The sequence below is a fragment of the Mastigoproctus giganteus genome, chromosome 8 (genome assembly GCF_048544385.1).
Source record: "Mastigoproctus giganteus isolate SK-2022 chromosome 8, ASM4854438v1, whole genome shotgun sequence".
Taxonomy (NCBI): Eukaryota; Metazoa; Arthropoda; class Arachnida; order Uropygi; family Thelyphonidae; genus Mastigoproctus; species Mastigoproctus giganteus.
In genome coordinates, this window is record NC_143582.1 from 24,340,645 (window position 1) to 24,459,551 (window position 118,907).

General features: G+C 35.6%; 1 protein-coding gene across 1 annotated transcript; it reads left to right on the forward strand.

The window, feature by feature from the left end:
• The first annotated feature begins 11,525 nt into the window (after positions 1-11,525).
• LOC150081371 (uncharacterized) lies at positions 11,526-112,551 on the forward strand. The gene is made up of 23 exons (XM_090380186.1): positions 11,526-11,647; positions 15,285-15,548; positions 19,156-19,241; positions 22,814-22,883; positions 22,983-23,065; positions 26,388-26,433; positions 30,412-30,499; positions 33,948-34,081; positions 45,709-45,822; positions 47,295-47,411; positions 53,336-53,393; positions 57,071-57,122; positions 60,103-60,139; positions 66,806-66,909; positions 67,897-68,033; positions 73,128-73,206; positions 77,033-77,094; positions 82,529-82,691; positions 94,511-94,643; positions 98,518-98,571; positions 100,891-100,967; positions 103,011-103,140; positions 112,490-112,551. Exons 2-23 carry the CDS (start codon positions 15,324-15,326, stop codon positions 112,517-112,519), a joined length of 2,079 nt encoding a protein of 692 aa, XP_090236312.1. The 5' UTR covers positions 11,526-11,647; positions 15,285-15,323; the 3' UTR covers positions 112,520-112,551.
• Positions 112,552-118,907: the final 6,356 nt, after the last annotated feature.

Sequence of the window (118,907 nt, forward strand, 5' to 3'; positions counted from 1 at the left end):
GTGTTACCCTGAGAGAGAGAGAGAGAGAGAGAGAGAGAGAGAGAGAGAGAGAGAGAGAGAGAGAGAGAGAGAGAGAGGGGAATCATCAAGAAAGCAAGAAAGAGAAGAATGATGATATCCAGCTCAGGACCCTTGGTTTGCCAAGCCCATACTCACCAGATGTGAGCCCCTAGGGTAGTTGATTGATGCAGGATTTTAGGCGCATCAGCAACTTAGGCCATATTGCACCGTACATATGTCTGCAAATTGCGTGTGTTCTGTGATCGATTTGCTGTGTGCTGGAAGGAAAACCATGCTGGTCTTGCCTAAGACTGACTTAGATGCGTTGTGAAAAAGACTCATAAAAATTTCTCGCGTCATTAGCATTAGCATTAGCATTAGCATTAGTAGAGGCATTTGATGCAAGAAAGCAAGCTTATGCAGCATCAGCCAAAAAAAAAAAAAAAACACCACTTCCACTTCACCCCTCTGTTCGTTCAAAATACCTGTCCAGCTGAGCCTTAAACTTATTTAGGCTATCAACCTCCACCACAAGGGATGGAAGTCTGTTCCACCAACCAACCACCCGCTGGCTAAAGACAAATTTCCGCACGTCTATCCTACATCTGTCTTTCCTCAATTTGAATTTATGCCCTCTCAGGTGATTATTCTGAGCTAGAGGAAGAATCCCATCAGCATTGAGCATGCTTAAACCATTCAAGGCTTTATACACCTCTAGTTGTTATGTTGTTGTTATTAGGTTTTTAGGAGCATTAGCAACTAAGGCCATATTGCTCCGGGGATATGAAGTGGACATTCCCTGACCTTTCCACATCCTCCGTATTTCGTGGTCACGGGCTCGAACCTCGGTCTAATCAAGAAGCGTATGCTATGCACTGCTGCTCCTGCCCACCTGGCTACGGAGGCACCGTTCAGTTATATTCTTCAGATTAAGTACTAAGACAGCAACGGGCCTTGAGGCATCAGAATACTGTGACTGTTAAATGAATATATTCCATAGTTTGTTTATCTGTTAATGAAATGAAAAGTCCAAATTTCTGAATTTTTTTTTAGCATTAGTAGAGGCATCACCCAAAAAAAAAAAAAAAAAACATGCTCCCATTTCACCCTCCGTTCGTTCCAAGTACCTGTCCAGCTTGCACTTAAATTTGTTTAGGCTATCAACCTCCACAACAAAGGATGGAAGTCTCTTCCACCAACCAACCACCTGCTGGCTAAAGGCAAACTTCCGCACATTCCTACATCTGTCTTTCTTCAATTTGAATTTATGCCCTCTCAATCAAATGATTATTAGCATTACCATTAGTAGAGGCATTTGATGCAAGAAAGCAAGTTTATGCAGCATCAGCCAAAAAAAAAACAAATTAAAATAAAATAAAATAAATAAATAAATAAAAAAATAATAAAATAAAATAACCACTTCCACTTCACCCCTCTGTTCATTCGAAATACCTGTCCAGCTGAGCCTTAAACTTATTAACGCTATTAACTTCCACGACAAGGGAAGGAAGTCTGTTCCACCAACCAACCACCCGCTGGCCAAAGGCAAACCTCCGCACATCCATCCCACATCCGTCCTTCCTCAATTTGAATCTATGCCCTCTCAGGTGATTATTCTGAGCAAGAGGGAGAATCCCATCAGCATTGAGCATGCTCAAACCATTCAAGGCCCTACACACCTCCATCAGATCACCTCGCCGGTGCCCAGTCTCCAGACACTGCAACTTGCAAAACCCAAACCTCTCTCCGCAAGAGCACCCCTTTGTTCCATTCACCACCCCTGCCGCCCCTCTCCGTACTCGCTCCGGCAGCTCCACATCCTTCCCGAAATGAGGCCTAAAGGCCTGCACACAGCACTCCAGGCGTGGTCCGACCATTGCCCCATACAAGGGAATAATCACCTCCTTATCCCGCTAGAAAAATTACCATACATCACCGACAATACATCATGAGCTACCCCTGCAGCCCGTCTGCACCGCTCAGAGAACTTCACATCTGCCCGCACAACCACCCCCAGGTCCTTTTCATTCTCTACCACTGTCAGTGCAGTACCACAGAGTTGATACGTTGCTCTGGGGTTGCTGTTTCCCATACGCAGTACTTTACACTTGTCAATGTCAAACTTCACCTGTCACCCCTCAACCCATCTGCCCAACCTTTCCAGATCCTGTTGCAGCAGCATAGTGTCAGTAGTGTACTTGACAACAATGCCAACCTTCGTATCGTCTGCAAACTTGGACATTAAGCCTGATACACCATCATCAATATCATTTACAAACACAGAAAACAACAATGGACCCAACACCGAACCCTGAGGGACTCCACCAATAACACCAGTCCACGATGAGCAGTGTCCATTGATTACCACTCTGTCTTCTCCCCCTCAACCACCCCTTTATCCATAATAGCAATTTGCCTCCAATGCCACACTGCTCCAATTTGTGCAGCAGTCTTCCATGTGCAACAGTATCAAAAGCCTTTCTAAGATCCAAGTATATAATATCAAAGTTATTCCCTGCATCCAGTTCTTTTGTGACTGCATCATAGTATCCAATCAAATTGGTCAGGCAAGACTTCCCCTTAACAAAACCATGCTGTGTCCGAGCTATAACTGAAGTCTCGTCTAGATGATCCTGCAGTGCTTCATTAACCAGTGCCTCCATTAATTTTCCGGGAACAGAAGTTAAACTCACAGGTCTATAATTACTTGTGTCAGCCTTTGATCCTCCTTTGTGAATTGAGGTCATATTTGCACATCTCCAGTCCATGGGTACCTCCCCTGAGTCCAAGGAAGCTCTCATAATTATGGCTAAGGTTTTGCTTACTTCCTTTGCTGCCTCCTTTAATATAACTGGATAGATCCCATCCACCCCAGGTGCCTTTCTTGTGTTTATCTTCAACAATTTCTCCTCCACTTTACTCTGAGAGATTACAAGATTCTCTAGCTTACTGCCAGAGTTGAATACACCTCTGGCATTCCCCTTGCTGAATAACTCCTCATGTGTGAATGTCGATGCAAAATATTCATTTAGTTTGTTAGCTACCTGAGCAGGATCATCAACAGTTGACCCATCGATATGTAGTAGACCAATCTGATTCATCCCTTCCTTCCAGAGTTTACATAAGTAAAGAACTCTTTGATGTTTTTCTTTGCATCCCTTGCCAAAGATATCTCGTAATCTGCCTTCGCCTGCCTGACCTTTGTAACTTGGTTACAGATCAACTTGTATCTATCATAGGCTTCTGTGTCACGTGTTAATTTGTATGTATCCCATGCAATTTTCTTCTCTGCCATATGTCTCATTAGTTCATCTGACATCCACTTAGGCCTAAACCATGAACAATATTTCTTAGTTGGTATGTAAAGCCTAGTAGCTTCCAAGATAAGTTCTTTGAATGCTTCTCATTTTGAATTTGCTGTTGGTAACATCATCAGTTGGTCCCACTGTATAGAATTTAAATACTGTCTCAGTCCATCTTAGTCACCTTTACGAAAGCAATAACCCTTCCCTTTACCCCTAATGGTAGTCACCTCTTTGAGAAAATCTCACTTCAGCACACTGTGATCACTGCCACCTAGTGGTTCATTTATCTGCAGGTTCTTAATGCATGAAGAATCACTACTGATAATCAGATCAAGAGTATTGCTCCCTCTTGTTGCCTCACGAACATGCTGATGTAGAAAACAATCATCCAATAAATCCACAAAAGCCTTGCTAGTGTGTGAGTGACCAGCCCCCAAATTCCAGTCAATATCTGGGAAATTAAAATCCCCCATTATAAGACTCTCTGATTTACTGGCCCACTTCTTATTATACTCATCAGAATCATTAGGCCTATAGCACACTCCTACTCTCAATTTTGATCTCCCAATGCTTATGTCACACCAAACTGACTCGACACTGCACTGTCCAGCGATGTCGACTGGCTTCACTTCCTTGGATTTTATGTATTTCTTAACTAATAGCATAACCCCTCCTCCCTTCCTATCCTGTCTATCCTTTCTGTAGACATTGTTCTCCCCAAATTCCAGTTCTGCATTCCTTATATCTGTGTGACACCACGTTTCTGAAATCCCAACAATATCTGCCTTTGATGTTTTGAGCAATACCTCAAATTCATCAAATTTATTTACTAAACTCCTAGCATTGGTGTACACGCAAGTATACATGTACCTGTTCTTTTTCTTAGCTACCCTAACACAACCCATGTGTTTACTTGTACCCCAATGATTCCCAGTAGTCTCTGAAATATCCTGCATCTTATTTTCCAGGCTGCTGCTCATTCCAATAGAAGCAGTGCAAGAATCACTTTCACCTGAGAAGACAGAGGGTGGTAATCAATGGGGGTAATCATTGACGCGATTCGAACTAAGGTCCCTTCCACCCAGTTGGTGCGGATGGATATACCAACTGTAGTGTCCTAGAGGGCGTATTACCGAGATTTCCCCTTAACAAACATGAGTGTTACTTGTGTAGTTCGATAAACTGTCTACAAACCATTCAACTGATTTACTTCAAGGTGACAAAACTCTGCTCTAGCCATAGGCTGTTATTGAAATCACATATCTTTGTTTATGGATAAATCTCATTCGATTCAGTAACACAGATTATTATAAACAGTATTATAAACGGGTATAGTTCCGTTCACGGATAAAACAGGAACTGTTGTCTCATGCTAATGGGAAAATTTGTGTGCAGATTTTGGCAAGCACAGTTTAAACCGAAGGGTAAAACCGCTTGTGTGTGAGCCCTCATGAATTTTTCAAATGACTTTATCTCTGAAGGAAACAAATAGTAATCAGAGAGGGCCACATCTCGAAAAATTGGGTGAGTGTGACAAACTCAACCTAAATCGTTGATTGTCTCAATGACTACCTGAGAACAATTCTCAGGTAACCTTCCTAATGGTCATTCCATTAGGAAGGTCATGGCGGAAGAGGAATCCTTTGACTTTCCCACGTTTCGCGTTTAATTAATTTCATTATCAACAAATAATATTCATTCGTAATGGATTTATCTTTTTGAAGTTTATCAATGAATAGCACCTCTTCTTTGTTCCAAAAAAATATGCCTTCAGCTTTACAGTTGATGCCGCTCTACAAAATTTATTACAGGAAGGCGATCCTTCACGATACCATTCCATACGTTGTTGCTTCGTCTCTGGATGATAGTAATGAATCTAAATTTTATCCATGGCCATCAAATGGTAGGCCATGAAACTATTCAGTACCAAATTGACATACACTCTACTACTCACCTTATTGAAGAAGCGAGATTGACTGTTTTGGAATCAGTCCGGAGTAAGCTATGGAGATGAGGAACGAGGTGCTGGTATACAACGTCTATAAATTGCACATATTCCATGTTTATTGTATGCCCTCGCTGGGGTATACATTAACATGGGCATACAGTGAATATAACCACCGTTCTCCCCTGCACTAGGTGGAAAAGAGCTGAATTCAGATCAAGAACGCGACGAATTTTAATAGACTTATTTTCGCAATGTGATTGAATTTGTCATTCTCAGGCGAGGGTTGCATGTTTTCATTATTATTAGTTCTGCCCCCCATAAACCCGGTTTTTCTTCCAGCAAACAGAAAGCAGACTGAAGAATACACACAGTCATAAACACAATATACTGATGCCTCACAGTGGCGGGCTAAAAGAGCTACAGCAGCCGCCTTCCCCCATGATCAAAATACTATGTTTTTTTTGCTGCTACATAATGATTAAAGCTTAACGATTCTCCTAACACTGAGTTGTGCGAAAGCACCGGTGCCGTTTGTCAAAAAACATTATGTCACTATGTCTCCAAACATTGCATTAGACCCACTGTCCCTTTAGAAAATCTGGGACTGCCACTGACGCTTCATAAGCGTACTTGCTTTTACACTTAATACAGCCGAACATAACCTGGCCATGGTCATGGTGGCATAATGTTCGGGGTCAGGTGCCACCGATGGTTTCCCACATCAGCACCATAGTACTCTTGTGAAGAAATATAGCACTGTGTAAAAGCTAGAAAAAATATAGTGTGTTGAATGTGCATAGTATTGTGTTGGGGGGGGGGGTTCTGACTGTTCTGACTACTTAGCAGCAGGGTCCTAATAGTGCCCTTTTCTACTTTGCCCACCACCTGGCTCATGGGAGATGAGCCTGGCAGTCCATTCTCTGGATAATTTCCGTCAGGGTCGCCTCAGCTTCCTGGACGGGGACTAAATGAAAAAAATAAAAAAGTTAGAGTGCGGAGAAGTATAGGCTGTACACAACCTGTAAGCTGACAATGGGCAGTGTAAAACTAAAGTGTGTTAACTGTCCGATGGCACCAGGTTAAATCTCTGGTCTCCACAGTACTCTGTGGAGACCAGAAATTTCAAAGTGTGTGGGGAGTGGAATGTCGCATAGTGTTATGTTCTGTTGTTCTTCTGACCATTTAGCCGTTGCCCCACCGTTGCCAACACTTTGCCACGAGGAGGCAGGTCAGGCACCCAGTAGATGTTTAAGTACTCTGGCAGGCCCTGCCACCTCGTTTCCGAAGATTTCGGTGGAAAAGACCTATAAAAAAAAAAAAAAAAAAAAGTAAAAAAAGGGTAGCATTGCAGTGAATTTACAGCGAATTGGGGGTACAGGTTTAAGTGAGAGGGGTTAAATTTTGGGCTAGTTCAAATCAAGTTGCTTTATGGGCATACTTGTTAAATTAAGTTTGAGTAATGGGAGAGACTGAAGGCTGGGAGGAACATTCCCAATTTTCCCTTTGTCTCTCTATTTGTGATAGAGATAAAGGAACAATAGGGAAGTTGTCCCTGTGAAGATCAATGGGGACAGACCCACCAGGAGAAGAGGGGGGAGGAGACTGGAACCAGTCTACTCCTCTCCCCTGCTAGGGGATGGGGATTTAAAGAAACCAGTTTAGGGCACCTGGTTTAGGTCACCAAATGGCAGAAGGTCAGATTCAGGATGCAGTTCCTAACACCGAACTCGGGGATTAGAAGGTCATTCCATTAGTTGGTATTTTTCATCCTTCAGTTGTATTTCCAGTTCTTCCCTTTGCAAGTTTCGGTTTTGGTAGGAAATCTTGTACTACTACTTGGCGCATTGTGGGTAGTCAGTTCTGGTCCATCAGACATGAGGCTGATTTGGGACATGTCCATCATCAGTGTTAGGTCGCCATAGGCATCCTCTTGTTTTTTCATTTTCTTCTCTATTTAGTAGTGTCGAGTTTAGGTGTCATTTCTGGGTGTTCATTCAGTAAGGATTTGTTGATAGGGGCACCGTTCCTTTACTTGGGTTCCTTGCTCGTTTGGTTTGGGTCTACAGTCTGCTTTGCTAATCTCCTGCGTTGTTCTTATGTAGCACAATCAATGTCCTCCTCCTTGCGAAAAGATCCTGCGCGAACTTACTGAATGCTTTGTATTCTTCTTCCATATCCAGTAACAGCTGTTCCCGGTTATGGTGAAGGTAAGTATTTTTGGTTATCCGGATGCTCATAGTATGGCCAATTTTATTATTATTATTTTAGGGTTCCCTGTAATTGATTACATAAACCCGAATTTGTGTCTGTAAATTGGGTGTGTTCTCTGGTCGATTTGTTTGTTTTGCTGGATGAAACAATTCTAGGGAAAAATCTAGCTATATATGCCTGAGACCGACTAACTCAGCCACAGAGTGAAAAAAGCCGAATAAAGTTCCTGGCGTCATCGACGGGATTCGAACCCGGGCCTTTTCCACCCAGTGTGGGGAGGAGGGTGACGATACCACTGTGCTAATGGTGCAGACTCATAGTATGGTGAGTGTGATCCACAGATTAGTAAATATATATATATATATATTTACTAATCTGTGGATCACACTGACCATAGGAATGAGTTCCTCATATGTAGACAATAAAAATATTTTATATCAACATAGTTCCGGAAATGCTTGGTTTCCGAGTTTTGAAGGTCTGTCTACGACACTTAACTGTTCATATCACCTTATAATAATTGTTCCAAATGTCCACCTTCTGCCTGAATACAGACCTCACATTGACGTCTCATGGACTCGCGAAGACGATGCCAAATTCCTGGCATGTTTCGTATTGTCTCACAACCTGCCACAATTCGATTGCGGAGACTTTCCACATCAGCTACCGGAGTCAAATTCACCAATGACTTTAAATGGCCCCACAAGAAGAAATCTAGTGGGTTTAAATCAGTGAGCGTGGAGGCCAGGCAGTTGGTCCATCTCTACATATCCACCGACCAGGAAACCTTCGATTCAGGAAGTTGCGGGCTAGGTGGCTGAAATGTGCGGGAGCGCCATCGTGCATGAAGACTTGTTGACTAATGATCAGTGGCGTGTCGTCCGAGAAATCAGGCATGCTGTTTTCCAGAAAGTTTCTGTACGCCTGCCCTGTGAGTTTGTTTGGAAGTACATGGGGCCCAAATAACTTATCACCAAAACCACCAGCCCAGATGTTGAGGCTGAACCGCTTTTGGTGATGTGATGGAAGAATTGCAAGTGGGTTTTCCTCAGCACATACATGCTGATTGTGAAAGTTTTGGATTCCGTCTCGTGCGAACTGTGCTTCATCTGTGAATATCACTAAAACAGGAAAGTGAGAAGTTGTACCACACTGCTGCAAGAACCACTGGCAGAACATTACTCGCGCAGGGTAAACTGCTGGTGATAAGGCCTGTACCCGTTGCAGGTGTGAACACCAACTGTAAGGATACAGTTGGTGTTCTCTCAACACTCTCCAAATAGTCGAACGTTGAACAGCCAGTTGCATTGCTATTCTGCGTGTGCTGATTCCAGGAGTGGCATGCACAACATCCAAAATCTCCTCCTCTACTTCAGGAGTCGTAGACCTTGGTCGTCCTCTGTCGGCAGCACGAGGTGTAAAGGTCCCATGTTCACAAAGGCGGCGATGGATACCTCTTACCAAGAAAGGCTTAAGTTCTGCAAATTGCAATGGCTGGAGACTAGGCACATGCGCGGTGATCTGATTGAGGTGTATAAGGCTTTGAATGGGTTGAGCATGCTGAATTCTGATGGGATCCTTCCACTTGTCCAGATTACAAACCTAAGGGGGCATAAATTCAAATTAAGAAAGGACAGATGTTGAATAGACGTGCGGAAATTTGCCTTTAGCCAGCGGGTGGTTAATTGCTGGAACAAACTTTCATCTGTCGTTGTGGAAGTTGATAGGTTGAATAAATTTAGGGAGGAACTGGACAGGCATTTGGAGGGAATGGTGTGATTTTTTTTTTGGCTGATGTTGCATAAGCTCATACACTTGCATCACATGCCACTACTACTACCTTAAAACGTTTTCCTGTCTGGACATCTTCGTTCTGGGAACCTTTCGTGGTACAAACGACAAGCCTCCAGAGCATTGCCGTCCGCCAAACATATGTACATAAAGTGCATATCCGCTTGCTCCTGATTTGTGTACTTGGTCGGAATGGAAAACCACCAGATTCTCTCAGTTCCTTGGATACCTCTTACCTTTAAATCAGTGAGATGAAGGAAATCACCTGCGGGAGATAAGACATTTCGGTCAATAACTCGGGAACCAAGCATTTCCGGAACTATGTCGATATAAAATATTTTTATTGTCTACATATGAGGAACTCATTCCTGAAGTTATGCTGTGTATTTTTGAGACACCCTGTATATATAAACTGTTCCTATCTTGACGGGATTCTGACCCACGCCTTTTGTGCACAATTTGAATAGACAGCGATGCTAACTATTGTTAGGCTTGGGAAGTTTCTGTAAAATACCGAACACTCAAAGAAAATCTGGCTTAAACATTAATAAAATAGTAAAAAGTTGCGCATACTGTAAAATATTGATTCGTAGCAGACTGTTCTCGGCCAATTTCCCACCGAACCAAAGCTTTCCCCCTGTTTTTTAATGTTTGCTTTGCCACCCTGGTCTGAGGTCTGCTATTAGTTTAAATTTAAATTTGAATTACAGTATTATACTAAACGAACAAATACGTAAATACGGGGAGGCATGCTGTTAGTTTAAATTTAAATCTAATCTGAGGCATGCTATTAGTTTAAATTTGAATTACAGTATTTAGCCTCCGTAGCCGAGTGGTCAGGAGCGGGAGTACAGTAGCACACGCTCTTTGAGTAGACCGAGGTTCAAGCCCCTGACTGCTGAATACGGTCGATCTGCCAACCCGCACTGGACAAGCGTGGCAGATTATGGTCCATTTCCCTCAGCATGAATTGTTGAGGAGGCTTCCATCCTGCAGTGGGTTGATAATGGCTGCACTTTACCTTTTTACTAAACGAACAAATACGTAAATACGGGTGAGGTTCTAGGTAGGGGACATAGCTCCCACATCATAAAAATAATGTGGATTATTTTACTTCTGCATGATGATAAAACTTAATGATTCTCCGGAACATTGTCCTAGCTCCCTTCTCACGTCGCCCCCTTCCCCTGGCTAGAAAACTCTTGACTCACTTCCCACAGTGCTACATTATTCGAAGGTTATGTGACAGTTTCAACCACTTTTTCAAATAAATATAAACAACTGCATCACTAATTTGAAACAAAAAAAAATGATAATAATACTTTTTAATTAATAAAAATAAGTATTTTAAGTACTTAGCAAAGATCATAAACTGCTCAGAATTGGTTTAGAGGCTCTTTGTGAGTGCCTATCTGGGGCCCTCATATTAACTTTCAGCCTCGGGCACCAGACAGCCTAAATACGTCCAAGCTGGTATCAGAGTGAAAATTAAAAAAAAAATAATAATAATAAAATAAAATAAAAATGATAATATACATTTCTGTCAGCATATATATATTTCATCATCGCAATATACAATGAAATGTGAATTTGATGTTAGACATTTTTATGTTAAGCTTTTAATAAATACTCATAAACATTGGAATTTAAGGTCATATCCGCTGGTATTTATTTTGTGAGCTTATTTTACATATTTAATCCTTTGCACTGCTTGCCACGATGGTGCAGCATAACTGTACACAATTAAGATTATTTATTTATACCAGTGAGAACGTTCATGATTCATAAATGAAGTGATTTTATTTAATTTATAAATTTTATTTATATATTCTGGACGTCCAAGGCCAGAACATCTTACAACTTCATTGTAACTGTTTTATTGCTACCGATTTACCAGAATAATGCTGTGTGCACTTTTTTATGCATATATGTTATGTTGTTCTAATTACAGTACCCAGAGAATAATGTTACAGTTATCCCAATTCAAACTAGAGTGCAACACATTATCTTGATAAAAAAAAAAAAAAAAGAAAGAAAAAAAAAAAAAAAAGAGAAAATTACGTAATCTGAGGTAATGGCATTCGCTATATCAGAGGGGCGTACCGGATGTGACGTATCATGTTCCAAACTGTGACCATAGGCGGCTAGGCAGCGTATAATTTGAGACTGTGATTTAAAAATGAAAATATTGTTTTTATGTGAATCATTAAAAAAAGAATCAGAGATTTATACCAAAATAAATTTTGTGCTAATTTATAGCATAAAAATTTGGTCCTTAGCTAAACAAATTCCAAGCAGTTAAAAGAATGCCGAAATGTAGACTGCTTTTAAATGCAACTCATGGTTAAATGTCACGGGAATTATCCTTGTCCCCACGTTCAATGTCATACAGGTAGGTGACATCGGTACGCATTTTATATGATCTTTGGATTTTATGGAAAACTTCTTTTTTAAAATTAAATTTAGTATTTTCAAACTGTTTCTGAGTTTAGTATCATGCAAGCTGTTACAGGGTGTTTTTAAAGTGTTTAACAGCTGGTATACTGTTCATTATATATACATTGTTTTTATTGTTTTAATTCATTAGTGCCCAAGTATTAAAATAAAATAAAATAATGTTTGGTAATTGCTGAATTACTTTTGTATTTTTTTCCAGAGATATATTATGACTTATATTATTTATATAACAGTGTATCAAGCTTTCTTAATTCATATCTGTTATTATACCGTCATTCAAATACAGTAACATCAAGATATAGCCGGTAAATTTTCTCATTGGTGAGCGTATTGGATGGGAGAATAGATAGGTGAAATGGAAAGGTGTTTTTTTTTTTTTTTTTTTTTTGCTGATAGTATATAAACTTGCTTTCTTGAAACCTATGCCTAGCTAATGCTATTAATTAAATTTTTTGATCGAAACTAAATTATTACTGAACATAAAGTTTATTTGCATATAATATACATTTTGATGTAAACAAACTATACTTGTACATGCCACAAACTACAACTAACTTTGTCATCGTTAGACATATGCTGTTGCTATCCACTCAGTTATTTTGATATCATACACCTAAATAAGTATATGAATAAATAATGTGGATAAGTAAATAGTTTGAAACCTTGTTTTTCTTTTTTTTTTTTTTTTTTTTTTCTTTTTTTTTGATTGATCAGACCCAAAAAAAAAAAAAAAAAAAAAAGGAATATTTGTATTAAGACAGTCACTGGCAGAAGTGCAAATAGATGCAAAGAAAACTGTGAAGTGGGGATGATAACATGTTGCCTCATTAAGTATAAATACTGCACAGGGTGTTCAACTGCAGTAATCTGAAGGCAGAATGAAGAAAAAACATTATCTATCAGACTTTGAAAAAGATCGTATTGTGGGAGCATATTTAGACATAATTGGTTTCTTAAAAGCATCGATCTCGAAGGTTTTTAATGACTGGAAAGCAAGTGGTTCTTCCACATCAAAGACGTAAATGTGGAAGACAAATAGTACCTCAAGGGCAAAACTGTTGTACTCTAATGATGACTGTATGGAAAAATAGGGCATCCAGTATGCAGCAAATAACATCTGAATTCAACACAGCCCAGAATTCAACTGCCCTATTTCAGCCTATACCATGCACAAGGAATTGAAGAAATTGGGTATAGGCAGTCACTTGCCCATTCAGAAGCCACTTGTTTCAGAGAAAAACAGAAAAATCCACTTGCAGTTGTGCCAAGAATATTGTGATTGCACTGATGGTAGGCAGAGTGTGTGGTGAGAACCTCATGAAGCAATGGACTCTGCTTGCCTTGTTAAGACAACCCAAGCATATGGAGATGGTATGGGGGAATGTTTTGTTGGCAACTGGATCCATTGATACCAGTGGAAGGTCGAATGCCATCCTGGATTTTGTATCAGATCTACAGCATCCTGCAATGTTACACTTTTGTCCCAAAGGTGATGGCCACTTTATAAATGACAATGCAACAGTTCATCATGCCAGAATCGTGCAAGAATGGTTCAAAGAATATGACATGGATTTCCACCATCTTCCCTGACCTCCACATTCAACTGATCTCAGTCCTATTGAAAATGTATAGGATATGCTGGAGAGAGCAATATAAAAAAAGAAGCCCTTTTTTCCATGTCATGCCGCACACTTTCTATTCGAAACAAAGGCAGCCTGATTCGAGTGTATGTATTATGTCATGTTAAAACTGTGCATGTGGTCCATGCACATTTTTAACATGGAAAAAACTGTTTCTTTGTATATGTAAAGAAATGAAGAATTTATGTCAGTTTTTGTTATATTTCTTGAAGGCCTTTGATTTGTCACTCAAAGCAGTTAAATTGCTTCTTAGATTTATTTATTTATTATTTTGTTATTTGGAAAATTTTGTTTGGGAGAAGTTAAAGGTAAACCAAACATTTTGATGTAGTTTTGAGAGTAGAAATTTTTCAAATTTATGCATGTTTTTATATTAAAATGATCACAGATATATTTAATACAATTTGAATGTACAGCAGACTCTCGATTAACAGGGATCGGATTAACCGGGACACTTCAAGACTCCAAATAAAAAAAAAAATCAACCAGAAATCAAAAAATTCAAGTAATAACTAGAATAGGTATAAACAGATATTTTGCAAGTCGTAAATACATGACAAGTGGAATTATAAGTCATCATTGGGAGATTAGTGTACCTATTATCTTGCAATCCCCACTGTCTTCACACCCACCGCTCAAAAAAAAAAAAGAGACCAAATGTTTAGTTTGATTTAGTGCGTCGCGTCGATTGTTGTATTCCGTTGCAGCGCAAAAGGACAAATTTTGTTTCGTTATTTATATCAGGGATGTCGGAATTTTTTTTCATAGTAAAATTTTTTTTTTTTTTTTTTTTTAGAAATCGCGAAAATGATGGGTAAACGCAAAAGAGTTGCGTTTTCAGTTAAACAAAAACTTGAAATTATTCAAAAGTTTGAAAATGGTGCATCTGTTAAATCTCTAAGGAATCATTATAATAAGGATGTATCAAAATGGCCAAACATTAACAAGTATCGCACAGAATTCAGATTTGTCAATAATAATATAGTAGCAATATGTTTTAGTCATTCCCGAGTTACGTAAAACTCGACAAAGTAAGAACTCCTGGAATGTATCTCTTACATATGTTGGGGACTTTTGGATTAACTGGGAAATCGATTATCCGGGATTTGTTTTTTACCATCTATCCCAGAAAATCGAGAGTCTACTGTATTTATTTTTTCTTACTAAGCACTGAATTACAAAAGTAAGCATTGCATTGTAACTTAAGAATCATTAAAATCTACCTTAAAGCACTAAATTATTATTATTCAGAGCTTATTTAATCTTAAATTTGAAAACAGTGATGCTACAGTCTTATTCTGATCTTCATCCTTTATCAAAAAAGTCTTGCGAGTTGAAGACAAAGCAAAGGTTTACGAAACAAGAAATAAAATAAATACATATATGAAGAGACTGAACTCTTGGACTGAATATCTACCTAAAAGTGATAAATAAATTTTAATATAATTTTAAGGGTAAAGTAACTGAAACACCATAACATCTAGAAATGAATTGTCTGAAAAATGAAGGATAATAACAGTGAAAAGAGATAGTATTATCCAGAAGAATGCATTGACTGTTATTTCAGGTTGATAATACTAGTTGTTTAAATTTTATTAGCTCTCTGCTTTGCCCTTCCTTGAGCATACATATTAACTGATTTAATCTCCTTTTTTTTTTTTTTTAAACAGTGAGATGTCAACTAAATTCTAGAGACTTTCATTACTTCCGAAATAATTGTTATATGCCTGTAGAATTAGTATATGAATTTTTATATTTACTTAACAAATTAACAGAAATTTTGATATCTTTAGTGATTTTAATTCAATAAGATGCCAAGTATATACAGTCTTACAACTTTGGTAAGTGTTATGAACTGCTGTGTTTGCTAGATTATTTTTTTTCTGTTGGGGATCTTAATTTTAAAAAAAAAATTTTTTTACTTTTGTTTAGTTGATGAGCATGTTGCCATAGTATTAGTTATGACATTTGATGCAGGCTGTAGCAATGTTTGGAGGATACCCTGAAATGGTAGCATATGGACAAGAGGATGCTGATAGTGATTGTATAGGAGGCAACAGTTGTGATCTTCCAAGTCTTGGAAATATAACATCTAGTTCCAGTTTGTATCCGTTTGGGGGATTTGATAGCAGGACAAAGAACAGAGATTTCATTGTTATAGCAGAATGTTCAGAAATACACGGTCCCATAACTTTGGTAAGTTTTATATTTTTTTTTCAGCATGACATGTTAATGAAAAAAATAAATAAAATAATTAAATTCTGTAAAAAAAAAAAAAAAAAAAAAAGTATTTGTTAAAATTCGACGTTAACTCCTCTAGCTTGTGTATAATGTTGCATTGCTGCCATTTTGTTTGAATGGCAGCAAATGATTTATTTATACCATACACATGTTCCAGAATAAAGAAATCATTCAACAGAAATTACATTTATGAGTGTTGGAGGTAAAACTAGAAGTGATGTTCACTAGAAATTTCAGAGCTTATTATTGAAATAAGGAATCAAGGAATGCTTGATCCCTTATTTAAAAATTTTTACATTTAACCTTAGAGCACATACTTTGGGGTAGAAGTTTATCATTGAATTTCGAAAAACAGTATAGCTTCGAAACGTGATACAGCCTTCCCACCCTTCAGTACCATTCAAGAACTCTTACCATTGTTTGGCAGCATAATGGCCTTTAGCTGCCATTGTGCTGTAAAACCTGCAGGAACAACTTTCACGGATATTTTCATCTGTGACATACTGGGGTGGGATGGGGGGATGTGAGTTGCCCAGAGAATTTCCTTATAAATGTACATTTGTTTAGTGCCTGGGTAAACTCCCCCCACCCCACATATGTATTAATGTAGGGATTAAGCAGAGAAAATAGATTGAAACAGATATAGTGTTTGAAAATTATATGCAGAGCATTCTGTTGCCCTTTTTTGTGGAGACTGTATATTTGTATTTGATTATTATAAATTTTTTTTTTTTTTTTTTTTTTTTGTATTGCAGTACCTGTCATGTGCACCTAAATTTGATATTTATCTATATTTTCCTGCAGTCTGAGGCTTTTGCCTTAATGTATGTTAAGCATTAAACTATTAAACTCGATTTGGCATCTCTCATGTTGTGGACTTTGGGTTGTCAGCTGTTATACCATTAGGGTGCCTACCTACCCACCAACCAATGAAAGGCCAAATGGCCCTGAAACAGCCATCTGGTGGTAGTATCCACTGAGAATAAGTAACAATAGTCTTCTCTGTTGGAGAAGCATTACTTATTCGAAGTATAACCAAGTAGGCAACTCATTGTAAAGGCATTTACAGTATGAAATATAATGAAACGATTCTACTATGATAACTTTAGTTAATTTACTGCAGGACATGATGCATTTGTACTAACTTATGTCTATTTATGTATATTTTTAAAAAAAGGCCTGTCAAAATCTATTATTTGTGGTTCATATATTTTGTGATTTACAGCTGCCTAGTTTAATGATAAATACATTTTTGTGTGGTGTAATTTTTTCCCACACATGTGCCAAATTCTAAAGTTTTCACATGTATAGAAGAGATTGAAAAAAGAATTAAGTTTTTGTGGGTGGACGTAGACTCATCTGTTCATTCATGAGTTATACTGACAGTTTTATTATAAAGTGTGGTGAAGGTTATTAACATGTGGAAGTAATAACATATAAAGTACTAGAACAAATAAATAGAAATATGGCATTATTTTTATGCATTCATTGATCTAATGATTGTTGGATATTTATAAAAAAAAAAAAAAAAAAAAAAAAAGGTCCCATGAATATCTGATGAAAGGAACAAAATTCAAATGACTTTTGATGAAAAGAGCTGTGAGAGCAGATATTCCCATATGCTATATTGGTGATGGCATCATTTAAGCTGAAATATTGCTCTAGCAGAGGGAAGAAAGTTGTATTAGAGAGAGAGAGATTTAAAGAAAGGTAAAGAAATATTTTAAGTTCAGAATAATTATTAGGTGTAAAAAGTTGAATGAAATGAAGTGAAATAATGATCGATGAAGAGATAGAAAATTTAAAATAGGTGAGGAAGAAAGTTATAGAAAAGGTGGCACTTTGCAAACCAGTTTGTGATTCTTGGAGAAAATTGAAAATAGCACAAAAAATTATTATTTATTTTTTACTTTTTTGGCTGATGCTACATAAGCTCATACATTTGCTTTCTTGCATCACATGCTTCTACTAGTAAAAGAAAATGAAAAATGGTATGTAAATAATCCAGAAAGGTTACAACAAAGCAGTAACCAAAGGTCAAGTCAAATTTAGAGACAAGGAGCATAAGATAAATATAACCAAAATAATAAGATAAATAAGAAAATACAGCTATAAACATGGCAAAGCAGCAGGGAAGAATTATTTACCATCAACCAGAATTATTTAAGGAAATTGTGAACACCTCAATATACAAAGTAGGAATAAGAAAGTTCCATGTTTGTTAAAAATAAAACCATCAAATAAGAAAAACTGTTATATTTCGTAACTTGAAATACCTTGAATTTTTTAAAATTATATGGCATTTTGCTTTTGAACAAAGATTTTAAATATATATATATATATATATTTTTTTTTTTTTTTAATTCATAAACTGTTAACAATTTTTTTGACCATAAAATTTAAAAAAAAAAAATGTTTATAACTTCCAAAAAATTATGATAGCGTTCCTCATTGTGTGGCAGTTATTTCTGAATACCTTTCCAAACACTAGCTTACAACATCTTCCTCATTCACTTGTCCTTGCAGTATGTAATTTTTATTTTTAACCCCAACTAAAGAATTCATTAAAGGAACAATTTTCTGGGTGAAGCAGAAATTATGATTGACAGGTAATCTTACCTAACACAGTCCTTCTTTAAAAGTCTTGAAGTTTTGACTGTTTTGCAAATTAGTCATCAGTACCTGGTATCTAGAGTATCACTAACATTCCCAAGTCACTTCAGTGTTTCAACCAGTGTGCGCACTTCTACCCTTCCCCCCATATATGCTGCCTGCTGGGTTAAACACCACCCCCCTTCAGTAGAAAAACTACATCTCCAATATGTGGTTTTTCTGTTGTTGTTGATGCTTGCATTTTGTTTCTGGTTCTTATTGGAAGAACTAATTCCTATATTCTGTGATTATTTGTGCAACAGATTGATCTTCTACCTGGATATGTTTTGACAAGTCAGAACGCACCTGGAGTCTTCATTTATTTTTATTTGTTCAATTTTTTTTGTTACTGCCTTGGTATACATGTCTCACATTGAGCACTTTGATTGCAATCAACCTAATGGAATCTGTTTTAGTTAAACTTGGCTAGAATCACTCTCACTGTCAAATATCAATCAGAGTGAACCAACTTGTTATTCACATTTTCTACATTTTCATCCATTATGGAAATTCTGATTGCACATCACCCATCATATCCTTTTTCCCTTTTGTAAATCTCTTCTCGAACTCAAGAGTACTTGATATTGCATCATTCCTGTAAACTTGCCAAAATGTTTTGAAGATGTGTGTGTGTCTACTAAATTTAATAATTCTTTATGACACAAATTTTCCTTAATCTTCAGAATGCTATTGAAGAATATTGTTGATACTTAAAATTTCCATAACAGAACCGGAGTCATGATTTAAAAAAAAAAAAAAAAAAAAATTAGAAGAAAATAAGCAGTCACGGAACTTTATTCTCAGACACAATAACAAAGTTGTGTTTTTTTTTTTTTTTTTTGCCCAATTTAATATGTAAAGTAATATACTAGTTGTGAAATAATTATTATTTTGATTTATAAAATTACAGCTTACTCTACCAAAAGATGGCAATGGTGAGGTTGATCTAAATACTTTAGCTGTCCGTATCCTTTCTGCAGATTATCAGGCAGTTGGGTAAGTTCAGATCACTAATTGATAAGGGGGGGGGGGAGAGAGAGACTAGAATTGAAATTGCAATTTTACAATAATTTAATAAATTTTAAAAGTTGAGAGCAGACTGTTATGAAAATTAAACATGACGGTTACTGTGGCATGGTAAACTTTACACAATATTCTGTAATGAATATCATTATTGTAATTTAGGAATGTAAAACCTACAGAAAATTTAAATCTGTAGAAAAAAAAAGTTTTAAATCATTTGTAGAATTAAAAACTTATAAATTCTCATCACTTATGAGAATTTGGGCAAATGAGGTTGATTGTTTTCTGTTCTTATTGATTTTGTCAATATAAATGAAATTCAAATTAGTTGACTTTGAATATAATATTTTTCTGTACATTAAAATAATTTTCCTCCTAGTGATGTTTATTCAGCCAATGGGAGAAGAGGGATGCAGGTTACATGGTAATATGTAAAAAATACTAAAATACGTATCAGAAGCTTGCTTTACTGTTGCAAAACAAGCTTCTGTTTTTAGTGTGATCATGCTAGATAAACCCTGTGCACGTGCTTTGTTTATCTAGAATGGCCATGCGGTAGCATTCTTGATTTCCATATGTAATGTATTCATAGCTGAAAGAAGAGAAGCTTTCGACAGAGTGTCAGAAGCTTCTGTAATTCTTTTATTTTATTTTATTAAAAGAAGCACAGCCCCGTGTAGTTATATGATAAAATCAAACTAAGTAGATTTCAATTAACTTCTATTAAATGATATATTTGAAACATATATCATTCTAACTTTGGAGAAGACAATAACATTTTAAGATAATAGTTTGTTCTACAGTAATAAAGAATAGAGTAATTAAAAGCCCCATGCTGATTGTTGATATTAGTTTTAATGAAGGTGACAACAGTCTTAACTTTTTAACTAATGAATTACCTTACATCAAAAAATGAATGCAGAAATGTAGTGATCCAATAATAAAAATCATCTTCTAGTATACTTAAAATTTCCAAAGTGGAAATAGGAATAAAAATACAAAGCTCTTGCCTAACCCAGGAATATCAAATACTATTCAGAGAGCACAGAGTTTTCATCATGGTTTTCTTTTTTAAAAGGTGTATTCCAGTTATTTAATTACCCTTTTTTTTATTTATTTATTTTTTTATTTTAGTTTGTCTATTCATTATCTTGCAGATTAAACCACTATTGGAAGAATCACTTATTGAAACAGTTTTAACAGTAGTGCACTTCATTACTTATATATAATAAATAATTTCTCTTTTGGGAAGTGCTGTTTATGAGTAATGCAGCACCAAAGCAATTGTTGTGCCCCAGAACTTAAAGCACTATAAAGAATACATTTTATTATTACAGTAGACTTTCAGAATAATAGCACCTGCAGGGATTCAAGGTACCATTATTTCGATTTTTCCATTATCTAGAAAGTTTTATTTTTAATATATTTAATGCAGAAATAATGAGGCTAAATAATAAATAGAGAGATTTTAAGAATGCAATTTTATTAACTGCACATTAAAAAGCATAAAACATGTTGATGATCCAATATTATATTCTGCCATTAATACACTCCTGCTTACGCCCCATTCTATTTTCTTTATTATGTGAAGTTTTTAGTCTGTGCAAGTAGCACAGTGGTTCCATTGCTGTCACTCCCCACACTGGGTGCGAAAGGTCCAGGTTCGAATCCCATTGATGATACAAGAACTTTTATGGGCTTTTTTCACTCTGTGGCTGAGTAAGTTGGCTCAGGTGTAGATAGCAAGGTCCCCCTCCACCCAGAAACTGGAGTTTATCGTCCAGCAAAACAGACAATTTACAAACACAATACACATGGGTATATGAATTAACCTTCCAGGTGACCCTGATATAATAGTTTGTATTATATCAAGTTTGTCAGTAAGCTTTAATGTTGTTATTCTTTTCTTCTCTGTATGAGGTTTATTAACTTTTTAGGAGCCATAGTGAGGGACTTTTAATTTAAAATAAATGTAAAATAGTGGTATAATCCATGATATCAGTACAGAATTCACTTTCAAAATGGCGAACGTAAACAAATACAGTAATCATATGACTTGCCGTTTTCTTTTTTTCGGCACTGCAAGACATCTGCACCATATGTAAACATCTGATCTCAATGTGCCATTATCTCAAATGTTCTGTTATTTCGACAGTGTACTGTATTATTATTATAAATAGATCATTTTTAAATAAATATATGTTTTGTCATGGAGTACTCATTTAAATAACTTAAAGTTAGTTCTTAATGAAAATAAAATAGAGTAAATGTATCTTTTGAAAAAAAAAGGTTTGTTAAAAGATATGTGCATGTAGTAAATGGAACTTGGGTTTAAGAGGTAGTTAGCTATTAGTTTTGAGAATGAAGCTGTCTCATCTCTTTTTTTCTTCTTTTTTTTTTTTTGGATACTTGAAATTTTTCCTTGAAAAATATTACAGTGACAAAAAAAACCGAAAAAACCTGGCAGAGTTGTCAAGACAAGAGTACAATATTTCCTTGTTTAGGGTTATGCTATATTAGTATTAGTAGTGGAAAATGATGTGCGAAAGCAAGCTTATACAGAATCAGCCAAAAAAAAAAAAAAAAAATCCCATTTCACTTATCCTTCCCCTCCAATATTTTGTCTAGTTCTTCCTTGAATTTATTAAGACTGTCCACTTCCACAAATGGATGGAAGCTTGTTCCAGCAAGCAGCCACCCATTGACTGAAGGCAAACTTTCCCACATCTGTTCTACAACCATCCTGCTTCAATTTGAATTTATATCCCCTAGTCTGAGCAAGAGAAAGAATCCCATCAGCATTGAGCTTGCTCAAGCCATTCAAAACCTTAAGCACCTTGCAGATGTCTAGTCTCCAGATGCTATAATTTGTAGAACTGAAGCTTTTTTTTTTTTTTTTTTTGGTAAGAGCACCCCTTTGTTCTCCTCACCAGTCTCGTTGCTCTTCTCTGCACACATTCCAGCAGCTCTACATCTTTCCTAAAATGAGGTCTCTACAATGGGATAATCACTTCCTTATTCCTGCTAGCAAAATTCCTATATATCATTGACAAAAACCTCATGAACTGGCTTGGCAGCCTATCTATTGCTCAGAGAACTTCATATCTGACTGCACAATTACTCCCAGTTAATGACCTTAACTTTCACTTGCCTTCACTGCAAATTCCATTGATATACGAAAACATGCATGTGTGTCAATTACACCTGAAAGTGTCCAGTTCGGGGGAGGTTGAAAATAATAGGTTGAAAGGACACACTATTAAAGTGTCTGCATTTGTTTTAGAAGGTATTTTGGAGAAGTCATTTAACATGTAATTTCTAATATTTTAAGCTGAGACCCAAACCTGAATGTCCACAACAGGAGGTGTCCATTTTAGAAAGGTATCCGTTAAGGGGAGGTTTCACTGTATGTTAACCTTAGCTGTCAATGTGCCATTAAAAACCAAATCAAGCAAGCAAACAAACAAACTGTATATTAAAATTTTAGTTATGTTTAGATAATAATCGAATACTAAAGTTGGTTTTAATATACCCTTTTGTTTCAGTGGTCAAAATATCCCCAACGAAGACACACAGTTACTTTTATGTGATGCAATGCCCAATATACACATCTTTGTAAGTTAAAGGAATTCTTCTTTTTTATGTATTTATTCATAATCTTTTAATAGGTAGCGAATTTCAAACACTGATACATGAATTTTGAAATTTTTGCAGGTTAACTATTTTACTATGTTTGATATACAAGCACGAGGCTTCTCACGGCCCTTCTGCATTGCTTATGTCTCTTCTGATAAATAGTAAGTTTGCAATTAAAAAGTTTTTCTTGAAAATTTTTTTTTAAATAAAAAAAATTAAATGTGATATCTGTGTTTGTGTAATTTGTTGATACAATTGGCAAAATAATATAGAATGGCCATATCTGCATGACTTTTCATCTTAAATGGTGTATCATGTTTACTTTATAAGGTATTCATTTCAGATATAAAAGGAAGTTTGGAATACAAGGATTATCCCAAAATTAATGCTTACTGTGCACATATTCCTCACTGTGGAACTAATGTTTATCAGGATAATTTGAAGTTTAACCTCAACAATAGTGTGCTTGAAACAGACTTTCTGCATTGAATGTTTGTGTAGAGGCTTTTAAAAATGGATAGTGATAGTGATTCAGGTCAGATTACAATTTTCGATAAAAGAGCTATCAAAATTGAAACTTTGTGGTTGAATGCTGACACAAACTTACGAATTGTTGCAGGAAGTGTTTGACGAGTGAACAATAGATCGTAACATGATTTCATGTTGGTCTCAAAGGTTTTGTTAAGGTCATACCAGTATTGAAAACAAGCAGTGCTCTGGTTGACCAAGAACATCTACAGGCAACATTTTGGCAATCATTATTACCTCATTTTGTAGAAAGACAGAGATATGACCTATGACAATGAAATAGCCAATGAAGCTGGAATATTGAAATCATCTGTTCACTAGATTTTAACTCAAGTGTTGCAAAAATAAAAGGTTGCTGCTAATGGATCCTGTCAGGTGAACAGTGAGCAAAGTGTAAAGAAATTGCAATGCAGTTACTTGCATGTTACTGACAAGAAGATGAAGAATTTTTAAAATGCATTATTGCCATTGATGTGACATGGACATTTTTAACCGGAATGGAAGTCACAATCTGCTCAGTGGAAGCATCCATCTTTGTCATGCTTCTCTTCCCACCATCCTGAAGGTCCAAGCAGAGAATTTGGTTATGTTAGAACGATTGGATTTTGCTGAAATTCAACCCACTTGACACAAGAGTCGCCTGAATATCAGTTCCATCAGCATTTTGGGCTTCTAGGTAGCAAGCCCAGCTTGTCGTACCTGAGAGAATGTCTGTGACAGCCCCAAAGACTATATTGAGGAATCTAGGCTAAATTTCAAAGTGACTAATGATGGAATTAGTTTTCTAATGCGTCTTGTTTCCCTGTTGAACTGAAAATGCTTTGGATTAACAATTATACAGCTCAGATGAATTTCAGTTATGGATCGATTTTAATATACATTTTTGGTAAAATTCCAGATTAGGGTACCCCATCTAACATGGTGGCTGGCAAAACAGTAGGAAAGCAGTGATTGACAAGTTGTGACTCTCCCTGCTCACTACCTTCCTAGGTTGATATGCCTAGGGTGTTTTTCCCCCAACTTGCTGCTGTTTTTAGATCATGAACTCATCAGATTCAAAAACAGCCGGATGGAGTGGATAAAAACCCTACCTAAGCTAAGCACCTCACTCCTTGACAACGCAAAACAATCAGAAAGAAAATGCCTTCACAATAATCACCCAATCACAGAACTCAACTGTCAATCACAGCATTGAGTGGGATGTGTCTTCACCTGTCAATCACTTCTTTCTTCGCTATGTTGGATGGGGTACTCTAATCTGGAGTTCAGTCACATTTTTTTTTAGTTAGAAGGCGCCAGGATGTGTCTTGCTTATTTTTAGGTTTAGACTATTTATTTTTCTGGATGTTTTTTTTTTGTATATTAGAGCTTAAATTTTTTATGTTAAAATTGAACTAAGTATTACTGTATAGATGTTATGATTTCAAAATTTAAAGTTTGTGTAATTTTTTTTTTATCATCAGTAGAAGAGTGGTTCCTCACCTTTTAGTTTAGCCCAGAAACATCATTGGCATGCTTCTGAAACAAATGTAAACATAATTTCTTTGAATTAAAAAAAAATACAATAAATACAAAAACTTCATGTGATGTTCAGTACATGCATTTAGCTATCTAGAACTGCTGACTATACGAGGAAAGTTTGTGCTACAACCATTGTTTTTATTTAAAAAAAAAATTTTTTTTTTTTTTCATTCAAATAAAAGTGGTTTACATTCATTTTAGAATTATAGCAATGATGTTTCTAGGCTAAACTGAGGCCAGGCAGCAACTTTCCATTGAGAAAGTAACAGTTAATTAAGTCAGAATTTAAATTTAGAAATTGTTTAGAAATATAGAAAATCTAAAGGGTAACGCTTAGTTCAATTTCAACGTCATATTAAAAAATTTTATCTCCACAGCCAAGTGGCCAAGCATGAAGGTACAAAAGTGCATGTACTTTGAGTGACTGTGGGTTGAGCCATGTGATTACTAAATATGATATTCTCTTCTATTTTCTCTATCTTGTGAACTCCTCTGATCATCTGTGCTTGTCCTGGAGTATAAACATAAAATTTATTTATTTTAAATATGACAAAAAAAAAAAGAACAAATATCCTAAACCTGAAAATAAGTAAGCTAGACCCCAGCCTTTTTTTTTTCCTTGATGGGGCAGGTTTTGTTTCCATACAAAGATATGGATTTAGACTAAGTTAAATTTTATTTCCTCTTTTGTTTTTACAGTTTCTGTTGATTGCTCCATTTTCTTCTGTTGTGTGTTTTGTTTTTAGTTCTAGGTATTTATTTTTGTTGAATATTATATTTTAATATTTGAAATGTTTTAAATAGTTAAAAAAAATAAAATAATAAATCAGCTTTACTACCGACAAATAAGTTCAAGTTCACTTTAGGATTACCAATATTGGAAAAAAAGGAAACTAATTGCATTTTTGTATGTATTGTTTTAAAATAATTTTCTCTTCATTTTAACAGTATACAGTGATAAGTTTCGTTAACAATTTTTTTCTGTGGAGCAATAAAGTTAAGTGTAAGCCTTATTTGATAACTGAAAATTTTAATGTGATTATTGGATAGTATAAAACAATACATTGAAAGATATTCATGCTGTTAAGATATGATTTTTCCATTTATAACCCCAATCCCATCTGACGATTCTTGAAAGAAGAAACATACCTAAGATACTAAATGTAATATAATAACATCTTAATATAATAATAATTTATTGTCATTATAGATTCCATGATTTAGAGCTCAAATCTCTGAAAGTTGTAAGGAGGAGTTGTTCTTCAGTTTTTAATTATAAAAGTTGATATACATCTAGATTCAATGAATTTTGAAAATAAAATTATTTTCAGTAATCATAATTATGTGTTTGAAGGTTAATGAGCAGATGCATGAATACCTTATATTATGCTATTTTATGCTGAAAATTGAAAAGTGTATTTTATGTTCTTCCAGCAAACTTATTAAAAATATCAGGCATCTGAGGAGAGCTGTTACTCAGGTAAGATATTTTATGTGCTAGGAAAATTTATATGTAGATTTTTATGTAGTTGATATTACAAAATATAGTGATTTTTATGGTTAGATTAAGATAGAAAAATTGTTTATCAGAGAGTAATGTAAAAGATAAGGCTGTGCTAAATTGGTATTTATGAATATTTGTAGTTTCTTCTTAAAGATGTGACTATTCACATGTTAGCATAATTAATTAACATATATGCTTCAACACTTAATATTAACAACAATAAATCACCTGTTCAGTCAATCATTTTGGCATTGTAACTACATGGACATAATTGAGAGGTTATAATTGATTCAACATAAATTATGGAAAATTTCTTGATTCATTCTATTATTATTATTTTTTTTTTTTTATGAAAATTCTAAGAGGCATTAGACCCAGTGCCAGATTAAGGTATGGGCTAGTAGGGCTCTTGCCAGGGATGGCTTTCTTTAAGGGGTGCCGAAAATAGAAGAACAATGAGGCAAAAAATATATATCCTTAGTAAAGGGTGCCAAAAAATCTTTCTGCCCAGGGTGCGGAAATACCTTGGTCTGGTGCTGATTAGACCCTATAGTACTTAGTACTGTGCATGAGTTGAAGATTGAGAAAATGAAAGAAGATACTTATTGACATTAAACTTTAATTTCTGTAGATTATAATTTTCAGGAAATACATATGTCTTTCATATTTTATATATACGTATGACATGCGAATTCTAGTTTGGACTGATTAATAACTGCTTCACAATTGTTGTGAACTTTGGGGTAGGCAGAAAATGAACCTGGAGATTTGGATACAAACCAATTGCAATATGCGACATTCTTATCTTGAACAGCTTGACCACATTTATTGGAAAACCAAGTTTAGATAAAGGACTGGATTTTTAGGTGGAGTGTGGAATAAAGGATTTCATCCCTAACAAGAATAATTTCACTGACATGATTGAGAGGCAAACCTTGACATCAGAAGATTTGAAATATTAATCCAACCAAGGAAAAGAAGAAAAGAAATCTCACAGATCATCCAATTTTGCATTCTTGTAATGCCGAACAACACTAGGTTGAAAATGGCCACAAGGGAAAGGCTCCATTGGAGAAGAGACCATAACCAAGTTGTGATCTGAGGTGCCTAGAGGACTACTCACTCACCTCGATCATGTACTTAGAAGGGTCTTTTGCAAGGAAAAAATCAAGCATGTTGGTGTTGTGATTATGATTGTCTGGTATTCTGGTAGGTAAATGAACAATCTGTGCAAGGTGATTAGTAATTTCAAAAGCCTCAGCATCCCGACCATCTGGGTCCATGCGACTAGAAAACAGAAGCCAGCTGGAGTTGTGAATATTAAAATTGCCAAGAAAAATTACCTCACTGTTAGGAAAGTTGGACTGCAGAAAGTCAAGTTTCAAAGAGTTCCAAGTGATTAGTGGAGTTGGGAGAATGATAGAGGCAACAGATGAATTTGATGGAATGTTGTAGAGACATTTTAAGCCACAGAAGATTGAAAAAAGGAGATTCCAAATTACTAAGTCTCTGACAAGAATATCAGAGTGGACATATGCATAAGTACCACCTTTTGAAGTGAAAAGAACCGTAGAGTGAATAATTTGGACAACTGTGATGAGCAGTGGTTGAATCAACTGATAACTGGGATTCTGTCAGAAAAAGTACATGAGATTTTGCAAATAAGTTTGTTCTATTAGTTTGACAATTCATGAGTAAGAAAAGGTGGGGAGGACATGCTGTATGAAGTAATGAAATTTTTCAGTATGGCATACACATAGCAAGAATATACCCAGCTCTTTGACATAATGTGGCCTCGACAATGACACCCCCCCCCCTTGCATACACACTACTTGGACTCTCTCCATTCACTATCTGGCTGAGTAGAGGCAGCAAGATTATACACTAGCTGATTCTGAAGCATCCTAGAGAGTTACCAACAGGTTTGGTCTGATGAACTATCTAGCATCTGCCCTGCGATGTTGAGTGTCAAGGTACATTTTTTTACACTCCCATATTGACTACCTCCCAGAAAATCTATTAAGTGTTAGTGAAGAACAGGGCAAGAGGTTTCACCAGAACATTAAAGACATGGAGATGAGGTACCAGGGGAGGCAAAATTTCAACATGGTGGCTGATTATTGATGGATATTGAAGAAGGGCTGTAAAGTAGAAGGGTCTGCAAGAAAATCACAGAAATGAAAATTTGACCCATCATAGATCAGTTTTTAAAATGAGAGGCGAGTGTTTAGTAGACTTTTTATCACATTGTCCTTTTTAATAGTGTTTTGAACATATATTTAAATATAAAAGTCTGATAAAAGTATTTCAGTGCACATATTCTGCCAAAATTAATAAAAATTTTGAAAAATCATTTTTACTTTTGTGATTTTTGAAGAAACCCGATGTGATGGAAACAAGGGGAAGTTATTTTTGAAATCGCCATAAATGCCCTTTTTCTGAGAAAACATCAGTGAATTTTTTTTGAAAATGCTGAGTAGTGTAATCAGTATTCTTTGCAAAAAAAATTGTAAACAAATAGTTTACATGAAAATAATGCAAATAATAATTTTTAAAAGATTGTATATTTTCAACCCAAAGCATTCTTAACATAACTTTGTTGTTGTGAGTTTGGTAATGGAAAATCATATTTTGAAGGATTGAATAATGCATTACATTCTTTAAGTTTCTGATTGGCTGCTTAAACTAATATAATATTCAAATGCCAAATTGCACATGTTATTGTTATATAAATACTTGAACTGAAAGCATTTCACCAGTGCAGCTTTTATCATCTATTTATTGTTAGTAGTGTCTATAAATTGTGTTTTGCAGATGGTTTTTCCTATGCTTCTTCAGTAATAATGCAGGGATAAGGAGGTGATTATCCCCTTGTATAAGGAAATGGTCAGGCCACACCTTGAGTACTGCATACAGGTCTGGAAGCCTCATTTTAAGAAGGATGTAGAGTTGCTAGAACGAGCAGAGAAGGGCAAGAAGACTGGTGAGGGGAACAAAGAGGTGCTCTTATGAAGACAGGCTTAAGTTCTGCAAATTGCGCATCTGGAGACTAGGCACCTGTGAAGTGATCTGATTGAGGTGTATAAGGCCTTGAATGGATTGAGACAGGCTCAATGTTGATGGGATTCTTCCTCTTGCTCAGATTACAAACCTGAGGGGTCATAGATTCAAACTGAGGAAAGACAGTTGTAGAATACATTTGTGAAAATTTGCCTTTAGCCAGCGGGTAGTCGATTGCTGGAACAAACTTCCATCTGTTGTGGAAGTTGATAGCTTAAATAAATTCAAGGCAGAAAGTAAAATGGGAAGGGTTTTTTTTTTTTTTTTTTTTTTTTGGCTTGCTTTCTTGCATCATATGTCTTTGATGCAAGATATAAGCTTGCTTTCTTGCATCATATGTCTCTAGTAATGCTAATTCTTCTGTTAACCATCACAAAAAAAACAAAGGCCAAACTGAGAGATTTGTTTTGGTATTTTGTCGTTTTTTGTAACAATGTAATAGCAGGATTATAATCACCTTAATTATTTTTGTAAAAGTATATGCACACAACTGCTATTCTACTATGAATATACCATCTGTCATCACCATTTTAAAAGAAATGATAAGTGCTTTTAGCTATGTATTTTTAATGGTTCCGAGACTGCCATTTTCTTGTAACCCACAAATTATGGTAAAATGTTTATGTCTCTGTTGCTATAGTTGTAAACTCTTCTGACCTAATGTCATAAGAGGTTTATAACTTTGACTGAATTGAAAGTAAATAAGTAAAAATTTATTTACTTTCATTTCTTGGAAAATGAAAATCTAAAGTTAAGCATGCATCTTGTAATTACACTTATTTATTTTTAAATGAGCTAGTAGTAACATAATAGTGTAATTTACAATTTGCATACAGTATTGTTTAACTAAAATTAGACAAATGAAATTTATTCTGTTCATGTTTCTGATTTCAGGCATCCTATTACATCAAGTACAGCAATCAAAAACTATTTAAACAAGAACTGAAGAATCTTCTTTCTGATCTGATGTACACTAAAAACGGTAAATCAACATATTTTTTGTAGTTTTCTGTTAGATCATTATATTATGTGCTCACACAACGTATGTCTGCAACTTATGGAAGTCATGTCACAGGTGATGCATGAGATGATTTCATTGAATTATTCAAATAAGTTAAAGCATAACATGCCAGTATTTTAATTTAATTTTAAATTTATGCTTATTAAATACACTTTTACTTACGCTTTGTGTAGTAATAACTTACTGTTATTTTTACAAAATAACAGTAAGTAGTCTCTCGCTTACACACATGCACATGCATGTGGTTATAGTTAAGGTGCTTTGGCCACTGGAATGTTGTAAACCAGCAATCGTTGGAATAGACAGTGTCTAGACTATATGGAAACAAAAGGCACAAAAAAATTGACGCAAGGGCTTATTTGGTGCTGAAAAACATGAAACATTAAAATTTATTTGATCAAGTTACACTACAGTATGAGTGTAACTACAGTTTATTAAGGTTATTTGATGTGATATCCCTTTGTATAGCAAAGGTGTTGGAAGCACGGTACAGCATAATTATTTCTTGCCTGAATCATATGTGGCAAATATTGGCAACATTCACTAAAAAAAAAAAAGGAGTGAATTTGTATTAGCCAGTGTGTCCAAATAAATCAGAGCTGTTTAGCTTTAAACCATTTATTAGCTAAATTTGGTATCTACTTACAGGTTGCACTATGAAAAATGTATTTTGTCCAATATATTGATATAGATATCTGCCCTGAAGTGATTTGACCTATTCGAAGCACCTGAATAAGGTTTCTCATTAATGAATGATAGACTGCAGCAGGTGTGGTCCTCCATTCCTCTTGCAGAATCAAATTCATTTAATTTAAATTTAATATATTATAATGTTACATTACCAAATTTAGAAAAATATAATGAATTTGTTTCTGCTAAAAAAAGTTTTTTAAATAAATTGAAAAACTGCACACAATATAACATTTTTGTAAATGCTTTCTACAGCATTTTCTGCCTTTTTTAAAGAAGAGGAAAGCATTAGCACGTATTTTTGGAAATGGAAGAATGCTTTCACATGCTATTCAAAACAAACTGGAGAGTTGTAGGTTGGACAACCTTCAGATAAACTAAAATGAAAATAAATTCATTTAATGTAAGATGAAAATATAATAGAATAAAATCAATAAGGAGAAAAATGAGACCACAGCTTACAATCTTTTTGTGGGATACTCTAATTTATTTATTTTCAGTATTCAAATATGCTACCTTACTGATAAAATGTCAGTTTCACATCAATGTCTCTGCTGCTCACTTCAACAGTGTCAGTCTGCTTTTGCCTATGACAAACTCCACCCTCCTGGGTAGGTTTCTCATTAATGAATGATAGACTGCAGCAGGTGTGGTCCTCCATTCCTCTTGCAGAACAGTGACCAGTTGAGCCACCATTGTGGGAGGTGTTACTCTGACCATCACCTGATATCCAAGTTCATTTGATAGGTTTCAAATCAGGACTCTGCATTGGCCATTCCAATTTTTGTACATTCATATTGATGTACCATTCTTGAACAGCACTGGTGGTATGGCTTAGAGCATTATCCTGTTGAAACAAACATTGGTCCGTACCTAAGAACATTGCCACAGCTTATGGAACATGGAATTGACCAAAATGTTAAGGTGGTCATTGGTATTTTTGGTTCCCCACACAACCTCCAAAGGTACTGAACCATTCTATGAGGACCAGCACCACCTTCTCCAAAGCAGCATTTGCTCTCCAGGCATCTTCCACAACATACCATCTGCTTTTAATAGAATATAGTGAGATTCACTCCATAGAATCAATTTCCACTTCTCTGAAACAATTATGCATTTGTTCACCATACAAGGTGATTGCACTACAGATTATGGTTGGTGATGCTTAGCTTTTGTCACCACTCTCCCATTAAAACTGGCTATGGAGATGTGTGTAGTCATGTTCATACAGACCTTACCCCTTGAAAACTTAAACATCCTGGTTGATGTTTTGCAAGGATGTCCAATGATATCATTGTACTACCCTTCCAATATCCCTGATCACATGGGGTGAGCTTCTGTGTTCTTACTGACCTCAATCCCTGTTAACCCCTTAAACTCCTCACTGATGTTTTGCAGGATTGTTGTACTACTCTCCAGTCATCTCTGGTCACGTGGAGTGAGCATCCATGTGACCAGAGGGTACTTGGAAACTCACATGGAGTGAGTTTCCATGGTCTTCCTGTGTGTTGCTGGATGTTGGTGGTACCATCATGTTTCCATGATAACATCACTGACAGCTCATTTTGGATAGTTACGTCATTTAACAGCAGTTGCACAAATCAACAAGCCAGCAGTGTGACATCCACACTGGTTAGGTGTTCTCATCATAGCACAAATGGCTTAGCTGACATTTCAAGAGGGGCGTTATTATTGGATGTCACGTAACTGGCTTGTTACCTTCCTTATACACTGGTGTGAATCACTTGTTTGCTTGGGAAGGTCCAGCAGACTATTTTGGTATATAGATATTTTTTGGAGAGTAGTATATATTTTATTTGGCCGTAGAAAATGCGTAGTCACAAGTTTAAATTCATTATTTTTATGTTTGTGATTTATTTTCTGTTTTTTTAATTTGTACTATATATATTTTTTTTTTTTTTTTTTTTTTTTTTTTTTTTATATAGAGGGCTCTTTTCATAACATTTATTATAGCATTTAGGATAGTTTTGCACTTTGTGTTAGTCCTTAGCAGATATTTTTTTTTTTTTTTTTTTTCAGTTTTTGTGTGAAGTTTTCAAGCTTGATAGAGTCAGCTCTCTGTTTTCTCTCTCTTTTCATTTAGTAACTTGGATGATATGTAAAACTTAATTTGTCCTTAGTTTGGAAATTATTAGTAGCTAAATTTTTAGGTTTGTATCATTTATACTTATTTTTATTTATATGAGTTATTCATATTTTTATAAAATATGAGTTATTCATTTAGTTCTTGTTATAAGTCTGTTTATCTGTATTCGGATGACCTACATGTAAATTTTGGCTTTACATAGTACACAATTCAAAATAATCTGTTAAAATTGTTATCTACCTTTTTGCACCTTGAAAAGATTAGAAATGTTAATAACCTCATTTTCTTTATTGATTTCATTCTGCTGTCTTTTATTCTTCCAGTCATCCCTTTGAATCCTCTGTTTAATATGAATAAACTGCATTTTTTTTTTTTTTTTTTTTTTTTTTTTTTTCAATTATTGCCACGTTTTATACTAGTTAGTCAGATATTAAGCTGAAACGAATAATGGTTGCTTTAGCACCTTTTACCCTATGTATGAAACACATTTTAGTTATTACTATTACATTTAATTTGGACTTTGATTTACATGTTTATGTATTATATATATGTGTATTTATTTATTTATTTATTTATGGTTTTTATTTATTTTATTATTTTATTTTCTTTAAGTATTGGTTGAACAGATGGAAAGACAAAACTCCGGGAGTGAACTTTCTACAAATTCAATTCATTCAAAGTATGAATTATTGGAGGCTACAATTAAAGATACTGAAACCATGTTAAGAAATTTTGATTCAAAAAAGGTATAATGCCCTTTCTGATATATTTAGGTATTGTAACTATAGTGCTGCTCAAGTGGCAGTGAAAAATCAATGCAATAGCTTGTTTAATGTTTTTCACAGTATGCATTTTTTGTTATTACAGGGGTTTTTTTCCTATTAAGAAACGTTTTTTACATAACACAGAATATGTACATTATTACATGATTTGCACCAGGTCTCTCATATCCAACACAGTGACCTTGGTAAGGTCAGGTGGCACCCATGAATTTACAACCACCTTTTTTGAGAATGTATGTTCAGAATAAATTTTATGGATGTAAGTGCAAAAATTTAATCTTTCTAAAATAAAATTATATGACTAAGCATTTAAATTTCCCTCTTTGTTTTGCATGTACTACTAAAGTCATGTTCTGCTGTTGGAAAAAAAGACTCAAAACTACTTACATAAAAATGCCTATAAATTGGCATAAGAAAGTTTATTAAATAGAATCAGTTGAGATTCGTTTAATGAATTTTGTTTCTATGAAAATTGAACATATTTTGCTATTTGTCTAATCACAGATGAGTATATAAAACAGAAAATAAGGAGCAACGAAGAAATGTATATACATATATATGCTTATTTTTAATACATATTTAATGTATCATTTTCCTCTTTTTTTTTTTTTTTTTTTTTTTTTTTTCTGGTGCCTTTGACTTCTTCAAATATGCAAAATGCACTCAGCCAGCATTGAAAGTTTGGACAGCACTGTTTTATACTATACATAGTCAATAACAAAGTAATTTCCTAAAACTGTTTTTTTGGTCTTAGCACATGGTATATACATGTGGCAAGATACATGGCATATCCTCATATGGATCTTTCTTCTAGATTATTTGTATGGTTATATAAATATCAACATCAGCTTTATCTTGATTTATCTGTACTATCCATTGAGATGCTTCTGAGAATAAAAATGCAAAAGAAAAGCATACTATTAGAAGTGATAAATTGGTATGAAAGAAGTTTTAGTAAATATATTTTAAGAACAACCTGTGCACAGGCTTTAGTAATATTATATTAGAACAACCTATACAAATACTAATAAAAGAAAGCTGTTTACAAAAGTAGTACATGTCTCACTTTCTCTCACAGAGTATATTTTTAATATACTCTGTGAGAGAAAAATTAGTGATTTTACTGAGCGGCAAATTGACATCAGATTTTGTTTCAAATTAGGAAAAAATGTAACAGAAACCCACAATATTAAAAACACCTTTCAAAGAAAACATTATACATCATTCAAATACTCTTCAGTGGTTTACAGAATTTAAAGAGGGCTACTTAACCATCAAAGATGATCCTTGCTCTGGCCACCCTTTAACTACAAAAACTAACGATTCAATTTGCTTGTGTTTATAATTTGATCAGAATGATTAATGTTTCTCTATCCATGAAGTTGCTATTGCAACTGGTATTTCTTATGGGATATAATAAATGCCAATTCCTTATGTCAATCAAATTTAATGCAAGATTTGGGAATGTATTACACCTTGCATCCTCACTGAGGGATTATGGCATGGAAACAGAGGTTCAGTATTCTCATTGAAAGACTGTCTTCTCCAAAGCCAAAAAAGAGCAAGACAGTCTTGATTATTTGCGAAGATTATGTTTGTCTATTTTTTATTATTTTATTTTTATTATTTTTTTTTTTTACTCTTAGGACATTGTATATTATGAATTTTTACCCTGGTCAAATAGTAAACTAAGAATACCATAAAACAGTTATATGATGATTGCATGACATTGTTTTGAGAAAATGGCTGGAAAAGTAGGCTTCAGAGAATTGCTGCTTGTATCATATCAGTGCCCCTGAAAATTAAAATTTCCTACAAAACACTCCATTACTGTGGTCCCCATCTACTAATTCATCAAATTTAGCTCCCTGTGTCTCCCCCCTCCCAAAAGGTTAGTCTCCTTGAAAAATCACAGCAAGGAGACTAACCTTTTTAGTAAAAATTATTCAGAATGCGACATGTAAACTATCAGCAATTCCAAAAAGAAGTCTGTCAGGAATTCTTCTAGAAGTAGCATGAATGTTGGAATTGGCATATAGTGTCGAGGAAACTACTTCCAAAGATCCATCCATGTAACTGGTAGTCTTCATGATTTCTGAAATATTAATTCAGTCCTTGAAAATTTTAATCACACCTCCTATAGTGTGTGTGTGTGTGTATGTTAAAATATATGAATACATAATATATAAATAAATAAAATACTATTATATTATATAAATATATTACAGTAGAGTCCCGATTATCTGAGACCCAATTTTCCGAGGTTCTGTGTTATCCGAGCTGGCTAGCTCTTAGCTCAATTTTTACATAAAGGCTAAGTGATGCCTCAAAGAGTTTTGTGTTCATATGTATGATGAGTAAGACTGTGATGAGAACAGACTGTGCTGTGCCGATTCACAGAACCTCTCCACCCACTCTTCATAAAACTTCAACAGTTTTATCTGTCTGGTTCAGTTTGGCATTTTGTTCAGGTGATTTCGCTTGTGACGAAAAAAAAAAAATTAAATTTTTTGTTTATACTCCAGCATGACAACCAGGTCAGTAGAGTTTACAATAAATCATCAATACAGATATTTATCGTATTTAGTAGTCAAGGGCTTGAATCCGGGTCCACTCATGGAATGCATGCTATGCACTCTCACTCCTGACCACTCAACTATATCAGATCTACCGTTAGTTTATCGGTTCCACATAGCTTCTTTATTTTTACTTTATGTACGATGAGTGTAAAATGTAAATGTGTTGTGGTTTCATTAGAGACTAAGTTTGATGCCATTAAATGAGTAGACAAAGGCGAAACAATTAAAAAGTAAGACAGCTGAACATCGCTGGGGAAAATTATCTGCTTGTCAGGAAGAAGTGCAGTCTTTTACCAAAAAGTTGGCAGAAGTCAGAGGAGGAAGATTTAAGTTTGGATCAAGTTTACAACTGCAGCGAAACAGGTTTAAATTATCGAATGCTTCTGACCAAAACGCTCGCGTCACAAGAAAAAGCAGCGCCCAGGTATAAATGTAGTAAGGAGAGACTGATAGTGTTGGCATGTTCAAATGCTTCAGGAAGTCAGGCATAAGTTGCTATTTATTGGAAAGACTAAGAAACCAAGAGCCTTCAAACACGTACGTGTGGAAAGTCTTCCTTGTAAGTATGCTAACCAATCAAATGCGTGGATGGATTCATGTTTGTTGAAAAAATGGTTCCATAAAGACTTAGTTCCTACAACAAATAAATTTTTGGCAGAAAAGAAACTCCCAGAAAAAGCAATGTTGCTTCTGGACAATGCACCATCTCATCCAGATGAAACTGAACTAGTCTCTGGTGACATTAAAACTTTTTTTTGCCTCCTAATGTAACGTCTCTAATCCAGCCACTAGATCAAAGTGTCCTGGAGACTTTGAAACGGAACTACAGACGATGACTTTTAAAACAACTCCTGGAAGATCTCAAAAATGGTGGAACTGTTGCTGAAAGCCTTAAAAACATAAACGTGAAAGATGTCATTTACTGGCTGGCAGAATCATGGGAAGAAGTAAAAACATCAACTCTTGTGAAGTCCTGGAAAAAAAATTCTCAGTGAAACCGAGGAAGAAGATGATGATGAAGATAACCTTCCGCTTATAGTGCTAGCAAAAATCTTCCAAATTCAGAACCTATTATGGCAGAAGACATTTCAAGATTGGATGAATGAGGATGAGCAACAGGAGATGACTGATGACATGATTATAAATTTAGTGAGTGAGAGAAAACAAGAGAGTTAAGACGAAGATAATGTGTGTCCAGGAGAAGGCTCAAAAATTTTGCACACGGAAGGCCTAAATGCGATTGAGACCACACTGCGATACATCAAACAGCAGAATTAGGTTAGGTTATTTCTGCTGTTTTTTTTCTCCCTAATTAAGTTAATTCCTAACTAAGTTAATTCTGCCTTAATTAAGTTAATTAGGGCAGTTAGGTTAATTAATGATTCATCTCTAACAGAGTCTCTCCACTCGCTGTCTCATAGATGTACTGTTTCTGCTGCATGCCTCTTCTACAAATACTTCCATGGGCACTGTTCTTCTGAATTGGCTTCTATAATTCCCGCTCTCTCTTTCAAAACAGTCCGAACACGTGCCGCCACCGGCCAACATCCATTTGCTGTCCAACTTCAAACTCACAGAACCAACTTTTCATCTTCTTCATTTATTCATTCAACTGCCGTTTTCGGGAACAACCTTCCTTCATACATATTTCTTGAAAATTAGTCTACAGAAGTTCAAGTCCAATGTCAACAAATATCTTCTTTCGTCTTCTCAACCTCCAACCCAAGCACGGTACTAAGTACTATAGGTTCTAATACCTCTCGTGTTTGGGGTTTACATAAAAAAAAAAAAAAAAAAAAGGAGAATAAAGATCTACTGTCGTTGAGATGCCTGAGAAACATTGCAGCAAACAAGCAAGGAACTTCTTTAAAACAGAAGACTTTGAAAGACTTTTTTTCTAAAGCCTGATGTTGTAATCATGATGATGCATATACAGTACAATACTATGTAAGTAAATAAACACAGGCTAAGGTAAAGAAAGCCCACACGAGAAGCATGGAAAATTTTGACAAAGTTTAGCCATGAAAGTACAGCATACTATACTTTGCCGTACTGCACTTGTAGTGTTGCTTGCTCAGTAAACAGACTGTGGATGTTATCAGGCTGTAGTAGAAGTCGAGAATGATATATTGTCTATCCTTCCTGTACACATTGTACTCCCCAAATTCCAGTTCTGCATTCCTTATATCTGTGTGACACCACGTCTCTGATATGCTAACAATATCTGCCTTTGATGTTCTGAGCAATACCTCAAATTCATCAAATTTATTTACCAAACTCCTAGCATTGGTGTACATGCAAGTATACGAGCACCTGTTCCTATTCTTAGCTACCCTAACACAACCCATGTGTTTACTTGTACTACAATGACTCCCAGCAGTCTCTGAAATACCCTGCACCTTGTTTTCCAGGCTGCTGCTCATTCCAATGAAGCAGTGCAAGAATCACTTTCACCTCTGCCAGTGGCTACTGTTAATCTATTAGTCCTTGTATTCCCCCAAGCTAGCAGTTTTCCGATCCACCTAACACTGCCTCGATAGCATCAGCAAATATTCTTGTACCCTTTCTATTTAAGTGTATCCCATCCCTTTAGAAGCAGTCTCTCCTGTTAACAAGTACAGACCAGGCTGAAAAAAATTCTACCCCTTGAGCCTTGCACAATCTTTCCAGGGCTGAATTTATTGATAAGGCTGTCATCATATACTCCCTCCTATCGTGTCTGGCAGAATTGCAGACACTTTCAAATTCAACCCTAATTCACGGCTTTTTTTGAACAGTGACCTGTACTTGTTAAGTAATTCTGCCGATCTCCTACTCTTAATATCATTAGTGCCAACGTGTACAACAATATCACCCTTTGTGCCCTTAAAAGATGATATCTGCTCTACAACGTCATCAACCTTTGCCCCTGGCAGACATACCATGGTCCTATTCCACCTATCCTTTTACATAGCATGTTCCCCATTTCCCTGACAATACAGTCACCAACAACTACTAGTTCCTGTGGGACCAGCGCATTCTGCCTTAGGGGTTGCCGCTGTGTTGCATGATGATAAAGTGCAAGCTCTGGTGTTGATGTGGGCAGCTGAGAGCTTGATGGGCCCCTCAATTTAGATCTTTCGAGGGCATCCACCCTGTCCTTCAAGCTCTCATATAGGCCCATAACAACGCTGAGTTGTCGCCTCATTTTCCCACACTCCTTACATCGCACGCACACAAAGACATCCCCCTTGGCAATATCATGTCCCGTACCTGATTGCTCCACAAACATCAAGCAAGCAGTGCATTTTAAAAGGCTGTGATTCAGAGGGCAACACCCCCCTCAGTTCTCCCCTGAGCCACAGCACTCCATTTAGCTTGAGCCTCTTGCTTTACTGCTCTGGTCTGAGTCATGATTCCGATTCAATTTGAATAAAATTTCAATTTCAGTACAAAATTATAACCCTAAACTTGTATCCCAATGCAGTTGTAACACTATATATCTATATATATTTTTTAAGTGTCAAGTATTATCTTCGAGTTTCTTTATATAAGTTCCGTATCAAGTTATGTATTAATTATGTTATGTTCTAAGTCGTTATATGTATTTAATTAAAAGTACAATTTAATTGACAATGAAGTTCAACAAGATTAATAAATTTACTGATTAATTGATAATATTATATACTATACTAAGCTAACACTATCTAGTTCGGGATATAACGTTGTATCGTATAACAATGGCGGCAAGTTAGGAATGGTAAATCTACAGACACTTAAATATTAATTAACTTCCAAAATCTCGCTGGCTAAATTTAGAATAAATCAAGGATCTTGCTTAGGTCTATAAGCTACTTACAGAAAATAATTTAATATAACAATTAGTCAATAAAGCGGCTAACTATAGCTAAAAAAACTTCCGGTTTGCCAGCTCTGCAAAATTTCGAAAACACGTGGATTGGATACCCTTACCGGTACTAAGTAATAACCTACAAAATCTCTATCTATGTTAAAATATAAACTAAGTATCGTAACTAGGAATATAGAGCTACTCTAGAAAATAAGTTAATAAAACAGAAAAAACTTCTCTATGTTCTTCAGCCATAAAAACTTTGCCTGGACAAGGCTACTCTCGTTCCCAACTTTTTGGTGTTCCACAGACAAGAGCATGGCAAGCGTGGCTTGTATCCATTTCACATACACCAGGTGCAACACCTTCAACCAGAAGATGACACCCAGTGATTGAAATTTTGTTAGTGGGTAAATGCTAATCACCGATATTAATTCCATTAATACTGTTCAGTGATGAAGCTACTTTTACCTGTGACGGTATCAACAACTCTCATAGGTGGTCAGACGAAAATCCACATGCCACTGTAGAAACAAATTTTCAACATTGCTTCTCTGTAAATGTGTGGTGTGTGTCATCAACATTTAGTTGATTGGGCCTGTTTGTTACAAAATCGTCTTACAGGGCCCATTTACCTAGAATTTCTGTAAAATGAACTTCCACTACTATTGGAGAATGTTCCCTTGGCTACAAGGATTGGTATGTGTACATTCAGCATGACAGAGCTCCTGCACATTATACCTGTCCGGTGATACAGTATCTAAATCAAACTTTCCCTGAATGATGGATTGGCTGTGGTGGCCTTGTTCATTGGTCACCAAGGTCTCCAGACCTCACTTCATTAGATTTTTGTTTGTGGGAGGGATGAAAAGTGTAATATACAAAGAAAAGGTGAATACAAAAGACAAACTCGCTCACATTTTGGATACTGCATTCCTCATAAAGGAATGCCAAGACGACCCCAGAAGAACAACACGTCATGTTACTACAAGAGTTGCAAAGTGCATTGAGGTTGGTGGTGGGATTTTCAAACATTTTATTGTGAACTGTAAAAATTTTGTCAATTATTTGTGTTTTGTATCATTCAAAAAGTCAATAGATACAAACAATGTCATTTATCATTCTCTATATTTCTCTGGTTCTCTCAATGGCTTTGTTTGCGCCAGTTTCAAACAGCTGTATCTCCATATATCCATTGAGAATTAGAATATGAACTTTTTACTCACATTAATCGATACTATAACCTCCCAAAATATTTACTATTCCTCCCGAATCACCCTATACATCTGAGGTAGCATCTCTCCAAATGAGGCAAGTAGTGCCTCATTTGGAGAGTGTTTATTTGTTTAAATAAACCATTTATTTAAACAAATTATTTTAACTGACCTAAACCATTTATTTATACAAATTATTTTAACTGATTTAAACTAACCTTACCTACTTCCCAGTATACCCCGTGGGACTGTATTTCATATCAGAAACAGAGGCTATACCCACTTATTGTTGTTTCCTCCTTTAATTTCAGCGGCTGGCCCTAGAAAAAGGCGCTGAAATCACAGGACGAGCAGCACTAAGTTATGCTTATTATTTCTTATTAATCATTATTACTTCCCATTATCTTAGCTCCCGGCTTTGTTCACCGTGATTGCGATCACAGTTCTGTTCGCCCTTTGTTCTCCATAACCAGCTTTACCATTCCAGTAATGTTAGCACATTACCCTTCGTGACTACTAACTTATGTAGAAATTATGGTTGTTGGGTACTTTCTACTTATAGCAGTGTCCCAGGTCCATAATCCATTATTATTTTTATTTCTATTATTAATAATATTTTAAACCGTTACTACCTTTAGAACACATATATATAATGTGCGTGCGTATGTGTGTGTGTGATCAATTAAGTGGAACATAATGAAACAGTAAATTTTATTTGTTAGCACACATACTTTCATGTGGATATTAGTTGTTATTTAGAAATCTTTATTGTAATAATAATACAATACAAATCAATACATTGCAGTATTGCCTTTCATGGCCACCAAGCATTACATAGTTGAGATTACCTTGCTAATTCACTAGTTCTAACCCCTTGATGTCATTTAGATCACATCTGAGTGAATTGTATAGAACTAGTGAATAAGGGAAGGAACCATTTTGTAGGCAGTGTGCAGTAAAACTTCCTATCACACCAGGTAACCTGACAGCAGCATAGTTCCCAGAACTTTCTGACTTTACTGTATGCATATAAAGTCTCCTTCACTGTGGTCCATGAATGTGATAAAAAAAATATATTTTTTAATACTAAGTAATTGTTAGCATTAGTAGAGGCATTTGATGCAAGAAAGCAAGCTTATGCAGCATCAGCCAAAAAAAAAAAAAAAAACCACTTCCACTTCACCCCTCTGTTCGTTCGAAATACCTGTCCAGCTGAGCCTTAAACTTATTTAGGCTATCAACTTCCAGGACAAGGGATGGAAGTCTGTTTCACCAACCAACCACCCGCTGGCTAAAGGCAAATTTCTGCACGTCTATCCTACATCTGTCTTTCCTCAATTTGAATTTATGCTCTCTCAGGTGATTATTCTGAGCAAGAGGAAGAATCCCATCAGCATTGAGCATGCTCAAACCATTCAAGGCTTTATACACCTCTATCAGATCACCTTGCTGGTGCCTAGTCTCCAGACACTGTAATTTGCAAAACTTAAGCCTTTCTTCGTAAGAGCACCCCTTTGTTCCATTCACTAATCTTGTTGCCCTTCTCTGTACTCGTTCCAGCAGCTCTACATCCTTCTTGAAATGAGGCCTCCAGACCTGTATACAGTACTCTAGGTGTGGCCTGACCATTGCCTTATACAAGGGAATAATCACCTCCTTATCCCTGCTAGAAAAATTCCTATATATCATTGACAATACACCATGAGCTACTCTTGCAGCCCGTCTGCACTGCTCAGAGAACTTCATATCTGCCTGCACAACCACCCCCAGGTCCTTTTCATTCTCTACCACTGTCAGTGTAGTACCACAGAGTTGATACGTTGCTCTGGGGTTGCTGTTTCCCATGTGTGGTACTTTACATTTGTCAATGTTAAACTTCATTTGCCACCTCTCAGCCCATCTGCTCAACCTTTCCAGATCCTGTTGCAGCAGCATAGTGTCAGTAGTGTCCTTGACAACCCTGCCTACCTTTGTATCGTCTGCAAACTTCGACATTAAGCTTGATATACCATCATCAATATCATTTATAAATACAGAAAACAATAATGGACCCAACACTGAGCCCCGAGGGACTCCACTAATAACACTAGTCCACGACGAGCAGTGTCCATTGATTACCACTCTCTGTCTTCTCCCCCTCAGCCACCCCTTTATCCACAGCAGCAACTTGCCTCCAATGTCACATTGCTCCAATTTGTGCAGCAGTCTTCCATGTGCTGTTGTTTGTTTGTTATTTGGTTTTTAGGAGCATTAGCAACTAAGGCCATATTGCTCCGGGATATGCGGTGGTCATTCCCTGAATGACCTTTCCGCATCCTCCGTATTTGGTGGTGACGGGCTCGAACCCCGGTCTAATCAAGAAGCGTGTGCTACGCACTGCTGCTCCTTCCCAACTGGCTACGGAGGCGTGCCTTCCATGTGCAACAGTATCAAAAGCCTTTCTAAGATCCAAGTATATAGTATCAAAGTTATTCCCTGCATCCAGTTCCTTTGTGACTGCATCATAGTATCCAATCAAATTGGTCAGACAAGACTTCCCCTTAACAAAACCATGCTGTGTCCGAGCTATAACTGAAGTCTTGTCTAAATGATCCTGCAGTGCTTCTTTAACTAGTGCCTCCATTAATTTTCCTGGAACAGAAGTTAAACTCACAGGTCTATAATTACTTGTGTCAGCCTTTGATCCTCCTTTGTGAATTGGGGTAACATTCGCACATCTCCAGTCTGTGGGTACCTCCCCTGAGTCCAAGGAAGCTCTCATAATTATGGCTAAGGGTTTGCTTACTTCCTCTGCTGTCTCCTTTAATATAACTGGATAGATCCCACCACCCCAGGTGCCTTTCTTGTGTTTATCTTCAAGAATTTCTCCTCCACTTTACTCTCAGTTATTACAAGATTCTCTAGCTTACTGCTAGAGTTGAATACACCTCTGGCATTCCCCTCGCTGAATAACTCCTCATGTGTGAATGTCGATGCAAAATATTCATTTAGTTTGTTAGCTACCTGAGCAGGATCATCAACAGTTGACCCATCGATATCAAGTGGACCAATCTGATTCATCCCCTTCCTTCTAGAGTTTACATAAGTAAAGAACTCTTTGCTGTTTTTCTTTGCATCCCTTGCCAAAGATTTCTTGTAATCTGCCTTCGCCTGCCTAACCTCCTTTGTAACTTGGTAACAGATCAACGGTTACAGATCAATTGTTAGTGCATAATGTGGAAAATTTAAGTGCCCCATCCCTTCTTAAGCATGAAAATGGGACACCCCAGGGTCTTTAGTTACACTGTTCTGCAGTGTCGACTCTATTAGGTTTTCTGTTACATCATTGGTAGTAGGTCTGTTGAAAGTTATATAGAACATTCTTTCAATTGAAAAATCTCTATTACAGTAGTAATCATTAACCGAGATTTATTTTACATACTTTGCTGGCTACCACACTCTTAAATTTTCAGTGTATACGTCTCACAGGTGTATTACTAGTATCTTTGTTGTTTTATATGTATATTTAACAAGAAATAAATTGCTTCATTCTAAAGAAAACCAAAAATCATTGTTACAGAGTAATGCAAAATTATTTAATTTTTTCATTGCTCCGTAACGATGATTTACAAAAGTCTAAATTTTATGAAAAAGTTGGTTGTTATTATTTGGAGCATTAGCAACTAAGGCCATATTGCTCTGGGGATATGCGGTGGTCATTCTCTGACCTTTCCGCATCCTCTGTATTTGGTGGTCACGGGCTCGAACCTGGTCTAATCAAGAAGCATGTGCTGCGCACTGCTGCTCCTGGCTACGGAGGTGCCTTATGAAAAAGTAAGATACTATGAAAAGATCTTGTTTAAAAAAAAATTGTAAAATAAATTTGGGATATTCACTTTTATAGTGTCTACTGAGTTATTTAAATAACATTTTTTTTTTCTAAGTTTTATTGAACTTTTTCTAATTTTTTAAATAATTTACTCATTGAAGGTCACTGAAACTACAGAGAGGGGGATTAAAGAATTTCTTTGTCATTTAGAAAGCCAAGGATCAATAGATGTTCAGACATTAGTCCAAACTAATTTATCTCATTTGCCTAATAAGGTAAGAATAGTTTAAAACAGAGCCAAATAATAGTAATTATAATGACATCAAAAAATTAATAAAAAAAAATTTTTAGGTATGCATGTACTTGTTTCAACAGCAAATATAATCATCATCAAAATACTGTTATGATGCTGAACATTTGTCTTCTTTAAAAGAAACTTCCAGTTTTTTTTTTTTTTTTTTTTCATACAGCTGAAAACAGATGCAAATTTGTTTGTTGGCAGTCAATCTGTTGAATGAAATAGTAATGCACACAGTGCCTTCTTAATCAAGAAACACAACCTCTGTTATTTATTTTTTATACTTGTTCCTTTGCAGGTTTTTTCCTGATTAGGTAAAGTAGCTGATTTCAGTACTAAGTTTTATTGATCAAATAGGTGTGGTCATGTCTCATCATCCATTGCTGTACGATACCTAGCATGGTATCCATATTCACAGTTATTTTTAATAGGGATGCAATCCTGTTGGTTTTTTTTTTTTTTGGGGGGGGGAATACTTCAGTGCATATATGTATTTAAAAATGTGGTCCCAGTGGTATACATAATTGGTTTGTATCATTCTAATGTTCTCTGGCTGACTTTAGCTTTGACTTTTAGAAACCCATAAAACTAAATACAACGTACATACATGGCATAGTCTATGTCACTACTACAGATTTACGCACAGTGCCGACTCATATACGACGAATTCTACAGCTAACAATACATCTCGAGTTAACTTGTAGTTGGCTGCCATGCGGAATTTTCTATTATACACGCCATCTATTTTGAATAATTTAACATGAATAATTTAAAATTTTTCTTTTATACACTTCATCTATTTTTGAATAATTGCTTAGCTGTTTATGTAACAGTGCTAACATTTTTGGAGATTTTTTGAGAGGCTTGTGTAGAATGTTACAGCAGACAGTTGACTGATTTCAGTTCACTGTCAATTGATAAGGCTGCTACTTTTCTCCAAATGAATTAATAGTTTTGACATTGTGTTAATATTAATCAATTCAAATGATACAAGAAAGCAAGCTTATTCTGCATCATCCGGGGGGGGGGGGGGGTACCCTCAATCAATCACAATTTGCCAATTGTCGATGAATTCATATTTGCATCTCCACTTGTGAGGCCACCGTAGCCAAGTGGTCAGGCATGCATGAGTGCATAAGTACATGTGCCTTGAGTGACCCGGGTTCAAGCCCTTGACTGCTGAATACAGTGCTGTTTCTTGTATTCTCTCTACCTTGTGAACTCCTCAGACCGTGTGGGCATGCCAGAGTATAAACAGAAAATTTATTATTTATTTATTAAACTTAAGATAACCATTGCTGTAAATAATATCACTATAACTGTCTCACTGACCTATCATTACATTTCTTAGTTCTTAGTAAAAGGTTTAGAGAAAATTTATGAATTTTTTAGTAGTTTAAGAATAATATGAATGAGTTTATTAATACTAATATTGTTTTTTGTTTTTAGCCACAAGTGATAAAAATACCCTTGCAAAAAAATTTTGATAAGCATTCAAAAAACTTGACTTCAATTAGTTCTGGTGGTTTGCTATTAGGACTCTATCATTTACATGTAGCTTATAAAGTAAGTTAATTTTTATTTTGTTTTCAGTAAAATATTGATTTTATTGGCCACCCTATGTGCCAATTTAACTTAAATTTTGAAATTTTTATGCATATCATTAATATCAATATTTTATAGCAGAAAGTTTTAAAAATGTAGACCTGTTTTTAGAATTGATTGGAAAAAGAACTGGCTGAAATCTTGAAAAAAGGGGGGAGGATAGTATAGCTTGTATCAAGGAAACAAAATGAAAGAAAAGGCTATAAATGTAGAAGGATACAATAATTCTAGAAATAGTGGGTATAGTAATAGACCAATATTAGAAATAATATTATGGAGGTGATTAGTAAAAACAACAATAGACTGATAGAATCAAAGTTATAATAGCGAAGGAAATAATTAATACTTTGAATGTTTCTGTGCCACATGCTGGGCTGTTGACTGTAATAAAAAGGAATTTCAGAAGAATGTAGAATAGGCTCTTTAGCATATATCAAGTGGATTACTTTATTTGTGGTAGAGATTTGAACATTCATATGGGGAAAAGTGGGAAGGGGTGGAGAGAGAGAGAGAGAGAGAGAGAGAGAGAGAGAGAGAGAGAGAGAGAGAGAGAGAGAGAGAGAGAGAGAGAGAGAGAGAGAATATGAAAGGATACATAGAAACTAAGTTTTTTGGAGTGAAATATTGAAGGAGAAATGATTCTGAAATAATTGCTGCTTTTGATTTTTTTAATTTCTAATACTTTCTTCTATAAGAAGTATCTTAAACAACCAGATTACAAATTTATTATTCCTTGATGAGAAGAAAGAATTGATTGATCCATGATTTTAAAACTTGTAAGGCTATTCCAAGTGAAACTCTAGCTGTAACAGCAGAATAGTGGTGATGCGTGTTCTATTCAAGCATGGGAGAGTACAATCCACGACAAAGCCATATCCAAAATTGAAACAGTGGAAGTTAGAAGATGCATTCTTCAGCAGATTTCTTTTGGGAAAGTGATCAGTCACAGGTAACATGAAAAGTTGTGATGGCACTAGGCCCCTGATGGTGTGCAAGTGGCAAAAGGAAAGGTACTTGGAATGTTAAGAATTAAGGGACTGATAAGCTTTTTATAAGATAATGTTAGAATCCCAGCTACTTGGAAGAGAAGTTAACTTAGTTTCCACTTATAAGAATAAAGATGCACTAGTTGCAGATATATACCAGATATACAGGACTGCACCAGTTGTAGAGTCAGAGATATAAGGCTTACAAGCTATAGTATGAAATTTTATAGATAATATTAGAACGAATTAAGACAAGGTGGATATCAGATTTGCCTTGTCTTATTACATCTTGTTAGGTCAGTTAGCATATATGCATAAGCACCTATTATTTTCGCCATCATGTAACAACTAAATTTCCAGCAGATGCATTTTCATGAAATTTTATAGTTGGTTCATATAGAACGATTCTTCGAGCCACTCCAAATTTTATTAAAATCAGACAAAAAGAAATCTGGCCAGTATTTTATCTTTTTTCCGCACAATTTATATATAAGAAATAAATTCATAGATTGAATGTAGTTTTAATGCAGTAAAGCACAAGGTCTTACACTTGGGGAATAGCAACCCCAAAATAAATTATCAAACACTTGGTGGGGTTGAATGAAAAACAGTAGTAGAAGAAAGGGAGCTGGAAGTTATAATATGGACAGATATGAAGTTTTCTGAGCAATGTAAACAGGCAGCCAGGGAAGCCCATGGTGTCCTATCGATGATTAATCAAACATTATCCTTTAGAGATATAGTGATCATAGTCCCACTGTATAAGGCAATTGTGAGGCCACATTTGGAATATTGTGTTCAAGTATGGAGACATAATCCATAAAAATAAAAACACATTTAGCTTCTTGAAAGGGTCCAGAGATGGACAACTCTGAATGGGGAGATCAGCAGAAGGACAACAACTGTAAGAGGAAAGACTCAGATTTATGTGGTCTACAGAGCTTGGCAACCAGGCACCTCAGAGGTGATCTGATTGAGACTGTGAGGGAGATAACTAAAATGAATAAAGGTGGAATTCTCACTGTTATAAAGAATTCCAGAACTAGGGGGCATGAATTCAAATTACAGGGGAAGCAGCTTAGACTAGATTGTAGGAAGTTTTCTTTTAGCCAGCTAACCAGATTACTGGAACAGGTTTCCTTCACAGGTGGTTGAGGCTGACAGTTTGAATAAATTCTAAGGTTAACTGGACAACTGGACAGTTACTTATGTGAGCTGGGAAGCAAATAATTTGTATTTTCTTATCTACTTCTTTTTTTTTTTTCAGCCAGTGAAGCAAAAAGCCTGTGGCTTCCTTACACTATATGGCTCTTACTATTACTATTGTTAGCTTTAGACAGTCTATGCGCACTTTGTGTGTATTGTTATGTAAGACTTTTGAATGTGGTGTTGCTTGTGCAGAGGTACATATATATATCGAGAAAAGAGACTTTAAAAAAAGGAGTAGATGGCAGAAGAGTATTAAATATTATATAGTTGTGATTAAACTGAACAGCTAAGTTAGAGAATGTAAAAATATAGAGTTTTATTAAGTGTTCTATAAAGTTATAATCTTAGTAATTAATTGATAAGAAGATAACTATATTTACTACAGTTAATCACAGAAAAAGAAAAAAAATTCAATTAATTTTAAGAAAAAAAAATGTGCCTGAAATGTAACACACTGCATACATTATATAACTTGTAATGGAAGTATGTTAACAGATGTTTAGACATTACTTAATAAGAAAGAGTTCAGTTGATATCACATTTTCAGTATCTGTTTCATTGCTACCCATAAAGCTCTTAAAGATCACTCATAGCCTTCCCACTTGACCTAGATTTCTGTTCTATTTATATAAATAGAAATCTATTCATATAAATGAAAATAGAATTCATGTACTAACTCTAGAACAAAAAGTCTGATCAAGAACAAATTTTCAGCCTGTGTTCTATTAGTCCTGGGGAAATTTTCAGGTCCAGTTATGACTTCACTGCTCTCATCCCCCCCCCACCACAAAAATTGGCATAAATGAAAGTGTTTTTGCATTAATTGATAAGAAAAATGCAGATTGCTACCAAATTTTCAACATATATTCTGTGTTGGCCCCTGGGATGAGTCTAAGTGCAATTTCAATTTTTTTGCATTCCCTCCCCAGTTTTCCCTACAGAAATATTACTATAAATTTGGAGCGGAAGTACTGATTCATTTCAATGTTTTTTGTAGAATTTTTAGGAATCTTTGTGACAGATCTTCATGTCAATTGGTTGGCATATTTTGTTATAAATCATAAATTATTTGCTTGCTAATGTGCCTGAAATACAATGCACTGCATATATTAATAATTTATTTTGTAATGGTTACCACAAGTCATTTTCATCTTGAGGATGCTGATTGAAAAATTTAAAGGAAAAAACTTTGCCCAGCCTTCAAAGAGAAGATATGTTGTGCACATCGGGAAGAAACTAGTATCATCAGAGTATATTAAATTAATGAAGATATGTATTGGGATAGAAACTGTGTGAGGAGTATATGCTAGGGGTATTCCAACATTCCTAGTAAGGTAAACTTAAATCAGGGATCTGTTTTAAACCCACTCCTCTCCATTTTGATTTTGAGAAAACTGGCAAACGAGTAACAAGAGGATATAATATGGTGAATTTTTACTGACGAGGGAAGGAGTAAGTTCAAAGCTGCCAAAACAACAGAGTTTTGAAGAGGCTTAAAAATTAGTGAAACTAAAACAGAATAATTGATTTCAGTGAGGAAAAAAAAGTGTGCAGAAGTATATGTTTGCAAAAATTAAAGATCATCTAAAGAGCAAAGGGAAATATTCAGATACTTGTGTTCATTTGCAAAGCAGAATGGTGAAATTGATGAATTTGACGAATTAAATTTGGATGGATATAAAGGATGCAGACTTGTGAGTGTAATGTATTAGTGCCACTAAGGCTTAAAAGCATTATCGTTATAGCATTACATTACATGATGTTTCTTTTTGGTTTGTGTGAGATGGAGTTTTAGTGCTCTACAAAGTATTAAAAATAACAAGACTTCTCGCATGCAAGTCAGCATTTTACAATATAAGTTTGTATTAGTTTTTTTAGGGGGAAAGACACTAGTCATTGAGAAAGTAATGATCACTCTGTTTCCTTATGCTTTAAATATAAATGGGCCTGTTGTACTGGGATCCATGGTACAATGAAATAAGATAAGTGTAAATCCAGTAAATATCTTTAATTATCTTATCTTATTTCATCCTTATGCTTTTTTTGACTGTGTGCATTGTACCATCCAATAGTCCTTGCGTTGTGCCCATACACCTATACAGACGTAATACACTGGCACAATATGGTCTATGATCCTGATGTAATGTAAAACCAATGAAAATAACAGTTCAGTCTCACATACAAGTCAGTATGTGAGCACACACTTGTACAGGTATAATGCAAGTTAAACTATATGAACTGTTTCCCCTATAGCCAAAGTAGTTGATGTATATCTTGCACATTTGCATAATGCCTCTTTTGGTTTATTCATCATAATTTTATGGTGATCCAACTGATTTTCCCTCAAAGGTTAGAAAAAATTATTGAAATAATAATTTATATACTTCATTTGTCAGTCTTTTACAGAAATTCTATGAAATTGTTTTATTAAGATACAAAAATTTTAATATGGTAGAGCATCATAAATCCTGCACATTTTGATTATTTCTCTGAGAGTAGTTGACCCTGTGAAGGAGTGGGAGAAAATTTTGTCATTGTGTTGAACTAGTATTGAATATCTCACAAAAATCATTCATTTTGTAAGATATTTAATACTAGTTCACAGTTCAGTACTTATATCACACCATTTATGCCTCATGCTAGTGAAATTGATAGTTGGAGACTTTAGGGATTAGAGCTATCATATTATCTAATAAAAATATTGAAATGTGATTTCCAAATGTGAGATATTCAATACTAGATGACAGAATAGTACTAAGTAGTACAGGAGTATATATTTTAATTTTTAAGGAAATTCAGTTGCTGAAATCATATTATACCATTTATACCTCATATGGTAATTAGGTTATTTAGTTAGCCAAAAGCATTTTTTTTGGCTTATTTTATTATGCACTCAAAATCTTTCCCCAAATTCACTTTGGTAAAATTAAATTTTTGTCTCTAATTGCATTAAATTATGCTATTGCTGAGCATAGAATACATACATAATATGAATTACTCCTAAATGCTTAAGCTATGTACTAATGAACAATCAGTGTAAATACACCATATTTTGTTTGTAGTGAACTCTTAAAGTAGTTGGAATAGCATCGATTTAATTGTACCTCATATTGTGACTACATTCACGAGTTGTCATGATATTGCATTACATCAAATAAGTTATTATTAAGGTTATTTGTTTTTTTTTAGGAGCATTAGCAACTAAGGCCATATTGCTCCGGGGATATGCGGTGGTCATTCCCTGACCTTTCGACATCCTCCGTATTTGGTGGTCACGGGCTTGAACCCTGATCTAATCAAGAAGCATGTGCTACGCACTGCTGCTAAATCAAATAAGTAATGCTTCACCAATGGAGAAGGCCCACCCACTGATGAAAGGCCAACAAGCCTTGAAACGGTGCCATCTGGGTGGTGGTATCCACTGAGAATAAGTGACATTAGTCTTCTATGGTGTATTTACAAAATTCACCAATGAGCGTTCATTGGTGAATTTTCAATTCATAGACTCTTGCATTATGCAAACATCTACCTTAGTTTAAGCTATGTGCATAACTTTCAGAAAACCATAGTTTTCAAATATCTGGCATGTGCTGTGTACTGAGGATGCTGGATTTATGAAGTTCTACTGTAGTTAACTAAAATATTTAGAATGTTTTACATTATGTATTTTAACTCTTCTTTAATCTGTAGTACTTCAGACAAAAACATGAAGATCTTATTCTGAATCTTAAGGACAAACAATATACTGGTAAGTCAGTGAAAATATCCTAGCTATTTTGTATTGAATTTTTAATGTATTTTATATTTGTGCACCACAATTATCAATATGCTAATCTTATAGATTAGCATATTTTATTCTAGAAAAAAATTACAGCATTTTCTGCATAATTAGTTGCAGTTTAGAAAATTAATATAGTTAATTTGCATATGACTTCTAACAGGGTTTAAGGTTATCTGTTTAGTCACATAGTTGGGTACACTATATGGTGTTATAAAAGTTCAACAACATTCAAGGTACACACTCAAGAGTTTTTTTTTTTTTTTTTTTTGCAGTGGTTAGAAAAACAGAATGTGGCATGGATACAACACAGGTAGGACTTCACAAACATTCTGTGGAGCAGTGCTCTATTAATATTCTTTACTTATGTAAACTATAGAAGGAAGGGGATGAATCAGATTGATCCACTTGATATTGATGGGTCAACTGTTGATGATCCTGCTCAGGTAGCTAACAAACTAAATGAATATTTTGCATCGACATTCACACATGAGGAGTTATTCAGCAAGGGGAATGCCAGAGGTGTATTCAACTCTAGCAGTAAGCTACAGAATCTTAAAATAACTGGGAGTAAAGTGGAGGAGAAACTGTTGAAGATAAACACAAGAAAGGCACCCGGGGTGGATGGGATCTATCCAGTTATATTAAAGGAGGCAGCAAAGGAAGTAAGCAAACCCTTAGCCATAATTATGAGAGCTTCCTTGGACTCAGGGGAGGTACCCATAGACTGGAAATGTGCAAATGTGACCCCAATTCACAAAGGAGGATCAAAGGCTGACACAAGTAATTATAGACCTGTGAGCTTAACTTCTGTTCCAGGAAAATTAATGGAGGCACTGGTTAAAGAAGCACTGCAGGATCATTTAGACAAGACTTCAGTTATAGCTCAGACACAGCATGGTTTTGTTAAGGGGAAGTCTTGCCTGACCAACTTGATTGGATACTATGATGCAGTCACAAAAGAACTGGATGCAGGGAATAACTTTGATATTATATACTTGGATCTTAGAAAGGCTTTTGATACTGTTGCACATGGAAGACTGCTACACAAATTGGAGCAGTGTGACATTGGAGGCAAATTGCTGCTATGGATAAAGGGGTGGTTGAGGGGGAGAAGACAGAGAGTGGTAATCAATGGACACTGCTCATCGTGGACTAATGTTATTAGTGGAGTCCCTCAGGGCTCAGTGTTGGGTCCATTACTGTTTTCTGTATTTATAAATGATATTGATGATGGTATATCAAGCTTAATGTCCAAGTTTGCAGATGATACAAAGGTTGGCAGGGTTGTCAAGGACACTACTGACACTATGCTGCTGCAACAGGATCTGGAAAGGTTGAGCAGATGGGCTGAGAGGTGGCAAATGAAGTTTAACATTGACAAATGTAAAGTACTACACATGGGAAACAGCAACCCCAGAGCAACGTATCAACTCTGTGGTACTACACTGACAGTGGTAGAGAATGAAAGGGACTTGGGGGTGGTTGTGCAGGCAGATATGAAGTTCTCTGATCAGTGCAGACGGGCTGCAAGAGTAGCTCATGGAGTATTGTCAATGATATACAGGAATTTTTCCAGCAGGGATAAGGAGGTGATTATTCCATTGTATAAGGCAATGGTCAGGCCACACCTAGAGTACTGTATACAGGTCTGGAGGCCTCATTTCAAGAAGGATGTAGAGCTGCTGGAACGAGTACAGAGAAGGGCAACAAGATTATTGAATGGAACAAAGGGGTGCTCTTACGAAGAAAGGCTTAAGTTTTGCAAATTACAGTGTCTGGAGACTAGGCACCAGTGAGGTGATCTGATAGAGGTGTATAAAGCCTTGAATGGTTTAAGCATGCTCAATGCTGATGGGATTCTTCCTCTAGCTCAGAAAAATCACCTGAGAGGGCATAAATTCAAATTGAGGAAAGACAGATGTAGGATAGACGTGCGGAAATTTGTCTTTATCCAGCGGGTGGTTGGTTGGTGGAACAGACTCCCATCCCTTGTGGTGGAGGTTGATAGCCTAAATAAGTATAAGGCTCAGCTGGACAGGTATTTTGAACGAACAGAGGGGTGAAGTGGAAGTGGGTTTTTTTTTTTTTTTTGGCTGATGCTGCATAAGCTTGCTTTCTTGCATCAAATGCCTCTACTAATGCTAATGCTAATATACATAAATCTTGTGAGTTAAGTCATCACTGGGTTGTAGTTGCTGCACTGTCTATCCCCCTACTCCATTGAGGTTCCACTAAGCACTGAAATGGCTGCTGGGAGTTGGGGACACATGAAAAGTAGCATTACACTTCTCTATAAAAGTGCTGTTTGTTCATAATGTATCATTTAGGAAACTTCTGGTGGTAGATTTTATGTAGAATACATAAAATCATTGAAGTGTGTTCTGTGTGCATGCACACACACACATGTTGTAGCATTCTAAGACAAAGTTAGAAGAACGTGGTTTGAGATTTAGTTCACATTTGTGTCCTGAGGCAGTGGTGGTGGTTAAAAACTGTTAGATTTATGTTATATATGTTTATAACCAGACAGAGATAAATTATTGTATGATATTAATACACCAAAACTTAGTTTTAAATTTACTGATGTTCATTTGATATACATTATTAATTATGTATATGTAGCATCTCTAATAAGGTCAATATAATTATTATATAAAGTTATTAAAAAAATCCTTTAATAATTCCTTCAGGAAAAGTAAAGTATTTGTGTAAAGTATTTAAATAGTAATAGTGATTCTTTTGCCATGTTTTAGCCTTTGAAAAATTATAAAATGTAGGACTTTCTCATTCTCTCTTGTGTTTTTGTTTTAGAGGATGAGAGTACTTATCATAATCTTGAAAAGGCAAAAAAAAAGCCTTTAAATGTGCTTTCCCCACCTTAAAAAAACAGGAATAATGAAAATGCAAAGTTATATCTTCAGAATTATAAAGTAACTAATTATAATTTTATCTTTTAACTTCATATCTGCTGATGATGGACTAAAAGCCTTTAAACAGGCAGTCATTGCAGTTTCATCTCTTAACACATTCGCTGTTTTCCCATGCAAATACATGGCATCATATTTTTAATCCACTTGAGGGGGGCATCCTACTTTTTTAGAACTTTTTCTTCAATTTAACAGAAGAAAAATTGGATATTTTTGTCAAGCAGCATTTACCAGTCTGATTAATTCAATCATAGTGAGAAGAAAGCCAGTAAATATCTCTGCTCTTTCCAATCCAAATTGACTCAATCTTGTGGTTTTCAATCCCAGGACAAAATAAAAGTAATCAAAAAGCTGGCAGCAAAAGTTTTAAATTAGTGGCTGATTAACCTTTTGGTGTTGGCATTTGTTTCTAAATACCAAGACAGCTCATGGTACAGTCCACCCCTTTCTCAAAATGCAAAGTTTGTTCTGTTGGCATTAAGATCATTACATTTACAAGTCATTTTAAATCCTACTGGCCATGAAAGCACAAAGGATGAGAAAGTCATTCTATTTTTCTTAATATTTGCTGTTTATATTTATAAACTAAATTGAGGGAAATGCACAGTTTTTTACTTAAATTTTGTTTATAAAGTTTTTTTTTTTTTTTTTTAATAGTGTGTGGTTATTGTATTTCATTTAATTTTTCATTTAAATTTCTTACTGATTTCTAAATAGGTCAGTGCCTTTATTTTGGTGCATGTGTAAGATGTCCTATGCTTGCAGGAAAGTAAGTACTATATTTTATTGTACATAACAGTATATGTTTATTAATTGTGCATAGTTTCAGAATTTTAATGGTCATTAAATGTTATTTCAGTTAGCCAATATTTCACAGTGTTAACTGTGCTAGCCATGTTATCTCATATATGTTGATTAAAGAGCATCACAATGCAAGAACAAATAATTAAAGAGGAAACTTTCTGCACTAACAGTAGAATTACTTTTGTATGTTTTCACTTTATCTTAGGAGCCCTCTGCAGGGCACAGTTGAGGTTAGGTGTATTTCCAAATTTCGAGTTTTTTTTTTTTTTCAGTTATGCATAGATTAACATTATAGTGTTTATACATAATATCCTCTAAAATGTATTGGGATAATAAATTGAAAAACATCTGGTTAGCAAAAAGAAATTTTTAATGTAAAGTTTAACTCCCTCCCACTTGGGCTTTATTGATATCTGTAACCCTCTGGGGCTACTCCTACAAGTTATCAGTCTTGACACACCTATGTGGAGACTGAATCTTGTTCCACTCCTCCAATTCTGGCTCTCAATTGTCCCAAAACATTGCAAAGATGTTTCATTGGATTCAGATCAAGCCTGGAAAAATAGTAGGTTGATCATTATTCTCCATGAAGCAGTGTAATGCTGTTATCATGTCAGTGTCATACAGCCCCTCTCCAGAGAATTGCCTTATCTGCATTATGTATTATGTAGGGGCTGTATAGCTACTCTTTAGCTATATACCACATCTAGATGTATCTGTCTGATACTAGGACTGTGTAGCATGATTCATCATGTCACATCTTTGTCTTCTGTTGCCATTATTTCCAGTACTTCCATTTTCTGCACTGGAATAGTGTAGTGATGCAATGTGTAACCCATGCTGGGGGATGACCATTGTACCCATAATTGAAGTTACCTGTTATCTGTTAATGTACTCAAATAGTTCTGAAACCAGTCACAAGAATGTCTTTGTGTTTTTAATGATTAATGGATTCATGGGCCAGGTGACGTTTCTTTGACTAAAAGCAAAGTTTGTTATTCTAGGTTGACTCCTGGGCAAATATAGTAATTTTTAAACAGCCTGAGACCAAGCTCTGTCACAGTCACAGGAAAGACAGAGGCATTATATTTTTCAAACTGTTTCAATACTTGCATTGAAGCAATACCCTGATTCTTGATTTGAGTGCTGCATTAGCATTAGTAGAGGCTGATGCCGCAAGCTTATGCGGCATCAGCGAAAAAAAAAAACCGCTCCCATTTCACCCCTCCATTCGTTCCAAATACCTGTCCAGCTCAGCCTTAAATTTATTTAGGCTGTTGACTTCCAGAACAAAAGATGGAAGTCTGTTCCACCAATCGACTACCCGCTGGCTAAAGGCAAACTTCCGCACATCTATCCTACAACTGTTTATCCTCAATTTGAATTTATGTCCTTTCGGGTGATTATTCTGAGCAAGAGGAAAAATCCCATCAGCATTGAGCATGCTCAAACCATTCAAGGCTTTATACATCTCAATTAGATCACCTCGCAGGTGCCTAGTCTCCAGACACTGTAATCTGCAAAACTTAGGCTCTTTCTTCGTAAGAGCAACCCTTCATTCCATTCACTAATCTTGTTGCCCTTCTCTGTATTCGTTCCAACAGCTCTACATTCTTCTTAAAATGAGGCCTCCGGACCTGTATACAGTACTCAAGGTGTGGAGGTGATTATCCCCTTATACAAGGGGATAATCACCTCCTTATCCCTGCTAGAAAAATTCCTGTATATCATTGACAATACACCATGAGCTATTCTTGCAGACCGTCTGCACTGCTCAGAAAACATATCTGCCTGCACAATTACCCCAGATCCTTTTCATTCTCTACCACTGTCAGTATAGTACCACAGAGTTGATACGTTACTCTGGGGTTACTGCTTCCCATATGTAGTACTTTACATTTGTCAATGTTAAACTTCATTTGCTACCTCTCAGCCCATCTGCTCAACTTTTCTAGATCCTGTTGCAGCAGTGTACTGTCATTAGTGTCCTTAACAACCCTGCCACCCTTCATATCATCTGCAAACTTGGATGTTAAGCCTGATATACCATCATCAATATAATTTATAAATACAGAAAACAACAATGGACCCAACATTGAATCCTGAGGGGTTCAGTGTTGGGTCCATTGTTGTTTTCTGGGCCCACATAGCTCATTTCAGAGGGGGTTTTGTTCACCTAACGAAAGTTACATTTTAAAATTGGAAATTTTCTTCCAAACACTGCTTGGCTGCTGATTTAGATTAAATATGTTTGTTTATCACTTGGCACAAGGTCACTATTTGATGGTACCTGTTTTCTGATGATGGAGCCAAATAGTCTACAAGAATCAGTTTTTATTGAATAATGGATTTGTCTACTGGGTGATGTTATTTGATTAAAAACAAATTGAACCCAAGCACGGTACTAAGTACTATAGGTTATAATACCTCTCGTGTTTGGGGTTCTCATAAAAAAAAAAATAAAAAAAAATTAATTTCAGGTGATACCAATTTTCCACACTCTTCTCATTCAGTTTATTTGACACAAGTTTATAGCTGTCTGTAGGATATACTGAAGGACCAAGTGTACAGAGAGCCTGACCATCATATTCTTCATCAGCTAAAAGAGAAGATTGGATGAATGCTTCATGCAATTATATTTAAGACATTAAATGGCATGTTTGATAATTGTGGCAGATTGCAATTTTGTTTGTAGAAGAGTTGAGGACATATGGAGTGTATTATTTACTGTCATTGACAGTGACTCTTTGTTCAGAAATACTGAATACTATTGTATTTCATTTTGCTGTGTTTAATGAAATAATCAGTTTTGAATTTTGATATACTTTATTTAGGCTAGCTCTTTATACGTGTATATGTGTAATTTTTTAAATCATGAAGTTATAGCAGGCACTTGTTTAGTTTACATATTTCAGAATATGAATAATGGTATTTTCTTCTTCCAGGTCAGAGAAAAAGAATAATTCAGAAAAACCTCAATGTGTAAGTAATATCATAATTGGTGTGCATTAATATAATTTGAAAATAGTAACAACAATATTAACTTGAAGAGGCATCAGGGATCAAAGAATCAGCACTAATTTTTGGAGCTGGAACTGCACCAATCAACATGAAGATTATTTCCTGTTGGTTGCTGTATGCCTAAATGGTACTGCTTTCTTGCTGACAGCCAGGGCAGGTATCACAATAGCAGATACGGAACTGAAAAGGTTGTCACAAAGGCAAGAAGGAAAGAATAGGTACTGTAAGTAATAAAGTGGAATTGAGATAAAGAAGATTGACATTGGCTGATATACTGCTTGAAAGAATTAATGTGGCTTAGGGTTGTTAGTACCTTTGTTCCTAATAATTGTCAAATTAGAAATGTACAAATGTAAACGGCCTTTTTAAATTCTCTTCTGTTGTAATGGCTTTCTGTTGAATGAATTGTGGGGTGATTCAGTAAGGGAAGTTCTGCTTCTTGAAAAGTATGTCTAATGGGTTTGGAACTGTTGCTTTGTTCCTTAAAGTGGTGGAAAAATTCTCTGTAGCTTGTAAAATATGCAGTGTAAAAATTGCATAATTTCTGACACTGTGGACCATAAATGGGAACCCATAAGTAGGGCTAATCTTTGTACAGTTAATACCTTTTTATTGAAACTTAGTATTAGTAATGGCCGCATGGTGCAAGAAAGCCTATGGCTTATGCTGCACCAGCCAAAAAAAAAAAAATCCGAACAAAACAATGATAAAAACAAAAAAAAAAAATAAAAAAAAAAATAAATAATAATTAATAAAAAAAAGGAAATTAAACCTATCATCCTATGCACTTCCCTTACCCAAAAGTACTATCCAGATGACCTTTGAATTTCCCCAAACTGTCGGCCTCTACCACCCATGAAGGCAACTTATTCCAGTAATTTATAACTCGCTGGCTAAAATAAAACTTCCTGCAGTCCAATCTAAACATTTCCCCCCATAACTTGAATTTATGTCCCCTATTTCTAGCATCATTTATAATCTTGAAAATTTCGTCCTCATTCATTTTACTGATGCCTCTCAGAGCCTTAAACACCTCAATCAAATCTCCTCTAAGGTGTCTAGTTTCCAAACTCTGCAACCCACATATTCGAAGTCTTTCTTCATAAGGACGCCCTTTTGCCGATCTCACCAGGCGAGTTACCCGTCTTTGCATCCTTTCAAGAAGCTCGATGTCTTTCTTTAGGTGCGGTCTCCATACTTGAACTCAGTATTCCAAGTGTGGTCTAACATAAGCCTTATATAATGGGATTATCACGTCCCTATCTCTACTTGCAAAAGTTCGATAGATCATCGATAGGACACCATGGGCCTTCCTTGCAACCTGTTTACAATGCTCAGAGAATTTCATGTCTGACCGTATCGTAACACCCAAGTCCCTTTCCTCCAGTACTGGGTTTAGTTGAACTCCACCAAGTGAATAAGTTATTTTGGGATTACTGTTTCCCAGGTGTAATACCTTACACTTGGTTGGATTAAAGCATAGCTGCCATTTTTCTGACCATTTCTGAAGTCTATCTAGGTCTCTCTGAAGAAGCTCAGCTTGACAGTGATCATTAACTACTCTACCAATTTTAACATCATCTGCAAATTTAGACATCATGCCCTCTATCCCTTCATCAATGTCATTTATCAATTCTATGCCCCCATTCTCCTGCATAGGTTATAATGAGAACAAATAAATATTCATACAGCATACTTAAATGCTTCCCTTTTATCCCCCAACTTAGTTCCAAAATTCTCCATAATTTCATATAAATATTCTTGATATGATCTCGCAGGAACCTCACATAATCAAGGAAAGATAGCCTATCTTCAATAATGACTCCTGAGTATATCACTGACCTAGACTATGCCAGTGTGATCCCTGCTCCCTTAACTGTGGAGTGTGTTCTTTCATTCAGCATACCTTTGAGCAACATACTTTTGGACTTAGATATTGAGATTTCCAACTTTTTTTTGTGCCCACTCATGAACAATGTTGGAGGATACTTTTTGACTTTGTTTCTTAGCTGATATCCACTTCCACCAATATCAATAAATTATTGGCATATGTGAATAGCTTTTGCTATGCTAGACAAAGTCCCCAACAAGTCATCCACAATATTCCAAAAAACTGGCACCAAAAATTGATCCCTGAGGACACCCCTTTTACCACAGCCCTCTTGATCTGTGGAAACCTTGTCCGAACTGTGACTGTCCTGCTTGAGAAGTAATCCTTAACAATGTTGTTCATATTCATAGAACTGTGCATTATACATAATCACCTCAAAACCCCAGTTGATCCGCTTTCATCTTACCTGTGACGATCTTATACACAGAACCCCATGGGGTCTGTCTCTCCTTCTGTACAAAATCTTGCTATGCTTTAGTTTTACTTTTAACTATCAATAAAGCAGCACAGAAAAAATCATCATATTTTCAAAAGTCAATAACTGTGAAACTATAATTTGTGACATGCTAGTTTCAAACTTGGGGAATGCATAACACTTAGCTGCCTACGTGGTTACAGGCTGCACATGGCCTGCAAGCTAGATATCCCTGGTCTAATCCATGATCACTTATGTGAAACTCAGGGTAACCATTTTTTTGTGGATGGTGGATTTTGAGTAAAAGGAGTTTATTATTCATGCCTGGCCTTGGTTACTTTACTTCAATACTAAAAAAATCTGTAGCTGGCAAAAAAAAAAAAAAAAAAAAAAAGTTGTCAGCTAAAATAAAAATGCTACTTACATCAAATTTAATAATGTTATTTATTATTATTTTTTTACCATTTATGGGTTTCTAGCTATTGTAATAAAGCAGCCGCTGTTATTATAGCAAAATATCATACTGGACTTCATAAATTTGCCATGAAATAAAAATAGTAGGCATCTGTGTGTGCATGTGCAAGCACTGTAAAAGTGTTTTAATAAATACTGGGGGGGCTTTGCCCCCTGCTTGCTTTTCTCGCCCACCCCCGAGCACACATTTTCTACATAAAATGTAGAGGTATATGGAATAAGTCAAATCTTTTCTACGTAAAAGACACCTGTCGAAATGCACTGGTTGATATCTAATCAGGAAAAATGACCTATGTAATTATTTACCTGTGAATTTGTAGTGTGTGGCATTCTCAAGGTCAAATAAATATCATGGTAAAATCCAGAACGGTGTACACCCTCCAACATGGCGGCAAGCAAAACAGTGATTGACAAGTTGTGACTCCCTTATTTCAACAAACGGACAGAAACAAAGCAGGGATTGGCAGATGCCACTGCTTTCCCTGCCCACTGTCCTCTTAGGTTGATATGCCCAGGGTGTTTTTCCCCACATTTGCCGCTGTTTTTAAATCGTAAACTCGTTTTCTCATTTTAAAACAGCGGGATGTAGGGATAAACAACTACCTAAGCTAAGCCAAGCCCCCCCCTCTTCGATGACACAAAACAATCAGAAAAGGGAGGTGCTTTCACCTGTCAATTATTGCTGTCTTTCTTGCTTTCATCGAAGTACCTGCCAGCGTATACTATACTAGACTTCAGCCAATATCACTATGTAATTATTTACCTGTGTTTACATAGGTTACTTAGGAAAAGACCTTTTGCTTCAGGTTCCATTATACATGAGGAATATTGTTGCATCCGAAAGAGTAGGACTAAAATATTTATACAGTATTTATAAACTATACAAATATTTAAAATATTTACAAAATACTAAACTACAATATTTACAAATATATAATATTCATTAATATACAAAAAACATTACAATGGAACATCAAATGTTAGACAGTGAATCACGTGCACAAGGTTGGTGAACGTTATGGAGGCAGTTGTCAATAATTAATTGCATTTGTAGTGGCATAATTTCCTTGCCCTCTTCTCCCATTGGCTCGAATAAATATCACTAGGAGGAAAACTTTTTTAATGTATAGATAGATAAATTAAAGCTTTTCGTACTTTTCTATACTTTATTGTAGTGCAAGTTTCAGTATACACATTTGGTCATGTGTGATTTTTATTCCACTATTTTGAATGAAAATCAAAATAGTAGAATAAAACCTAATTTTTTTTTTCAAAATAGTGTCAATATGAATTAACTACAGTATTAGCTACAACTCTTAAAGAATAAGAAAAATAAATCCTTTTATTTTAGCTTTGCACAGTTTTTTTTTATAATTTGCTGATTAACTTTCTTTATGGACAAGGCTGTCCCTTTAGTGATGAATCCCTTAGGCCTGATGTAGCCGAGTGGTCAGGAGCAAGAGTGCATAGCACGCATTCCTTCAGTGGACCGGGGTTCAAGCCCATGACTACTAAATACAATAAATATTTGTATTGACAATTTATTGTAAACTCTACTGACTTGGTCATTGTGCCGGAGTATAAACAGAAAATTTATTTATTTATTTATTTTAGTAACTGCTACTTATCCCAGAGCTAACAGCCTAATTATATTCGTGCATTTCTGTAATCTTATCTCCTGATTGCAAACTCTACCGTGTGGACATTGAATTTCATTTTTTGCCTCACACTGAATAAAGTAAGAAAAGTACTTTTGAATTATGGGAAATTATATATTTACATTTATTTTATTCTTCAAACATGTTAGTTAATGCAGTCTTTAATTATTTTTTATTTGTTTTTTGTCTTTAAACTCTCATGCCACCTTTGACTGCTTTCTGTTCAATAGACAGTCACTGCTCTTTGTAATGGTAACAACTAATGCTCCTCCTTTTGAGCATCAGTGTTTTTTCTATAGTATGTGTTTTTACATTTTGCTGCATGTAGCCTTTAATTTGTTCATATCCATAACATATTAAACAACTGCACAGAGTAGTTATTTTCATCTTATTTGATACACCTATATGACTTTCAATGCTAACACTTCAAATCTACTTTTTCTGTGATAATTTTGGACACTAGCCATTTTTTGATGTTGTGATCACAATTTCATAAAATAGCTGGTATCTAAAGAAACTTCTATGGTAACATGAAAAGGTGTGGACTTCAGTTTCAAGAGAGAGGACTATAATAGATCGAGGGATTTCATGGGCTCTGTTAACCACAGAGCCCATGAAAAAGAAAGATGCCAAAATGGATAAGAAAGTTTAAAGGTTTAATTTAATAAAAAAAAAGAAAAAAAAAGAAAAAAGACAATTACTGATTGTTGCAAGGCACACATGTATATATGTGTGCCTTGCAACAATCAGTAATTGTCTTTTGAAGACAGTCTGCACTCCATGAGCTTCAAAAACTAATGATTCAGTCGCTCCTGATCTGTATCAGTGATTAACTATTCACAAAGTTACTAGTGAAATTGATATTTCTTATAGGGCATGTCAGTCAGTTTTAACATGATCTGAGAATGTGACTCATTTCAGCCAATTTGTTCCTTCATCTTCACTAATGATCGCAGAGTTAGTGTTAGATCTTTGTCAGTGTGCTGCTGCTGACCCCACATATTGTTTCTTCCATCATTACTGGTGGAAAATCATGGGTGGTAAATGGCTATGAACCAAAACCAAAGAACAATTCCTCTCAGTGGAAGACTCCATCTTTTCCATGACCCAAAAAAAGCAAGACAATTTTGATGAAATGTTGAAGATCATACCTTTCTTTTTTTTTTTTTTTTTTTTTTTTTTTTTACTCACAGGACATTGCTCATTATGAATATGCCAAATCTCTTAAAATTATCTCTTATGCCAAACAGTGAACTAGAAATACTACAAAATAGTCTTGCAGTGATTGTGCAATGCTGTTTGTAGACAACAACCAGAAAAGTGGGCTTTGGAGAATATGTGCCTGCATCATGACAATGCCCCTGCACACCCAGTGCTTTTCATTCAAGAATTTCTTGCAAAGCACTCCATCACTGTGGCCTTTCATCCACCATACTCACCAGGTTTAGCTCACCAGATTTATTTAAGCAAGCTTGAAAACTTCCCTGAAAGGTTATTGATTGCAATGACTGAGGAAATTATTCAGAATGCAATGCAGGAACTATTGGCAATTCCAAAAGAAGCCTATCAGGAATGCTTCCAGAAGTTGCAAAAGTGTTGAAATTGGTGTATATAGTGTCATGGAGGCTACTTCAAAGAAGATCTGAATTGCTAGTAAGCTTTGTCATTTCCCAGATATTAGTTGTCTCTAATTTTTTGATCATGCCTCATATTTAATTTGATATGTAAATTTTGTTTTGTTGTAGTGATGCAGTTTGCACTTAACTTTTATTTACAGCACAAAAATTACTATGAACTGAAATTATGAAAAATAGGTCTCCCCCCCCCCCCATTGTATAATACTTCTTAATGTGAAACATTTGTTTGGAACATGAAATTTGTAAATGTTGCCAAGTTGATTAAATTCTTTCTGTATTGAAATGCATGGTGTTTGCTTTCACAGCTAAAAAAAAATCCTAATTGTATTATACAAAATGGAAAGCAACTTACTACTCAGAGAATAGTGTAAAAATAATATTTAATGGATAACATAGATAGAAATATTTGATAATACCTGTCAAAGTGGTTTGGGAAATAGCTTCCAGAATTTTAAACATATAATATTAAATTTTATTTTGAGATGTGATGTTAATGTCTTAATTACTTTTTAATACATATCTAGCTGACTAAAGTTTAAGCATTTTTTTCAGTCTTTGATAATTCCAGGTGTTCCAAAATCTTATGATGCAACTTCTGAAGGATTGATTCACACTGGACCTGATTTCATAAGCATGTTATCTCAACTAACAGAAAAGTAAGAAAAACAGTTTATATGTGAAAAAAACTTGTGTGGCATGCTGTAACTCATTTTTCTTGATTAATGGTACTTGAATTTTTAATGAGAACAGTGTTCCAGGTATTATTAAATATTGTTTAATCAGTGTAAATAGTTTGGCAAAATTTAAATATAAAGTTGTACTGTTGCATCTTTAATCTAGTCTTTAAAATGGTGGAATGCCAAGTAATCTATAGGGAAAAAAATGTCTCACACTGCATTTATGTTTTTCTTTGATATCCATGCACTGTTTACTTTCTTTTCATTTGTAGAAGGTAATTCAGAGAAACCTTTTTAATTTCGTAATTACTGTCTTACATATAGTAGTTATCAAACAATATACTAAACTAAGCTAGTTTTAAGAATGATTTAACTGGCATTTTGTATATCAAATGTTTTAATTTACAAAGGATGTTCAAGGAGTAGTGTCACAAATTTTGTTTTGACAGTGTTTTGCACTAGAAGTTGATTAGTGCACATTCATCATTCAATCACTTGTTTAGGAAAGCATTGTAGGTAGAGCAGAACTAGTTTGTTCCATCATGATAGTGCATATTCCTATATTGCTACTATGATTACGGTATTTTGGAAAAGTGACATTTTAAATTCTCCTAATTCTTGTCTCTTACCACATCCATATAAACAGGTGAGAGGCTGTTCATTCATAAGTTTCTTGAAACACAATTTTGAGAAGTAGCTAAAATAATGGTACATCGTTTGACTTTCATGTCTCATGAAATATTGCAGCTGGTGGGCAATATTTTAAATGTAAAATATAAATTTTGGTTCTTACTTCATATTGAATTTTTAATTAATTCACCATATTCAGGAGCAGATTTGTTGGGAATTTATCATTTTAAGAGATATAATTGTGGAAACTCATACATAGGATTATTAGGAGTGTTAGCAGTAGAGGTCAGCAAGTTTTTTTTGTTTTATTTGCTTTTTTTATTATTTACTTCATAGAACTAGTGAACAGCCATATGCATTGTCAAAACCTGCAACTCTATCTCCTACATCAAAAGAGGGTGTACTATGTAATGCTAGTGTACTTCCATCTGCCGCGGGTGATCCAGAAGCAAAAACTATTTTGGAAAATGCAGGTATAAAATCATTTTTTCTTTTAGATAGAAAGAAAAAACATAAATATCTAAATCTGTTTTGATGCTTCTTATCCATAACATATGCTGGATACTGCTCAAAGTTGGACAGGATGTTGTTCATTAACTCTTGGTCAGGGTTTCTCCTTGATTATAAGTTATGTGGGCTTCTTACTTGCTTGTATGAATTTAAAATTAAGGTATTAAAATCAATCAGACTGGTAAAAAAAAAGATAAAATCCAATATAGATTGTAGTAAAAATAACTAATAAAGAATTACACAAAGAGATTGACAATTCTCAGACATTGCCATTTTTCATAAAGGCATTGCAGATTTTCTCTGTAAAGCTTGTGTGACTATTATATCAAGGACCTGCAACTGATTGGTTGAGGTTCAGGTCATACGAGAACCTCAAAAAAAACATCGACCATAAGCATTACTCTGATCTTTGTCTTCCCAGATTTCATTCAGTCACTTCAATATCAGTGCACTTGTCATTATACAAAGTGTGACAATAAAGTTTCCAGACTGGTGCAATAAAAAGAACACAAAATGAAGAAGCTCAAAAATAGTTTTATATTTATTCAAGGTAATCACCATCTAATTGAATACACTTTTTACAATCTTCTAAGTTTCTGAAGAGGACTAGTGAAGGCATCCAAAGAGATGATGTTCAGCTTGGCAGTTGCATTTTCTGATTTTCTGTTATGTTCTCAACATTCTCAAATCTCTTTCCTTTGAGGTCAGTTTTCACCTTGGGAAAGAGCAAGAAGTCTGCTGTTGCCAGATTGGGAGAGTAGGTTGGATGGTTGATCTGTATAATGCCATGTTTTGTCAGAAATGTCTTCACAACAAATGCAGAATGGGTGAGAGCATTGTTGTGGAACAAGAACCAGCTGCCTTTCTCTCAAAATTGCAGCCTCACCTAGGAAGCACCTGTTTATTTCTTTCTCTGCTATCAGTTCTTCAGTAACAGAATTATGCAAATGTAAAGCTATGTGAAATGTCAAAAATAATCAATACACTGTTTTTGTTAGTCCTGACAGCTTTGAAAGAAGCCATTATTTTGCAACTCCTGCAACTTTTCAGGAGCCTGTAGCACAAAAATTGTGACAATATTTTTTTTTTGGTAGTTGTTGGTGCATCATCTTCTGTGGCCATAATGCACCTCCCAAGGTTTTTGAAGTACTTTGATCCAAGCCCAAGGCAGGATTCGAACCCGCGACCTTTGGGTTGCCAGGCAGGCACTTTACCCACCCGGCTAGCCCGGTCGGCTTGTGACAATATCTGACCATTGTTTACTCTTGCTGAATCTTGTCACTTTCCCATGGAGAATGTGGGAGCTTATGTAAACAGTTTAGAAAAACTGTTTTTATTCACTTATATAACAGCTTGTCCTTCACAAGACATTCTTTTGAAAGAGTGCCAAATTAATTTTATTAAAAAATAAAATTGGTTGATTTCATGAAAAAAAATTCTTTAACTTGAAATTTTATATTTTCAATGGGAACAGTATCCTTTTCATTTTTTGAATGATGAATGAAAGTTAAGGTGTAAAATTGCTGATAAACCTATTTTTCTCCAAGTTAAATTGTCTGACTTCCTACATTTCTTGCTTTACTTATGCTTTTGTTTATTTTCATTTTGAATTTTCCATTTTTATTAAAGACTTTTTCTAGATATACAAATTTTTCAACTTTCATAACTTTTTTGTGCAACTTATAAGTAGTTTCCCACTATAACAAATTACTTGGTTACAGAATACCATTCCTTAAGAATAGTATACTGGAACAAAACTAATTGGTTACTAATGGTATTCTCATGCTAATATTAAAAAAATCAATTTATTTGTTCATGATACTACATAAAGCAGAGTAAAAAACATACTTATTAATATTAAAAAAATAGTTTAATAATGAATATCTGTTGTGAATTTAAAAGAATTAAATGGGTGCCTATATAGCCAGGTGGGCAGGAGCAGCAATGCATAGCACACGCTTCTTGATTAGACTGGGGTTCAAGCCCGTGATCACCAAATACGGAGGATGCAGAAAGGTCAGGGATTGACCACTGCATATCCCCAGAGCAATATGCCCTTAGTTGCTAATGCTCCTAAAAACCAAATAACAACAACAAACAAAAGAATTATTATTATTATTATTGTTATTAGCCATATGGTGCAAGGAAGCCTGAGGCTTATGCTGCACTAGCCAAAAAAAAAAAAAAAAAAAAAAATTCCCCTATTACCCTGAGAGAGAGAGAGAGAGAGAGAGAGAGAGAGAGAGAGAGAGAGAGAGAGAGAGAGAGAGAGAGAGAGAGAGAGAGAGAGAGAGAAATAGAAAGGAATCACCAAGAAAGAGAAGAAAGATGATATCCAGCTCAGGACCCTGGGTGTGCCAAGCCCATGCTCACCAGATGTGAGCCCCTGGGGATTAATTAAGTGGAATAATTTATATATTTTGTAGTATCATTTGAATTTCTGGAGAATCTTGCAGGAGCTGGTCTGTTGAAGGGATGGTCAGGGTCATTTGTCTGGTCTTCCTTTTTCTCTTACATAATATTTGTTTATATCATCTGTTTCTCAAGTGAGCTTTTGGTTTGCTCTATGAGCCTGAATTCTTCATTTAATCCCTTAGTCATGAGGGTGCTCATTGTTGGATTCTCCAGAACCAAAAGCTTTGTAGTGCCTTTTTGCTTTTGCTTTTGCTGTTCTGTATGCTCATCATTTCTCCAGTTCTTCACTAGGAGAATTATGCAATTCTTCCACATCCTAAAGCTCCAATTTTATTTCTATAGCCATTGATTAAGTTTAACATTTTGGAATTCAATTCATTTATGAAAGCTGGATACATTTTTCCATACTCTGTTATCATTGCTCTTGTTAATATGACCCCATATTCATCTGATAACCTTCCTACATACAGGATATTGAATTTTCAGAATTCCCATAAGGATGGTGGATTTTCTCCACTGTTTTTGGAAATTTCCTTCATAAGCATACATCCTTGAATAATATGCTGTGAAGGTGGCAGTAACTCCTTGGTCTATTGGCTGCAGGATGTGTTAGGAGGTAAAAACAACTTTCCCATTGGAATCGAGATCACTGAGATCCAGGAGCATTATTGAGATATAGTAATGCTTAAAATTCCAGCTTCTTCACCTTGCAGTAATCTTTAGCAAGAGGTACAAATCAATCTATGCAGAGGAGTCAATCTATCCTTAGCAACCTGGTATCCATCTCATCACCATTTCAGGACTACCTTTCCTCTTCAGTGATCCTTCTCAGCCGTTAAGAGAATGTTTCTGTCACCAGAATATCTGCATGCATAGCCTCTTCTTATAGTCTGATGTTTTGACTATGATTACATTTTCTGAAATGGTCAACCTGTCAAGTGCATGCTTTAAGTTCCTCTTCTGTTGAAGTTGAGCTTTATGATTTTTAACATCTTCAGCATTCATCATTATCAGACTCAAGCAAATATGCTTTCAAGTCTGGTTTTGACACAAATAAACAAAAACTTTTCCATTTCAGTAATATGTAAATTATGATTCATTTATCCTCATCAATATCATGACAACAGAATTCAGAACTTCCTCAAGAATTTTATCTTTTCCCTTAACAATTGTTGCAACCAAATTCAGCCAGGTTCAATGTGCTTGGTATCTCCATATCATGGATGCCATTTTCATCCAGATCTATGACCTTTTTCTTTACATCCAAAGCAATGGCCTTCCTTTTACTTGCATTCACAATTAACAGCAATTTTTATGAGCTATTCTTAATTTTATAAAAAATTGTTCGAAATTTCAAAATCACAAGAACAAATAAAGCAAATGTATTACCTAACATTGATGTGGGTGTGCCAAATCATATGATTCGTTGCACAAATATCCATACTGTGTACAGGTAGGATGTCAGGATGTCTGTTAAGAAACAGTGAACAAATGAATTCTATAGGAAATTTTTAATATGGAGAGAAAAGGTGTGAGTTAAAATAATTTGTTAAATAAGAATTCATTAAATGAGAACAGCCTGTAATTTTTATGCCAAATTGAGTGTCATTTGGAGAATGTTATTTGTTAGAATGTCCCGACAGCAAAGTTTTACGTGAATTGAAGCAATGCATCTCATTGTATACATTGTTCAAATCTCTTTTCAAATTTCATTGTTAGAATGAAGTTTTCAGGTGGGAAAAGTATTTATAATATAGTAATATATTATAAATATATTACTATATATTTATAATATATTACTATATATAATATTATAATATTAAATTTTTTAATATTATAAAACTGCTTGTTTATAGTTTGGACCCAGATTCCCTGGTTAACTTTGTAGAATTCCTGATGGTTGTGTTTGTACATCCCAACGTTGATATATGTTGGAAAAATTTCTGTTTTATGGACACTGACAATTCTATTGAAATATATTTTATTATTCTCTTCAAGCCTGACTTGAAGAGAATGATTGTAGAATTGTACCTACTAAGGAGCAGAGAAGAATATTATAAATTGCTTGAACAGAATTCCCAGAGGACTATAACTGTCCTCTGGGAATTTTCTGAGTAATGATTTATCCTCTATAACAGTGTAGTGGTTTCAGCACTTGGCATGGTAGGATTGTGCAGTTTGATTTGAGTCATAGACTAAAAGGATTTCTGTAGTCCTTTTCAATTGAGGCTGTAATTAGCTGAACTCAGGTGGAGGAAGTAAGTTTCCTCACAAGCTATTCCAGGTTTTTTCGGTCCACACAACATGCAAATTGCCTTATGCACACAGATTTGTACAGACATAATGCACAGGTACTTGGTGCAATATGGCCTGAATTGCTGATGTGCATAACACCAAACAACAATTAAGTAACGATTTAATGTACTTTTCAGTTCTTGAGGTCTAATGTAGCGCATTAAATTATAAATAAATTATTTAATATATATATATATATATATATATATATATATATATATATGAGTAGTTAAAATTATTTAACTGGATTTTCCCAGTTATGAAATATAAAGAACTGTGAGAGTCAAATATCATTATAGTAAACATTATTATTCTCTTAACACCTAGCTTTCCATTTCTTATTAAAGGACCATCAAAAATTAATGAAGAAAGCAGCCCTACAAATAAAATATCCCAGACAGAAGAAGAAATGTCAATCTGCTGCTGGTAATATATAGATATCACTTTTATATAAAAGTTTATTGAATCTACCCATAAGTTTCTGCATCAGTCTGAGAATAAAGAATTTTACCCCTCCTCTTTCTCTCCCCCTTCCACATACACACATAACTGGGTAGTTTGGATAAATTTAAGGAAGAATTAGATGAATTATTAGAGAACATGGATAGCGTTTGGTTTTTTTTTTGGGTTTTTTTTGGCAAATTTATTTTTATTTTTTTTTTACAAGATGTGTTATTATCAACATTATGTTGGCAGGAGAATCAAATATTTTTTATATTACTGGAGTCAACACTGAAATTTTTTAGTAATTTCTTAGTAAATAGGTCTACAGCAGTGGTTTTCAACCGGGGTGCCGCAGCAATATTCCAGGGGTGCCACGTAATTTGGGTTTAAGTTACTTAAACTTATTATTTTTTAATTTTTTGTGGTGATATATAATTAAAGTTTACTTAGTACCTCTATATAAAGAATAAAATTATATATGGTATATATATATAATTTGTATTACAAAATGTAATTTTTATAATTATATTATTGTAATAAATATCGTATAACATATATATTTTTTAATATTTTATATATATATATATATATATATATATACAGAGAGAGAGAATCAGATCTAAGAGGCAGAAAATTGAGTAGGGGTGACGCAAAATAAAATAAATTACTTAGGGGTGCTGTTATTAAAAAAAGGGCTCAAGTTGTGAAAGTGTTGCACTCTCAGTTAATAATATCTTATGAACTGGCTCATTATGACCCACATAGTTTGTGCACCAATAAACCCCAGCACAACCAACGAACCAATCTGTTAATAATAACATAAATGTAAAAAAAAGTTTAATGAATAAATGTATAAATAAAGTTTAATATAAAAAGGATGCTTTCTTTTTTTGCATGACTAGAGGTTAGATTTAAGGTTTAAGATGTTAAATGTTATAATGTAATAGTGCAAGCCCATAGCAGTACACTGATGTGAGGTGTATATGATGTATTTGTCTGGATTAAAGTAGCATATTATAATGCAATTCCTATTGAATTACCTCTAGATGAAATTATTTATTAATTACAAGTTTTTTTATAAGATATATTGCGTGAAGCAAGCAAAGTATAAACAATATAGCACAGTCATCAGTTGACTGCAGAGCTGCCACAGCATGGACATTACTTGTCCAGGTTTTGGACTCAAAGGCCTCTAAAGTCTTAGAGGCCTTTGAAAATCTTTAAATGATTAGGAACAGATATGGATTAATAAGGTACTACTTAAGCAATTAATGGACCAACAATTGATTAAGTTTAACAGCTCCAAATAATAAATGTGCTGATGAGTGGTTTTTTTTTTTATGAAAACCCTGAGCACAAAAGGTATAAGAACCTACTTAGAACTGTGCATGGGTTGAAGGTTGAAAAGATGAAAGAAGATACTTATTAACATTAGACTTGAATTTCTGTAAATTGTAATTTTCAGGAAATACGTATGAAATGAGGTTATTCCAGAAAATAGAAGTTGAAGGAATAAATGAGAAAGAAGAAAAGTTGGTCTTTGAGTTTGAGGTTTGATAGTAAAAGGATGCTGGCTGGTTGTCGCACATGTTCAGAGTGGTTTGGAAGAGAGCAGGAATTACAGAATACAATTCAGAAGAACAGTGCCTAAGGAAGTAGAAAAGGCATGCAGCAGAAACAATGTCTATGAGAAAGAGAGTGGAGAGACTTTGTTAAAGATGGGTCATTAATTAGCCTTACTGACCTCTTTTGAATGGAGTCTAGAAGCCTGAGAGAGGTTTTGGGGCACCATGCCAGATGTGGGAACGATATTCCATGGTAGGGTGGATTTGAAAGAGAAAACCCCCAGTTTTTTTAGATGCAGAGAAAGCAATATTTGTGATGTGCTTATGCCAAGAGAGATTAAAGTCAGAGTAATCTCTAACAGAGATATGTGATCTTGGTTAGAAATCTAAGTGTCATTGAATTATATAGGAGCAGAAGAATCCTTTTTGTGAGACATAATAAGACTGAGTTGTACAAGGATTGAAATCAACAAATTATCTTTGCCTCACTGGAGAATTACCTGGCAATCAGCATTTAAGGAATTATTAGCAGATATTCAAGAAGTTGAAGCTGTTTGTATAGAGCAAAGTTTCTTAACCTGGAAGGCGGAATGCAGTGAATAGGATTTCCTGTCAGTGGAAGAAGGTCATTAATATACAAGAGGAAAAGAGTGGAAAAAAAAACTGTGGGGGAACACCAGCATTAGTGAAGAAGTTAGAAGACAGACAGCCATCTACCATTATCTGTAATGAGTGGTCAGAGAGAACACTGAATACCCAATTACAAAAAACAGTTGGCAAATCATAAACTGGAAGCTTATTTAGAAGACTTATAATGCAAACATGATCAAAAGCCTTTGAAATGTTAAGAGCAACTGTTTGAGTTTCAACAAACTTTTCTATTGAATTTGCCCATAAATGTGTAACATAAGCCAGTATATCACCAATGGATTGACATTGACAGAATCCATACTGGCAATCGTTGATCAGATGGAACTTTTCTAGAAAGTTTAGGAGTGGTGGTTGATAGATAGCTCCATTACTTTAGAAAGAATAGAAGTTCAGTGGGACGATAATTGAATGGGAAGGATTTGTCGTTCAACTTGGGTTCCACCACTTGAAGCTTCAAATAAGCAAAGTGGTGGTATTGCACCAGTCGATGAGAGTTGTCTACCACTTGGTATTGCCTTGTAACACAAGGGGGTGGCAATCCTCAGTGTGGTTTGGGCACCACACCTTGACCCCTGCTTGCATTAGTTCACACCTGAATGCTCACCTTCAGTATACTTGGTGCCATATTTCAGGAGTAGCACATGGGATTATACTCAGTGTTACTAACAGTCCCACCATAGTGAAGGTGCACCCAAAGGATTTGGTTGTTGCAGAATGACCAGACTTCACTGAAATTTAGTCCACTTTCTTTCTAAATTTCTTGATACTAAATTTAAACCTTTGAGTATAAGCGTCACTATACATGACCTGCTTATCTATATAAGGAGCACCAAAATTATCCAGACTATTAAAAGATGACTACTTTCCAATTATGAACAATTTTGGCACTTCCCATATAGCTGTTCAAGTGTTCATTGGCATCTCAGCAGATTTCAGCATGAATTTTCAGTTTCTTTTCATTTGGATTTAATTTTCCTTATCTTAGCTTATCCCTGATGAGACTAAACTGAATGCACCGGTTCTTGTCCAATAACCAAAGTTAAGCAGCATGACCAATGCTGCCAATTACTAACCTACTAGCACCAATTACTAACCAAGCCTAAGGCTTGGTTAGTAATTGGGAGGGTGACCACCTGGGGATACCGGTGTAATTGACTTTTATCCCCTGGCATTTACTGTCATGAAGGGAATTTGTCCCTCACCAATGTAACACTTTGTTTAGTTTGGTAGGACAAATAAAGATTTATTTATTTATGCTAATTAGCACTGAAATGGCTGACTGGAAAGTGTTAAGATTCTTTATAAATGGAAAATAGTCATCTTTTAATACTCTGTATAATTTCAGTGTTCCTTATGTAAACTAGTACATCTTATAGTGAAGTTTATACCCAAACGTTAGAACTTAGATATATATTTTTAAGAATATTTTTTGCAGTATGTAATTCAGATTAAAAAAAAAAAATATGGAGTTAGATTAGTATCAGAATTGGATATTAATGTTCCAATTATTTTATTAATTTTATTACCAGTTATTAATTTTATTAATTAATATTTTAAAAACATGTTTTTCAATTAAAGTTTTCTCTTTTCAGGCATCGTGTTAATCTATGCAATATATGGAATGTTTTGGATCATCTACAATCTGATGGAACTGGTATGTTATTATTGATGCATCATCATGCTAACCAGTATTTTGGAGAACTGTTATCAAGTTCCTTTAATAATAATAAATTTTTCCATAATAAAAATTTTTGGTTAAAAATATATATACTTTACTCATATACAAGAGTAGAATGGAAAGTAATGGCACTACAGTTGTTGGATGTGCACAGCCACTGCATGTGAACAAGCTGAAGAAGTTAATGTCTCATAAGTGTGGTGCATTGCCGTACCAAACTGTTACGTAATAGGCAAAAACGTTTCACTAAGGTTGTGATGCTACACAAAATAATCAATATGCAAGATGGCCCACTATTCTGGATAAGCAGATGCGTTGCTGCTGGTAGTGGACAGGTGCTGAATGATATGCCAGTTGGCTGCCGAGGTTGAAATAAGCCAATTCATAGTTGTCGCAACATTAAAAACATCATTAGATGTATAAAATTGCATTACATTGTCACTTACCAAGGAGCAATCCTTGGTGAGGTGACATATCTCTGCCACTTGCAAAAGTGGCACAGATATGTCTTTGCTCATCCCTATCTTGAATCATATGACAATGAAAGAGATACATTCTTAGACCATATAATAGCCCTTTATGAAACTTGGCCACAGGCTTATGAGCCTGAAATGAAATGCCGTTCAACTGAATAGTGACATCCAGGGAAAGTTCACCTGGAACCCAGTACAGTCAAATGATTCATATTATTGATTGGTGCTATTCTTGAACCATCAGAGAGCTGAACTCTCAATACAGAGTATCTATCCCCAAGCATTTTGGAGGTATCATCTGCATCTGGCAATGCCAACGAAACCATATAGATGTTCCACATTTCATTTCTGGTGCTCCTCCACTTATGATGCACTGTTGTGCATACTACTGTGTGGTAAGACCTTTTTAGCATGAGAAGCTAGAACATCATGGATGTGAGTTCCTGCAACTTTGATCTGTTTCAGATGATAAAGGAACCCCTTCTGAGTCTTGAAATTTTGCTGTCTGAAGGAGTTAATGTGGGCAATAGAGCAGTCTCTTGTGACTGTTAACAGGAATCTGTATGCTGAAAGCAGCAGTTGCCTGTCAGAATTGGGATAGGGTTGACTGAATGGCAGGTGACTCAATCTGGCACCTCCGTAGCCAGGTGGGAAGGAGCAGCAGTGCGTAGCACACACTTCTTGATTAGACCGGGGTTCGAGCCCATCACCACCAAATATGAAGGATGCGGAAAGGTCAGGGAATGACCACCTCATATCCCAGAGCAATATGGCCTTAGTTGCTAATGCTCCTAAAAACTAAACAACAGTAACAGTGACTCAATCGAACACATCTAAAGTTATTTCATCAAAAACTTTTCTTGTTACCAAAATTTGCCACTAATTTTCATTCCACCCTCATACGTGCAACAAAATAAGTTATGATAAATTAAAGGGACACTTAATTTTGAATATTTAAACTAAGTGAATACATTGACATATGTGCATAATTTACTGTTTTTAGAGTATTATTTTGCTAATAGAGAACATGGTCTGGTACTGCCTCTCAGGATTATTAATCATTAAAACAAATTAAATTAATTAATCCAAAAAGAATATGACAAAACTATTATTAAACTGAGCAATGACTTTGCTTTCATAATTTGAAGCATATTTCATTTTGCTTCTCATAAATATAATTGGCAAATACTTCCTTTGAAACTTTCTTTATAGTTCAAGTCAAGCAGTAGTACTAGAGAAAAAACATTCCAAATATATCATCAGTTTTTAAATCTGAATTACCTGTAGTTGGCCTATACCTTTATCTTCTGTTTGTTTAAGAACTGATTGTTAGAGTACTACTTAGAATCTGGTGGATAATTGAATTATAGATCTGTGAATCCGGTTGGGTCTAACAGTTCAACATTAATGCAATCTTTTAGCATTGCTTCAGGCTACAAAAAGAATAACGATATTAAAAAATTATGTTACAGTCTTCTCAAATTCACAACATACTTATTTCATGTTTTAATATAGTTGTTCTTAACCGTATGAAATGATGGTTATTGAATAGTTGTGTAGAACATGTTGATTGTGCTGCCAATTAGGTCCAAAGAAAATAACAGGCAATAGAATTTAACATAACAATACAGCATTATAAGAGTACAGGTGACCCCCGCTTAACGCTGATAGTTCGTTCCGGGAAAACAGAGCGCTAAGTGAATCCGCGCTAAGCGAGCGCCATATTCCCATAAGGTAACATATGTATTTGTGAGTTGCGGTCTATTCCATAGGATATTTTCTAATCAATAATAAATGGTAGTGAAAATATGCACCAATGTCAATTAAAAATATTTAATATTCAAAATTTTGTACATATAAAATATTCTACATTATATACACATATAATTATGAGGTAATTAACTAACGAAAATCATGAATTTATTAATTCGATGGCCCTGTGCTCTCGAGTTTTCGTATCTTTGGACTGAAAAATGTGTCGATTTTGGGTTGTGCTTTGTCCCTCTTCCTCTCATTGTACAACAGCATGTAGGGATTCATTTCTTTCTTCAAATTTCTTATTACCTTGGCACTTCGTTCCATGTCAGGGTCGTTCTCCCGGAAATAATCACACATTTTTTCGTAGTGTTCAAAAGCTTCACTAAGTCCTTTTGCAGTCAGCGACTTCATCGGTTCTTCATCTATAGTATCTTGATCATCATCTCCCTCAATAGCAAACTCTTGTTCTTTTATAATTTCCATTAGTTCTTCATTAGAGAGGCCATCCCGGTCGTTGTCGATCATCTCTTGTACGATGTCTTCGTTAATTTCGTGTAATCCTGCTTCTTTTCCGAGCTCAACAATTTGTGTTTTAACATTTTCAACGGAATCATCAGGTTCCTGGGAATGCTTTATGCAACTTTTCCAAACTTTCCTCCACACTCCATTCATGGTTTTCTGAGTCACTTCATCCCAGGCACTTGAAATGTTGTAGATGGCGGTTTTAATGTTATAGGATTTCCAAAACTCCTTTAAGCTCGGTACATTTTCAGTGTTGATGGCTTTAATAGCTTGGGGAAAGGTGTTCCTTATGTAGTACGCTTTAAATGTGGCAATTACTCCTTGGTCCATTGGTTGGATCAGAGACGTAGTGTTTGGATGCATGTAAAAAACTTTTATGTGATTGTTCAAGTCTTCTAAGCTCTCTTTGCTTGGGTGTCCTGGCGCATTGTCCATGATTAGAATAGCTTTATAACCAATGTTATTTTTTGCAAAATATTTTTCCACTGCAGGACAGAAGAACTCAGCATACCAATCAATGAAAAGTGGTCCTGGTTACCCAAGCTTTTTTATTAGCCTTCCAGATGACAGGTAGGTTTGATTTAGCTAAACCTTTAAGAGCCCTTGGATTTTCGGAATGGTGAACTAAAGGGGTTTTAATTTAAAATCCCCCGCAGCGTTACCACCCAACAACAAAGTTAACCGATCCTTCGCCGCTTTGAAGCCTGGCATGTTTTTTTTTTCTTTCGATATGAAACTTCTTTTAGGCATTCGTTTCCAAAAAAGACCTGTTTCATCTATGTTAAAAACTTGTTGAGCAGTATAACATCCCTCTTCAATAATTTTAACAAATTATTTTTTGAAAGTTTCGGCTCCTTGTTGATCTGCACTTGCAGCTTCTCCCTGTATTGCTACGTTGTGCAGGTTATAGCGTTCTAAATCTATCAAACCAGCCCTTACTAGCGTTAAATGGTTCCACATTTTTTTTCGGGCTGAGCTTCTTTTAAATCTTCATATAGGCTCTTCGCTTTTTCTTTAATAATAATTGAACTTAACGGAATTCTACGTTGAACGTTGTCTTCAATAAAATTATGTAGAAGTTTCTCCATTTCAATCATAATAGCCGGCCTAGCCCTGGTCAATTTAGTTGCCTGCAGGGGAACAGCTGTTTTTCCAGCTGCTAAAATTGATTCTTTATTTTTTATGATTGTTCCTACAGTTGAACCTGCCAGTCCTAAATTATTGCACACATCCACTTGTCTTTGACCGGAATCAATTCTCTTGAAAACGTCTAATTTAATTTTCAAACTCAATGTTTTTCTTACCTTTCCAATCTTTGCACCGCGTCCAGACATTGTTGCTTTTTCATTCTTATCCGCCATAACTCTCTGCAAATGTAACTGTGTTGCACTGATTGTGATATTAAATTAAATCTAGAATTCCTCTGGCAAGTGAGCTGAAGACGGTGACAAATGTTTTATTTATCTGAAAAGTTCGATTTTACCGTGCAGTAAAATCAAATGGTTGTTTATTGCACGAAAATATTGTAATAAATTATGGTGTGAGTCATGGAGAATGTTTATGGAATTTCCAAAACAGTAAAACAAACAAATTTTATGTACTTCGGGTTACCACAAGGTCAGAGGAGTTCAGAAGACAAGAGAATACTGTACTGTACAAGAAACAGCACCGCATTTAGCACTCATGGGATTGATTGTGTGAAAAGCATTTCGCAAGTTATAGTTCCCACAGTAAAACAAAAGAAGAGATAGGGAATAAATCTATTTTTAGTATCTTTCTATTACAGGTCAGAACAGAAAATGCAGACTTCATAACAGCATATGACACTGGATGGTAAATTTTTTCAACTTGTGTACTAAAAAAGAATTTCTCCCTTGAAACTATCCACACCAAGAAAATAGAGCATATTGAAAGTTTCAATTTTGTACATAGAGTAGAAATTATAAAAATAATTACTGTAGTTAATTTTATGGTGGCTATTTTCTCCTTTTGCCAAAAAAAAAAAAAAAAAAAGGCTCAAAACAGACCGGACTGAAGACGGATTTGCCAAAAATTCAATGTGTATGCTAGTAAAATAGCGTTATAGTGAGTTTTGACAGCGTTATAGTCAGATACGGGTTATAATATAAGAACAGCGTTATAGCGAATCAGCGTAAAGTGAACCGCGTTATAACGGGGGCCTGCTGTAATGGGCTGATTGGGGTAATAGATTCATGATAGTATAACTATTCCTATGCACAAATACTACCAAAAACTAATCTAAGAAATAAATTGTTAAAAATGGACAGTAATTAATTCGAAAGACAGAAAAATGATTTTTTTTGTACAGCCAAATTTCTTGGCTTCCTTGCATCAGTTTCCCTTGTATTTTCACTTATGTGCAATGTATTTATTAAAAGAATAATGCATGGTAAAAATTTTGCATTCTGCATCCTCCTGTTCTTATGTTATTAAATTTATGAGAAAATGTGCCTGATTTACAAATTTTTGATTCCCGAGAACATGTAACTAAAATGTTACATGTTCTCAGGAACATGTAACTTTTTAAGAGATTATTTTGTAGTTTCAAGTTGTAAAATAATACTATGATTGATATGAGTAGAAAAACATTTACTGTCACACATTTAATTTTGCTTGATGTTGTTTGATCTTTCCAGAAAAAATAGCTGCTGACATTTTAAATAGCTTTTGTCAAACCAAGAATCTTCTCTATTCTCTTTTCATTGGCCAGTTGATTGTTGTTATTGGAAGGCCAGAACAGAAAGCATCCATTGAAGCCGTTGTTCGTGTACTTGGCTCATTTGTTCCTAGGACAAGTAGGTGAGATTTTGGTCTTTAGGGATGTTGACTTTTCTTCTTATATGCAGGCATCCTATAATTACAGGACTACAGATTATCACTCAGTCAAGAAATGTCAAATATCTGTAATTCATTGTGTGAATAAATAGAAATTAAGCCATTTGCAATAGCTAATGTATGTGAATGCTAACTGGTCCAGAAACACAAACAGGAAGATGAGATTAAGATAGTAACCACATCGTGTTTTTTATCTTCCCAATAATAATTGAGAAGATAAAAAGCACCATGTGGTTACTAAAGAAAGCCATTAAATGACAATTTGTGTACATGTTGAATGAGTGATAACAAATGTGACTTACAATAGTAATATAAACAAAAAATTACTTCTGACAGTAGGTATTTGAGTGATGAATGTACATTCCTGGAATGATGAAAGCATAGGAATGTTTACTAATATGAGTTGCCTTCAAAAAAGATTAAATGCTGTCAAATGTTTCTAATAGACTTACTTCTATCTTTGCCCTTGCAGTTAGCATGTTGATTATGGTTACTGTCCTTCTACACCACCTGAAAAAAGTCTGAGTAAGATCCTGTCCACATAGGAGAAACCTTTATTTATTTTATTTTTTTGCCCCACATTGTAGCCGAGTTAATTAGTGTCAGGGCTGCATGCCTTTTTCTCCTGGGAACTCAGGGTTGTTCATCTAGCAAATGGGCAAACTGACTACAGAATATACTCAATCTGTAGATGAAAAAAAAAAAAAAAAAAAACCCCGTAATGCTTCATGGCCTTAACTACTTGGGCCAAAATCAAAAACAATAAACACTTCCATTTTTATTGGCAGGTAGGTTCTGCTGTTTTCTTCTGTTATTGCATCCCTTTTACTTCTGACCTCATTGTAACCAACCTGGTAGGTTTTAGCTATCTGTATAAGTTGTGAATGTGAAGGTGAAAATTGGTGCCTTCAACATATTGTAATTACTGAGTTCCAAGTATTATGGATGACTGATGCGCAATATATTAACACTATAGGTTGATCAGTTTACAGGTAATATCTGACTAGGTGAAATACTGATGTATAATTGGCTCTCAGCTGATGAAAGTCTTAATATATAGTCAAATGTGCAGCTAAACTACATTGGTCTCAGTCAAGAGACTTATTTCATTGTAATCATTGCTGTTAAGTTGGTGGATCAAGATGTTTTGCTAAACTTTAAATTGTAAATAATGTACAGTTACTCTTCAGCGGCAGATAGGAAAACCCTGGAGCCTGCAGAAAATAATAAAATACTTTTAATTTGCATTTTCTTTTTGCTGATAAATATGTAAATGTTCCACTGTATTTAGTATTAGCAAATGATGTAAGCAAGGTTATAGAGCATCAGCTAATAAAAAAAGCCCTATCCACTTCAATCCCCTCCAAGAATTTGTATAGTTCTTCCTTCAATTTATTGAAACTACCCACTTCCACAACAACAGATATAAGTTTGTTCCATTCACTAACAAGATTAGTGAATGGAACAAAGGGGTGCTCTTACGAAGAAAGGCTTAAGTTTTGCAAATTACAGTGTCTGGAGACTAGGCACCAGCGAGGTGATCTGATAGAGGTGTATAAAGCCTTGAATGGTTTAAGCATGCTCAATGCTGATGGGATTCTTCCTCTAGCTCAGAAAAATCACCTGAGAGAGCATAAATTCAAATTGAGGAAAGACAGATGTAGGATAGATGTGTGGAAATTTGCCTTTAGCCAGCGGGTGGTTGGTTGGTGGAACAGACTTCCATCCCTTGTGGTGGAGGTTGATAGCCTAAATAAGTTTAAGGCTCAGCTGGACAGGTATTTTGAACGAACAGAGGGGTGAAGTGGAAGTGGGTGTGTTTTTTTTTTTTTTTTTTTTTTTTTTTTTTTTGGCTGATGCTGCATAAGCTTGCTTTCTTGCATCAAATGCCTCTGCTAATGCTAAAAATCAACCACCTGCTGGCTGAAGACAAACTTCCCTACATCGATCCTGCAACCATCCTTCCTCAATTTGAATTTATACCTCCTTTGTGTGTAGTCTCAGCAAGAGGAAGAATGCCATCAACATTGAGCTGATCTTTCTCAATCTATTCAAAGCCTTAAACACCTTATTCAGATCACCCTTCGGGTGCCTAGTCTCCAGACGGTGCAGTTTGCAGAACAGAAGCTCTTTATTGGTAAGAGCACCCTTTTGTTCTCTGCACCTGTTCCAGCAGATCTACATCTTTTCTAAAATGAGGCTTCCAGACCTATATACAGTACTCGAGTTGCAGCCTAACCATGGCCGCCACAAGTGGGCAGGCAAGGTAAACGTCGCTTATGGGCACCAGTTCAAGAGGGTGCCGAAATTTTTTTTTCAATATTGTTTTCTGATTGATTAATGCTTATCAGTATTCAGCATTTAAGGCTGCAAATTTTATTTTGCTTACTGGCAGTACATAGGAACACAGCGCTACTGCCTTGTTCAAAGGGACAATTACCTCCTTATCCCTGCTAGGAAAGCTCCTTCATTTTCCACTATGCTGAGTGTAGCATCACACAGTTGGTATTTTAATCTGGGATTACTGCTGTCCTTATGTCAGTGTTAAACTTCAACTGCCATTTCTCATCCCATTGGCATAATTTTTCTAGATATTGTTGCAGTTACTTTCTTTGATGACTGTCATTAACCACTCTGCAAACTTAGACATGAAGCCTGATATACTATCATCAGTATCGTTAGTAGATATTCTAAACAATATTTGGTCCAGCACTGAACCCTAAGGAACTCTACTAATAAAATTAGTCCACAAAGAGCAATGCCATTGATAACCACTCTGTCTCTCCCCTTTATCCATAGCAGTAATTTGCCCCTTAATGCCATCTGCCCAAATTATCTAGATAATTTGGGCAGATGGGCTAAGAAGTGGCAACTGAAGTTTAACCTTGACAAATGCAAAGTACTGCATATGGGTAGAAGTAATCCCAGAGAAACGTACCAACTGTGTGATACTACACTTAAGGTGGTAGAAAATGAAAAAGACCTTGGAGTAATTGTGCAGTCAGATATGAAGTTTTCTGAGCAATGCAGACAGGCTGCCAGGGCAGGTCATGGGGTTTTGTCAATGATATATAGGAATTTTGCTAGCAGGGAAAAGGAGGTGATTATCCCTCTGTATAAGACAATGGTCAGGCCATGCCTTGAGTACTGCGTACAGGTCTGGAGGCCTCATTTTAGGAAGGATGTAGATTTGCTTGAGCGTGTACAGAGAAGGGCAACAAGATTGGTGAGGGGAATGAAGGGATCCTCTTACCAAGAGAGGCTTAAATTCTGCAAATTGCAGTGGCTGGAGACTAGGCACCTGTGCGGTGATCTGATTGAGGTATATAAGGCCTTGAATGGGTTGAGCACGCTTAATTCTGATGGGATCCTTCCACTTGATCAGATTACGAACCTAAGTGGGCATAAATTCAAATTAAGAAAAGACAGATGTAGAATAGATGTGCAGAAATTTGCCTTTAGCCAGCAGGTGGTTAATTGCTGGAACAAACTTCCATCTGTCATTGTGGAAGTTGATAGGTTGAATAAATTTAAGGAGGAACTGGACAGGCATTTGGAGGGAATGGTGTGATTTTTTTTTTTTTTTTTGGCTGATGCTGCATAAGCTCATACAGGGTGCCTCCGTAGCCAGGTGGGAAGGAGCAGCAGTGCATAGCACACGCTTCTTGATTAGACCGAGGTTCGAGCCCGTCACCACCAAATACGGAGGATGTGAAAAGGTCAGGAATGACCACCGCATATTCACGGAGCAATATGGCCTTAGTTGCTAATGCTCCTAAAAACCAAATAACAACAACAAGCTCATACACTTGCTTTCTTGCATCAAATGCCCCTACTACTACTATTGCTCCAGTTTGTACAGCAGTCTTTTATGTGTAACAGTATCAAAAGCCTTCCTGAAATCCAAGTATATGATGTCAAAATTATTTTTTTGCAGACGTGCAGTATAATTGCATTCCAGCTTAAATGGTCTTGCATTACTTCTTTAACCAGTAACTCCATTATTTTTTCCTGGAACAGACATTAAGCTGACAGGTCTGTAATTTAGTGAGGATATTGTTGACAACTTTTTTGCTGGTGGCAGTCCTTAATTTTAAGTATTCCAGAAATGATATTAATCATATTGGCAGCTATTTCTTGTTTATATTGCTGTGGCAAGCCAAATTTTTCATTCCTTATTTACTCTATGTATGCATTTTTATTCCATCAAGCAGCTGATTAAATGGTTTTGATAACCAAGTAGAGTTTCTCTACACAGTTTATTAATTGTATCCTTTGTTTCAGTATCCAGTCTTTGTATATGAAGGCCATATTGAACTTTTTGTGTTAGGATGAGGGCTATATACAGCAGTCTAGAATATCATTCCAGTTAATTCCTTAATCAATTGCCAGGGATAAAATTAAGTACTTATGAAATATAGAAACCAAGAAATATTTAAAAATATGGTTTATTTCATTTCATAATGACATGTAATTTTCCTATCACATAATGTGGCATGCATTAATCACTTCTCATTGTTCTTAATTTGGAGGAAGTATTCCAGAATGGTATTCTGGTTGAAGGACAGACCTGTATTAAAAGTTTTTTGGATTTTAATTTGGTAGGTATGGAAGTATCATTGAAAAAAATCTTTTACACAAAGACCACTGAATAGTTATTCCCAAAAATTGCTAGTTGGAAAATATCCAAAACATCTCTCAGCCCATTTAATTATAACAAATGGTATTTGTACCTTTTGAATGCCACTTAGCAACTGTGATTCTAAAGTTTTAATCCTCTGTGCCTCAATTTGATGCGAGAAACTTAACTTCTGATGGGATTTTGCTATTTTTGCAGAAATCTTCAAAAAGTGACTTAGCAACAGACATGAGTAATATAGCATCTTTTACATAACATCTCTGAAAGTGTTTTATGATTAACTAATATGTGAGAAATTTCTTTTCTCATGCATTAGCTAATAAAAAATAAAAATTTTTAAATTTCCTCTCATACCAGATTAGAAACATGTCCATGAATGAAAGAAAAAAATAAAATAGAAAAAGAAATAGATGTCTCAGTAATAATTACCGAGGTAAAATTCATAATTAAGTATTAAAACAATGAATTTCAACTAGTGGGTGCTCAAGTTGAAAGCAGTGAACACATTTGATATGACCATATCAATATTTAAAATTTTTTTTCTAACCAGATGTTTTCTTAATTAGTATCCTAGTATGCACCAAGTGGCCACTTTATTGGGTACACCTATCCTTTTCATGAAATAGCCCTCCTTCAGTAAAAGCATTGTCTCTTTGTATTTTATGATATAGCTGGGGGCGGATATGAGGGATGCTGTATGTGTGTGCAATTCAGTGCAAGGATAGACATGGTAAAAGATTTAATTGACTTTGAATGTGACATGGTAATTTGCACTAGACTCACCTGTGTGATTATCTCGGAAACTGCAATGCTGTTTTTATGTACAACTATGTTTTGGGTTATCAAGTTTGGCCCAATAACCAAACAGGATTGCCATTCAGCCAATGGCAATCCTGTTGTTGAAAATGGCATCATTGATGCAAGAGGCAAATGGAGGCTTACAAGACATATTCAAAGTAATAGAAAGGCTACAATCAATCAAATAACAATCCAGTACAACAAGGGTGGCCGACCGGGCTAGCCGGGTGGGTAAAGTGCCTGCCTGGCAGCCCAAAGGTTGCGAGTTTGAATCCCGCCTCGGGCTTGGATCAAAGTACTGCAAAAAAAAATTTGGGAGGTGCATTATGGCCACAGAAGCCGATGCGCCAACAACTACAAAAAAAAAAAAAAAAAAACAACAATGGTAACCAAAGAGGTATTTCAGAACACATGACTCTTGTACTTTGCCATAGAAGAGCTATCGTAAGCAACAACCAAACTGGGCCCCACTCCTGTCAGCAGAAATCAGGAGTATGTGGTTATGGTAGCCTCATGTAATTTTACCTACACTTAGGAGGGAAAAACATTACCTAGTCTAATGAATCCCGATTCCTGATGCTTTATGCCAAATGGGAGGACTAGAATATGGCAAAAACAGCATGAATCCATGGACTCATCCTGTCAGTGTCAACAACATAGGCTGATGGTGGCGGCAGCTGTTTAATGATGTTGGAGTGTTTTTGTGGTACACATTGAGCAATGTTTGGATGCCACAGATTTAATGGAAATTTTTAATAACATACACATATAAGTTATAAATCCAGTTTAATGTAAGAATACAAAATATATACTAACAGTAGCTTTCGAGACGCGTGTCTCTTCATCAACTGACATTTAAATACAACGGATTGTATTTTTGTATCCGTTGTATTTTTGTATTTAAATGTCAGTTGATGAAGAGACATGCGTCTCGAAAGCTACTGTTAGTATATATTTTGTATTCTTACATTAAACTGGATTTATAACTTATATGTGTATGTTATTAAAAAACCATGGACCCCAGTACACCAGGCCCATTCATTACTATTAATGGAAATTGTTTCCAACAAGGCATATCCCTTCATGGCTGTAGTGTATCCATCTGCAAAGGGGTTCTTCTAACAGAATAATGTTAAAAGCCAGAATTTATAGAACATGTTGGAACATGAAAGCAAATTCAGCCTACTGTGTAGTCTCTCCAGTCACCAGAACTCAATCCAATTGAAAACCTGCTGGATGACATGGGATGTGCTGTTCAGAGTAGAGATCAGCAACCATCCGATTTGAATAGGTGTCGGAAGCAATTCAGTCAACATGGGCCAGTATCTTTGTTGCATGCTTTTGACAACTTATTGAGACCTTCCACAATGAATCCAGCTGATCTGATGGCTAAAGAAGGGATCTACTCACTATTATGTAGATGCACCTAATAAAGGGGCCAATCAGTGTAGGTTGGAGGATGGTGATAGATAAAAAATATGTATGAGGCTCTAAAGGTGAGATATGACCACCACAAGAAGCAGCTTTGCAAGGGATCCATAACTAATTCCAGCAGGATATACTCAGGACTGAAGATGGAGAAATATCAGCTGAAAGTAGAAATTGAAAGTTTCTTTGGAGATAGGATAACATCCAAAGGTCTGTGGCTAACAGTCTCTGGATTTAATTCTGATAATATTTTTTCTTATGAGTCCCACTTCAGAAAAGTCAAAGAAAAAAGTCTGTTCATATGGAGCAGGTAGTATAATTATACCTGGACTCCATTAAAGATCAGTTATAAAAGATTGGAAATTATTATTAAAGCTCCTGGGTCTCCAGTGAGTTAATCATTCCTGTATTATTTATCAGAAATAAAAAGGATCGATATTCATAAGTAGCTGCATTATAAGCTGCTGAAAAGTTGGAAATTTAAAAATACCCACATGATTAGTTGTGTTATGTTTATGTTAAACTGAGCTACTGCTAATGTGAATATGATTAATTTATTTTTAGTGAATTTTTAGAACTGTTGGTCAAAAGAAAAGAAAATTCAATGAAAAACATTAATGGGCTATCATGTTATTGGCTTCTAAAAGTCAAAGTTCGAATGGGTGAATGTAAGGATTATTAAATTTTAAAACATGAATAAATGCATCTTCTGTACTTAATCTTTTAATCTTAAAAGACTTAGATTGTTATTAACAAGGAGAAAAAAAAATGGTGAGAAATATTTATAAATCCTCCCCCCCCCCAGTATAAGCATTTAAAAATGGGGGCGATTATCCCTGTCATATTAGCATTAGTAGAGGCCTACGATGCAAGAAAACAAGCTTGTGCAGTGTCAGCCAAAAAAACCCCTTCATGCGTTCCAAATGCCTGTCCACCTCAGCCTTAAATTTATTTAGACTATCAACTTCCACAACGAAAAATGGAAGTCTGTCCCACCAGTCAACTACCCACTGGCTAAAGACATATTTCCACACACCTATTCTACAACTGTCTTTCCTCAGTTTGAATGTGCCCCCCTCGTAATCTGAGCAAGTGGAAGAATCCCATAAGCATTCAGCTTGCTCAACCCATTCACAGCCTTATACACCTCAGTCAGCTCACCTCGCATGTGCCTACTCTCCAGGCACTGCAGTTTGCAGAATTTAAGCCTTTCTTGGTAAGAGCACCCCTTTGTTCCCCTCACCAATCTTGTTGCTCTTCTTTGTACTTGTTCTAGCAACTCTACATCCTTCCTAAAATGAAGCTTCCAGACCTGTACACAGTACTCTAGGTGTGGCCTGACCATTGCCTTGTATAACAGGATAATCACCTCTGTCCCTGCTAGCAAAATTCCTATATATCTTTGACAAGACTCCATACCCTGCCCTTTAACAAACCCATGCTTGTCTTAACTATTACTACAACCTTGTCTAGATGATCCTGCAATGCTTCTTTAACCAGTGACTCCATTATTTTCTCCGGAATACAAGTTAAACTAACAGGTCTATAGTTACTTGTCTCCTTTTGAATCCCCTTTGTGAATTGGTGATACATTTGCACACCTCCAGTCCATGGGGACCTACCCTGAGTTTGAGGAAGCTCTCATAATTATGGCTAAGGGTTTGCTTACATCCTTTGCTGTCTCCTTTACTGTAACTAGATAGATCCCGTCCACCCCAGGTGCCTTCCTTATGTTTAACTTCAATAATTTCTCCTCCACTTTGCTCTCAGTTATTACAAAATCACTTAGCTCCCTGTTAGAGTTTGATAAACTTCTGGCATTCCTCTCCTTGAATAACTAATCTGTGAATGTAGATGCAGAATAGTCATTCAGTTTATCAGCTACCTCAGCATGATCATCAATAGTCAACCCATCTATGAGATAATAATAATACAGCACATCTGTGTTAAGTGCTCCAATCTGATTCATGCCTTTTCTTCTAGAGTTTACACAAGTAAACTACTCTTTACTGTTTTTCTTTGCATCTTTTGCCAAAAATTTCTCTTAATCTGCCTTTGCCTGCCTAACCTCCCTTGTGACTTGATTACATACTAGCTTATATCTGCCGTAGGCTTGTGTCTCCTGATAATTTATATGCATCCCATATATTTTTCTTCTCTGCCAGAAGCTTCATTAATTCATCTGACATCCATTGTCAGATGAATTAATTGAACAGTAATTCTTAGTTGGAATGAAAAGTCTAGTCTCCAAGATTAAGTCCCTGAAGGCTTCCCATTTAGAATTCAATGTTGGTAACATCATCAGTTGATCCCACTGTATAGAACTTAAAAACTGTCTGAGACCTGTAGTCACCTTTACAAAAGCAAAAGCCTTTCCCTGTACCTTTGATGGTAATTACAGGCTGGCCTTGATTAATGCGATTAATTCGTCCTGCGAGCGCGTCGTGCAAAATGGAAACGCGTTAATCAAATATAATAATCAATAGGAAAAATTATAATTGGTCCTTGACCTTCTGGAATGTTTATAAAGAATTTTTAAAATACCTTTTAAATAACTTTTTAACTGTATACCATGTAAAAGATAATGAAAATAATTATGGAATTAAATGTTTATTGCATAAAACAGCGGTTCCCAAACTGTGTGCCGTGGAATATTTTAAATTTTGGATGGAAGCACAGCGATACTCCACGCAATCTGTCGGACACCGTGCGAACTACTAGTGTAGTTTACAGTTTCAACATTTCTTTTTGGGTCTAACTACTAAACGGAACTGTTAAGTATTTCTTTTGTTCTAGGTATGCCGTGAAAAAATTACTAAGAGGGAGCCATGAACCGAGAAAGGTTAGGAACCGCTGGCATAAAATACACAATTAAGAAATGACTGTTGTGGAAATATTTGAACAGTGTTGACTTTCTCTTTTCATCAATCAATTTCCTATAGCCGACAACAATCTTCTCTGGGCCCTGGTGAAATAAATATCGCAGAGTACCTCAAACCTTTTGTTTGAGGTTCTCTGCGATACGAAAGATTTCATCTAGTTCTTTTACCGTTATCTCCTTCGTGGTAACATTTTCATCTGGCTCATTTAAAAATTATAATTTTTAAATGCAAGTCTGCATTGACTTTATTAGTGGGAGACAAACAAGTAACACGTCTTCTTCCAATGGTTGATGGAACACACTGAGGCAGGCAGCAGGCAAACGTTTGTTTATTGCCCGTCCGACGTGCGAGCTGACCAGGCTAGCCAGGTGGGTAAAGTGCCTGCCTGGCAACCCAAAGGTCGTGGGTTCGAATCCCGCCTCGGGCTTGGATCAGTGTAAAATGCAAAAACTTTGGGAGGTGCATTATGGCCACAGAAGCCAATGCGCCAACAAATAAAAAAAAAATAATAATAATAATTAAAAATTTAACGTGCGATTCAAATCTTTTTCAACTATCGCATAAAAAAAAAATCACGTTAACTGGAAATTTGCATCGTGTAAAGTGAAAAGTGGTATAAGTTTTTCAAATAGCGCTAACTGAAACACGCATTAATCGAACTTGCGTTATGCGAGGCCTGGATGTACATCTTTAAGTAAATCCCACATCAGCACATTATGATCACTGTCACTCAGTGGTTCCTTTATCTGCAAATTCTTAATGCATGAATAATCACTGCTGATTATCAGATCAAGAGTATTACTCCTTCTGGTTGCCTGTCGAACATGTTGCTGTAGAAAACAGTTATCCAATAAATCCACAAAAGTCTTGCTAGTGTGCGATTGACCAGCCCACAAGTTCCAGTCAATATTTGGAGAGTTAAAATCCCCCATTATAAGACATTCTGATTTATCGGCCCACTCTATTTCTCTGCACAATGGCTCATTATACTCATCAGATTCATTACGCCTATAACACACACCTACTCTCATTTTCCCTTTCCCAGTGCTTATGTCACACCAAACATTGCATTGTCCACCAATGTCAATTGGATGCACTGGGAAAAGGAAAATGAGAGTAGGTGTGGATGAGGATGATTCAGAATTGCAAATTCCAATTCTGCAATCAGCGCAGAATCCAATTATGCACTGATTATATCTGTGTGACAACATGTTTCTGATACCCCAACAATATCTGCCTTTGATGTCTTGACCAGCACTTCAAACTCATCAAATTTATTAACTATACTTCTAGCATTGGTGTATATGCAAGTATACATGCACCTGTTTCTACTCTTAGTTACTCTAACACAGCCCATGTATTTACTTGTTCCCCTATAACTTCCAGCAGTCCTGGAAATCTCCAGCACCTTGCTTTCCAGGCTGCTGCTCATTCTAATAGAAGCAGTGCAAGAATCACTTTTGCCTCTGCCTGTGGTGGCCACTGTTAACCTTTTAGTCTGTGTTTCCCCCCCCCAAGCTAGCAGTTTTCCGACCCACCTAAAACTGCCTCAATAACATCAGAAAATATTCTTGTAACCTTTCTGTTTAAGTGTACCCCATCCCTGTAGAAGCAGTCTCTCCTGTCAACAAGCACAGACCACTTTGAAAAAAATTCTACCGCATGAGCCTTGCATAATCTCTCCAGGGCCGAATTGATTGGCAAGGCTCTCATCATATACTCTCTCCTGTCGTGTCTGGGCAGAATTTCAGATGCTTTCACATTCAACTCAAACTCACAACTTTTTTTCAATATTGACCTACACTTGTTGAATAAATCTGCAGATCTTGTACTCTTAATGTCATTAGTTCTAACGTGTACAACAATATCACCTTTTATGTCCTTAAAAGATATCTGCTTACAACATCATCAAACAGCACACGATAGTTGTCAGGTTAAATATATCTCACCTCTTTGAATTATATTGAGTTATAACCACCTCATTTAATATTTATGTAAACATTTTAAGCATTTTTTTTTTTCATTTGTACTTGCAGAAAATCTCTATGGGTAGAACTTTGGAGACAGTTGCCACTAAATAAGAAAGAACAAGAATCTCTAGCTGTTGTAGGACTCTGCCTTTCTAATAATGCTTCCCTAGAAAATCTCTTGCATGATGTGATATCCATGGTATGCATTTGATTAATATTTAGTAAAAATATATTGTAATTAATATAATGGGAGACTAAAAAAATAAATAAATAAATAAACTGATGTTTTTTGAAGATGCAAAACAGTTCCCGCCCCCCCTCTCTAAAACTATTATAGAAGAGGTGGAATGATGGTAATGGTGTCATCTGGAAAAGTAAATACTGCTAGTAATCATTAAATATTTTTGATTTGGCAAGAGCAGGGCTGTACAAACCAGAGGGTATATGCAATATACCCTCTGGATGTTTTTTAGGTGAATAGCGTATGCCTTCTGGATATATATATACGGGTATACGGCATATACCCTCGGGAATTCAATTAATAAGCACAGTATACTCTCTGCATAACATTCACAGAGTATACCTTCTGCTAATTTTATGATTACAACACTGGCCAAGAGAATTGTAAATATGAAGTGTGGAACTTGTAATTATGGAACTTGGTTCTTTATAATTCTTATTTTAATCTGTATTAATTAAAGGTACAGGTGTGCTTTAGGCAAAATGATTTTTCTGATTTTCCAGTTCATTAAAAACAGCATGCAAAAAGGGCTATGGATGTAATGCATTCATGTCTAATAATGGCCATATAAGAAAACATTGCATTACTGGGTAAACACATGAATTATAGACCAATGTCTAGTAAGGTATTATAATGTGACTACAAAGGAACTGGAAGCAAGGAATGACTGATATAATTTATTTAGATTTTAGGAAGGACTTTTGATATAGTCCTATATTAATGTGTTATGTATAAGTTGGAGAAGTGTGTCAGTGGGTAAGTTGCTATAGCAGTAAAGGGATGGTTAATTGGTAGAAGAATAGTTATAAATGGACAAAGAATTGTTGTAATAAGCAGTTCTCCAAGCAGCTCAGTAGGAATCCCTTCAGTACTGTGCTAGGGCCCTTGTTTACAGTTTTCATTAATGATGATGGTATTACAAGTTTAAGTGAAAATAAGCTGATGCATTAAGGTGCCCCTTGTGGTTAGCACAGTTGGTGGAATCACTGTCCTTCCCACACTCAGGTAGAAAAGACCTGAGTTAGAGTCCCATTAATGACATGAGGAATTTTTATGGGTCTTTTTCACAATGTGGCTAAATTAGTTGGTCTCGGGCAGCATAGTTTCAGGTTTTTCGTCCAGCAAATAGAAAATCAACCACAGAACACATGCAATTTACAGACAGTATATATGGAACAATACAGCCTTAGTTGCTGATGCTCCTAAAACCCTACTACATCAACAACATTCAAGTGAGCGGAGTTTGTTAACCATGATAATCACAGTGACTTTAACAAGACTTAGATGAACAGAACTAAGTCTAAAAAAAAAATGGCAATTAACTTTTTTGTTAGTAAAAGCTAGGCTGTACCTCTGAATTGCTAATTCTAAGTTAAATTATCATGTGGGGATGTTGTTGTTGTTGTTTGGTTTTTAGGAGCATTAGCAACTAAGGCCATATTGCTCCGGAATATGCGGTGGTCATTCCTTGACCTTTCCGCATCCTCCATATTTGGTGGTGACGGGCTCGAACCCCGGTCTAATCAAGAAGCGTGTGGTACGCACTGCTGCTCCTTCCCACCTGGCTACGGAGACGCCCATGTGGGGATAATAGGTTGAAAACATTATTGAAAAGAATCTAAAGGTTGTTGAATTGTTGAAGATAAACATAAGAAAGGCACCTGGAGTGGATGGGATCTATCCAGTTATATTAAAGGAGTCAGCAAAGGAAGTATGCAAACCTTTAGCCATAATTATGAGAGCTTCCTTGGACTCAGGGGAAGTTCCCACGGACTGGAGATGTGCAAATGTGATCCCAATTCACAAAGGAGGATCAAATGGCGACACAAGTAATTACAGACCTGTTAGTCTAACTTCTCTTGCAGGGAACTTAATGGAGGCACTGGTTAAAGAAGCACTACAGGATCATCTAGACAAGACTTCAGTTATAGCTTGGACACAGCATAGTTTTGTTAAGGGGAAGTTTTGTCTGACCAATTTGATTGGATACTGTGATGCGGTCACAAAGGAACAGGATGCAGGGAATAACTTTGATATCATATATGTGGATCTTAGAAAGGGTTTTGATACTGTTGCACATGGAAGACTGCTGCACAAATTGGAGTAGTGTGGCATTGGAGGAAAATTGCTGCTATGGATAAAGGGATGGTTGAGTGGTAGAAGACAGAGTGGTAATCAATAGACACTGCTCTTCGTGGACTAATGTTATTAGTGGAGTCCCTCAGAGTTCAGTGTTGGGTCCATTGTTGTTTTCTGTATTTATTAATGATATTGATGATGGTATATCAGGCTTAATGTCCAAGTTTGCAGACGATACAAAGGTTGGAAGGGTTGTTAATGACAGTACGCTGCTGCAACAGGATCTAAAAAAAGTTGAGCAGATGGGCTGAGATGTGGCAACTGAAGTTTAACAATGACAAATGTAAAGTACTGTATATGGGAAGCAGTAACCCCAGAGTAACATATCAACTCTCTCTGGTAGAAAATGAAAAGGACCTGGGGGTAATTGTGCAGGCAGATATGGAGTTTTCTGAGCAGTGGAGACTGTCTGCAAGAGTAGCTCATGGTGTCTTGTCAGTGATGTCAGGAATTTTTCTAGCAGGGATAAGGAAGTGATTAATCCCTTGTATAAGGCAATGGTCAGGCCACACCTTGAGTAATGTATACAGGTCTGGAGGCCTCATTTTAGGAAGGATGTAGAGCTGCTGGAGCGAGTGCAGAGAAGGGCAACAAGATTAGTGAATGGAACAAAGAGTTGCTCTTACAAAGAAAGGCTTAAGTTTTGCAAATTACAGCACTGGAGACTAGGCACCTGCAAGGTGATCTGATTGAGGTGTATAAAGCCTTGAATGGTTTGAGCATGCTCAATGCTGATGGGATTCTTCCTCTTGCTCAGAATAATCACCTGAGAGGGCATAATTTCAAATTGAGGAAAGACAGTTGTAGGATAGATGTCCGTAAGTTTGCCTTTAGCCAGCATGTGGTTGATTGCTGGAACAAACTTCCATCTGTCGTAGAAGTTGATAGCTTTAATAGATTCATGGCAGAACTAGACAAACATTTGGAGCGAGTGGATGGGTGAAATGGGAAGTTTTTTTTTTTTTTTTGGCTGATACTATATAAGCTTGCTTTCTTGCATCATGTGCCTTTACTACTGCTAATGCGACAAACTTTTTCTTTTAATGCAGTTGCTGTATAAGCATTGCTTCCTTGAAATGCTGCTAGGACAGCACATTTGGTTTTAAAGTGATATACAGAACCTTGCCAGCAGAGATTTAAAAAATAAATAAATAATTATCCCACTGTACAAATCAGTGGTCAGACTACATCTTGAACACAATGTAGGCCTGTAAGCCTTATTTCTCTAAAGATTAATGAAAAGGTTCAAAGGTGCACAACAACACTAGTTGTTGTGCACCTTTGAACTTGGCAAAAAACTGAATAAATTCAGTTTTGCCAAGTTTGAGTTTTTTTTTTTTTTTTTTGTTTTGAATTAGTTTGCGGATGTAAAGAACTATTTTTGAAAGAAAAACCTCCAGTTATGCAAGTAACAAAGTTTGGAAACCTGTGTGGGGGATTTACATTGATATGTAACCCTAATATTTTACTTTTTACTGCCAGTGATAGAGCTTATTATTCAAAATATAATATTTCAATGATTTGATATGCTGGAAGATAATCAGGTTTTTCTTTTCAAAACACATTCTAAAATTAATGTTACTTTCTTGCTTTCTCAAGTAATTTTTTTACTAAAGTATGAAAACATTACATTATGTTTTTTTATATGATTGATATTTATTTATTTATGTAACACTAGTTTCATAATTTGCAGGATATCACAGTTTTAAATCTCAAAGAAAATTCATTCTCAGGAATCTGTTATACAGTAAGTAATTTTCTTTGATATCTTAATTTTGAAACCCTACACTTTTCAAACTACTTTTATAAATATATCAGTTGGAGTGAAGTGATAACAGCTTAATTATATTTTTGCATCATTTTGTGTCACTTTTTTTTTTTCTTTTTGAAAACCATACGTCAATCATCAAAAAAGGTTTGAACAGATGTTTATATCAAAATTCACAGCCAAGAAGCTTAGCATTGTACCAGTATAATATTCATTCTTGATAAATTCTGTCCCTGAGTTTATCAAGGAACATGACAATCACATAACCCTACAATCAGAGATCATGTGGATCGTGTAGGAAGATAATTGTGGATAATCAGTTAGGTAACAGAACTAAATTAAGTGGTCATTAGGAAATGTCTCGCAAGTCACTGGGTGAGTAGTATGGAGTGGTGTCCTATCTATCTTAAAAATAATTGTGGTCCAAGCTAGAAATCATATGGTGTTGGTGGCTCCACCATGTGAATCCTGTATGGCAACACTGAAGCAATAGCATTTTACAATAGTTGGCCATGGAATGTTGAGTTGTCATGGAACTGTTCATGCTGATTTTTTACTACATTCATGCACATAGCAATATAATCAGAACTCCTCTAGTGGCACTCTCCTCTGCCATAGACTACAGAAAAAAAAATCTCATTTCAAACTGAATTTGATGAAAGCAGTCTGCCTCTCACTCCTTTAGGTAGCAGTACTCTTAAAGCACAGCCAATGAATTGCTGTTGTGGTGGTAATAGAATAATAGATAGATAGGAAATAGAATAATCAACACTGCATGATTCCTCTCTTTTTAATAACCTGATTGTATACCTGATAGCTTTTCCAGTTTAGTTGAAAGTTTTTGATAATCAGATGTGTTTTCTGGTTTCATAATAAATTCAGTTTTTGCCAAGTTTGAGGTTTTTTTTTTTTTGTTTTGAATGTTATTATTGATATTTTTTTATTTATTTATTATTTTTTTTTTAACAATTTTGACCTGATCAATTTTGCAATATGTGTAAGCAGCTTTGCTAATGTTCAGCCTAAGTATAATGACCACATGTGTACAACATTAGGGTAAAAAATATACCTGAACTTCGTATATCATGTATTTTGGCAGGTATGTTTGATTTTTGTAATAAAGATTTATCTTTTAAGGTCTTAATTTCAATGCTTGTCTTTTTTGTAAGCAGTATTATAGCTCAGGCAGAGTTTAACTCACCATTGTTATTGATTATCAGGTAGTTTGTTGTGTATTACAGTTGCATTTGTTGTTAAAAGAATGTTAGGTAAATTATGAGTTTCTTTTTTAAGAGAATTTGTTTGTGACCTATGAGTGATGCGGCTGTGGTGTAGTAATTGATCATAGTTAGCATGGTATGCAATAGTCAGCTTCATCTTGGTCATGGATCATGAAGATTTTGCATTAGCCATTACTATGTAATTGAACTGAATGAATAAAAATAGAAATAAAAATAGAAATAAAAATTAGAAATAAAAATTTCCAACAAACAAAGCAAAGAACTTGAAAACAGAATTTATTGAATTCTATGATGTGTGTAATTTAATATGCTGCAGCATGTGATATGCATTAATTGGTTATCAGTAATTTGTAAGAAAGTCTGAAAATGTCATTCATACTTGACTTTCTGTGCCTGCTTCATTACATCTGCTTTTTATGCCCTTTTCAGAATTATTCTGTGTTGATTTAGTATTAATATTGGCAGATGATGCAAGAAAGCAAGCATAATTATGCATCAACCAAAAAAAAAAAAAAAAAAACTTTCTTCTTCCACAATGTCAGATGGAAGTTTGTTCCAGCAATCAAATGGCTAAAGTTGGCTAAAGGCAAACTTCCACACATCTATTCTGGAACCATCTTTCCTCAATTTAAATTTATGCCTTCTCATGTGCACAGTCTGAGCAAGAGGAAGAATCCCATCAGCATTGAGTTTGCTCAATCCATTAAACGCCTTAAACATCTCAGTCAGATCTCTTCTCCAGACATTGCAATTTGCATAACTGAAGCCTTTCTTGGTAAGAGCACCACTTTGTTCTCACCAATCTTGTTGCCCTTCCCTGTATCCACTCTAGCAGCTCTACATCCTTCCTAAAATTGCACACAAATCCATTTCTATTCTGATGCCACTTTTTGGAACTAATTTTTTTCCTGCCTTTCATAGCCATTTCATTTCTATTATCCATGCCGAAATTACATGATTTAATTATAACCACACTATAATGTTGCATTCAAAATATACTTATCTTTTGTTTATAATCATATTGTTTTACATAATAAATTGTTTTATTTTATTTTAGGGTATTCTTTTACATGATCTTGACAGAAGATTAAAACTGAGCGAAGTTCATTGCCACTTTTTTGCAGTCATTGTTAGGTGATTATCATTTTTCAAATTTCAAATCATATTTTATTTCATATTGTTCCAAAAACAGATATAAATAAATCCTCAGATTCCTGAATTTAAAATTTTTCAAATTTAAAAAACTGACTTGTTTGAGAAAGAATGGGCATGTATAGAAATATCTAGCATCTTATCATAAATAGTACAGTTTTATTTTTTAAATAAGTTTTTAATAACTTAAAGTTTACATTATTATAGAAAAAATTTATGTTATCTAAATTTATTATTATTTTAAATGATTTTGCTGGTTTATATTTTTAAGGCATATCAGAAACATAGCATATGAAATATGTCATATTTCTAATGTTTCTTTACCATGGAGTGATTTAAAAAAAAATCAGGTAATACGATTATGAAAAGTGAAGTAGTCACCATATATAAAAGAAGCATGCAAAATAATGAGAAATTCACATGCTTAAAATTTTCTCCATTGTATTTCTATGCATAAATACTATATATAATTAATAAATTTACATAGTATTTATGCAAATTAATATTAATATTCTAAATTATATGGTAAATATAGTAGTTAGTTTAATCTTTTAAATTTAAATGAGTGGAAATCTCAGGAATTCAAACATTGACTTGTTCCTGCTGAAGAGATTACTATTAAGATCCTTATCTGGATTACAGGATGGATTAAACAATAAGAGACAAAGGATTGTGATTAATGGTTACTCTTCAGAATAGTCTAGAATTAGAAGTGGAGTTCCCTCAGGGATTGCTTGGACCCAATCTAGATATTTTTATCTAGAAATGCTATCTAGATTTTTAAATTAGGTTGTGTAGGTATTGGGGGGGGGGGCAGAACTAATATTGGCAAAGACAAGGCTAAACCAAGATTATTATGGGTCTCATAATGGTGACAAATGGTATATCGACATATTCCTCAAAACAAGCATGTGATTACTGGGGCATATTCCAAACAGCGCAAATTCTGGTATAACAGTTTTGTCCATATTATGATTATGCATAGATAATGTATGGATTCATAAAATAGCAGTGAAAGAAATGCCTGCTAACTTGTCAGGATATCTTTGGTCTCTTCTACCAGTACCTAGGAAACACTTGCACATTGCAGTACAAAATAGTGCAAAATAAATTCCCAGTTATGGAGAAGTATCCGGTCATATAGATTTTTACAGTATTTTGTTAGTTCTTAGTTCATATAATCTATAAAATTTAACATTTTTCTCCTTAATCTCTTATCAGTTCTCTCTTAATTCAATCAATTTTCATATCAATTCTCTATTTTAGTGGAGAGAGAGAATTGATATTATGTTTTGTGAGTGTTTCCTAGCTACTGGTAGAAGAGACCAAAGATGTCTTGACAATTTTGGCATTTTGTTCAGTGCTATTTTGGAAATCTGCTCATATCATCCATCTGGTTTTAACTTCAATAGAGACAAAATTATTTTGCTAATGTTGAGATCCATGACAGTTACAAATCAGCATCGTCTTGAGCTTCTCCATTCCCTGCACCACAATTTGAGGATTATTTCCTGTTCTGAATTTCTTGATAAGTGGGTCTTCTTTTTTCATTATTATAAATATTTATTGGTTTATTCCAATACTGTCTCTTTGGTTTCTCAGTTTTCAACTTAAGTATTTCATGACTAGGTTGATTGTCATAGCACAGGGCCATATTGTGAGGTTTAGGGACTATTGAAATGCTATGTCCCTTGAATTTTTCTGTTACCAAGGCCCTGTAGTTGTTGACAAGATGGCTGTCTGATACGTGTAATTTTTTAATCTCTTTCATGTTTTGCATTTTATTTTCAAACTTAAAAAAAGCTAGCTTAAATATATATCCAATAAAACTTTATATTCCCTGAGAAAGAGATATATGCTAGAATTTGAATGTTTGAATTTGAACAAACCACTTATTTAGCAATTCCTGTTCAAATTCTTGTGAACTGATTGTTCGTATGAACAGTCAAGAACTGCAATGCTTAATCTACAGGCTGTAAATAGAATATGCTGTTTAGATTAAAATATCCTATTTCCTTCTTTTAGCACCATTGCAGATGTTGAATTGAATGTCCAGTTCTGGCAACTGATGACAAAAATTCCAAATGGAATAAATAAAGTTCAAGAGTCACTTTTGGCAAAAGGATTTTCCAAATATGATATCAATATTATTCAGGTATTTATTCCATATATATATATATAAGTATAAAAATAATGTTTAATTATAAATAAATAAATGAAGAAATTATCATGAACGTAAGTGGCTGCATAAGCAATATCCAACAGCACATTGCATAATATATAGAAGCAATATGGAGGGAGGGGAATATAAGTGAAGAAACAAATAAATAATGAAGAAGACAGAAGTAGAAATAGAAGGAATATGTATCCAAAAGTATGGGGCAAATACAGCCAAAGTATATATTTTAAGCCAATAAATAATAAATTTAGACTGGCACCACCTGACCAAGGCCAAAAAAGTGTGAAATATCACTAAAATGATAAAAGAAAAATAGATATAGGCGAAACAAAGCAAGGAACAAAAAATAGACAGCTGTTGCATCCAATCTCGTCAAAGGGACCCTGGATACAACAGCCATGAACATTACTGCATTTCAAACATGATGCAAATTACCACAATGAACAGCGACAGGCATTCACACTCACCACTAAGACCAGACTGCTGCCAAAAAGCTTTTGTGTTTTTACAGTTACTGCATTAAAGCCTCCATGATGTGATTTTATTGCTTCAGTGGACTGGCATTTCTGTCCATTTTGGTAATTTGCATTATGTTCAAAATGGATGCAAATCTATTTTTTTCCCCTTGCTTTTTTTTGTCCTATATCTGTTTTTCTTTTGTGGCTGGTTTATTGTATCATTTTAGGGATATTTCACAACTTTGTTGGCCTGGTCAGGTGGCACTGGTCTAAATTTATTATTTAATGGCTTATAACTTTGACTGTATTTGCCCTGTACTTAATATTTTTCAAAATATTTAGATACATAGATACTTCCATCATTTTTACTTCTGTCTTCATTATTTATTTGTTTCTTCGCTCATTTTCTGCTTTTTTTTTTTTTCATATTGCTTTGTATATGTTCATCAGTTGTATATCAGTTGTATATTGCTTTGTATATGTTCATCAGCAATATTCATCAGTTATTATAATTATATTTCAGAGTTCCATATTTATAAGGTAAGTGTTAATTGTCACTTTAAAATTAACTTAAACAAGGCTTAAGTTAATTTCAGTTTTAAAGACCTGGTTGGTCAACTGGTCTTTGCCCAATTTTATTAGTCTTCCAAATCTATTGTGTCAAATTTTCTCTTCCACCATTTTATTTTAAGCTAGTGGGCAGTAAAAATGCATCTCCCCACATGTATTTTCCTGTTTATCTTATTTGTTATTTTCTTTTAAAACATGTTTGCTTATGTGATTGCATTACATTCCTTGCAGCCATTTTTTTTTAAACAGGTAAGACAGTTTCTCTAATACCAGTTCTTATGTTTTCTCAACCTTATTCCTGCATATAGTTAAGCTTGGATATCTTGTTTTTTAATTATATGCAAATGCACCTGAAAACCATTCCAATTTATTAATCTTACATCTGCAGCATGGTATCTACGTAGAATCAACCATTTTTTTTTTTTTTTAATTATTATTATTATTATTATTATTCCTTTGAATTTGGAAGTGGTATTATATCATTCCATGAACCTTTCCCAATGAATTATCTTTAAGTGATGACTTGGCATTTTATGTTCTTGCTCTGTCATCACTTAAAGATAATTGGTTCCCTGATAGGTAAACAAGAAAGGAGAGACATCACACTACCCCCAGTGTTTTATAATTGAACCCCTTGTACCCAGTATGTGGAATGATTAATTTTCCCTTTCACCAGTTTATTTTAAGATGCTGGGCAGGAAAAATGCATCTGCTCATATGTATTTTTTCTGTGGAATAACTACTTTAGAAAGTAGAATTACTACTTTCAATTAAAATTATCAATGCCAGACAGCTCAGACATTTTGGAATATCTGATGTATACAAATTTAATTGAAAGTAATTATTCTAAATTGAATGAATTATTATTTGTCATGTATGTAAAGTTGGGGAGAAGCCCAGCTGGAGATTGAGGAAAACTGTGATTGATGACTTGAAAATAAATGGTGGATATAAGGCAATGAAGAGGAGGGCTGAAGATAGGGAGATAAGGAGATGTGGTAGTTGAGTTGTGTGCTTGGATCTGCCCGTGGCTGAACACTATGATGGACAACATAGAACAGTGTTTCTATTACATAATAATTATATTTCTTTATAAAGGAAGTTCATTATAAAGAATGATATATCCCTTTCCTTTGAATTGCATTATACATTCTACAGGTATGTGATGTGGATTACAATAAAGAAAACTGCGATGAAATGTCTTTATTAGAAGATTTTATCACCTGAAAGGCAAATGCAAAAACTAGAAATGTAAAATATATATATTTTTTAAGATATCAGAAAGAAAAATATAGTTTTTCTACACTAGTGTCTTTAAGCTATAATATCATAAAGGTTTAACAAATAAATTGAAAGCATGACTTAAGTGTGGCTTATTTATGAGTTAAACATGTAAAATTTAATAAGCAGGAAATGACATTACATTTTGTTTTTCTCGTTTTTGATTTTTTTATGGTGCATCAGTGTCTTATTGGACCATATTGGGGAAATGTATAATTGTGTTTTCAGGCTGATTTGCTTGTTATTCAGGCTGAAAACACTCAGAATAACTCATGGGGAAAGCTCTTTTCCCCTCCACCTGGGATTTATCTTGAAGAATTCCTTCAATCTCCAGCATGACTAAAACCCAAACCTCTTCAAACATGTGACAAGTAGTGAAACCAACATGCTGTTGTGCAGGATGAAATCATACCTTGAAAATACTGTGAACAGGTACTAATTAGATGTGCCTCCACATAAAAAGGTGAGATGCACTATTCTGAACAGATTGTAAAGAATTTGCTTATAATGCCTTGTGTTGTAAGTATTTTTTTTTTTGCTCTGTTCATCATTTTTGGGCAATTTTTTTTGCTTCTTACACTTATTCTTGCTATTAAATGAAACACACACAGTCTACTTTAGGTTTTTTTGTTTTTTTATGAAAACCATAAAAAAGGTATTAGAATCTATAGTACTTAGTATTGTGCATGGGCTGAAGGTTGAGAAGATAAAAGAAATTACTTGTTGACAATTAGACATCTGTAGATAGAATTTTCACGAAATATGTGTGAAGGAAGGTTATTTCAGAAAACAGATGATAAATGAGGAAGAAGAAAAGTTGATTCTGTGAATTTGAAGTTGGATAGTAAAAGAATGCTGACTGATTTGGAAGAGAGAGAAGGAATTATAGAAGCCAGTTAAGAAGAAAGAAGAATGGTGCCCATAGAAGTATCTGTAGAAAAGGCATGCAGCAGAAACAGAATGTGAACAAGACGGAGAGTGGAGATCTTACTACAGATATTTCTACAAGTCTTCTCAGTGTTTAAAACTGGAAATATGTACCCCAAAGAATGAAAGATATGATTATGATGGAATATTGTTGTTGATATCGTGATAAGTAACCCTTTCAGAGACAAATTGAATTAGTCATGCCTCATAGACAGCACAGTAGATTGTTATATTGAATGATTTGCAAAATATGCTGTAGATCAATTCCATTGGATGATAGTAAGATCAGAAAACTGCAGCTTGGAAAGTGCTGAGTGAGAAGGAATAGCTTCATTGATGATGAATATGGTTCACATTGATATATGTGTATACAGGATGAGAATAATGACAGACAGGTTTACAACTTTTTGTGGGCTTATAAATTTTGTAAAATAGGGTTTTATTCTGATAATTATATGTTGTAGATATTGTACAGTCAGTCCTCGTATAATACGTGTTTACACTACACGAATTCGATCATACACGATTTATAAATAGGGGAACGATATCTTTATATAACACGAACCGAATTCGCTTATGCACGATTCGCCTTTGTTTTTACAAGAAATGGCAGTCGAACACGGAATCACCCCAACCGAATGCAACACAATAGGAATGAAGAGAAGATTCTGAAAATGTATTTATGTTTTTTATATCAGTGAAGGGGAAACACGTTTCACCATAATAACGTAAAAACCAATACAATTCCAGCTATCGGTATAATCGCAAATGCAATTAGATCGAGTTTACTACCAGTTTATAACAGATTCTACTAGCAGAAATGCAACTGGAAATTGTTTTTATTGTTTTATGGTAGTAACCCGTAGAAATGTGCTTTAGTAAAATGTGAGGTGTTAATAGATCTCTGCCTTTATGGTGTTGTTTATTCAGTTGCTACACACACGCAGCTTTGTTTGTGTATCAAGCGTGCCTCCTCGTTTTGTAATAGGGCATTATTCCCTAAAAATGAGTAAAATACTTAAAAGGTGTGAAAAGGAAGCGTCCTGGTGAAGATACTACAGATTCAGAGAAAAAAAGAAAAGCAATATCAATAAACAGAGGCGGACTGGGTCAAAAATTCTTACCCGGGAAAATTTATAGTGGCCTCGTACTATGGTTTATGGCCAAAATCACACCGGCCTCTGGCCCACCAGGGTTTCCCCGGTAAGGCTTATGGCCAGTCTGCCTCTGTCGATAGAGAAAAAATATGAAATTGTGAAACGCTTTGAGCGAAATGAAAGACCATGTGATATTGCACATGCTACAGACCTAAATGAGGCAACGCCGAGAATTACAAAGAATGCAGAGAAAATAAAAACAACATTCATAGCAGGAACAACTCAGTGTAATTAAAATCCATTAGATTAAGACAAAGAATTGGAAGAGATGGAACGACTGTCATCTCTTGGGATAGAAAATCAAACAAAAACAAGTTTTCTTACAATAGAAGCAAAAACATTAGCAATATTTTATTACGTAATAGTCGTAATAAAATACGTCAGTATTTTATTACGACTATTTATTGTGTTTGGTAATGTTTTGGTTACCAATGTGTGTTCAATCTTTGGTGGTCGGCACCTAACCCTATTTTTCCCATAGGGCCTGTTGTTTATATTGCACGATTTTGCATTGCACGAGGGTTTCTAGGAACACAACTATCGTGCTATACGAGGACTGACTGTATACCATAAAGTTGTCATTTCTGGTTTCAGTATCATGTAAATAGATTTGTTAAAATAAAAAATAAAATACTTTATTTTGTTTAACCTTGAAGAGCATGATTGACAGAGAAATAAATAATTTGATGCTGGAATGTTGTCCTAGTTTTCTTATTGGTGTTGCTAAAATATACTGTAATTATCATATTTTAGTACTTATACGTGCTCTGCTTAAACAAGTTTCTTTTTATACTTCAGGGAAGTTTCTCAGGAGGTTTACAACTTTAATGTTGTGTTAGCTAGACAACAACACTCAGTTAATAATGAATCATGCATTTGTAGCAGCATATAAATTTGAACAGGAAGCATCTATAAACTAACCATTTAATAAGTTATTAAATGGTTGGCATGCGCATATTTCTTATTCAGATTTTTTTATCTGTTAAGCATTCATCAATAAAATTATAAATACTTTGATTCATTTTTGCTTGTAAGATTGCATACTTCATGTAAGTTATATTTCATATTGAAATAATACACTCTAACTCCATGCTGTGCATAGTATTTCATAAATAAAACACTGTAGATTAAAAATTGAGAATTAATAGCAAAAGCTAAAAAGAATAAAGAATTCTTTTGTTTCTAGAAAATAATCTTAGTAAAGGAGTTACTGAGTAAAAATATCAGCAATTGCTATAAATGCTCAATCATACTGGTTGTTTTACACATGGGGAAGTTTTCTGAAAATATAACATCTATACATTCTTCCCTTCAAGGCCCATTAAGTTAGAAAGGTATGTAGTTATATGTCTTTTTAACTCAAAGGTGTTACTGAATCCTGCATCATTTAAATCAGTTTCTCAACCTATGAACTTAAAGAATTTGAAGGGATTTTAAGTAGGTCCAGAAAAGTATTAAGCATACTTAAAAATATTTCTAATATGCAATAATGATTAATATAAATGGGTGAACAATAAGCTACATTACACTTTAAAAATTTCTTAGCAGCTTTTTTTTTTTTTTTTATCCCCAGCAATCTTTTAAAATTTGTTTGGATGATGCAGCAATTGGACAAAGAAGAAAGAATGGTAACAGAAACATTTTACAAACTTGGTAAAAAAAAAAAAAAGTAAAGTGCAGCCATTATCAACCCACTGCAGGGTGGAAGCCTCCTCAACAATTCATGCTGAGGGAAATGGACCATAATCTGCCACGCTGGTCCAGTGCGGGTTGGCAGATCGACCGTATTCAGCAATCAGGGGCTTGAACCCCGGTCTACTCAAAGAGCATGTGCTACTGCACTCCCGCTCCTGCCCACTCGGCTACGGAGGCCGTCTTACAAACTTGGTAGTGTGACTCATCTATAAACAGAATGGAACAAAACATTTTGACCTTACTCCACCATCAAAATCAACAATTTGCCAAGCATTTAAGAGATCTGAGACTGTTGGGAGTATTATAAACTCCTAGAAGAGGCAGACCACATTCTGTCAGAAAATGCCAGGTGAGTTGATGAAGCTTCCCAGAACAGTCCTCAAAAGTGAACCCAAAAGCTGAAATTTGAGCTGATATCATCACAAACTTCTGTTATAAGAATTTTTAAAAAGACTCAAGACATAAATTAATAGTTTACATATTTATGTCTTAAGTCTTTTTAAAAATTATATAAAGTCCTAAATAATGATGATCCTGACAAAAGCATGGAATATACTAAGGCTGTCCAAAAGATTAGCAAGAATGAAAAATTTTCTAATTAAATCATTTGAACTTTTGACAATTTTTAAGCTAAATGACAATGTTAATTGCCACAGTTGTCATTATTTTTAGGTTTTGTGGGAGGGGGTTTGCTCGGAAAAACTAGTTTCGCATTTCTTTTGATGAGACCACAATTATGCCATAGAGTTACCTTGCAGTTTAAGGAATATGCTTACCACCACACTACAGGGAAAGCCTCTGTTTTCTACACGATGGTGTTCAAGCATGTTATTCTACAGCAAATGTATGTTCTTGCACACTCACTAAGTGACATGAGGTCTCCAGATTTGTTTTTTCTTTTTCTATGGGTTTATTTTCAAGAAAAATTATGCAGCTGCAAATCTAAATCTGTAGACATAAAAAAAAAAGGTCCAAACAGTTGCCATAGCAGAGTGTTCAAATATAAGGTTACAGTAGTATGTGTTTGAGTTGATGATGGTTGTAGCTCATGTGACTGTTATATATGTTGATGTTCTTCTGTTCTCTCTAACTTGTAAACTCCTTTGACCTTATGTACTGTCCCAAAATACAAACAGAAAATTTATCTTTATTTATTCATTATGATCAGTTTTCTAAAATTAAACATATGCATTTAAAGAATCCTTTAATGTATTTGAGAAACAAGGACACCAATTTTAAACATAATTAGAAACCATTTGGTTACAGTTTTGATCTTGTTTTTGTTGTTTAATCAGTGATATGTAAAGCATTTTTTTTTCTCTTGAAATAAAAATATTAAGTGACTCATTAAGAAGTTTTTTCAAAAGCATAGACATATACACTGAGTGATCACTGAATTATTACCGCCTACCTACTACTTCGTAGGTCCTCCTTTTACCCTCAGTACAGCAGCTATCCGACATGGCATTGATTCAACAAGATATTGGAAGCATTCGGGGGGTATGGCCAACCAAGCTGTGTAATGCAGTCAGCAATGCAGGTATGGAGGTGATTGGTGTATCCAGATGCCTGATATGCCTTTCCATAGTGTCCCGCATGTGCTCTGTGGGATTGATATCAGGGGAGTTCGTAGGCCAATCGATATGCTGGAAGTCAGAACTCTGTTCCTCAAACCATTCCTTCACAACAAGTGACTGATGGCTCAGTGCGTTGTCATCTTGGAAGACACCATCACCATTTAGAAAAAAGTGTAACATAGCAGGATGTACACTGTCAGCAAGCAGTTGATGATAGCGAAGACCACTGATACGTTGTTCCACATGAACCAGAGGTCCAAGTTCCTGCCATTGAAACATGCCCCACACCATACAACTGCCGCCACCAGCCTGCACTTTTGATACCATGCATGATGAATGAAGAGCCTCGTGTTGTCAATGCCAAATCTATACACGACCATCCAAGGTATGGAGTAAATAACGCAACTCATCCGACAGCACAACTTCCAGTCTTCTAATATCCAACTTGCATGCTCTTTGAGGCGCCTCTGTAGCCAGGTGGGCAGGAGCAGCAGTGCATAGCACACGCTTCTTGATTAGACTGGGGTTTGAGCCCGTGACCACCAAATATGGAGGATGCAGAAAGGTCAGGGAATGACCACCGCATATCCCCGGAGCAATATGGCCTTAGTTGCTAATGCTCCTAAAAAACCAAATAACAACATGCTCTTTGCACCAGCCAAGTCTTTTACACCAATGAACCTTGGTTAGGATAGGATGCCGTAGGGATCATCTGCTGGTATAGTCCATATGTGCGAGCATGTGCCCCACGGTCATGCCAGATATTTTTCCAGGTTGGCCCATGTTATATTGGGTAGTCAAATCTTCAATAGTGCTGTGCCTGTTCCCCTGTACGAGTTGTCGGACCCGGCGCTCACCTCTTACATCAACTATTCACTGACTTTTCAGTTTTGCTGTCAGGTCGTTGTTTGACCATTTTGATGCCAGTCCTGGTACACTTTAACTACGGCAGCTCCTGAACACCCACCAGTTCAGCCATTTGGGAATTGAGGCACCAGCTCGTTGAGCACCCACAATCTGTCCTTTATCAAAGTCTGATAAATCCTTCCTTTTACCCATCATGCTTGGAAATTTACTACCTACTGAACCAATGACAACTTATCTATGCTACGTAGGTCAGTTAACTCCGCACTGTCATACCTCACGTGGTCAATGGGTCGCATTCAGTTTTCAAAGGGATGGTCATAATTCAGTCATCACTCAGCGTACTGTGTCTGTATGTATATGAATAGGCGCCTCCGTAGCCAGGTGGGAAGGAGCTGCAGTGCATAGCACACGCTTCTTGATTAGACCGGGGTTCGAGCCCGTCACCACCAAATACGGAGAATGCGGAAAGGTCAGGGAATGACCACCGCATATCCCGGAGCAATATGGCCTTAGTTGCTAATGCTCCTAAAAAAAAAAAACCCAAGTATATGAATAAATGATTTATAGGTGGGTCACTTTAAAATTTCTTGAAATTTAGGTAAGGCAGTTATTAAAAATGTTGAGAAACACTGATATAAATAATAAACACAATATACTGGGACATTTGAAGAATAACATCAGTGTATTAAATTAGGCATGGCATTATATTAATGGTTAAAATTTTTTACAAGAATTTATAAAGTGAATCACAAATAATGCCAACTTGTATTTTATTTTTCTCTCTTTCTGGCAGAGCCTTGCAGAATTGTTGGAGACTGCATAATGTAGATTTAGAAAAGAAGATCCCTCAAAATCATTATACGGACTGTTAGGAAATATTTGTAAAACATCAGTATTTGTGGTATACTGATTTTTTTAAAAATTAATTTTAAATTTCCATATTTTTTAAAAATATTTATTGTAAATAAAACTTCATGATATGAATTCTCAGTTTCTACGATATTTGTATTTAATATGTACACAAGTTTTTATTAATAATAATTTAAGCTTTTTATGTAACATAAATATTTTACAGTTTTTTATCAGATGCCGTTATGTCATTATGAAATGCAAATGTGAATGAACTGTACAAAATATATATACTTTAATAAACATTAATTTTGGAAGATTTGTAGATTTGTACAACTCCCACATCAAAACATGGTCAGTTTTTAAATATATTAGCAAGCTACAAAATATCTTTTAAGCAAATATTTCACAAAATATAATCACTTGTCCTTCCTGTCTTTATGCTGGGAAATTTACTATAATTACTAAGATTAGAGATAAATAGCTAAAATATGGGATTGTAAATCACCTATTTATCTGATAAATAAAAACTGACTGAAATGTTCATCTGTTATAACATGATTCTACTACTGCTAATACAACACAAAAAAACTCAAAATTTTCTGCCATAAACTGAAGGGAATTCTGATTTTTGAGATCTTTTCAGATAGTTTAATTATTGCAAAATATAATGGCACTGTCAAAAAAAACGAAAAATGTATGGAAATGGCTGAGCAGGGCCACTAAGCAGTGCTATGTGCAAAAGTTTTAAAAGTCACTATTTTTATGAAATTTTAAATAAAAAATTTGTTCCAATTCTGAAATGAAATGAATAACTTTTTTTATTTGAAAAAAAAGTGAGAAAATAATTACAATTTGAATTATATTAAAATTGAAAAAAATCCAGTGGTGGCAAGTGCTCCCCCCCTCCTCACCAGTGAAGAGCACGCACTGCCATTTCTAGTAAGCCAATTATGGTGTTCAAAGGATTTCACTCTCAAGGATAGTACAAACAAAAACATTATTTATTAGGGTTATCCATAATCGATTACATCTACCCATGTGTTCTCTGGTCGATTTGCCTGTTTGGCTGGACAAAAACCCCAGTTTCTGGTGGGGGGGAACCTCACTATCTATGCCTGAGACCGACTAGCTCAGCCACAGAGTGAAAAAAGCCCATTAAAGTTCCTCGGATCATTGACTGGATTCGAACCCAGGCCTTTTCCACCCAGTGTGGGGAGGAGGGTGATGATATCACTGTGCAACTTGCAGATAGTACAGTGAGTATAATCACTTCTCTACACCCATTTTTCAGCCTTCTACTTTGGATTGCAAAAGCTCCAGTTCGAATTGCATCATTGGTGCAAGGAATTTTGATGGGCTTTTTGCTCAATGTGGCTGAATTAGTCAGTCTCATGTGAAGGTTGTATGATTTATTCTTCCGAAAACTCAGGTTTTTCTACGATTAAACAAGCAAATTGACAATGAAATACACGAGATGTTATATCAATGCCTGTTAGCCTTAGTCACTTCAGCACTTACACTCACGCACACGCAAATGACTTTGGATGATTGAAGTGAAGATATATACCGATGAGCCAAAACATTATGACCAGCAAGTCATTATGCAAATCAAAGCCACTGCAGGTAAACCACAGCACGGGTTGGGACATGGTATAAAAAACACCTGATACTGAGCTCTGTTAATCAGTTTTACTCTTGTTCAGATGGGAAAGGCAGCAGACTTAAGCAAGTTTGACAAAGACCAAATTGTAATGGCCAGACAACTGGGTCAGAGCATATCTGAAACGGCACAGCTGGTAGGATGCTCACAGTCAGCTGTGGTTAGTACCTACCGAAATTGGTCTGAGGAGGGGAAACCCATGAATCACTGGTGAGGTGTTGAACAACCACGGCTCATCGAGGTGAGTGAAGGCTCTGCCGATGGATGGCACATGGAAACAGAAAGGAGACTGGTGCAACTCGCCAGTAATTGGAATACTGGTGATGGGAGTAATGTGTCACAACACAGTACATCGAACCTTGCTGAAAATGGAGCTGCATAGCCGCAAGCGCTCAGAGTGATCATACCAACCATGGTTCACCTGCAACAGTGCCTGAAATGGGCATGCAAGCATCGAAGCTGGACCTTGAGTGATTAGAAGAAGGTCGTCTGTTCTGATGAATCATGTTTCCTGTTGCACCATGTGGGCGGCCGGGTACATGCGCATCGTTTACCTGGGGAAATGATGCCACCTGGATGCACCGTGGGACAAAAACAAGCTGCTGGTGGCAGTGTCATGCTTTGGGCGATGTTCTGGTGGGATACCCTGGGTCCAGTCATCCATGTGGCAGGGCGCTTCTGTAGGCAGGTGGGAAGGAGCAGCAGTGCACAGCACGCTTCTTGATTTAGACAGGGGTTCGAGCCCATCACCACCAAATACAGAGGATGCAGAAAGGTCAGGGAATGACCACTGCATATTCCCGGATCAATATGGCCTTAGTTGCTAATGTTCCTAAAAACCAAATAATAATAACAACCACCACCATGTGCCGGGCACTCTGACGTCTACCACCTACCTAAACATCATTGGTGTCCAGGTACACCCTTTCATGGCAGCGGTCTTCCCCTCTGGTGGTGCCATCTTCCTGCAAGATAATGCGCCATTCCATACCATCCGGATTGTTCGAGACTGATTTGCGGAACATGAAGACTTCCAGGTATTGCCCTGGCCTCCAAATTCCACAAATATTAATCCCACCAAGCATCTGTGGTTTGTGTTGGAACAGCAACTCTGATCTGCGGCGTCTCAACCACAGACCTTACAGGAGTTAAGAATCTGCTGGTTATGTGTTGGTACCAGATACCACAAGACATTCAGAAATCTTGTAGCCTCCATGCCTCGCCGGGTACAAGCTGTTTTGGCTGCATGAGGAGGACCAAATTCATATTAGGTAGGTGGTTATAATTTTTTGGCTCATCGGTGTATATCCTTATGTTGCTGATGAAAAACAACTAAGTAGCTGGGTTACGTTGAAGCATCGATTGCGACAACAGGGGATGGAGAGAAAGTGACAAAGTATTGGCAAGGTGTTCACAAACTGCTGGTAACCATTTGTGACACATCAAGCTATACTGTAATGCCTTGCGTCAACTGTCACTCCTGTAGCTTTTGCTGACCTTACAAGTGGTATATTTGAACAAACCTGTGCGAGATGAAGTTTACCGATATTGTAGATTTCTCATGTTTCTGTAATGATATGAAATATTTTATTATTTCTATTTACTATTTATGTACTTTGTTTAGAAATCACAGGAATACTAATCCCTTCCGGAAGTACTTGTTTTTCCCAGGTACACGGTCCTGCAAACATCCAATGCAGTAACAGTGGTCATAATTACTGTCCCGCACACTGTGAGAAATGCATGATATTCTGCATCTTCATGGCTTTTAACACTACTGTTGGTATTAGTAGTGGCAAATAATAAAGGAAAGCAAGCTTATACTGCTTGCTTTCTTTTATCGTAGATTAAGCAAAAAAAAAAAAAAACTAACCACTTCACCCATCCCCTCCAAGAATATGTCTACTTCTTCCTTGAATTTATTCAAACTACTCACTCCCAGGTTTGTTTCAATAATCAAACATCCACTGGTGAAGGAAAACTTGTGCACATTTTTTGCTACAGCCATCCTTTCAATTTGAATTTATGCCCCCTCATGTGTGCCGTCTGAGAAAGAAGGAGAATACCATACTATTTTCCCCAGGGGCTCACATCTGGTGAGCATGGGCTTGGCTCTCCCAGGGTCCTGAGCTGAAAACATCATTCTTCTCTTTCTTGGTGATTTCCTCTCTCTCTCTCTCTCGCCCGGTACAGCATAAGCCTCAAGCTTCCTTGTATCATATGGCTAATAATAATAATCATAATAATATTGACCTCACTCAATGTATTCAAAGCCTTAAACACCTCAACCAACTGTGCATTGCTCAGAGAACTTCACATCTGATTGCACAATTGCCTATAGGCTTTTTTCGTTTCCCTCTATCCTATTACTGCAGTACCACACAGTCGGTACGTTAATCTGGAATCATTGATACCCATATGCAGTGCGGTATCTTGCTTTGTCAACGTTAACTGCAACCATTTATCAGCTCATCGGGCTGATTTTTATAGATCTTTGTGCAGGAACACACATTTACGACTACTAACTTAGACATTAAACTTGATATACCTTCATCAATGTCATTAATAAATATTGAAAACAACGAGCCCAGCACTGAACTCTCATGGACTCCAATAAAAACACTAGTGCAAGAAGAGCAGTGGTGCCCATTGATAACCACTCTCTGACTTTTCTCACTCAACCATCCCTTTATCCATTGCAGTAACTTACCATTGATGCTTCATTGCTCCAGTTGGCACTGCAGTCTTTTATGTACAACAGTATCGAAAGCCTTCCTAAAATTCAAGTATATATCAAAATTATTTTTTGCATCCATTTGCTTTGTTACTGCGTCGTAATATCCAATAAGATTGGTCGGATAAGATCGCCCCTTAACTATGCTATAACTGCAGTATAATTGCATCCCTGTCTAAACGGTCTTATATTTCTTGTTTAACCAGTGAGTCCATTATTTCTCATGAAAATAATGGACTCACTGGTTAACGATGTTAGGCTAACAGGTCTGTGGGTTTATTGGATGGCTCTCGAAAATGGTCATCCAATAAATCCACAAAAGTCTTACTAGTGTGTGAATAACCAACCCTGAAATTCCAATCAACATCTGGAAAGTTAAAACCCTCCGCCCAATGTTAACTGGATGCACTCTCTTAGATTTAATATGCTTCCTAACTAAGAGTATAACCCTTCCATCTCTCCTCTAACCTCCCTGTATACACTGCCCTACCATTAATATCCGGACACCTGCCTTTAAAAAAAAAAAAAAGAGCTTTTATTGTGTCTTTTAATTTTTTGTGCTGAAGCCTTTTGCTTTTATGACGGCTCTCAATCTTCGCGGCATACTGTCAACCAGCTTTTTATAAATGTCAGGAGATATGTTTCTCCACTCGGCCTTTAACGCCGCCACCATTTTGGCCTTGTTCTTTGGGCGATCTCGACGCGCACGTACCCGACAATCCAATACATCTCAAAGATGCTCGACAATGTTCAGATCAGCACTCTAGGCTGGCCAATCCAACTTTTCCACATCCATGGCCTCAAACCATACTGTTATGACCCAAGCAGTATGGCACGACACGTTGTCTTGCTGATACAGGTACGAGCCTTCTCCGAAGTAGTGCCGTGCCATAATGTTGGAAGTGCATAATTATCCAAGATGTACTTGTATTGCACAGCATTCATGGTTTTGTCTGTAACGACTAATGGGCCCAAGTCACACCATGACACTGCCTCCACCAAACTTCATTGTTGGGAGGATACAATCAGAAAGGAACTGTTCCCCTGGCATTCGCCACACCCAGGAACGGCCATCAGACTGGTAGAGTGCGAACCTCGACTTGCCTGTCCGTAGGACTATTTTCCACTAGTATAACCCTTCCATCTCTCCTCTAACCTCCCTGTATACACTGTCCTGCAGTCCAGGATTCTCGTTCCTTACACCATGTTAATCGGCGTCTACTGTTTTTTGAGGTGATTAATTCTGTTGAACTTTTGAACCTGTTTCCCCATCCATGTCGGGGTATCTGGATATTTATGGTAGGTCAGTGTACATTGTACTTCCCATATTCAAATTTAGCATCACTCATGTCTGAGTGACACTATGTTTCCGCTGTTCCTGCGTCTGCATTTGATGACTTAATTAGTATTTCAAATTCATCAAATTTATTTACATTTCTCCTAACATTAGTGTAATGCAAGTATACATGCATCTGTTCTTTCTTTTAGTTATTCTAACACAGCCTATGTATTTACTTGTTGAATGATGACTCACAGCAGCACCTGAAATCTCCAGACACCTTGCTTTCCAGGCTGCTGCATGTTCTAACAGAAGCAAAAAAAAAAAAAAAAAAAAAAAAACACCGTATTGTATTAGAGTCGCTCAATAATTTCTTACATATATTCGTGTTTTTGTCTGCAAATTGCACGTCGTCTGTTCGATTTGCCTGTTTTGCTGGACGGAAAAACTCGTTTCTGGGGGAGGGGAAACCTTGCCATCTACGCCTGAGACTAACTCAGCCACAATGTGAGTTACAATATCACAATTTGTTTTAAAAATTCCTCGCTTCATCGACGGGATTCGAACCCAGGCCCTTTCCACCTGGTGTGGGGAGGACGGTACGTTACCACTGTGGTACCCGAGCAGACATCCAACAGAAGCAGTGCAAGAATCACTTTCACCTCTCCTTGAGGCTCTAGTTAAAT

What these genes read in the sequence shown, in the direction of transcription:
- LOC150081371 (XM_090380186.1), top strand. Translation starts at nt 15,324, where the DNA reads ATGCAGGCTGTAGCAATGTTTGGAGGATACCCTGAAATGGTAGCATAT. An exon ending in TGCCCAATATACACATCTTT is followed by an intron (nt 22,884 to 22,982) that starts GTAAGTTAAAGG and finishes AAATTTTTGCAG; the next exon opens with GTTAACTATTTTACTATGTT. An exon ending in TTATCTCAACTAACAGAAAA is followed by an intron (nt 66,910 to 67,896) that starts GTAAGAAAAACA and finishes TTTACTTCATAG; the next exon opens with AACTAGTGAACAGCCATATG.